We start from the raw sequence: 144,179 nt of genomic DNA on the forward strand, positions 1-144,179 counted from the left end.
TAACCTTATGTGAGTTCATGTCATGCATTGGACATGCATGTCCATAAAGAAAGGATTTTATGATGTTTATAAGGTTAAGGAAGCTTTCTATAATGTACGGGTATGTGGCTTAATGCATTAAGAGCTTAATCTATTAAGTTGTTCAGTGAGATCCCACGACATGGTGGAGGGGCTCATCGTGACTATTTTGTCGTAGAATGGACAAGATGTAGCCAGTAGTTGGACATGGCGTGGTGATTGTTGACCATTGACTTTGACTGTTGACTTTTGACCAAGTTGACTTTTGGTCAATTTGTTAGTTTCATATGGTAAACTATGGTTTGACCTTGGGTGTTTCATTAGGTGGTGCACCAGTCTTGCGACTGTATGAGCATTGGTATATTCGACTCTAATTGCAAGATGAGTCTTCAGTATACTATGTAGGACACTAGGTATTGATGTGTGTGAAACGAACTAGTTTTAATCCTACTAACTTAGACACAAAATAAACACACGAAAGGCAGTGTACCTATCGATTAGCAGTTTAGTTCAGGTAAGTAGGGTATCGAACACAGGGAACGGTAAACAATTAAAATAGATGCTAATATTATCTAAATAAAACAAGTAATAGAAAGGGGGTTTTCTCTAGTTTTGCAAGACTAGAAACTTAAACAATTAACTAAAACTTAAACTAAGAAACTAAGAGCTAAGCAAATAAAAATCAACTAAATTCAATAATAAATAGGACTTCTGTTTAGGTTCGACTCATTTGTTCTCATGGATGATTTCAATGTATCGGATTAATTCTTCATTGGCTACCGACTAAGATGATTAGTTTCACGTTTGCTATTACTAATCCTTAGGAAACAAATTAACTCAAGCAGTGGCCAGTTGTCTAAATCAACGGATTTCCTAGTTATTGATTCGGGTTAAATAAGACCTGTAATAGTTAATCAAATTGGCCCTTCAATTAACCTCTTGCTGATGTTCATCAAACAATCTCACACATTAACTTACCTATCTTCTAGTTAATTCTAGTTTCACATTCGTTATTCCTAGACATACAACTATGTGGTCACAATAAATCATATGAAATTAATAACTAAGAGATGTTCATACAACTTAATTACTAATTTATTAACAGAAGAATAGTTATTGTTAACACATAAGGTTCTTTAACAAGCTTAATAAAACATAATCACCAATTAACATTAATCCTAATCAAATAATCAATCCATGTTCACAAATTCATCTACCTAAACAGAAGTTATGAGTTTTTAGCTCATGATTACAGCAGAAACAAGCACAAAAATGAAATCAATTGGTAAAAACATAGTTCAAACAAGAGATTAGGTAAGATTAAACTTGATTTTGACTTGATTCTCCTTAAAATTAAATGTAGGGTTGATTCCCTTGCTTCCTACGCTCTAGCAGCACCTTTAGTCGACAATTGGCCTCCAAGGGTTCATCTATATGCTATGATATCGATCTGAAAGTCCCTTTATATAGATTTTCACAAACCAGAGGCTACTCGGCGAGTCCAGTGACCTACTTGGCGAGTCCGTCACTTAAAACCCGTGTACGGCAAGTCAGCGCGTCCTGAATCGCGAAACTTCTGACCAACTCGGCGAGTAATCGACCCTACTCGCCGAGTACGTTTGGAATCAGCATTTTCTCAAAACACGAAAGTCGTCCGAAATTGTGTCTACTTTTCAGAACATTTTGAATCTCGTCAATCGGAGTTAAGGTTCATGAGATATGGCCAAAACACTAACAAGGGGTCAAACTGTCCAGCAACGTCCTTCTTTCTTCAAAATCCAAGATCCAAGCTTCCAATAGCTAGTTCCGCTTCATTTTCCTTTCGAGCATGTCTTTGTTGCTGAAAATGAAATATTTAATCTAATTAAGCACCTTTTGTTCATTAAATGAGACAAAATCAACATAAAGTATTAAGATCATGCATGAATTTTATAACTAAATATGCCCATATCAGTATCATTTGTGATTGTTGTCTTTGTGTCTCTTATTGTTATGTTTGTATGAAGGACCATGGGAGAGCACTGCAGAGGTGTTTTAAGATGATGGTGTGGCCTGTAGCATTCACTTGGGATGAAATAGTCTCGTTAGCTGAAATTGGTTGTTGCACGGGTAATTGTAAGACTATGATGTAGCCCATAGCATATAACTTGGGATTAAATAGCTTCGTCGGCTGAAATAGGTTGTATTGTTATATATATATATATATATATATATATATATATATATATATATATATATATATATATATATATATATATATATATATATATATATATATGGTTATGTATGGTATGTGGTATTTCAGGAACTCACTAATCTGTGTGCTTGTTTAAGTTTTAAATGTTTCAGGTACTTCTAGTAGCAAGAGAAAGGAACCATTATGATTGCGTCACATCCACCAATGATTTCCGCACTATGAGATTTTGGGATTACTTTGATATGAAAACAAATTTCCCATGTTTTGGATTAGTTGACATGTGAAGTTTATGCAATGGTTTTATTTACTTTGAAATTTGAAAACAATTTATTGGTATTTTTGGGATGTTTCATATGACTCACATAACATTAAGCACCTATAATTCTCAATTATCACAAATACTCAACTCGTACGATATTAATAAATAACAAGTCATATATTATACTCAACTCTAAATATGCATAATAATTATCACATATCTAGACATCATTAATCTAGAGAGAGGTAAGGTTACTCACTCTACTACTTATGTTGTGGTGAGTATGCAACCATGCCATGGTGACACAAGAGTTGACTATTTAACTTTAACTTCTATTAACTTTCTCGATATGTCAACATACTTTTATCCCAACTTCAAACGGTCATAACTTCCTTATACGAACTCGGTTTTTAATGAACTTTATATTTACTTAATCTTCTTAGAGTGAACTAGCACTTTTTTCCACTAAATTTTGACTATTCTCACACATTGATACCTATTTGAAAATAGGTGTCACAATAAAAAAAATTGAGACAATCGTAAATCGTCTAGAACTTGATAGTGACTTGGCCAGTATTCAAAACATGTTTAATGTGGCATACATATGAAAGAGCCTCGTTGATAAAGCTACAATGATCTTTTAGAAGGGTATAGAAATAGATGATTGTTTGAGTGTAACAACTAAAGAATCCAATAATATTTTCTATAAGAGAGTGACAAAACTATGGGACACTAGTTAAAGTACGATAGTGACATCGTTATAGATAAAATCATACTTGAAAGCTAGAATGGGAGATAAGACTTGCTACTCTCACCTCTTTATTTTAATGATGCAAAACATATAGAGTTTGAAGTAATATATCTTTTAGATTTGGTTTGTGCTAAACATCCAAGATAAATCCTTATTCTATGTTTTATATAAGGAAATTTTATAAGTGACTAGTATATAGGGATCATTGGATAAATCACCCAAGTATAATATATAAAGGGTGTATGCAAGTAACATCACATTTTTGGAGAATAGATGAAGTAGTTGGTGGGAATATAATTTGTCACACTGTTTGGTACGACTCAAGAACTATGAATAAGGGAAATGTCATGGACTCAACATGGTCATAAATAATAAAAATGATGCCTTCATCAAGCATGTGGTTGGTGCACTTTATATGCCAAAATAAGCTTGTTCAAAAACCCTTGTTCGAGGAAAAATTGAGTTCATTTTGACTCTAGTAAATTGGGATTAAGCTTAAATACAACTCATATTATTTCCATCTCAGTGTGTGAGTTTAAGTATAAGTTTTATGTTTGAGTTTGTTAGGAATGTCAAAAGGAGATAATCTAACTAAAGTTACAAGGGGATATGATCTAGCAAGCTAAGGACCTCTAATCCATATTTATGTTTATGTATTAAGCTAGGTTTTGATATTATGGTGTAAGTGAAGTGAGTCAAATGATAATAAGTTCATTTAAAAACTAAGATAATGATTTGTTAATCATTAAAAGGAAGATAATAGAGTAAATATGAACATACAAACTATTGAATTGTATGTATATAGGATTGAAACCCCAAATTCAAGTCAACATGATAAATGTTGATATTTTAATATGAAAACACCTAACCATAATGGATTTATGATAAGAATGATACATTAAAAGAAACATGTTAGTTGGTATTAAGAGTGTACGTCAACTTAAGAATTTAGAACATACTATCTAACTAAGATAACTTATGCCGTTTAAGGATGGAATGGTAACTATGTTGGTATATTTATGTTTGAATATGGAAACTAAGGTATGCATGAAAGATGTTGTGTAGGTTCCTAGAAGCTCAACAAAATGGAGATAATCACACCCAACCTTCCATACAAGGTGGGTAATATGACATATACCGACAATCAAGAACATGAGTGTTGTATATCAAATGTAGCTATGATAAAAAAAACCAAATTGTTAAAAAGACATATATAAATACGAAAAGCTTAAGTGATATGTAAAGGATAGACAAAGGTTAACTGGGGATAAATATGTAAAAATGGGTAAGTTTCATGGCATTTAAAAGATATATAACGCTCAAGAGTGGTCATATACTCCAAGAGTGCTAGCTTGAGTGGCATCTATACGATGTAGAAAACTTCAATAGGGATAAAGAATAGACCATATCCTAGTCATCTGGAATTGTATGAGAGTTTGGAACTGAGTATAAGCTACACTTCATGAGTATTACATTGCATTTATTTTGCATCATACATTCATGGATCATATTTTCGTATATTCATATGTTTTATGTTGGCTTGAAATTATATTGTGATATGTTTTTATCGTCACTCACTAAGATATTAGCGAACAATTCATATAATGATATGTGTTTTAAGAAGGAAACCTACTACCAATGGGAATGGGTCGACCCAGAGTAAGATTTGAATAATTAGAAGATGATCAAGTTTTTAGTATATGTTGCCAAAACCATGTTCATGCCCTCGGTTTATATTTTGTATGTTTTTATGAGCACATTGCATAATTTGTAGTCCCCTTAAAACTAAGATACATCATTTTTGTGAAGTGTTTCTACATGAAAGTTCTAAGTATTTTGATTTTTAGATGCTTTTTTAGTATATAGGGTGTTATAAAAAAATGTTATCAACCTTGAACCTTCAAAAGGATGTCTGGGAATCTTACAACTTCATCCAAAAGTTAAACAAGACATGGAAAAGAAAAATAAGTTACTCAAAATGGATTAAATGTTAATGTGAGTTCTCAAATGTGTAAGTGTCAGATTCTATGACACATATGGTTAAAGCATTTGACTCTTTTATTTTTATTTTCGTGTGATTAGTGTTACATTTAATTCTACTACGAAATATGATTAAACTTTCACCCATGTCCGAAATGTTTATTGAACCATGAAACCACTTGAAATGAGAATATCCCACCATACTGGAAGGCCAAAGACATGTTGGTAAAAAATACAACATATGTAGTTGTATTTTAACAAAATAAAATGACTATAACTATAATATAACTAATTTTCCTATATATTTAATAAAATAGTTGTTAAATGTGACTTGAGTATCTAGAGAATTTGTGTAACACCGTAAATTTCAAGGCAATTTTTTCGCATTTTATAAAAACATAATTCATTTAATATTCGTAAAAACACCCATGTTTGAAATACAATTCATGTCATACAAAAATCCCAAGATCTCATAACAAAAATCCCGTGTGTGTGTACTGATCAAGCCGGCGCCTTCCCACGATCGTCACTAGTACCTGAAATAAATAACACCAAACACTATAAGCACAAAGCTTAGTGAGTTCCCCAAAATACCACATATAACACATATTAGCCACTCGAGGCTATAACTCTATGGGTCCGTGCACCCAAACTCTGTGAACCCTCAGGTTCTAACTCTGTAAACATGCACAACATAAATCACATAGAATAATGCAGCGCAACACATAACACATACATAGCATACAATCACTGTATCACATAACTCTAGTTACCTACTCAAGGTAAAGTATAGTGAGAAGACTCACCCATATTGACTCTTCCTGACTCACTGGGTTATCCCCCAACCCGACGAGTCCACTCACTAAACATATTACGTGAAACCCCAACCCTACTCGCCGAGTCCCAAGAACAACTCGGCGAGTTCATGCCATGCACACACTTTTATTGACCTTCTGAGGTTAAATCTGCTTTCCTAAACCCTAGATATGGCCTTCCCAAGCATGAATGTCACGTAAAGTTCGAAACTTGATGCTTGTATACCCCCCACAAGGCATCAAAAGGTGATTTGGTCCCAAAAATAACCACCTAGGTCCAATGACTCCATAATAACCCAAAAAGCCCCAATGGTTAAGGTCTATGGACCTCTTTGAGTCCAGATCCAAGGCACAAACTCGAAGAGGGACCATTTGCTTCACATAATCACCCTCCAAAGGGGTTATAAAACCCTAACTCTAAAGATTAACCTTATAACTGAAGGAGATTCGAACCCTTACCTCAAAATGAAGCCTCTGGACTCTGGATCTGCTATAATCTCACCTCCTCCTTGCTCTTGCCACCTTCCTCTTGCTAAACAAAGAATACAAAGGCCCAAAAGTGACTTCCTCTCTCCCAAAACGAATTAGCTCTCTTAAGGTTCTCTCAAGGGACTGGTAGCCGCAATGGGAGGATATAAGTGCCCTTAAATAGGCTCCAAACCCGGAGAATTAGGGTTTCATTAAACAGCGTGGACTCGCCGAGTCCACTCCTTGGACTTGCCGAGTCCAGACACGAATCCTCATCCAAATCGCGATCCTACTCGGCGAGTTTGAGCTCCAACTCTCCGAGTCTCCTTACAAAATACTAAAAATATAAGAATGAATAATACCTGGGAATCCGGGCTGTTACAATTTGTATGGAGCATTTGAGTTTAATGGAGAACCTGGAACTCAACGGAGCACTTGGGGTTCATGGAGCATGTGAAAAAGCAACGAATCATCTGATAAGGGAATGGATCATATGCCAAAGAAATGGATTAAGTGACAAAGAAATAAATCTTCTGAAAAGGGGTATGAAGCACCTGGAAGAGGTATTGAACATCTAGGAGAGGAATGGAGCATTATGGTCCCAAGATGTAACATTCAAGTTTCTAGTAAGTTTCTCTTTAAGTCACCAATAGAAATTTCTTACATATTGGTCCCTTAGTTGATACGTGGGGCGTACTCATTGGGTACACTTAGTGTACTATCCACATATTTTGGTCGTGGGACTTAACCACGTATGTTAGGCATATGTGGAGTACGCATGGCATATGTGAGCCCGAGACAAACCCTAATTTTCAGGATTTGCACCCTATTTAAGGACCTTAAGTCCCTCGAGTCCCTTACCCTTTCAACCTCCATTGCCCTTGAAGTACAAATCTCGAACCCTAAGCCACCCTTAGTGCATTTGTGAGCTTATTGAGTGGTTTTGGTTTTCTTTAGAGTCTTTGAAGAAGAAGGAAGCTTGAGAAGAAGCAAGGACGTGGGAAGAGCTTGTAGATCCATAAGTTTGGCACCATTTTTGACCCCTTGAAGGTATAAATCTTAACCTTGACCATTGAATGCTTAGATCTAGTTTTACGGCAAAAAATATCATATTTGGTCCCATAGTTTGGATTCTTGAAGTTGATCAACTTCAGACCATATGAGTGGTCCTTTTGAGCTCTTGGAGGTGTTTTGAGTCATAAAAATCAGATATTGATGGTTAAGCCTCAACCATGCAAGTGTTAGGGACCATCCAAGTGTGCTTCTGGACTTGATTCATGTTTTGAGCCCCATCCTTGCATGAAAAAGCATAAAGTTTGCAACTTTATGGCTTAACAAGTTTTTAGAGGTCTGGATCTAAGTTTTGGACGTTAGGTCTTAAGGGAATAAGACTTAGAAGTAAGAATGGGTTGGCAGACCAATACGCCATACGTACTCCAGTGTACATTGTGCGTACTGGGTCAGCGCCTTGACCCCTAGTCAACACCAACATATGTTGGGCGTACAAGCTAAGTACGTTGTGCCTACGCAATCAATGTACTTAGAATATGTTAGGTTCATTTGGTGTTGGGCTTTGAACTTAAGTAAGTTAGGCCTCGGGCCCACCTGAGTGTAGCAAGTCAACTTTGGGCCTAAGGCCATGTTTGGGGTTATTGGGCCTTAGAGGCCCTATGGTGGGCTTGGATGCCTTTTTAGGTTTTGTGTTTTTGGGCCTTGGAGAGAAGGAGGCCCAATAGGGAAAAGGTAAAGGAGCCTTTTTGCCTTAAGTCAAGGACTAGGGTTTTGGACCTTCGGGCTAGATTGTGACTTAATTTCTAATTAGGGTTTTATGCTTGTGCGATAAGGAGAGAAGTTCGCGAGTCATCCACTGAGCGCAATTTGATACCCACAGTCTGAGTTGAGTCTTCCTTCCCAGTAGCCATAGGTCGAAGGTACCAAGGTCGGCCCACTAGTTTATGTTATAGTATGATGATTGTCTTTGTGATAATTGTCAGTTATCTCTGTATTTTCTTAATGACTCTGTGATTACTGTTATGATATTATGTGGTAGTAGTAAGGGTGAAATAAACCTGGTATCTAGTTGAAATAGACCGAAGGGGCAGGCCAACACCTAGATATGCTTGGCAGTATCCGATTGAAATACACCGAATGGGTAGGCCAACACCCAAATATGCTTGGCAGTATCCGGTTGAAACAGACCGAAGGGGTGGCCAATATCCAGATATGCTTGGCAGTATGTTTGTTTAGTATGTTGTATGTTGGGGGAAACTCGCTAAACTTGGTGCTTAAGTTTTTAGTTTCTATTTCAGGTACTTTTTAGTTCGAAGGGGAAGGGCCCTTGATCGCAGCACATCATTCTATGTTTTTCAGCATTTAGTATTTTGGGATCTATACTCTAATAATATGTTACAATATGACTCTTTTGAATATTTTGGTATCATTTTCTTATGAATTGAATGAATTTAAAAATAAAATTGTATATGTTTTTTTTGGGATGTTACAGATATGCCATTCATGATCATGATGCACCATCATGAGCATAGATGTGCCACTTTGGAGACAAGGTATGCCATTTGGAAGCAAAATACGACACTCTATGTTAAGGTGCGCCATTTGTGATGTTGGGTGCTCCATCAACAAGCCAGATGCGCTACATTGAAGAAAGTTACACCATTTGTGAAGAATGAGTGCCAACATGGAGGAAGGTATGCCATCTTAGAGGAAAATGTGCCACCCTTGGAGAAGGTGCGCCATTCCTTACATAAGATGTGTTACCTAGGTCCAAGGTGTGCCATATGTGTTCCTTGATGAGCCATGATAATCCTGATGAGCCACTTATGTTGTGAAGTCCTCTTTGGTGCTCAAGATCATTTAAGGATGATCAAAAGTTGAATATGCTCAAGGATTATTACTTGATATGCCGCCATGATGATTGATGAACCATGGTGATCTTGACGTGTCACTCTTGCATCATGATGTGCCATTATGGATTATGATGCTACACTATGTGTGTTGTTGATGTTCATGCAATGTAAATTAAGGATGAATGTCCCAGAAGCTACTGCATGGCGGATTCTGATTGATTAACACCATTCATGGCCTATGGGCCAATGACCTTAGCCCATTAGGGTTTTAGGTCTGATCCCTTCACTATAAATTGAGATGTCTGCTAGTCATTTGAATGTATCTTTTGTATCCTTAGTGAGTAGGTCGAATCTCTGCTGGTTGTACTTGTAATCTCTGTTTGAGAGCTCATAAATAAATAATACCCCCTCGTGTCATGGGCGTAGGTCACCTTGACCGAACCACATAAATATAATGTATTTGTATTCTTTTGGTTCCATCTGTTATCTGCATTACTTGCTAACAAGGGTCATCAAAACTTGGCAAGTGACATCATATTTGTTCGGAATCTTGACAAGTATCTTCAGATTTCACAAACAACTGTAGTTTTATATAGCCATATACTTATAATTTTGAACTAATGATGGAATACAAAAGTTAAGTTAATGTTACCATAAAACCAAAGATAGAGATGATGAAATAGTTTGTCCGAGATATTATACTATTGTGTTTTCCATAGGGACAAATTTCATAAAAACACAACCTATTATGTAACTAAATTTGAAAAAACTCACATATTCTCATCTTGTTCAACAAAGATAGTCATTATTTTTTACTTATCGATTTTATCCAAATTTTTGGTAAAAACTATGGTAATTATGGTTGACAATTTGGGTGGTCCGTGACTCCGTGTTATCCTTTGATCTCTTATAATGTATATTGAGGGAAAACTCAATGCATTGTGGTTGATGATCGAGTTTTAACTCTTGATATCTTAAAAAAGGTAAAAAAAAAAAAAAAAAAAAAAGGATGGCATGAACCATCCATGTGATTAGCCTTATCATATTTAATTGCCATATTCTTTAAATGAGACCGATTAACAGACTTTTACTATATATTTAGATATAATTGATGGGCAGAAAATATTTGTTTTTTTCTAAAAAAATATATATATGGGTTTTTCGAATATATATATATATATATATATATATATATATATATATATATATATATATATATATATATATATATATATATATATATGCGTAATAGGTTTATGACTTTATGTTGTGCTACTGCTTAGTATACTTTGCCCTTTCCATAAATAAATAAAGGGGAGGTGAAGTATAAGTTACTCTACAACAACATGACCGAAGAATGTACATTGAAAGCAAAGAAAATGAAACGAAACAAAAAGCATTCCACACTACCAACCAAACTTTATTTGTTGTCAATGTATGTAGGGAAAAGTAAAAGCTTTTAGGTAGGTTTTTTAAATGCTAAACACTCTAATCCAGAGTAGCTCAATAATAGATATTAATCATATCATGCCACTAACTTATATTAATACAATTATTGCACTTATAAAAGTTTCAAAAAAATATGAATAGTAAAAAAAACAACATATTATGAAATATTTTGTTGAAGTTATACTCAATATGATAAGAGTATTCTTTTTGTAAATGGATTATGTGTAAAAAAGAATAGACTGTATTTTATTATCGATCAAATGCTTATTCGTTTCCTAATAATAATAATATAAAGAAATTCTATAAAAAGCATTTACGAATAATTGATTCAATTAATGAATACTAGTTGACAAAATAAACTATGATTGAAAACTTGCAAAAAGAGGAAACATTATATTTTTAGGGCAACAAAATATATTATATTATTAGAGAAGTGACATGTATGAAAGAGACCTTAAAAAAGGCAAAGAGAGATCACATATGCAACCTTCGTTCCGTGCCTTTTTGGCTTAACGTAAAATTAGGGCAAATAAAGTTGGGCTATATCTAGTCCATTATATACCCGTCAATAAATAAAATGACTTTTTTTTTTTGTTATGTTAAGGAATAGAGTTGATGTTGTTTTCTCTAAATTTTCTATATTACCTTTTCATAGATCTTTTTAATTATTAAAAATTTCCTAACAACCATTTTACTATTCTAGTCGAATGGCAAACATAAAGTAGGTATATATTGCAACCAAAACATAAACAAACAAAAAAAAAAGAGTTAGCTTGTACTATTCCACTACCCTAATTGTAAACATTTGGACTCTCCAGGCATGACATTGAAACTATTTCATGTCTAGAGGGTGTTTGAGATTCCTTTATAAAATCGTTTTTGAATTTTTGGTTTTTTCAAAAAAATAAAAGTCTAAAAATATGTTTGACTATTCCAAAAGTTTTTTTAGAATGACTTTTTAGTAAGAAGAAAATGAATTAGCTAAAAAGATACCATATTTTTCTATATAAACATCGTATTTGATTTTTAAGATTGTTTTATAGGGCATGACATTGAAACTATTTCATGTCTAGAGGGTGTTTGAGATTCCTTTATAAAATCGTTTTTGAATTTTTGGCTTTTTCAAAAAAATAAAAGTCTAAAAATATGTTTGACTATTCCAAAAGTTCTTTTAGAATGACTTTTTAGTAAGAAGAAAATGGGTTAGCTAAAAAGATACCATATTTTTCTATATAAACATCGTATTTGATTTTTAAGATTGTTTTATTGGCTGAATTTGCATTGTTTTTTGGAAAAGTAAATTACAAAGAGTTTATTATAGGTTGACTTTTTAATAAAAGTGTTTATAGGGTGTCTAAGAGTAGAAAGTATGTGGCATGTTGTATATTGTTGTTGCTGAAGTGGAGCATGATCAACGACGTTAAGATGCATGAACCCCCCCCCCCCCCCTCCTCTTCTTGTTGTATCTAGTTGTGTTGCTTCTTGTTATGGCCATGACTAGATGAAACAAGATCATCTATTGGCTGCACACATTATCTATCTCTATCTCTCTTCTCGTAATGGGTGTTATAACACCATGAACACCACTCCCTCTTCTTGCTGCTTCTTGTTATAACATCACTTCAAGTTGCTCATACCTAATAGTGTAAAAGGTGTCTTAATAGCAACACCCCCAAAAAAAATGAGTTATTTCAAAAGTCATGAATTGATGACTTTTTGTGATTTTTAACCTTTTAACCTTTACCATTCCAAAAGATAACACAAACACATTTTAAACTCATCTTTTGAAAAAAGTTGTAAATGTAAAAGTCCTTTATTCAAAAGAACATTTTACTCTAAAAAGTAATCCCAACCCCCCCCCCCCCCCCCCCCACACACACACACACAAACCTAATGAGATTTTCTTATATTTCGTACGCTCTCTCCTCTTCAAACCATCAACTTTTATTGTCTCCACATTTTTAAGCATAGCAGATAATTGTCTCCTTTAAACATATCCAAAACACGACAATCTCCAATATTCTCTCATTCTATCAGTTGTCAACATCGCTTTAATGTCTTTCAGATTGTCACATTCTAAATATTGTCCATTAATATTCTATTATATGTCAAACAAAACATAATTTTCCCGCAACTTAAATCTTCCTAGCATGCTCCTTAATCACCTAACATTTTTATCCATACATAGTAGCAAATGCCTACTTGACATATTATAAGATCTTCCATAAGATCTTCCAACAAGTTTCAACAAGACCCTTTTATTGTATAAATTTTTTGGTCACCATCTACTTTAACCAACCAACCTTTATACAATGTGTAATGTCTTCCTCAAGATCCATGTCCTAAAGAATCTTAGACCACAAGTCTTTGAAACTAATTTACAATGCATTGATTGTGTTAATCCCTAACCTCTTATCTACCATTGTTGTCCTCCAAATATCCAATCTAGCATTCATGGATTCATGGCTCTACCATGAGCACAATGTCATCGGTGAAAAACATTTAGCATGACACCAATGACATCGCTTCCCAAACATCTAAAGATCAATTTCGTGTTTAGTTTGGAAATAATCCTCCTCTAACTTAGATGATTCACTTGGTTGAGAATACTTGTATTGCATTCTTGACTTAAGTGAGTCCTATACAAATTTTGTTGATGAATTTGTTAAAAAGCTTTTAATGAATACAAAAAAGCACTTCCCACCATGTGCATTTACAATAACTTATAATAGATGTACACAAAAATCCATTGATAAAAAATGAACCAAATGTTTATGATGTTACAAGTTAAAACCAACATTGAACCCAAACAAACCATTCTAACACCATCCACTCATTTGGTTTTTTTTTTATATAATCAAAATTCAAAACATCCGTTTGGTTTCAATCATTTATGTTCAACCAAATGTTTGTGTTTCTCTTCCTTACATGAAAAAATATCGATCGGGGCACTTGTGGACCCCAGCTTTGTGCCATTATCGGGTTCCATTTGTCGATCAAGAAAGATTACTATAACGGTGATGTCATCATGGAATCGGCGTCTAATACCCTTTTGGAGTTTCTTGATGTCATTGTATCTAAGATCCCTTTTCTTTGTAGCCTTATCAATGGCTACTCCCACTAATCTTTTCGCTATTCCCTATATCAAAATCAATGGGTAATGAACTTTGTGAACAAAAAGTTTGACTACTTTTTTTAAAACAATATTGTTTTGTGGTAAAATAAACTAACCATTCTTGGGTATTTTTGTACAATGTCTACTGCTTCTTGATCACTCAAATTCTCCCAAAGCCCATCAGAAGCAAATATCAGAAACAAATCTTGAGGCCTAAGTTTTCTTGATATGATAGAAGGTTCAGCTGTCAAAACAGGTCTATTTAGAGTAATCGGGTTTCCATGTTGCATAAAATATGGATCCCTGTTGAATTCGGGTTTCTTCAAATAGAAATCACCTATTGATCTTGATACCTGAAAACAAAAAGGTTTGAAATTGATCGAAAAGAAGAGGCAAGAAAAACATCTAATTGGCATATTCGGAATTCATTATACCTGAACTCAATTTACCTTGAATTCATTGTACCTGAATAATGCCCTTGATTCTCCAAACTCCATGACAATAAACCACAATATGTGAATCATTAGGATGTTGTGCTTGAACTTCCTTCCTCACTTCTACAATGGAGACATTGTGATCTTTGGATAAACGTTCTGCAACTAGTTTTGGCTTTCTGTTGACTAGAACTTTGTGGCCGAGAACCACCCTTGAATCTCCCAAGTTCGCGATGTGTAATTCATTGTTTGAAATGATTCCAAGAAGACAGCATGATCCAGCTGAAGCAATTTGGGGTCTAATCGGCATTGATAACTTCACTAATTGAAAGAATCCATCTTCTGTTGTTTGGAATGCTTTCTTTATAACATCTGCGGATATACCTCCTTCCTCTGTTGCGTATTCTACAAAAAAGATGAATGTACAATGACATTAGCTTCAGCAGATTCGGTAATCAATTTGATTAACAAATTGTGAAATCCCTAGAGCTAGAAGTTGAAGGAGACATGAACATGGAATCATCTGGCTTGATCATCGTCAAAATTGCTTCATTTGATTAACAAATTGTGAATCGCACAACGTGAATTGAAGTAAAACAGAAGAATTTGAGTAAATGAAGGAGATTGTTTCGAACTTACTGTCGATCAAAGGGAAAAGGTTGCGATTAACAAAACGAGAAGCTTCAGGTCCACCATGGCCGTCGTAGACGCCGATATAGGTGGCAGACGGTGACGTTAATACCTGGCTTTGATCTTCGAGGATAGAGTTAGCTTGCACGACGGCGATTGAGAACTCACCGGAGAGGTGAGGCTTCAAAGCCGTGTGCCATAACAGTTCATCGCCATTCGGGTGCCCTAAACATTTGTTAAAAGGCTTCACAAACTTCCGAAACATCTTTTAGCGATTGTATTATAAATTAAAGGGAATTATGGAGTGTGATTTGTGACAATCAATGGAGAATGCTGGTTATGGAGGAAAGATTCTGAAGAATGAATTGGGGGAGAGAAGGTGTTGTTGTAGAAATAAAGGGACCGGAGAAAAAGTCGGAGGAACACCGCGTTAGAGCAATACGACGACGACGGCGGCGGAGGATCATGTTATACGGGACCATAATTATATTCCTCGTAACCGTCTAACAGAAAGCTACCGATCTATTTTGCGTGATCTTTTTAATATTCGACCTATAAAACATTAATGGAAGATGTCAAATATTAATTAGACTAAATTAAATGTTCATTACATTGAATTCGCATTTTAAGTTCAACATTTAAAATAGTAGGTATAGGTAGTTTTCATGGTTTAATTTTCGTGTATGATTGTTATTTTTTTTTACATGTAAAGAAGACAAGTTTTTCAATAAGTCGATAAATGTTATAGATCTTTGAATACTGTGATTAAATATTATTATATTCATGTTTCATCGTACAACGAATGAGAAGGCAAACAGACAATAAGTTACGTATCTAAACATTTTTGTATGGTAAAACCAATTCGTTTAAAGGCTACATCCATAAATATAAGGGATATAACATTGCTACACATGATATGTTGTATTTCTATTAAGAAGTTTCATTGCATCCGACACAAAGAAACCAAATGTATCAAATGCAAATGGTATGAACACGTGTTGATTTTTCATGCATAATTTCTCATATTTGGTGACCTTGCATGTAGCAATTTTTAATGCAGTCTATCCCGCCGTGAAACCTCCGTCCCTCAAACCTACGAGAGGGGATACTAGACTTGGCAAAACATGACACGACACGAAAACCCAACACGAATCCAACATGAAAATAGTGGGTTAGGGTCAGAGATTTCGACACATTTATATAAACGAGTTGACACGACACGACACGATAATTAAATGGCTAGGGTTAGGTTCAAGACTTTCAACTCGAATATGACCCGTTTAATTATATATTATTTATTATAAATTTCATATTTTTATAAATATATTTTATATTATAGGCTTGTAGTGGGCCAAACTCAAGAGTTGTAAATAATATTCATATTTTCAAAGTTAGTTAATTTTACTCTTCCTCACCATATATCCTTTTTGCTCCCTAACTTTAACTCTTTTCATTTTACCTTCTAAACTTACTAAAATTTTTGTCATTCCATCTCCTAACTCCAGTGTTTCCCTTTTTCATTTTTGCATCCATAACTCCTACTTTCCAACCATTAAAATGTTTCAAGCGACATGACACAATATATTTACAAGTTCTAAACCTTAACCCGAAACTCGACACGAAAATAAACGGGTTGACACGATACGACACGACACGATAATTAAACGGGTCGGGTTAGGGTCAAGCCCTTTCAACCCGTTTAATGTCTTGACACGACACGACACGTTTGCCTGGTCTAGGAGATACCCCTGTAAGGTCCACACATGTGGTTTCCCTCTAGCTCATCCAAAAATTAAAACGTCGGTCGATCTAAGGGTTGACCTTCATTCCGTCGAGTCAGTCAAGAATTTCACAGGAACCTCTTTCTTGGCGAAACCCTGACATGCTTAAATATGACCAAAACATCCCTAACCATATATTGTCTGTATTTGAACCCAAAAGTTTTTTTTGCAATGAACTGCATGCTCTCCAAAAGAGTCAAAACATGCATTGTGGTATACCGGACATATCTCCTCACTTAGGAATATTGGAATCATGAGTCGATATTTGAGGATGGTACGATACTCCACATGACATATATGATGGCTAAGCCTATTTATAGGGATAACTAGATGAAAATCTTGAGGATGTGGTGCACGTAAACATTGGAAAACCGCTTTTTGCCGAGCCATCATGTTGAAATTTACTTCCATATACTGGACAAATTTACTAAAAAGAGCATTCGCCAATGTATTATGGGATTTTTTTTGGGGGGGGGGGGGGAGAGCGATGTACTTAGTAATAAAACTGCTAAGGTCAATGTCCGGAAGTTTGTTACGAAGCTAAGGCACAAACATTATCAGAATCCATACATATATGCCACTATCCCGTAAGATGTGGTCTTGCAATACCCAAGATTGGGCCCTTGAGTGTCACACCCCCAAACCAGGATGACGGAAACGTCCGAGGGTGGATGACTTTCATGTATTGTATCATAACATAAAGAATAGTAGTGATTAAAGCAACACAACCATCATAATTATAATTGGGAAAATTAAATTGTATTCGAATGTTGTTTGTTTCAATTCCAATTACATTAGGACAAAAATGAATAGTCTAACGTCCATCCTCACAACTTGGTAATTACCTTGCTTAGATTTCTTAAAGAATACAAGTAGTTTGAAAAAGTGTCAGCAATTAAGTTGGTGAGTTCATAAGAGTTTGTATGAAGAATTTGTAAGCCTTTTCTTGTAAAACGATAGTGTTTGTTTTCGGAAAATCCAATATTTTCCTTAAAAATGGGGTGTCCTCTTAGAATCCTAAAGACCGAAAAGTGTAAGTATTTCTATACTTATAATAGTATTATGTAGTTTTAATCTATATAAAATCGTTCAAATGTTTTTTTCCCCGTGCTAAATGTATTGTTGATCTTGAAAATCAATTGTAATCTTAGAAACCCTAAGACCAAAATGTATAATTAATTCTATACTTAAGATAGTAATATGTAGTTTTAATCTATATAAAACCATTTGAATGTTTGTTCCCTTGTAAACCAAATGTATTATTGATCTTGAAAATGCGTTGTAGTATTAGAAACCCTAAGACCGAAATATATAAGTATTTCTATACTTAAAATAGTAATATGTAGTTTTAACTATGTAAAACCATTTGAATGTTTCTTTCCCCGTGCAAAATGTATCATTGATCTTGAAATGTATAAGTATTTCTATAATTGTGTTTATTTATTTATTTATTTATTTTGCTTTTAATAGATAAAAGGTTTGTAGATATTTCCAAAGAAGGTTTGAATAAAATATTTACTGTTAAATAAAGTTATATTTAAATAAACTAGTTTTCAAAACTTAAAATAGTTTTTCTTAATTATTTATTCTCAATAGTTATCTGTAATTAATATAAAAAACTAAATTGCAAACTCAAAAGAATTTTCATATATAAATAGATTCAATCAATTGATTTAAATTGTTTTCATAAAAATTGCTACAATGCTCTATATGAGAAAATGCATGAAACCATCTACACGACAAATAAATACCTAATTTTATAAATAGGTATTTCGTATACAAAAAAAACTAAAAAAAAAGGTTTTATATAGAAAATATAAGATTTTTTATGGGAAAATATGTTTTTTTTAATATAAATATAATATTATAAAGAAAAAACATATTCAATTTTTTTTGTGAAAAAAGTTGTAAAAAACCGAAGTTAGGATGAATTCATAACAAAATTCTAAAAACTTGGACAAAAAGGGTAAATTTTGGACCAAATTTGTAATAAAATTTAAAATTTAGGCAAAAAATGTAAATTTTTGACCAAATTTGTAATAAATTTTGAAATCTGGGCAAAAAATGTAATTTTTAAAAGTTGGATAAACTGTTGACCGGGTCAAAAGACTAAATTGAATACGATTACTGTTTTTTAAGACTTAATTGAATAAAAAAAATATATAGAGACCAAATCAATTATGAATACAATACGTAAAGGTTTTATTGCAATTATATATATATATATATATATATATATATATATATATATATATATAGTTATATATATATATATATATATATATATATATATATATATATATATATATATATATATATGGGCTTAGAGAATATGTGGTTGTTATATACCTAAATTTATATATAGAACCCTCTAAACTATATGGTTTTGATCCATATATATCAAAACAAATCATGATATCTCGTTTAGTATTATTCCTTAATCACGTGATTTACTAAACCGATCGAAATTATGTTCTTGTTTTTCATTGTGTTTAGGAACTTAAAGCATGAAAGTCATGACGATTTAATCAACCCTACTAAATTAATAAAAACTAATAGAATAAAGGATAAAAGAATAACATACAATAACTAAATCAATATTTTCACAAAATCATTAGATATAGTTGTTCAATTGAAGAAAAAAACGTTTGAGTTATATGCGTTAAAAAATATTTGTTTTTTACATTCCTTATAAACTTCAAGAATTCTTTGCAATAAAAAAATATATAATTCATCTTTTTAATTCCATAATTTAACACAATTCAATGATATTTTATTAAAACAAAATTAAGAGAAAATAAAATTGAATTTGTTTTATTTAAAACTACGTCGTTTACAAGGTTTTATACCTAATCTTAGGTACATAAGAGCCACATATTCACTTTTCTCATATATATATATATATATATATATATATATATATATATATATATATATATATATATATATATATATATATATATATATATATATATATATAGGTAGGTTCCGTTGAGATTAAAAATAAAATAGAGATCTCGAGATTCAACCTCAGTCACGTATTTCATATCTGCCGCAATAACCTTCCGGCGTACTGGCGCGGCAGGTCTGGAATAATCATAAACAATTACACAGCGCCACCCATTCCTTTATCCTCCGCCACCATCCCCACCACCATAACTGCCACCGCCACCGCCACCACCCCTACCACCACCTCTGACACCAGCCGACTCCACCACTATCACCTCCGTTACTTATACCACCGCTATCTTTGTCACCACCACCTTTTCTACTGCCAACTGTCGTAATCATATATGATTACTCAGTCTGTGAACAAACATATATGTATAATCATTTATGATTAAACATATATGTATAAACATGCATAATCATATGTGATTCTACCTCTCTGCCATATAATCATTTATGATTAGCCATAGTCCGCTGCTGCAGGTATGTTGGAGCGTTAGAGCGATAAGTAAGAAATACATGGCTGAGGTTCAATCTCAAGATCTTTAATTTTTTTTTAATCTCAAGGAAACCATCCCCTATATATATATATATATATATATATATATATATATATATATATATATATATATATATATATATATATATATATATATATATATATATATATATATATATATATATATATATATATATATATATATTAATTCTCAATGATTTTCTCTTGCAAAAGATGGGAAAGTGTTTTATGCAATCAGCAAGAGGGGCTTTGAATGAAAAAGATTGGAGTTGGACGTCTTCACCCAATCAATGTTCAAAACCCTTTTGCATCCAAAGATTCTTGTACTATTTCTATTAAACACAATATATACGTTTTTTTTTAACTGTTTTGTAGTGATTTATATGAAATGAGATTACGTTCTTCTTCTGTGGTTGTGTATGAAGCATATCATCTGTTTGTTATATCTCCTCATGTTTCTTTAGTTGTTGTTTTGGAATATGGATAACATGCATGCCAATTGTTTGTCATTTTTCCTCATATTGTTAAGCAGCTGGTTTAAGGAAAACCAATTGCGTAGATCATACAACATCCTTCCTAGCCTGCTACTTCATACCTCATTCTCATCAATGGGTTGCTCTAGTCAATTTACCCTTTAAAGAACAAAGACAAAAAAATCGAAAGTTATTAAGGTCATAACATAATTTTTTGATGTTTAACACTTGATAGAAAAAAGGAACGGTGAAACCTTAAAAAGTTACTCATCTTGCGATAAAATCTAACTCACCTTGGAATCATATTCCTTACACATTGGCCCCACCCATTGAGTTAACACAAAACATACATGTTTTATTTATTAAATCTAATGGAATGTATACCATTCAATTCCTTCAAGAATGGCTCATTCGATTTCGAATCCATCTTATGAAAAACTACCCAAAGAAAAAAAATTAATTGTAGGTACCTCACGAATTGAAAACATGATCAGCCTTTCTTGTGGTTTTTTGTTTGGTATAATAGCAGCATGCTTCCATTGAATTCATTGGGTCTACTTTTTGCCTTTTGGTTTTCAAGCATCGGTTTTTCTTTTATTTTTTTGTCCTTATGATCACTGGATATTATCTATTTCCTTATCTCTAATTTAAAACTACGAACCAAAGTTAACCACCAATCAAAATAAACCAACAACTTAAGAAAGCTTCCCTACAGCAATTATTTGTGTGAGAAACTGAGTTATGTTGTTCTATCTGTCGTTTATTTGCTTTTCGTGTCTTATTCCTTTATCGGCATCATTTATTTCAAGTTGCTCTAATTTTTTCTTATGTTTTTGTTGTTGTATGGTTTGTTTTTACTGTTCGAACAGTTTTTGGAGCCTTCTAAATGGCTTCAATATCTTCAGGTGAGTCCTTTTATCATACTTGTAACGGTTGTAGTCATTTCTTTCCCATCAAATTTGTAATTCTCTTCTTGATTATGTTTGGATATGTTAGAATTAGTTAACCGTTTTTTCTTTTATGTGCAGTTTTTGGTGATTTCTGTTTTGGAGATTTAAGGAGACCCATCTTATGCATCCTCAGGTTGAAAGCTATTGAAAAAATGTTAACCCGTTTCATCCACTAAAAAAGTTAGAAGAATGAAAACCAAGGTCAGGATCCCCACTGCAATATTTCAGATGTTAATGGATCTTCCTCAAAAAAAAAAAATGGAGATTTCAAAAAGCCCAAAATGGATATTTGAGCCCATTAAATGTTTACATTCATTTTTAGGCAAAACCAAGGATGCAAGCTCCGAAACAATATCATATATGGTATTTCATAGTTTTTATTTTCAATTTTTGGAACTTATCCAGAGCCATGTTACTAAATTTTTTATATAAAGGTGAAATTAATGAAAGACCCACGAAAACAACACCATCCACCCCTTGCCCCCTTGCAACGGCGAAAAAAACTTCTAGTTGATCAATATTTTATAATCGATAAATAGATAACCTAGAATTGGAAATTGTATAAAAGACAAATAGAATTGGAAATATACACAAAACGTTATTTCGGTGAAGTCAATGGAAGACCGAAGACCTAACTAGAATCACAAATTTTAAAAATATACAAGATCAACATACCCCACGCGTCAAGAATTTTCATGGCCCTAAAGAGTAAATTACACGAATGGTCTTTGCACGTTTGATCTCTAATTTATTTTTTTAACTTCGAAGGTCGTTGTTGTTTGTTTTTGTTACGTGTTTAATCCCTTGTCTCACCTAAAAAGATTATTTTACCATTGATTTTTTAATTTATTTAAATAAACACACCCCAATCCCACCCCACCCCCTCACCTTACCTTACCCATCCCAGAATTTTGTCTATTTATATAATATGTTTTTTAGGTAAGACAAAGACTAAGTGTATAACAAAAATAAAAAGTAGGGATTAAACGTGTAGTAAAAATAAACAATAGAGACTTTCCAAGTTAAAAAGAGACACAACTTCAAAAATAATCCCTGTGGTTTTCAAAAATATCAAATTTAATCCATAATTTCAAAAAAACCTCATAGATGATCTCTATGGTTTGGAGTAATTTGCACATTTGGTCCCCTAGATTATCCGTGTAATTTACTCGGCTCTAAAAATGAATAATAAATAACTTAATAATAACACATGAGAAAATCACTATAAATATTAAGCAGAGATGACGACTATGAACCTTATTTGAATGGCGTCTAATTTCTTTCTTCCCTTTTCATGTATCCTCTTTCTTGCTTCCATTATACTAGCTGTTCATTGGCATCTTCAGGACCCTCATTTACGACCAAACGAGTCATCGGGTAAGGGCGACACAGTGAAGAGCATTCGTGACGTCAAACTCTATCTTGCTCATTTCGGATACCTAAACTACCAAAAGAACCTTAATCTCACAGATATTGAAGACGATGATTTGGATGAGGAGCTTGAGGTAGCCATCAAGTCGTACCAGGTCTATTACCATCTGAATGTCACAGGGACGCTTGATAAGCCAACGATGTCCCAGATGATGATGCCTCGATGTGGGTGCCCTGATAAAGTAATTCACGAGCGCACCTATAACTCTTTACACCCCCATTACACATTCTATCCACGAACACCAAAATGGCCCCATGGTCAGCTAACTTATGGTTTTGGACCAAGTTTCCCAACCCAATTCATGCCTGCTGTTGATCGAGCTTTTGGAAAATGGGCTACTGCTTCTTCTAGATACTTCACGTTTTCAAGAGCAGGAAGTTATCAAGGTGCTGACCTAAAGATTAGTTTTGAACGTGGAGACCATGGTGATGGGTATCCATTTAACGGATCTGGTGAAGTGTTGGCCCATGCATTTCCACCTACAGATGGAAGACTCCATTTTGATGCGGATGAAAATTGGGTGATTGGAGCAGTAGAAGATGCTTTCGATTTGGAGACCGTGGCTTTACATGAAATAGGGCACCTTCTAGGGCTTGGTCATAGCCAGTTTCAAACAGCGATAATGTGGTCTAGTTTCAGCACTGGGGTCACGAAAGGTTTGACCTCGGATGACATTCAAGGGCTCCGTGCTTTATATGGTGTGAACTCCGACGACACTCAAGGCCTCGGTGCTCAATATGGCCTTATTACTCGATATGGTCTTATTACAAAGTTCTCATGGGGAGACAATTAGTCGATGTATTAAAACCTGGTATTTGGTTTTCTCGTTGTAACGATCGGGTCATGGGTAATCGGTTCAACCACCGGCTCAATCCAATTTTCATAACTTTTGTTTAAATTGACGTCCACACATTCGAACATTATAAAAAAACCATAACTACAAGTTTTAGATTAATTCAATACATAAGAAATACATAAACTAGTAAACTACAATACCAAAACAAAATATAGTTCATAGTAAATGCAAATAAAAACAAAATATAGTTCATAGTAAATGCAAATGATCATGATCAAACCAAATCACGGATATTGTGACATTGAAGTATTATATGCATCAATCTCACGATCGCTTAATATGCAAAGTTCACTGTTATTTTTAGGGATATCAAAAAGTTTCGTGGGACCCCGTTCCTGTGGGGGCTGCATCCCGTTTAGGAGAATTTTTTAAAAAAATCAAGGGCGTGGACGGGGCGGGGTGTAACGACCCGTCCCTGGTATGTGGTTTTTAGTATTTATTTTTGAAGTTCATGGAGGAACTCGGCGAGTCTATGTCCCGACTCGTCGAGTAGGGTCGCGTTGTTGATCAGCGTATAGATCGGCGACTCGGCGAGTCCATATTCGGGACTCGACGAGTCGGCCTGCCAGGTTGAAACCCTAAATCTTCGGGTTGCTCACTATTTAATCCACCTTATAGCCCCCATTCTCGCCTCCTTCACCCTCAGAACGTTGTGAGAAAACCCTAATCCATCCTTGAGTGATCTAAGTGTTCTTGTGTTGATTTGTGAAGGCTTGAAGAAGGAGAAGAAGAAAGGAGCAAGGAGTTCAGGAGTAGTGCAAAGATCCAAGGGCAAATCAGAGTTATTTGAGGTATTCTTCGGATTTCCCTCTTGTTTTATGCTTTAAACCTCCATTAGAACTCTTCTAGATCTAGTTGATGCTTTTCCCAAGCCTTATGATTGTATGAATGCCCTAATAAGTCGAGATATCCTTAGATCTATTCATTAAGAAGTTTCAGAGCCTAGATCTATTGCCTTTATGAAGATACTTTGCATGGAAACCCTAGATCTAGCCTTTATTATGCTTTTTGAGCTATTTTATCTTCATGAATGCATATGGGCACGTAAAGATAGAATCTTTACGTGCTAATCGAGTTAAAGGAGTCCAGATCTATAAGTTTTATGCACTGGATTCAAGCAGAATCAAGTTTTGAGTTGCTGCATGCAAGCGACTCGGCGAGTCGAGCCGCGAGTCCCCGATTTTTCCCTTTTTGAGTGATGCCGAGTGAGACCAGTGAGTGATGGAGTGGACTCAGTGAGTTGTGGTTAGACTCAGTAATGGAGGGACTCGGCGAGTTGTTCATACAACTCGGCGAGTCCAAGGCAATCTTCTTAGCTCGAAGAACAACTCGTCGAGTTGTTCATACGGCTCGACGAGTCTGATGCAGATTGCCTGAGGTTTTAGATTCGAAAGGGAACTCGTCGAGTTGATGCCATACTCGACGAGTAGTGGCGAGTAGGGTGAGTAATGAGAGTAGGGACTCGGCGAGTTGGCAGACTAACTCGGCGAGTCAGGTCAACTGTAAAGTTGACTTTGACCAGGAGAGTTGACTTTAGCCAGGGGAAAAGGAGTCATTTACCCCAATACAGTTATTAATAATTTGATTGAGTGTAATTGTGGATTTGTAGCCGGGGAGATACCGGAGCAGCAACAGATAGTTCCCGAAGCCACACACTCAGCAGCCAGATCACGAGGTGAGTTTCCCTTCAGTAGGAACGGGTCTAAGGCCACAATGCCGGCCCGTTTAGCTAGCAGTAGTATCCGGACTTCGGTTCGATGCAGATTTTAGTATGTTTGATGCCTTCGTGGCTCGGACAGTATTTGGTGTTATGTGTTCCGGGTTACATCCCGATGTAGTATGCTATGTATGTACTCATGTTAGTTGATATGCTTATGTGATGCTATGTTCAGTATGTTCCGGACTTCTGTCCGATGCAGTCAGTTCCGGACTTCGGTCCGATGCAGTAGTTCCGGACTTTGGTCCGATGCAGGAGGCAAGGCCTCAGTAGTTCCGGATCCCGATCCGATGCAGAGGGCAAGGCCCTGGGTAGTTCCGGACTTTGGTCCGATGCAGTTTCCGGACTTCGGTCCGATGCAGTGGGCAAGGCCCAGTATGTGATTATATGTATTATTTGGTATGTGGTAGTTTGGGGGAGCTCACTAAGCTTTGTGCTTACAGTTTTAGTTTTGGTTTCAAGTACTTCCGCAAGCAAAGGGAAGAGCTCGAGTTGATGGCATCGCCCACACACACCACAGCATCATTTGTCCTGGGAGTTGTTTTGTTTTTCATAGATGTGACTAATACATTCTTGATTCAGTTTAGTTATAACACTTTATTATTATTGGTGATATATTGACGTACGAGTTTACCTTATGATTTTATTATGGTGTTTTTAGTAATTATTTAAAAAAAAAAATTTTGGGTCATTTCTTTTGGGATGTTACAAGTTGGTATCAGAGCCTTGGTTTGAGGGATTCGGATGCACCCCGGATGTATCTGAACTCAAACTAAGGGAGAGATAAAAAGATTTTCAAAAAGGAAAAATGTTTTCGAATGAAATTAAAAAAAAGCACTTAGAAAGAAAAGAAGTTTTAAACAAGATAAGGGTGTGGTGCATGTGATCAGCCGAGCTCAAGTAAGTACTCCCAAATTACCCATACAAGTTTTATAATTATGAATAATTGTTCCAGTTTCAGTAGAACAACATGCTAGTATAGGACTAAGGATCTAGGAGGATGCCTTATGTGCCTGTTATATGTGTTTAGCTTTATGAGGATTGCATGCTAGAAACGAGTAGACAACAGTAGGATAGCCTATTTAGGTTATGCATGGTAGCGCGAGTTAAGCATTGTATGCCAGATCGGTTTCTCGTTATGAGAGTAGGATTGCTTGGGTAATTTCCGGTGTCCGAATGCTGCTTTCTTCGTGCTTTGTAGAACTCTTTGTAATGAGAGTTAGCCGTTAGGTGAATACGTCACGTCACATGTGATCAGGGTTGAATAATCTCAGAGTGTTGGATTTAGCCCTACTGCGCAGCTCTTGTTTGAGTCTTACCGTTGTAGGGACGAGCCTTTTACTTGAAGGATTATCCGAGCCTCATCACATGTGATGGTATTCAGGTGATGGCTAATTAGCATTTCAAGGAGGCCTTCAGTAGCTGATGACTGTTTTGAGCAGAGTCAAGATTTCCCTAGGGCAAGCCTAGGATGAGAGTAGCAGAGAGCAGCAGTAGTAGAAGTGACTTGGTGGAGTCAAGGCAGTTCTTGAGGAAAGTACGGATAGATGTGGAAGGTAGTATGGGCCCGTACTACTGAAAGCAGAGGATCCGTACTCGAATCAAGGAAGGCCAAGACAAGACCAGGAAGCTAGTAGTAGTATCATGATCCCTTGAGATATTTCAGTTTTCTGATGTTGTTATGATATGTTTCAAAATGGTAGTTTTGCGTTCGAGACCAGCAGTCAGCAGTTCAGATGCCGGAGGGGGATCAGGATCAGGATCAGGCCCGGAGGCCGGGTAGATGGATGAGCAGACCAGGGAGTTCCTTTCTTCTAAGGTTACCCGCATCATACTGGAGCAGACTCCTGTGATCTTCGGTTCAATCAAGGAGGGTATTTTAGAGCTGATGGATGAGAGATTGGGCATTTTCCGTGCCGAGATGGCAGGCCATGATGGGGTCGCGCACACTTACGTTCAGGGAGTTCAGGGCATGTGGAGCTCCAGACTACCATGGGGCGCGGGACCCCATAGCGAGCACGAGATGGTTGGCGGATGTGGCCAACGCATTCCGCACTAGCAGGTGTCCCGAGGGGGACAAGGTTAGATTGGCGTCCTGTCTTCTGAAGGACAGGGCACGGGATTGGTGGGAGGTGGTCGGTCATACCATTGGAGATGATGCAACGTTAGATGCCATGACCTGGGCCGATTTCTCTACCTAGTTCAGGGCATAGTTTGCACCAGTTATTGAGGTACAACAGTTAGCCCGAGAGTTTCAGGACCTCACCCAGACTACAGAGACCGTGGCGGAGATCACCACCAAGTTTAAGGAGAGGGCTCTTCTTGTTCCTCAGTATGCAGTCGATGAGGAGATGAAGAAGGTCCGTTATCATGAGATGTTGCGGAGTGATATCCGCATGTTTGTGAGCCGGTCCAGCTGTAAAACGCTGGATGACATGATTGCTAGAGCTCGGGAGAGGGAGATTGACCTAGAGATGGAGAAGAAGAGGAAACCGGAGGCGGTTTCGGGTTCAGGAGGTTCGGGAAAAAAGCCCAAGGTATCGGATCACAGGTCCAGGAGTCAGCAGAGCCATGGTCGATGTGGCAAGTGTGGGAGATTGCACGAGGGAACGTGCAAGGCAGGGAGTTCCGGCTGCTACAAGTGCGGTCGGACTGGGCATTTGAGCAGAGATTGCACGGCCCCTGCTACTGCTGTTGCAACATCAGATCTGATTTGCTTTCAGTGCAATTAGAGAGGACATAAAAAGTCCCAGTGTCCAAGTTTAGTTGTAGCAGGGAAGGTGGTTGCACCTGCCCCTGCTACTTTGAGGATTACAGATTGCCGTCAGGGACGAGCAGAGACACCAGTGGCTAGGATCCGAGCTTTTCAGTTGACAGTAGAGGAGGCGCGAGCGACTCCAGATGTGGTGACGGGGTCGTTCTCTGTGAACGGCATCTCTGCTATAGTATTATTTGATTCGGGGGCTACCCGATCGTTTATATCGCTAGCGCTTAGCAAGAGATTTAGTAGAGCTCCTGGGGAGCTGGATTGTCCACTAGAGGTTGAGATAGCGGATGATAGGACCGTGAGGGTTGCCAGAGTACATCGAGGATGTTCTCTTTAGTTGTTTGACGAGCAGTTTTTGGTGGATTTGGTCCCTATTTCCCCTACGAGGAAATAAGGTTATAGTGGGCATGGATTGGTTGAGTCCCAACGGGGCCGTGATTGATTGCGAGTTACAGCTAGTGAGGATTCGCACTCCCAGTGGTGGTGAGTTAGTGATTCAGGGCGAGAGGCCACAGCGTGGACTAGTTCTTTGTTCAGCCGCGAGGGCGAGACGCTATTTTCAGCAGGGTTGCGCAGGCTATGTAGCCTACGTTATGGATGCCCGGGAGGAGGGCAAGTCGACAGTGGACGATGTTCCGGTAGTGCGAGACTTTCCAGATGTATTCCCGGAGGATTTACCTGGAATACCTCCCGAGAGACAGGTCGAGTTTGGGATTGACCTAATTCCTGGTGCGGCTCCGATAGCCAAGGCACCGTATCGGTTAGCTCCCCCTGAGATGCAGGAGTTGTCTACGCAGCTGCAGGAGTTGCTGGATAAGGGTTTTATTCGGCCGAGTAGTTCACCCTGGGGGGCGCCGATCTTATTTGTGAAGAAGAAGGATGGGTCGCACCGTATGTGCATCGACTATCGGGAGCTGAATAAGGTAACGGTGAAGAACCGTTACCCTCTCCCGAGGATAGATGATTTGTTTGATCAGCTTCAGGGAGCGTCTTGGTTCTCCAAGATCGATTTACGCTCCGGATATCACCAGGTGTGAGTTAGAGGCGAAGATGTGCAGAAGACTGCTTTCAGGACTCGATATGGTCATTATGAGTTTGTAGTGATGCCTTTTGGGCTCACTAATGCTCCAGCCGCATTCATGGACCTCATGAATCGCGTATGCAGACCGATGCTGGATCGGTCTGTGATAGTATTCATAGATGATATCTTGGTGTACTCCAAGACTCAGGAGCAGCATGAGGAGCACCTGAGGGAGGTGCTAGAAGTGTTGAGAAGGGAGAGGCTTTTCGCGAAGTTCTCCAAGTGCGAGTTTTGGTTGCGTGAGGTGCAGTTCCTTGGTCACCTCATCAACCAGAAGGGTATATTGGTAGATCCGGCCAAGATAGAGGCCGTGATGCAGTGGGAAGTCCCGAGGTCTCCAACCGAGATTCGGAGTTTCCTGGGGTTGGCAGGGTATTACCGGAGGTTCATCCAGGATTTCTCCAAGATTGCAGTACCGCTCACCCGACTGACTAGGAAGTCGGTGGTGTTTCGTTGGGGGCCTGAGCAGCAGACGGCATTCGAGACCCTCAGGCAAAGGTTATGCGAGGCTCCGATTCTTTCCCTGCCCGAGGGGATAGAGGATTTTGTAGTCTACTGTGATTCCTCAATCACAGGTATGGGAACAGTGTTGATGCAGTGGGGGCATGTGATAGCCTACGCCTCGAGACAGTTGAAGCCTCACGAGGCTAGTTATCCTACGCACGACTTGGAGCTGGGGGCAGTGGTGTTTGCCCTCAAGATTTGGAGACATTATCTTTATGGGGTCCGTTGTACCATCTACACGGATCACAAGAGCTTGAGATACCTTATGGATCAACCGAGTCTAAACATGAGGCAGAGGAGATGGTTGGATGTGCTGAAGGATTATGATTGTGAAATCCTTTATCACCCAGGGAAGGCCAACGTAGTGGCCAATGCCTTAAGTCGGAAGGTGACAGCAGCCCCTATCAGATATTTGTGTTTGAGAATGACTGTGATTACTCCGTTGTTGGAACGGATCAGGGAGGCTCAGGTTGAGGGACTCAAGGAAGAGAAGCAGAAATGTGAGAGGATTGTAGGTCGAGTAGCTGCGTTCGATTATGATAGTCGGGGGTTGTTAACCCTTCATGGGAGAGTGTGGGTACCGTACGGAGGCGGAGTACGACAGGTGTTGATGGACGAGGCTCATAAGTCTCGATTTTCTATCCATCCAGGGGCAACGAAGATGTATAGAGATCTTCGACCCGATTATTGGTGGCCCTGCATGAAGCGGGATGTTGCTTGGTATGTGGAGAGGTGTCTGACCTGCAGGAAGGTCAAGGCAGAACATCAGAGGCCTCACGGCAAGATGCAGCCATTAGACATTCCCGTGTGGAAATGGGAGGACATCACTATGGATTTTATCACCAAGCTTCCCAGGACCGCACGAGGAGTAGATTCGATATGGGTAGTAGTGGATCGGTTGACGAAGAGTGCCCATTTTATCCCGATCCAGTAGAGTATATCGGCAGAAAAGTTAGCCGATATCTATGTGCGTGAGATTGTGGCACGCCATGGAGTGCCGGTATCGGTGGTGTCAGACCGAGATGTCCGTTTTACCTCCCGATTCTGGAAGCAGTTCCATGACGAGATGGGTACTCGTCTCCACTTCAGCACTGCTTTCCACCCTCAGACGGACGGGCAGAGTGAGAGGACGATTCAGACTCTCGAGGACATGCTTAGGGCATGCGTTTTGGATTTTGTGGCAGTTGGGATACGTATCTTCCGTTAGCGGAATTTTCATATAACAACAGTTATCATGCAAGCATCGATCGACCTCCCTTTGAGATGCTTTATGGGAGGAAGTGCAGGACCCCGATTTGTTGGGGCGAGGTGGGTCAGCGAGTCATTGGGAGCACAGAGGTGGTGCTCAAGACGACCGAGTTGATCCAGCAGGTCCGTAGTAGACTGCAGACTGCGCAGAGTCGGCAGAAGAGTTACGCCGATAGGAGGCGTTCAAACTTGGAGTTCCGGGTGGGTGACATGGTTCTTCTGAAGGTCTCACCTTGGAAGGGTGTTATCAGGTTCCGGAAGAGGGGCAAGTTGGGTCCCAGGTTTATTGGTCCTTTCAGGGTTTTGGCACGGGTGGGTCGGGTTGCTTATCGCTTAGATCTTCCGGCAGAGCTTAGCCAGATCCACAACACTTTCCATGTGTCTCAGTTAAGGAAGTGTGTTTTTGGACGAGTCAGCAGTTGTTCCTTTAGAGGATATCCAGGTGGATAGCAGCTTGAATTATACTGAGAGGCCGGTCGCGATTCTGGATCGGAAAGCAAAGACCTTGAGGAACAAGGTAATTCAGCTAGTGAAGGTGTAGTGGGAGCACCGGAAGGGGTCTGAGTGGACGTGGGAGGCTGAAGATGAAATGAGAGAACATTATCCCGGGTTATTTGCAGATGCAGCAGCAGACTTCGAGGACGAAGTCTGAGTCAAGTGGGGGAGAATTGTAATGACCCGTCCCTGGTATATGGTTTTTAGTATTTATTTTTGAAGTTCATGGAGGAACTCGGCGAGTCTATGTCCCATCTCGTCGAGTAGGGTCACGTTGTTGATAAGCGTATAGATCGGCGACTCGGCGAGTCCATATTCGGGACTCGAGGAGTCGGCCTGCCAGGTTGAAACCCTAAATCTTCGGGTTGCTTACTATTTAATCCACCTTATAGCCCCCATTCTCGCCTCCTTCACCCTCAGAACGCTGTGAGAAAACCCTAATCCATCCTTGAGTGATCTAAGTGTTCTTGTGTTGATTTGTGAAGGCTTGAAGAAGGAGAAGAAGAAAGGAGCAAGGAGAAGAGGAGTAGTGCAAAGATCCAAGGGCAAATCAGAGTTATTTGAGGTATTCTTCGGATTTCCCTCTTGTTTTATGCTTTAAACCTCCATTAGAACTCTTCTAGATCTAGTTGATGCTTTTCCCAAGCCTTATGATTGTATGAATGCCCTAATAAGTCGAGATATCCTTAGATCTATTCATTGAGAAGTTTCAGAGCCCAGATCTATTGCCTTTATGAAGATACTCTGCATGGAAACCCTAGATCTAGCCTTTATTATGCTTTTTGAGCTATTTTATCTTCATGAATGCATATGGGCACGTAAAGATAGAATCTTTACGTGCTAATCGAGTTAAGGGAGTCCAGATCTATAAGTTTTATGCACTGGATTCAAGCATAATCAAGTTTTGAGTTGCTGCATGAAAGCGACTCGGCGAGTCGGAAGAACGACTCGGCGAGTCGAGCCGCGAGTCCCCGATTTTTCCCTTTTTGAGTGATGCCGAGTGAGACCAGTGAGTGATGGAGTGGACTCAGTGAGTTGTGGTTAGACTCAGTAATGGAGGGACTCGGCGAGTTGTTCATACAACTCGGCGAGTCCAAGGCAATCTTCTTAGCTCGAAGAACAACTCGTCGAGTTGTTCATACGGCTCGACGAGTCTGATGTAGATTGCCTGAGGTTTTAGATTCGAAAGGGAACTCGTCGAGTTGATGCCATACTCGGCGAGTAGGGTGAGTAATGAGAGTAGGGACTCGGCGAGTTGGCGGACTAACTCGGCGAGTCAGGTCAACTGTAAAGTTGACTTTGACCAGGAGAGTTGACTTTAGCCAGGGGAAAAGGAGTCATTTACCCCAATACAGTTATTAATAATTTGATTGAGTGTAATTGTGGATTTGTAGCCGGGGAGATACCGGAGCAGCAGCAGATAGTTCCCGAAGCCACACACTCAGCAGCCAGATCACGAGGTGAGTTTCCCTTCAGTAGGAACGGGTCTAAGGCCACAATGCCGGCCCGTTTAGCTAGCAGTAGTATCCGGACTTCGGTTCGATGCAGATTTTAGTATGTTTGATGCCTTCGTGGCTCGGACAGTATTTGGTGTTATGTGTCCCGGGTTACATCCCGATGTAGTATGTTATGTATGTACTCATGTTAGTTGATATGCTTATGTGATGCTATGTTCAGTATGTTCCGGACTTCTATCCGATGCAGTCAGTTTCGGACTTCGGTCCGATGCAGTAGTTCCGGACTTTGGTCCGATGCAGGAGGCAAGGCCTCAGTAGTTCCGGATCCCGATCCGATGCAGAGGGTAAGGCCCTGGGTAGTTCCGGACTTTGGTCCGATGCAGTTTCCGGACTTCGGTCCGATGCAGTGGGCAAGGCCCAGTATGTGATTATATGTATTATTTGGTATGTGGTAGTTTGGGGGAGCTCACTAAGCTTTGTGCTTACAGTTTTAGTTTTGGTTTCAAGTACTTCCACAAGCAAAGGGAAGAGCTCGAGTTGATGGCATCGCACACACACACCACAACATCATTTGTCCTGGGAGTTGTTTTGTTTTTCATAGATGTGACTAATACATTCTTGATTCAGTTTAGTTATAACCCTTTATTATTATTGGTGAGATATTGACGTACGAGTTTACCTTATGATTTTATTATGGTGTTTTTAGTAGTTATTTAAAAAAAAAATTTGGGTAATTTCTTTTGGGATGTTACATGGGGGCAAGGTTAACCACCGTTTTAATTTCGGGGACGGGGGAGGGGGTAGAAAATCCCGTCCCGAAACCCCCATGGGGACCCCGTTAATAAATTACGCATATATTTGCATATATTAATTATATAAATATAATAAACAATAATATGATTCTGCTATAAAAGGGATTCGGGGGCGGGGGCGGGGGAACGGGGAAATTTCAGGGGCGGGGGCGGGGGATGCACTTTCCGTTCCGTTTGCCCCCGTTGACATCCCTAATTGTTTTCATCATCGACAAGAACAAGATCACTTATAATAATAAACAACATAATAAACATCATGAAAAAAGGAATTACCTCCACACAACTCATTAATAGTGAGTAAATCCTACTAAAATTCTTTGATATCTTCATAGCATTCACCATATGATAACCCTTGAAATCAAAGAACAAGTTGTCATTAAAGACTAAATCAACCAAAAAATCAGTTGACCCTTAATAAACATAGTTGAATAAAAATTCAGAAACTTGGTTCAAACATTTCATCGAGCAGTTGGCATGAATCATGAAACTTTCTTTCAAATCTTATCATCAATCGGGTTGGCGTAACTGAAGCATGTCCTTGGGGTATGACGTAGGCAATTATGTTATGTCTCGTATCCCTTGCATAATAATTATCGAGTCTTGAATTTTCTAATTGTTTCCACTAGTATTCCTGTAACTAAATTACAATAGCATTTATCTGTTTCTGATACTTTTCAATGCCATGAAATCTAGTAATCGCTATATATCGAATTCCATATATACTCTGAAGCAACAAAAAAGGAAGAACAAGGAAAATGATTGTCTTACAATTTGTTTGCTAAATTCGATCCTCACAACCACGAGCACCACACAATGTCCTTTGAGCTTAGGGTCAGCTTCAGCCAGTTCGATACCAATATAAAATCCTTCCTCCTCCATTATATTATTTATGGGCCATATAGAAAAACCCATCTCTCACCAACCTCATTATTCATTATTCAGTCTTCTTTTCCTCCTGAAACAAAAGGCTATATACTTAGATGTTGCATGCAATCTGTTTCTCTCATAAATTCTTTATCACGCTTCTCCCTTGATACTCTGGAAATTTAAATCATATCCTCAAGAATTTCAAGTATGGATATAAATGAACTAAATTAACAACATCTACAAGCTTACCATCGTCTATGACAACATCATAACACTTGAATGAGTAGAATCCTAGAAAGGATATGTTACCTTTGGCTATAGAAAAAAGCCTCTTACACCTTGTTCCCAAGTTTAACTTAACGAGGGAAAAGAAAAGAAATAGATGGAACTAGGAAGAAAGTAAATGAAACTAGTGTTCCATAGTTTCATTAAAAGAGGAAAATCGAAGGAAGTAGAAGAAAATGGAAAGATCATTTTTCCTTTTAACGTTCCTTTCAATTTGGAAGGATTTGGAGAGAAAGAAGAAAAAATTTAATTTTCCTCTCACTTCAAAACGTTATAATGAGACCTTTTCGTATTAAGTGTTTTCATTTACCTTCTCTTCCCACAAATATATGAAATTAATAATAAATGGATGTATTTATCATTTAAGAACTACAGATCTAACTCTTGGTTAGTGAAAAATACTCATTAGGGTTTATGTGTATTTCATTGTTTTAAATAGTACAACCACTATAAAGTAATTTATTTAAAGGACCCTAAACTATACAAAAAATTTAAAGACCTACTCGAAACAAAGATATAAGTTAACACCCCCCCCCCCCCCAGTTGAAGCAGGGAGTTCACGAATGCTTAAACAATTCCGAAAATCTAGAAATAATTGTATAGGAAGTCCTTTAGTAAATATGTTAGCGAACGATGTTAGCAGATGGAACATGTAACACGCAAACCTATCCAATGGCAACACATTCCGAAATAAAATGTAAATCTATGTCGACATGTTTGGTTCATTGGTGATGAACCGGGTTAGAAGCTAAGTATACAAGGATTACATTATCATAAAACACAACAATAAACCAATTTAGAGGGCAAGATAATTCGACAAGAAGGTTGTGAAGCCAAACAAACTCAACTTTGGCACTAGATCGAGGGATGACATGTTGATATTTTGAAGACCATGAGACAAGATTATCACAAAGATACACAAATAACCCAAAAGTAGATCGACGTGTCTCAGGACAGCTAAGCCATTCAACATCAAAATAAGCAAACAAACGATCGACATGTCACTTATGAATATAAAACCATGCTCAAGAGTACCATGAAGGTAACAAATGATGCATTTTAGAGCAACAAAATGAGGTTCACCAGGATCATGCATGAAAAGGTAGGTTTGTTGAACCACATAAGTAAGATTGGGATGAATAAAAGTAAGATATTGGATAGCTCTAACAACACTTCGATATAGAGTGACGTCTAAAATTGGTTTCCCAGAGGGGGTTTAACATCCCTAAAAACCATGATAAAATTTATCATTTTAAAATCGATAGTTTCAGCCATCAAATAGTTCCAAGTCAACCACAATGCACAATATCCAAACCATCAGAGTAAGAGTATCCAAAATGTGTGGAAATCATGAGGGGAGGATGTTGTGCCATCATGTTGGTCCCTTCCCTTTCGTATCAGAAGTACCTGAAATAATAAACATAAATATCAAATAGTTTCAAGTCAACCACAATGTATAATTACATGCAGTGTTCAGACGCTTTTAAATGAAACAAAGGCTCCAAACTGTAGATCTAGTCTTCTAAGATGAAGTTACCACGTAAACTTGTGAACTTTACGTGCATGCAAGGCCTAAAGAGGCTAAAACACCAAAAACTAATCTTAAGAAGAGGTTTAGGCCATGGAGAAGGGCCAAGACTAGATAAAGTCAATAACTTTATGTCTATGGGGGCCTAGAGGAGACCATATTTGGAGTTACAACTTCAAATCATGCTCAACTTCCAAAAATGGATACAAAGTGGGCAAAAAGGTACTAAGCTTCCATAGGAGAAGATACAAGAAACAAGAGGTTAAGGTAAAGACTTTTTACCTTCATATGGTTGCTACCACAGTGTAGATGTCAGATCTACAGCCTCCTCCTTCATCTATGCACTAATCTCCTAAAGCTTCTTCAAGAAATGCAACCACAAACGCTCTTTAATTTTAGGCTTACACACACTCACAATGGAAGGTTAGCTCGATTTAGTGTTTGTCTAGAATGAGGGGACGATAAGGGAGGCCAGTAATGAGAGTTGAGTCCTTTAAATAGGGTGCAAAACCCTAAAAATTAGGGTTTCATGTCCAGCTGTCAACTCGTCGAGTTAATCTTTACAACTCGAAGAGTAGAGAACTTCCTACTCGTCGAGTCTGAGGCCATCAACTCAATGAGTTCCAAAGTAAATTATCCTTTTAAAAATAAAATTCTTATACCTGAGAGTCGGGATGTCACAACAAACTCCCAAGCCTAACCCAATCAGTTTCTTTGTATCATAGGTAGCGGTACGAAAACACTTGGAAGATGAGTGATTTCAAGAGTTTGTACGCCATTAGTATAATAAGATGTCGTAAGGCCTATTAAGAATTGTTTATGCTTATGTATCTGTATTGACGATGACATCCCATATTTTTAAATATAAATGAGATACATTTCCTCGGAAATGCTTTAATAATGATATTATCATGTTTTCGGAACAAATTTTGCATTAAGTTTTATACTCTAAAAATAAATAAAGCATAAATAAAAAGTTTTAATTTGGTTGTAAAAATAGGGATGTCACAAAATCTAAATTACACATACATCATTTAAAATCCGAATACAAAGTTTCATACAAAATCCAAATACAAATTGTCATACAAGCTTCCTTTTAGGCCACTACCCTCCCGACCATTAGTTGTTAGCTCGTCGATACATGCTTCCAAAAAAAATTTATCCACAATCTCCAACTTTCAACTAATTCTAGTTCTTTTATCTTTCATGCCTATTATAAAATAAAATAAAGTAAAAAGATTGCTCGTCCACCTTACACACATGTACACCATAAATCAAGCATAAATATGATTTCATCCGATTTTTATCAACATATACAACATAAATTTTGATTTTATAAAAATAAGTTTTAATTTCCTAAGCATATAACATTTTCTAATTTCTGATTTCATATTAACATATATAACATATTCAACATTTTCTAATATCATACCAACATGTATAACATTTTCTAATTTCATACCAACATGTGCAACAATCAGATTATACCAACATATTTATAACATATTTTGATTTCATAAGCATATAATTTGATTTCATAAGCATATAACATGATTGTATACATATAAATTCAGATTTCACATACCTAAGTATGATTTTATGCACACATTGTCTGGTTCATATAAAGAAAATCAGAGTTCATACACAAATAATCTGATTTCATCCATTATCAACTGATTTTATGCACACATTGTCAACTAGTTTTATGCACACATTGTTAACTGATTTCAGGGGGGAAAGGAAGAATGACGTTACCTGTTGTGGAGGTCAACGTCGGCAGAGTCGTCAGTCGGGATGTTGAGCAGGAGTGGAACTCGCCGGTGGGAGATGCTAAGGAAGAGACAACGTAGCCGATCGATGCATTTATGTTTTTTGTTCAATCATTGTTTTCTTTTAAGTTATCGAGGGAAAATAAAAGAAAAGAAGAAACATGGGCTTTTTCCGGTCAGTTAAGTTTTGAGGCTTATCGAGTAAATTATTTGGGTCAACCTTATTAACCGAGTCGGCATAAATTTGAAGTTATCAAACAGTCCGACTGTTGACTGTGTAACACATGTTCCACGTATTGCTTGATTTATAAAAATTCTAGGGTTTTGGTGTGGACTCGACGAGTTAGGAGTCCAACTCGTCGAGTAGAATCCATTTATGGGATGCAGAATCTACACCATACTCGATGAGTTGGAAGGCCGAGTCGGCGAGTAGGTGTTGTTAAGACAAAACCATAATTCTAGGTCTTGCACCCTATATAATCTCCTTATGAGCCTTAAGGCTGACCTCTCATCATCCTCCAAACCCTAAGAATGCCAATGCTAACCCTAATCCCAATTGTCTTCCATTTTTGTGAGCTAGAGTGACCTTTGAAGCTTAAGAAGATGGAGATAGTGAGAAGATCCAACAAACCAAGCACCCATCCTTGAGCTTAATCACCTTGTGATTTGTTGTAAGTCCTTAAGACTCGATTTTTATCAAAGAACAAGGCTAGATCTTGAGTCTACTCTCTATCTCCTACCCTTTTTGTAGTATGCATACATGTAATTCATAAAGTTTGCAACTTTATGAATCTCCAAAGAAAAATGGTCCCTAGGTGAGCTAGATCTGGCCTTTGGTTAAGAAAGGACTCCATGCAAGGGTTTTAGGGCATATTTCCCCTCTTTTTGACCATTTTGACTTAGGGACATGCATTGGAAATTCATGTCCATAAAGCCTTCATCTTTAGAGCGTTTAGAGGACTAGGATCCTTTAGGGAAAGGAAGGATTTCAGATCCCTTGAGTTTTGGACCAAATGGCAAGACTTTGGAGCTTTCCAACCTTTATTAACGACCCTAGAGCTTTTGGAACGGTTCTAGAAGGTAAAGTTGGAAACTTTATCCTTCTAGGCACCTTAGGGCTTCATATCTAATCCCTGGAATCCCTGCTTTCGATGTATTATCTCAACATGCAAACAGGAAGGGGGACTCGACGAGTTGCCCTTGAAACTCGACGAGTTGGGATGGTCTTCCCCATTTTCTGTATATCAAGCGAAATCAATGAGTTGACTAGGGTTTGATCAAGTCTTTTGGATCTGGAGGGAACTCGACGAGTCACTAGATGTGACGGACAACTTGAAGTCAACATGGGCTATTGAATTTTCCCATTGGCCTTGACTTTGACCAAGGTTGACTAGGGTTGAATTTGAGAATAGGTTGGGTTTATGAAAATCCTATCTTATGATGATTTTTGGCAGTTGAGTTGGAGCAACACGTGGGACGTATCTGATTATAGTTTTAGTTCTGGATTCGTTAGAGGTGAGTCTTCTCACCATACCAATGAGTCTATGGCACTAAGGTCGGCCCATCTTATGATATGTGGTACACTAGCTGTAGTAGAGATATGTGGCATGATCTTTAGACTTATGATAAGTTGTATGTTAGTGATTTTGTGATAACTTCATGAAAGACCATGGGGGGAGCCCATGACACTTGGATATAAGACCATGTGGGGGAGCCCATGGCTGTCCAGCAGGGAAAAGACCATGGGGGGAAGCCCATGGCACTTAGGTGTAAGACCATGGGGAGGCCCATGTCATCCTTATGTAGGGACATGTGGTAGAGATAGCTTCGATAGCTAATGTTATATGGTAGAGGTAGCTTTATAGCTAATACTATATGTGATATGTGGCTTGTGTATGGGGTATGCTCTGGGGGACTCACTAAGAATTAGCTTATAGTTTGTGGATTTGTTTTAGGTACATCTAAGTCCAGAGGAAAAGGCAAGGCTTGATGACATGGCGTGCACTCTCACATCAACTTTATATGGGACACACTGATATTTTCAAATAAAGTTGTAATACATATGGATTTGAAAACAATTGTTTTGGGATTTCATGGTTTATGGAAATGTGTTGATTTAATGAAAATTTTATCTCGAAACTTTGGGTCGTTACAGACCAGAGTTATCAGTCAGCTCTTACTAGACCCGCTAAGTTCAAAACAAATAACCTCTAACTGAATTTCAAGTTTGTCAAACAATATCTAGGGTAAATCACTATTAACCGTTTGATATATATATATATATATATATATATATATATATATATATATATATATATATACACAAAAGCTCAACATGGAACCATTTTAAACCCATAGAACTAAGGAACCATTATTTTTTCAAGTTTTAGATCTTATTAATTATCGAAAAAAATTCTAAAAATATAAAAATTCATAACTTTTTACCTTCTTTCCATTGATATCAAATTTGATATATATATATATATATATATATATATATATATATATATATATATATATATAACTTTTTTAATTGTTCAGATTCACATTGTGAATCTGCACCATAAATCATTAATTTTGTATAATATCACTGTATAAATTTCTCAAATTCACAGTGTGAATCTGCACAGATTTCACATAGTGAATTTGTACAGATTCACAATGTCAGTCTGATCAAATTCACAGTGTGAATCTGAACACATCAATTTTTTTTATCAAATTTGATATCAATGGACAGAGGATAAAAAGTTATGAATATCTATATTATTAGGTTTTTTTTTTTTTTTTGAGAAATTTGCTCTAAAAGTTAAGAAAAGATTGGTTCCTTGGTTATAAGATTTAAAATGGTTCATTGTTGAACCCAAACCTATATATATATATATATATATATATATATATATATATATATATATATATATATATATATATATATATGATCGTTCGTCATATAATTCATTTTAAGTCCTTATGAGTCATGGAAAGGAAGAAAACGTGACATTGACTATCTGAAAGTGTGTGGTTGTATTGCCTATTATCGTGCATCTAATTTTTGTAGGAATAATATTCCGGTAATGTACGAAAACAAACAAGAGATTAGAAAATTTGAGGCAGTGTGTGGTTGTATTGCCTATTATCGTACACCTAAATTTTGTAGGAATAATATTCCAGTAATGTACGAAAACAATCAATAAAATAGAAAAATTGAGGCATGTTTAACACAGTGCCTTTAAAAACAAATTCGCCCTTCTACCAGGTGTTTGTTTCCCAAGATACAACAGTTTGAAGTGGTTCTTCTAGACCACCCGAACCCTCAATGGGTCTGGATTATATATTCTATATAGCTAGAAAAACGAAGAAGATGGAGCGGGGAAGAAAAGAGTTTTCTTTTATTCTTGTGGTGTCCTCAAATGGTTGTAGAGTAGTGATATTTATACTACACATTCTATAACCTCCCATTTAAACACCTCTATTAATCACAAAGATTAATGTGTATTAATATGTAATTAAATTGTAATATTAATTACAACTTCAGTTACGAAAGAAAGAAATATTTGCAAGAAAGGTCCCTAAACTTTTCTTTTCTTTCTCCCACCCATTAAACTCTTTTATTTATGTCTTCCAACACCCTCACTTTAAGGATTAATTTATCATTCATATTAAATCTATTTTGGAAGTGTTATAAAAATAGGGAAAACCCATTTTTATAAATTGGTTAACACCAATTTTCCAACAATCCCCCACATGAATGAAAATTGAATAAGCATTTTCAAGCTACCTAGATAAAATCCAATAGTTGAATCATGCATAGGATAGGTAGGCGTTACCCTTTGAACCTTCCCTTAAGATACATATTTACTTTACTAGTGGACCAGTAGACTCGGTGTCCTTCAACTGTTCTGCCGTTTTTGTAAATAATCAATATGTGTCTCACATGATTCTCCATGGCCTAGTTAGGTTCTCATTGATGTGTCCTTTATGGTCATGGACACTTGCCTGGTTCTATAAGAGCTCTTTGGAATGTACCCATACAATTCCTTTTGAAGTGACCCCACTTCTCTCTCACATAGGTGATTCTATAATAATCATTAAAAGCTAATTTTTGATGATTTCCAAGCCCCTAAGCTCGATCTAGCATGTAAAGTTACGAACTTTACGTGCATGCATGGGACTTTTGAGCCAAAAGGCTCTAAAATGGCTCTTTTGTTGCATGGGGCCTTCCTTGGGTGCAAAAGCAACCCAAATCTGCCTTGTGATTCTTCCCAAGTGCTAGATCTGAAGTCTTGACCCCCAACCATGTTTGCAAATCATGGTTGGTCACCTCATATGGCTTAAAAGCCCTAAATCTTCCCCAAAAAAGGGATCTAACAAACAAGCAAGCAAGGTACAGACTTTATACCTTTCAAAGACTGCAAATGATGAACCAAACTTGAATGCTTCAGTCTCCTCTTGATCCTTCTATGCTCTTCCTTCTTCCTTGAGGTCAAAACCCACAAAAATCACTCAAAAGTCTTAGTTCTTGCACCAAAACACTTAGGGTTTGCTATGGAGAGTCTTTGGGAGCAATAGGGACGAGCGGTGGCTGAAAGAGATGATTAAATAGGGTGCAAACCCTCAAATTAAGGTTTTGTCTAGTCAGAGTCTACTCGTCGAGTCTGGCCGCACACTCGACGAGTCCGTCACTTAAGTCCCATGTCAAAACCCACTCCTACTCGGCGAGTTAGGCCTTCAACTTGCCGAGTCCCAGGCTAAAAATGTAAAATACATTAAAAATAAATTACATACCAGGAACCGAGTGCTACAGGAGAGCCACTAGAAGAATTGTTATCCTGCATTTGCGACTTCATCAACAACCATATCGGGTACCGATTTCCGCTGCTTCTTATTAATATGCCTGCGTTTTTTTTTCCAAGAACAAGGTTGGTTGTCGATTTATTTTTTTTTCCTCAGTCAATTCCATCTATAACTTTTTTCGGTGATGTAAATTTCATCTATGGTACTTTACTATTAATCTTTTCTTCTGTCTGTTTTGTTCTAAGCCTGCTGAATGTATTTTCTTCCATTCCTCGGCTGTTGTGTTCTCAGAAGGAGGTTTCGTGCCTTGCTGCCAGACCTCGGAAAATGCAATTTCATGGGTCACCGATTGACCTCTTTTCTTCTCATATGCTCCTAATTTCACTAGGTTTGTCACAAAAAACTACTAGAAATTGTCACCATTAGAAGTATGTATTTGTCAGTTCCCATTATTTAGTATTCAATTTAATCTTTATGTTGTATATGAATTGAAATTATAAAATTATTATTAAAAAAAAGGAATAGCTAATTTGTTTCATCTTTGTATGGAGTTTTCTTTTCAAGTCTTCATCTTATAAAACATTTGATATATGGTTCTTCAAGGTATGTGAAGCTAAAAAAAATGAACATCAAACTCACTTAGAAAGAAAAACTACCTGATGCACCAAGAGATGAATATGATGATATGCTTCATGCCCTACGTCCTTCCCATTAGAAAGAATTCAGATTAAGGAAGTCATGGGTTTTGTATTACATAACATGGAAACTGCTGGAAAGGTAAATATTGCAGTTTCTGTTTCACATCTGGTAAGGGTAAAATGGTCATTTATATAAAACCAATGTTTTAGTGTATTGGTGTTCCTTTTTTTCTTAATCAACTTTATTGGTTATTGTGTATTGTTATCAAAGTACTAATTTTTTCATATTCAGTTTTGATTGTATTCAAGATTTAAGATAAGTTTTCTTAAAGAAAGTTATATCTTTATATGCTAACTTCTTCCCTCTAATCATCATTTAGTAAACTAAATGAAACATGGAATACATTACCAAAGTAAACCCATTCCATGAAAATCTTACTGCCATTAATTTCCACTGAATCGAATAACTTGAAACTTTAGTTTCTTCATGTCTTTTGCAGCTTGTTAAAAGCACAGTGACAATCTGTAGGGATATTCATGGATAATTTCATGATCTTGCAGAGCTTTTTAGGATTAATGGAAAGGTGTGTGTTATGTAATGATATAATAAATTGATATGATATAACTTATAAGCATTTTCACACTGCTAGCTTCATCTGCATTTCATCTTAATTTACGCCATTGGCAAATTTCTTGCTTTCTATTTCACGCTTCTCTCTGGAAATCGAGTCACCAAAATATTGTCTCCTTTGATGTCTTCCAATTTTGATTGATTCCTTTGATGGGTTACGGTTTAGATTATTCTTTACAAGGTGATGATGTATGTGATTTTTGATTATGTTCATCGGTTCCGACTTTTATTCTTTTATACTGACTTGGACTCTGTTTCTTTTAAAAAAAATGGCATATTTCTTATTATATAATTTTTTTCCTTTCCATTTTTTAGATGTAGGGAACAACATGAGTTGCAATCGTTGGTCCTCTTGGACCTATCACACCTCAAAGAAAACCGATGATTAACTTCGCAAAGCAAAATATTGTTGTTGCTGATGGTGTAAGGTTCTGCAATCTTCTACATAGAACTGCACATTCAAAACATTATTTTATGTTTTAAATAATTATTTAAATGTTGATAGGAATGAACGAAAAGCGCACACACACAAAATTGCAGTTTTTTATAAGAAAAGTAAAATAAAAAAATGTTAACTGAGTTTTTATGTTGGTTTTCCAGATTGGATCAACGGAATGGGTTGAAGTAAAAGAAGCTATGTTAGCTTCAAAAGTTGTTGCTTACTTAAATGTTGATATTGTAGTTTTCCGGAGCAGAGTGGTGAAAATATTCTAAAGGTTACACCTCGAGAGTATAACTGACTATCTCCTCCAGTAATGCCTTCGGTAAGCCCACTTATTAACCGATTGGATAAAGGAAATTTTAGATATTTATATACCACAATACTCATAAATACCGTTTTTTTTTTTTTGTTAAAAAACTGTAATTTAGACATTTATCAATTTGCCCCTACATAAAGTTTCGTAATATCTATGATTAAATTGTTACTACAAACATTATTTTAAAATATGCATCTACATATATTTTGACCATAATGCAGTTTGCTTTGTTAATTTTAGAGAAAATAATTTATTTTTTTGAGTTTTTGACCAAAATGCCCCTACATATAGTTTTTAATTCCGCCCCCCTCCCCCACCACCACCACCACCACCACATATAGAGTGATTATAATGCAGTTTCTTGGTTTAAATATTAGAGGACTTAAAAGTATGCCTAAATTGCCCCACACTATAGTTTTATTTAGTTACATGATTAATAATTATATTAGGTATGACCCAAATGCCCATATTAACTGTTTTTTCCTAATGATTGCTAATACCATTTTTGATCAAAAATCACATACATACATTTGTTTTCGTTAAAAGTTGAGTGATTCAAACAGTTTTTGACGAAAATAGCCCTACATATGCTATTTAATTATACCCCTACATACATTTCGATCATAATGCAATTTCTTGTGTAAAAATGTAGAAAATTTGAAAATTTTTGACAAAATTGACATAACTAGTATATTTCCGTTATATATATATATATATATATATATATATATATATATATATATATATATATATATATATATATATATATATATATATATATATATATATATATATATAATAATAATAATTTTAATAAGTATGGCCTTATATACAGTGTGTCAATAATGCAGTTTATTTAATTAATTGAATAACTTTCTTAGGTTTTTACTGTAATACATGAATGAATATGGATCATGAGTATGTTACCATTGTTTTATTTGCGTTTTTTTGAATGATTGTTTTATTGGGGTGTTGATATTTTGGGCCTTCTTATTTGATTTCAAAGCTAATAACGAATTTCGTTTGCAGACCACGAAAATTTGGGAAGCTGTGGAAAAGTAAATCTGAACTTGCATAAAGTTCATTTAGACCACCTTATGGAGCTGGTAATCCTGTAATTTTTCCACACATTTGGCATATGGATTTATTAACCCACAAGACCAAGAGGGTAATATTGTCATATCTACAATCTTTACTCCTTAAATTCTATTGTTTACATTGTTTTAGAGTATTCTAATCAGAAGAAATCAAAGATTATAATGATAATCATAAGGACAATTACCCATTGTTGCTTCTTTGTTTCTTTGTGTTTCTGTTTGATTTGAGGATGCAATATGCACATAAGTTTTGATGTTTTTTTTTTTTTTTTTTTTTTATTTCTTTGGAATTGTATATGAGATTTTGGTTTCTTGGGCTTTAGTGACTATCCAGACATTTAATCTTGAAAATGTTCTCTTACAGGATACAAATGTTGCAAATTGTTTGCACTCTACACAAGAAAATGTTTTTTTTTTTTTTTTTTTTTTTTTGCATTACTATGTTTCTATATCCAACTTTTTACGACTTTCATACATAGGCTTTTATTGATGAGTAATTTCTTTTGCATTTAAGGATTCAAACATTAGTTCCCAGCAAAAGCAAAAACAACCATAATACATATTGAAAAAGAAAAAAATAAAACTTAGATCAAAACCTTAAAACAAATTCGTCCGCTATCGGGTGTTTGTTTCCCAAGATACAACAGTTTGAAATTGTTCTTCTAGACCATCCAAACCCTCAATAAACATGGATTATATCCTCAATATAGTAAGAAAAAAAAAGAAGATGAAGTAGAGAAGAAAAGAATTTTCTTTTAGTCTTTTAGTGTCCTCAAATGGTTGTAGAGTAGTGATATTTATACTACACATTCTATAACCTTCCATTTAAACACCTCTATTAATCACAAAGATTAATTTGTGTTAATATGCAATTAAATTGTAATATTAATCACAACTTCAATTACGAAAGAATGAAATATTTGCAAGAAAGGTCCCTGAATTTTTCTTTTCTTTCTCTCACCCATTACACTCTTTTATTTATGTCTTCGAACACCCTTACTTTAAGGATTAATTTATCATTCGTTTTTTTTTTTGAAACGGCAAATCTAACCTACTCCTAAACTACACCTTAAATCCACCTATGTCCACGACGGGACTTGAACCCTCAACCTCAAGTAGGGAGGGCAACACTGGATACCGCTGGGCTACAAGCCCTTTGGTGATTAATTTATCATTCGTATTAAATCCATTTTGAACGTGTTAAAAAAAATAAGGAAAACCCATTTTAATAAACTAATTAACACCAATTTAAAATAGGAAAACCCATTTTAATAAATTGATTAACACCAATTTTCCAGCAATTTTAAACGACCAAAATAAGAAGCCAAAGCTATGAAAGAATACATTCAATGGATATACTCGGAACAACACCTACCCTATAACACTCGTGAGTATGTGTTAGCTGTTTTGGTATTAAAGACAAAAAAAATATATACAATTTTTAATTTATGAATAATTAAATTTCGTTAATTTTGACCATTATGTATAAGAATGTATAATAAGGGTTTAATAGACATTTAAATTAGCCTAAGGGTATTAAAAGTCATTAACGGAAACTAAAGATAAACTATATAAATTCCGGAAATATCAAAGATTAAAAGAAAAAGAAATTCGGGGTAGATTATGAAGCAATGATCATAGATTAGGCACAAAAAATGTAACTTGAGAAATTGGATTACAATTAAACGGATCACCTCTTATTCAATACGGCCTACAAATGGGTTCCAGAATTTTCACAATTCACATGAACACGTACTTCCTAAGGATTTCCTTTCCCAAACACAAATTTTACCTTAACTTTTCAAAAACAAAATTTCACTATATTCTTCAATTTTAACTCAAGTTGAAATTAACAAACAAAAATCATAAATATGTAAACAATTAGCGTCTTAATACAATAAACCATGCTTTTTTTTTTTACGTCATTATAAGTTAAAAAGAAAACAATCATTTCTAGATTAAGTTCTTACCTCATTAAGTTAAAAAGAAAACTCACCTTATACTCTTCATACTTCATGTTTTATTTCAAATTAAAACATACAACTACACATTAAAGTCCTCCAAAAGTCATTAACTTAGTACACAAATACCACCATCAAGATCCAAAATAGAGTTGACACAAGTTCGAATCCCACAGACTACTGATTAAATACACAAATATTCTCAATAATCAAAACTCACACAGACAACTCCGTTTTGGAGATCAAAATCCCATCCGTATCCGCATACAAATACTCCCCATCCGAAATCCTAGTCCCACCAATCATAACCGCCACATGTTTCTCCCCAATCCCCTTCTTATTCGCCTTCACGGGATGAGACGCAAGCGCCCTCACACCAATATCACAACTATTAATCTCATCAACATCGCGTACGCACCCATTGACCACAATGCCGGCCCACCCGTTATTCTGGGCTTGCACCACGGGATTGCCGCCCAGTATGGCACACCGTAAGCTTCCACCACCGTCAACCACTAGAACGCGCCCGTTTCCCTTTTCTTCTAGAAACTCACGCACTAAAACATTGTCTTCGAAGACTTTGAGAGTGACAACGGGACCTGAGAACACCTGGCGTCTCCCGTAGATTTGCAGGACGGGTTGCAGTGCACGCAGTTCGCCGCTTACGATTAGTTGCGGGTTCGCGTCGCATACTTCCGCGGTTGTTACTAAGGCCATGTCGTAACTTTTGTCTGTAGAAATGCAAGAAATAGCAACGTACTTTTATTTATTTGTTTTAGTATTTGTTTCTTGTAGCATCTTGCTTTTTTTTGTCTTATTAACACAATGGACTTTGAAAATCTAACCAATTATAGCATTGTATGTTTCTTTTTTGTTGTTAAGAGAGTGTACTTTGAAGATATACCTAATCATAGTAAGTGAAAAATGTTTTGTATTTCAAAGACATTGCTATAATTGGGTATGTTTTTACCCTATGTAAATAAAGTAAAGTAAAAACATAGCAATGATTATGTGAACTCAATGTTTCATGTGTCAAAACTTATGCACTATTTTTGCTACAATGACATATATTGCAAAATTTGAAGATATATAAGATTAATCCTATTTGTTTAGATCATTTGAGATTATCTGTGAGAATAAATAAGCATATGATTATGTCCATCCTACTTCACATGCCCAATTAATGTGTGTCAAGCTGAAACCACATATAAAGTTTCTGTCAAGTCTTTATAAATTCCCATTGTCTAATAATTGCAAGAAAAAAAAAAGCAACTACTTTTCAAATAGAAATAGAAATTGGATCTAACTTTGCTAAGTAACATGCAGATTATGAACATATTTGTTGATGTTGACCTTAAGTTGTCAGTCAAACTAGTCAAGAAAGGTAATAATAATCACATATTCATTGCCCGATATGTTAAAAAACCACAAAAGGAAACACGAAACAAGATTAATTACATATTTATGAAAAGATTTGAGGTAGTAGCTTTGGATTATCATGTCCTTTCAGATGTAACCTAAATGTAGATCTTAATATTTTGAAGAAAACTTTACGAACAGAATTGAAGTTTACAGCTCATGTTAGAGATATAATGGTGCTGATGTTAAATATGGAACGAAGGCCTAAGAAATTTGCGTATGAAAACTATTTAAGCTCGGAATACAGTGAAGTAACAAGATCTAGCCAGACATCTGCTGGATAACTGGATTGCTAGTGATCTTATCCACATCTAACTGATTACCGATGAGAAGAACTTGAAATAAGGAGAATTTATAAAAAGGTATTTCCTTCTTTCTAAATTCAATCTTTATTTTAACTCCTTGTTACAATTATGATGTGTTTATTCTTAAACCTTCAATTGATTGGATGAAACTTCAATTTATCCTTAAATTGATGAGTTTGTCTAGGTAATCTTCTTCTTCTGATCATTTATCTACGAAGAACTATCACAAAATCACAACAAACGATCGAATCAGAAAACGTACCAGATCGAGAGAATCAGCTGATGGCGTTCGATAAGTGGAGGATGATCGAGATCGAGATCGATATAAGCACGAGAACCACAAGATTGGGTTTTTTCTTCCAACTTTTACATGTAGATGCACATGTTTGATCTATGAAGTTATATGGATTTAAAAAAAGAAAAATCGAATAGTCCAATTGATCAATGATCATCGTATACACAGTTTTTCTTTGGAGAGATAGGGACCGTATAGATAGAATAAAATCTCATTACTTTAATTATTGTTTTCGAGATAGAAAGAAATGCTAGATAATGAAGGTGAAAATAATAATAAAAATAAAATAAACTTTTACTTTTACTTTTACTTTTACTTTTGCTTTTACAGTTTTATATTGGGGTATAAAAATACCTGGGGCATTTTGAACTCGTTATCCAAAAAAATTACGTGAAAATTGATGATGGGTTATTGTTAGAAAAAATTTATTATTTGGTTTTAATTTATAGAAAAGTTTTAATTTTTGTTTTTTTAATAGAAGAGTATTAATTTTCTTAACATTTTGCCTAAATTAACATATTATCTTTTTTAAAGAAAAAATGATAAATTTTCATATAAAATTATATTCTCGTGATTTTTCTGTTTAAAAAAATAAAAATTAACATTTTTCTATAAACTAAAACAAAATAATTAGATTTTTCTAATAATAACCCATGAATGATTATTTAGAAATTTGATTGCTTATAATTTGTTAAGAATACTATTCTTTTGGAGTAAATTATAGTTTTGTTACATATGTGTTATACGTCTTTTGGAAGTGTGATTTTAGTTTTGGAAATTTGATCCATCGAATCTTCATAGTTGTCAAATCTATCGGTTTTGATCTCTATTGCAGTTACTGTTATAATCAGTGGCGAAGCCAAACTCAAAAGAAAGGGGTATTCTAATTTTTTGTCCTGGGTATCACCATAACGGCTAAGCATGGGTTGGAGCGGGTTAGTTTTTCCTAGAATCGAACCCAAAACCGACAGCCTCAGTTTTGAAAAATTTAAAACCTAACCGAACCCAAAACCATTGGTTTGGTTTTTCGGTTTTCAATTTGTACTTCGGTTTTCTGGTTTGGTTTTGGTTTTAAACTCAAACTTTAATCGAATCGTTAGCTAACTTCAAGTGTTGTTATATAAACATGAAGTTGAAGTATTTTTCGATACTTTAATCGATGTGGACTTAAAAGTAGATATCAAATAAAACATGAGGATAATAAGCTTATATAACAGATAAAAATAACTAAGTTTACATGTGTTTGGTGATGTGGGATAGAATAGCTGAAAAAATTTAAGAATAGAATAGTTGGAAAAATAAAAAATATGTAAACAAATTATTTGTAAGGAGCAAGAATTTATCCTCAGACCTTTATTTCAAAAAGCCAACACCTTAAACAGTAGACTAGCTATTTGTTTGTGCTTATATGTGAAAAGATGCGTATATATACACTACATAAAACGATTTTTTTTCCTAAAAAATTTACACTACTAAAGTTTTTTTGAGGGGTATCCCGGGATACCCCTTGGATCCACCCTGGTTACAAGGTTGTTCTGTTAAGTACGCATGAAATTGTAATACCTCATATTTCAAACCAAAATTTTCATTTTTAAATTACACAAAATATTGTTCATAAACTAAACCATATGAAAATCACAAGTATCAAGTACAAATCATCACTAAAAATATCAGAGTGCTACAAAATGCCCGGTAACAAAATCTCCTAGTGAGTTTGTACAATCAGGCCTTTATTTTCCTGCGATCCTCAAAAGTACCTGAAACACATATAATCAACAATTGTAAGCACGAAGCTTAGTGAGTTCCCCAAGATATCTCATACATCATAACACATAAACAGCTATGGGTTATCAACAACCCTGGAGACTACATAAAGTCTCAGTAGGCAATAGCATGCACTATGGGTTATCATCAACCCTGGAGAATACACGAAGTCTCAGTGGGTAAATAACACACAATGTGGGTAATCAGCAACCCTTGAGACTACATGAAGTCTCAATCACATATAAACCGCATAATCATGATAATAACAGTTAGACCCACCAGGTCATCACATATACAACTATTCTACCATACAGGTAAGAATAAGTGAGGAGACTCACCTGATACTGATGACAGCTAAATCTCACACCCGAACTGTCGGAACTAGACTCTTCCTAATAAACACAGCAAGTAATCCTAGTCAATTAGGGTTATAACCCGACTAATCGGTCCAAACCCACAGCTACGCCCCTGAAAGGAAAAAAGATAATTTTGCCCCTCTATAGTCCAAAACCCTAAAACTTTTGTCCAAAGTCAAAAGTCAGCAAAAGTCAACAAGTCCATATTCTCGCCTATATGCGGGGCATATATGTTCCTAAGCGGGGCGTACAACTCGAGTCAGCAAACACTGGGGACGGGCCTAGCTACGCAGGGCTTATTCAGGAGTATACCCAACGTACTTTGCATGGTCCATAATCAACAACTATCATGTGTTAATCCTTTAAGACACCTATCCCAACTGCAGATCTGACCACTATAGAATGTCTTAACCCATAAAGTCATTAACTTTAAGCCTTTGCATGGCTATATAGGGCTCAATACACAAAACCTTAACTTCTACTACACTCTAAGTCACTTAACTCATGCATGGGCCAAGGGAACAATCAAGTGACCATTTTTATGAATCTAAGCACTCTAATACATCTAGAAGGACAACCAATATGCTTTGGAGTACCCCCAAACTTATAAAGGTCTAAGATTTAGGACAAAAAGCTCATAAAAACCCATCTAAAGAGATCTAGGAAGAACATCAGCAAGGCATGGACTTTATACCTTCAAAAGATTCACAAAGTGAGGTAGTTTCTTGATCCATAAGATTGCAAGCAACATCACCTTCTTCAATAGCCTTCTTCTTCAACAACAAAGCACCAAAATCACTAAAAAGATTCAAAATCTTCACACACAAGGTTGAGACTCGATATTAGGGGTTGGAAGGAGTGGAGGCTGATTATGGGAGGTCCAAGGGTGAGTTGATGTGTTTAAATAGGGGTTAAACCCTAAAATTTAGGGTTTGAAATCACCTCGGGTACGCCCGACGTACTTCCTCGTACGCGCAGCATACACTGCCTCCGCCCCAACTCAATTAAGGACTTACGCCCGGCGTACATGGCTTGTACACCCCCGCATTATTCGGAAGTTCTCAATACTTGACTCAATAAATAAATAGATTGGTACCTCGAAATTCGGGATGTTACAGAAATGACTAAAATGCACCTATTTTTTGTCTTCTTATTTTTTATATCTTTTTGTTTTCAAAATTATTATTATTACTAAATTAGTTAATGGGGCCCACCCTATACCTTCACCACCACCGCCCATTGTATATTACCACCATAACTACCTTATACCATTATTGATGTCGTCTGCTCTACCAATATTGTCTTCATAGTCACCAACCACCAAACACCATAGTCACAATCATCACCATTATCGCCACCACCAACATCATCACTACCGACACCGATCACCATCACCATCAACCTCAAATCCCTAGTCTGAAATTACGACCAAATAAAACCCTATTTTTAAAATTAAATCAAATCTAAATAATAAATGGGAAGGATGGACCTAATTAAAAGCAAAGTCAGAGAATGGAGTTGTAATGGAGATAAAGAAAGATGGTGGTTGGAGTTTGTGACAACCCGTTATTTTTCTAGTCAATAAAAATCAAACCGCTATAAATAAAATTTGAGGTTTTATTCATTTCGCTAAATTCATAAGGGTTAAATATAATTTAAATTATATAAATAATTTTTATTTTCTGTATATAAGTATTTGGATTAAAATACACTTAAAATCGACATTTTCCCCTTCGGAACCGAGAACCCTACACCGAAAACCTCCCCCACCGAAATCAAGTTTCAGACTGAAAACCCATTCTCGGCCGAGAACTCCCATTCAGACCAAGAACCCAACCGGTACATATAGTTTCACTCGAAAAATAAGTCATTTACTCACTCTTTCACTCGAAAACACTCCTATTTTTCTCTCAAGTATCACCCAATAACATTCATACCTTCAAGAGAAAACCTTCAAATCTTCATATTTTTCACCAAGAACACCAAGAACAACCTTCAAATCTTCAAGTGACCAAAATACCTTCCTGCCCGAGAACACGTTCCTGACCAAGAGCACCTTAGGACCGGAAACCTGGTCCTCGGTTGAGGAATTTGGATCGAAATCAAGGATTTCCTTGGAGCCTTGACCAAAAACTCTCTTCAACACTTCACACCATTTTCGGCAATTCCTTCAGGAAATTTCTTACATAAATCAAGTGTTATCCAACACTTTATGTAACACTGTAAATTTTCAAACAAAATTTTCATTTAAAATCAAGTCAATCTCATTAACACAATCACATAAATTCCCAAAATATAAAGTTATCAAAAGCAAATGTTCATAAATCGTTTAAAACACAATTCGGGATCCTCCAAATCATAACTCCAGCTCGTGTGTGTACAATCAAGCTAGTGCCTTCCCGTGATCCTGAGAAGTACCTGAAACACATAACACATAACACATAACACGGTAAGCACGAAGCTTAGTGAGTTCCCCAAAATACTACACATATCTCCATAGCCTCTCATGGATATTCTCAAATAAGACCCTCCGGTCAATGTGTCTCAGTGGGACCCTCCAGTCCCACTACTCGGGTGGACCCTCCGGTCCTAACTCAGTAAGCTCAGAATAACACATCACATAACATAAAGATATAATGCATGATATCAAAATACTCAATATAAGCACATAAGACCCTATGGTCACACAAAGATTACCACTCTAGGTAAAGTATAGTGAAAAGACTCACCTCGTAAGCCAGCACGCAAAACCCTCGTACACGAATCTCGAACTAGCCTCTGCCTAACACATAGGATAATTATCTATAATTAACACTTAAATAACGACTCTAAATAACTAGGTTACTTCCTCTATCCCAACTCTTGGAATGGGTAAAAGACTATTTTACCCCTCAATAGTCCCCATAATCCCTGTCTAGACCAAACCCTAACGTCAACAGAAGTCAACACTCGAGTCAACAGTCTGTGTTGACCCGAATCGCTGAGTGCATCTATGTGACTCGCTAAGTCCCTTCATTTCCTTAGAAATGTTGTGAAAACCCAACTTAACTCATCAAGTTGTCTCATCAACTCGCCGAGTTACCCACGCCTAGACTCATCAGGGAAAACCCTAGCCGACTCGTCGAGTCAACTCATTGACTCGGCGAGTCTATTCAGTCCATGTGCTCATTCAGAAGTTTTAAAGCATATCCATGACCCCAAACTCTAGATCTGGATCCCTAAGGCTCAAATGTCACGTAAAGCTGCGAGCTTTACGTCCATGCATGGCATATTAAGCTCATAATGCCAATACAAGCTCCAACAAAGGTTACATGCACAAAAGTTTGCCTCTTAGCTCAATAAAGTTCGGATCTTTAGGTTCACTAGACCATCTACAGTCTAGATATGAGGTTTCAACCTCAAGACATGCTCAAGTGACTCAATACCACCAAAATGGATGGGAGAAAAAAACCCTTAAGACTCCCTAAACCAAAATCTCATAAGGAAATGATCAAGTTAGCATCTTTTTTTACCTCTAAGCGAAGCAAACTCCTACAATACCTCTAAATCCAAAAGTCTCCTCTTGATTCAAGCTTGATGCTCTCTTCTTCTCTTCCAAAGTATCTGTAACATCCCAAGTTCAGGAGTGCAAGTTCAGGGTTCAAAGTGTAAATATGAAAGGGCAACTCGGCGAGTCCATGGGTGGACTCGGCGAGTAGGGTCGCGACTCTGGTCGCGTGTTAAGTGGCCAACTCGGTGAGTTGGAGGCTGGACTCGGCGAGTAGGCGCTGAGTGGAGAAAACCCTAATTTCGGGGGATGAGCCCTATATAAAGGACATTATACCCTCTCCCCAGCCTTTTTACCCTCTATTGAAGTCTAGAAAACCCTAATACGCGATTGTGAGGGATTTGAGGGCATTTAAACCTTGGAGAAGAGATTTTGGAGGAGATCTTGGAGAGATAGGAGGCTTGGAGTAAGGGGCTTTGCTAAGAATCGAATTTATCTTCTTTTGGGGCTTCCTTTTGAGGTATTACTTCGTTTCTTGGGTTGTTATTCATCTAGATTCATCATCTTGGAATGTGTGGGAAGTTTAGCTTGTGGTATTTCGAGTTTGAAGGTTAGATCTGAGGTTGCTACCTCAGATCTGGAATGGAAAAGGTCTAGATTGCATTAAAGTCCCTGTTCTTGAGTGTTTAGTGAAGTCATCTTGTCCCAAACCCTATCCCTAGAGTGTAAAATGCCTAGATCTCTTTGAATTCACGTAAAGTTTGCCACTTTACTTGATGGATGGGTCGTAGAAGGGTAGATCTACGTTTTGGATCGACTGCATGGCCTGGAAGGCTTCTGTACGGGTTAAGAGCTAGTGGTACTCGGTGAGTCACAAGGGTGTACTCTGCGAGTTGCTTGAAGGTGGGAAGGAACTCGACGAGTTGGAAGAACAACTCTGTGAGTTGGTTGAAGATAGCCTTGGACTCGGCGAGTCTGTTCTTGGACTCGGCGAGTCTAGTCTTGAGGTCTTAGCCCTTCCTGGTTAACCTAAGAATCGGTGAGTCAAGGGATGACTCAGTGAGTTGAGATGGGACTTTTCAGTGTTGGGGGACTCGGCGAGTCAGCGGGATGACTCGGCGAGTAAAGTCAGCCAGGAGCTTGACTTTGACTTTAACTTTGACCAAGAGTTGACCAGTTGACTTCTAAGGGCATTTTGTGGTATTTATTGGGTTTATTCTTTCGGCTTTATCTGGGGTGGAATTCGTGTCGGAGGGTGGAGCAGCATGATCTTATCTTTTCAGTCGGCAGTTGCGAGGTGAGTTATCCTCACTATATCAACAGGGTCTAAGGCACCAAGGTCGGCCCTTTATCGGATTGTAATCCGGGTATTGTTGTTATGTTGCTGTTTTACTATGTTTGCATCCTGGTAGTTAGGATGGTATATGTTAGAGACCTGGATAAGGTCGGTATCATGGTATATAGGGTGATGCTATGCTAGTGACCAGTTAGGTCGGTATCCTGCTTAGAGTATGTCATGTTACGTGATATGCTAGATCGGTTTGATTGAATGTGAATTGTTATATGGTTGAATGTTTATGTGCACATGGTTGTTGACTGGGGTTGGGTTGAGGCGGGACCTGCTTTGTGCTGTAGGCCAACATACCCAGGGCGGACCAGTTATTCCGAAGGCCCAGCGAGCGGTCCGGATAGGCTGTAGGCCCCACGAGGACGGACCAGACGTGCCGAGGCTCGGAGAGTGGACCAGGTCGACTGAAGGCCCGATGCGGGCAGACCAGTCATACTGTAAACTCAGAGAGTGGACCAGGTGGGTTGAAGGCCCGGTGCAGGCGGACCAACCACACTGCAGACTCAAGGGACATGACTAGACTCGGAGGGTGGACCCGGTGGACTGAAGGCCCGACACGGTGGACCAGTCACACAGTAGATCCGATATGCATGGCTGTTCTGTGAATTGTTATTATATAGTATGTTATGTGTGTATGGTATATGTGGTTGGTATTTTGGGGGTATCTCACTAAGCTTTCGGGCTTACAGTTGTGGTTTAATGTTTTTCAGCTTCTTCAGGAGTCCATGGCAAGGCAAAGGCGTGATCGTACTGCTCCTCATATTTATGATTTATGTTATGGTTCTGGGAATACTCTGATAATAAATGTATTGAAAACCTTTTTGTAAAAACTTAAAGAAATTGGGATGTTTTGAAAAGTTTAAAGTTTGTTGAAATTTTTGGTCGTTACAAGTTGGTATCAGAGCCTTGGTTTGAGTGAATTGGAGGAACATTCGTGTGAATCCAGTCTCAAATTAGGGAGAGTTTTTAAAAAGAGAATTTAAAATGGTTTTCAAAATAAGTAAAAGGAGGATGCGGTGGTACGATCAGCCGGAGCCAGTAAGTAACCCCAAAATACCATACATGATATTTTTTTCGAGCTTTGATAGAACAGCATGCTAGTACTAGGCTAGGGATCTCCAAGATTTCATGATAATGTTGCATGTTTTATGATTCCTGCTAGCCTAGGGTTTCTTTCTATATCATTGTTCCTCTAGGAGTGAGGATTGAGAGCTTGTTATGTATGTTTGTCACTAGGGTGTTGTGGTAGTACTTAATACAAATATGGGTAGGTGTGGAAGGTAGTGTGGGCCCGTACTACTGGAAGCATAGGATCCATATACGTATCAGGGAAACCATGACCTCTAGGTTTGAGTTGGGAGTTGGTTCTCGGGTTAGTGGGAAGTATCTGAGATTTTGTAGTGTTTTTTAGTATGGTGGTCGCGAGGCATGCTGGGAGAGGATCCGGGTCAGGATCGGGAGCAGGTGAGGGAGATCAGGGCGGGTCAGTATCGCCCGAGGTTATTGGTCAGATGAGCACAGGCGAGTTGGATGCTAGGATTCGTGAGATCCTGCATGATGAGGTTGATGCGTTGTTCCGGGCCGAGCTGCCGGAACTGTTTGGGTCGATCAATACCGCCATGGTTGAGTATTTTGATGAGTGTTATGCGGCTCTCACATAGACGGTTGCCGCGGCGGCTACATCGGCTGTAGTAGCGGCAGGGGGAGGAGCTGGTAGAGGTTTCCAGTATCGGGACTTCGATAATACGAAGCCCCCTACCTTTGATGGAGTTCAGGACCCGATTGTTGCTATGAGATGGTTGTCAGATGTGGAAGGGTGTTTCTTCACGTGTTCACCCCCAGCTGATCAGAGGCTGAGGTGTGCTCTGAACCTGTTGAGGCTTGGGGTGAAGGATTGGTGGAGATTGACCACGGGGTCATATTCGGATGTGTAGAGGGCTGCGGTTTCATGGGATCAGTTCCGAGAGATGTTCAACACTCGTTATGTTCTGTGGGTTGAGAAGGAGAGATTGGCTCAGGAGTTCCTTGAGCTGAAGCAGGATTCGGAGTTGGTGACGGAGATCACCAGGATGTTCACTGAGAGGGCGATGGTTTACCCCGAATTTGCTTCGGAGCAGGCTCAGATGTCCCGATATCTGAGTATGCTCAAGAGGGATATTAGGCAGTTCGTCTCTACGTAGAGGTGCGAGACCTTTTTAGAGTTGCAGGAGGCCGCCAGGCGGCGTGAGTTGGAGATTGAGTTGCAGTTGCGAGAGCAGAGGCAGGCTCCAGTGCAGTCGCAGCCGGCACCGAAACGGTCTAAGACCGTCGATTCTAGATTGGGAGATCAGAGCAGCCACACTTATGGGAAGTTCGGGAAGGGTCACACCGGAGTTTGTAGGTCCGGTGGTGCTTGTCGCAAGTGCGGAAAGGACGGGCACTATGAGAGGGATTGTCGGCAGGCAGCCCCGGGTCGGGATTTGAGGATCTGTTATCATTGTCATCAGGTTGGGAACTTGAGGGTCAACTGTCCACAACTTGCTACGGGACTGGTGCAGGCTCCAGCACCGGCCACATTGAGGATCACGGGTGGAGGTCAGGATGGAGCGGAGCCCCCAAGGGCTCAGGGTCGTGCTTTTCAGCTTACAGCGGAGGAGGTCAGGGCAGTGCTGGATACAGCTGCGGGTATGTTTCTTCTTGATGTCTTATTATTTTATGATTATTGTGGAGTATTGTTTATCTGCTAGTCTCGTTGTGTGGTTTTCGGTGTTGTATTCATTGATTTTGAGGGTTATGGCATGGTTATGGGTATAGTGTTGGGAATTTCGTTGGTTATCATTCATGAGGGTTATTAGTGGGAATCGGGTGTTGGGTTTGAATATCGGGTAGCATCTGCAGTCTGAGGAGTGGTTAGCTGAAGATCGATTTTTTTTCGAGCCCAGGATGATCAGTATTAATGTGTGATTTGTGAAGGCTGATCGTATTAGTGGGAATCAGCTCGCGTGTAAGTGTTTGTGTCGTGAAGGGTTGTTGAGGGAGGTCGGTAATGGCGACCGGTGGTTGATAGTCAGTGCTCTAAGTGGGGGAGAATTGGAGAATTCTACGGAAGATCGATGAGTATGAGAGGTCGTTTAGCTGCATGGGACTCAGCAGTGTTTCTGTCAGCCATAAGCGTAGGCTGGTATGAGTAAGTGGCAAGCGTGCGGAGCGGGATACAGACCAAGGGTGATTGATTGTGGAAGGCCTGGGATTGGGCCGGGACTGAGCATGTAGGATGGAGGTAGAGTGCGGAACCCCTAGAGGGCTAGAACAGTTTGCATAGGATCAGTTTCCCGAAGGAGTAACTCGGAATGTTGATTGCTAGTTGAGCGGTCCGGATAGACTGAAGTCCGGTAGGCGTACCAGTCAGGCCGAAGGCTCGGAGAACGGTCCAGCCAGACTGAAGGCCCTAGAGGGCGGTCCAGGTCTGCTGAAGGTTCTGCGAGTGGTCCAGTTTGGCTGAAGGCCTGGTAAGGCAGTCCAGTCATGCTGAAGACTTTGCATGTGTTAGATCGGTGCGAGGAAATGGATTGAGTATGTCGCTAAATGTTAGCGTTAGAAGGTCTCGCCCGGGATATTGATCACGATTAGTGGAGGTAGTGCACGGACTCGAGAGTCCCTGCAAGCGTATTTGGAGTATGTGTAGTGCATGGGATAGCAGTTATGCCATAAGGAAATTGTGTAGTATTGGGTGAGCACCGTGGCACTTGTGGTAGTGTCAAGGCAGCCAAGTGGAACTCCTTGGTAAAGAAAAGGAGGGAAATGTAGCTCCGAGAGGGAATGTAAGTTCGCGGAAGTAAAAGCAGTAGTGTAGAGCTGTGATTGGAGTGTTCCAATTATGGTCATTGGGCAGCGGTTTGCGACAGTAGTATGGAATCACATCCGGTTTGAATGCCTGCCGAGGTCACTGAAGGAATTCCGAGGGTGTAAAGTCAAGAGACTCGTAAGGGATGCAGGGATGGAGTCTTGGATTCCCAGCTTGATTTTGATCAAGGATTTGTGCATATTGTGTTAATTCATCATGGGGGATGTTTGGAGGTGTCGTCAGTACATCGGGTTTTCCCAACCCGAGGATGTTAGAACCAGTCCGACAAGGGTATGAGATTGCAAAGAATAACTCATGGCAGTTGCTCTGAGACTGAATAATGTATCCTTCTGTCAACCTAGAGTGGATAAAGTTGGGCTCAGATCGGGATTCTGATGGTTCAGGGTATTTATAGCTCGTATGAGCCAAGTGATTGTTGTGTTGGAGCGAGTGAAGTACCATGGAGTGGTACTCGATTGATAAGTGTGGTTATCGGAGGATGAGGCCGGCAGCCGGCTTGAAGCGGTGGTCAGGACACCACAAGAGGGAAATTTGGGTTTTGGGTTTCGATGGCTGTGTTTTGAGGAATCTGGTCTGATTAATGCCAGGAGGTGCATAGCGAGAGTAGTTCTGGAGTTGATTTATTGCAGGCTTCGAGGACGAAGCCTAATCTAAGTAGGGGAGAATTGTAACATCCCGAGTTCAGGAGTGCAAGGTCAGGGCTCAAAGTGTAAATATGAAAGGGCAACTCGGCGAGTCCATGGGTGGACTCGGCGAGTAGGGTCGCGACTCTGGTCGCGTGTTAAGTGGCCAACTCGACGAGTCGGAGGCTGGACTCGGCGAGTAGGCGCTGAGTGGAGAAAACCCTAATTTCGGGGGATGAGCCCTATATAAAGGACATTATACCCTCTCCCCAGCCTCTTTACCCTCTATTGAAGTCTAGAAAACCCTAAGACGCGATTGTGAGGGATTTGAGTGCATTTAAACCTTGGAGAAGAGATTTTGGAGGAGATCTTGGAGAGATAGGAGGCTTAGAGCAAGGGGCTTTGCTAAGAATCGGATTTCTCTTATGTTGGGGCTTCCTTTTGAGGTATTACTTCGTTTCTTGGGTTGTTATTCATCTAGATTAATCATCTTGGAATGTGTGGGAAGTTTAGCTTGTGGTATTTCGAGTTTGAAGGTTAGATATGAGGTTGCTACCTCAGATCTGGAATGGAGAAGGTCTAGACTGCATTAAAGTCCCTGTTCTTGAGTGTTTGGTGAAGTCATCTTGTCCCAAACCCTATCCCTAGAGTGTAAAATGCCTAGATCTCTTTGAATTCATGTAAAGTTTGCCACTTTACGTGATGGATGGGTCATAAAAGGGTAGATCTACGTTTTGGATCGACTGCATGGTCTAGAAGTCATCTGTATGGGTTAAGAGCTAGTGGTACTCGGCGAGTCACAAGGGTGTACTCGACGAGTCACAAGGGTGTACTCGGCGAGTTGCTTGAAGATGGGCAGGAACTCGACGAGTTGGAAGAACAAATCGGCGAGTTGGTTGAAGATAGCCTTGGATGCGACGAGTCTGTTCTTGGACTCGGCGAGTCTGGTCTTGAGGTCTTAGCCCTTCCTGGTTAAGCTAAGAATCGGTGAGTCAAGGGATGACTTAGTGAGTTGAGATGAGACTTTTCAGTGTTGGGGGACTCTGCGAGTCAGCGGACTGACTCGGCGAGTAGAGTCAGCCAGGAGGTTGACTTTGACTTTGACTTTGATCAAGAGTTGACCAGTTGACTTCTAAGGGCATTTTGGTATTTTGTGGTATTTATTGGGTTTATTCTTTCGGCTTTATCAGGGGTGGAATTCGTGTCGGAGGGTGGAGCAGCGTGATCTTATCTTTTCAGTCGGCAGTTGCGAGGTGAGTTATCCTCACTATATCAACAGGGTCTAAGGCACCAAGGCCGGCCCTTTATCGGATTGTAATCCGGGTATTGTTGTTATGTTGCTGTTTTACTATGTTTGCATCCTGGTAGTTAGATGGTATATGTTAGAGACCTGGATAAGGTCGGTATCATGGTATATAGGGTGATGCTATGCTAGTGACCAGTTAGGTCGGTATCCTGCTTAGAGTATGTCATGTTACGTGATATGCTAGATCGGTTTGATTGAATGTGAATTGTTATATGGTTGAATGTTTATGTGCACATGGTTGTTGACTGGGGTTGGGTTGAGGCGGGACCTGCTTTGTGCTGTAGGCCAACATACCCAGGGCGGACCAGTTATTCCGAAGGCCCAGCGAGCGGTCCGGATAGGCTGTAGGCCCCACGAGGACGGACCAGACGTGCCGAGGCTCGGAGAGTGGACCAAGTCGACTGAAGGCCCGATGCGGGCAGACCAGTCATACTGTAGACTCAGAGAGTGGACCAGGTGGGTTGAAGGCCCGGTGCAGGCGGACCAACCACACTGCAGACTCAAGGGACATGACTAGACTCGGAGGGTGGACCCGGTGGACTGAAGGCCCGACACGGCGGACCAGTCACACAGTAGACCCGATATGCATGGTTGTTCTGTGAACTGTTATGATATAGTATGTTATGTGTGTATGGTATATGTGGTTGGTATTTTGGGGGTATCTCACTAAGCTTTCGGGCTTACAGTTGTGGTTTAATGTTTTTCAGGTTCTTCAGGAGACCGTGGCAAGGCAAAGGCGTGATCGTACTGCTGCTCATATTTATGATTTATGTTATGGTTCTAGGAATACTCTGATAATAAATGTATTGAAAACCTTTTTGTAAAAACTTAAAGAAATTGGGATGTTTTGAAAAGTTTAAAGTGTGTTGAATTTTTTGGTCGTTACAGTATCACAAAACACTCAAATCTTATCCCTCTTTCTCTCTCCTAGCTCACTATGGACGATTAGGGTTTCACACAGGGGAGTTGGGTGGTTGGTGAGGCGGATGTAACATCCCAAAAATCGAGACCAAATTTTTTTGTTTTTAATTATATTACTTGTAAAATTGTTTGAGGAAAAACAATATTGATATCACATCAAACCACAAAACCATAATTACATGTCTCAAAAACCATTATGTCAAATAGTATAACATCAGAGTACAATCCCTGGGTTCTCAAATGCATAATCATGTGTGTGCGATGCACTGCTACCCTGTCGGCTCCTTCCCCTTAGATGAAGAGGTACCTGAAACCAAAACTGAAAACCGTAAGCACAAAGCTTAGTGAGTTCCCTCATCATACCACACACCATACAATCATACATATTGTCGGGTAATTCTAGGGTGCCCAACCTACCCTTGTCAAGCCATTTTGGGGTGCTGACCTACTGATATTGCCATATTTATACACATTTTTAGGCAATATTGATCTACATTTTTATAAATATTTTGGTTATTTGCATAGAATTATGGTACTTATAAGGATAAATTGTTATGTGCAGCCAAATAGAAGTATTTTCGAAGAAAGGGACCAGAAGTGACAATACTTGGAGCTTTGGGGGGGCTTGAAGAAAAGAAAGACCAAAAAGTCAGCAAAAACCGTGTTCACGACGTGAGGAAGTAAGATTCACAACATGGTAGGAAATTCTAGAAGATAAGCATCCGGGTGAAGGAATCCTTGCCGATCACGATTATCTCGAGTTCACGATGTGAGACTCAAATTCTCACAACATGAACGGGAAATTTGAAGATATTATAAATACCTTTGCCATTACGAAAAATGAGACTTTTGGCTGACTGAGAAGGGTTCTTAGAGACTAAATTCAGAGGAAAAGAAGATCTGGAAGTCGGTTTTAACAACAAGGAAGAAAAAGTTCATAATTTGGTTTATAGATTGGTACACTTAAACATGTCTTTGATTATAGTTTTTGTTTCTTTAGTTGTTAGTATGTCCAGCTAAATCTAGCTACTTCCTGTTAGCTAGATGAAGCTGGAACTCTTGGTTTTAATGCATTAAATTTGACTTTACTTGTTGGTAATATGCTTGTGTTGATTGATTTTACCTAGCATGCTTAAATTAAATATTTGATTGCTTTAAATTCTTGTTCTGTGTAGTTAGTGAATACAAATCTGCATGAATTTGAATACCTAATAATATAGTGAACACTAGTTTATTAGAGCTAAGATCAAACCAATATTAGATAAGTAATTAAATCATTGAATTAAGCTGTGTTAGAGAACTCATATTATGACTGTAATTGTGTTTTGATTAATCAATCTTTCATGGCTCAAATCTCATTTAATAATTGATTTTGTGTTAACTATTGAGCGACCATACATAGATTTACATGAATTGATTAACAATCAGTAGATTTAGAACTAAATTCGTAATACTTCATTAATTGGTAACCAACTGTAATAGTCATAGCTAATGTATAACCATTGAGTGAAAGCGGATTCAAACTAACAAAAGTGTTTTGTTTATTGATTGAGTTTGTGTTAAAGAATTAAGTTCATCTAAACTTGCAAAATTAGATAAAAACCTTTCCTTTGCTAGTAATTAGGTTAATTTAGTAGTAGATAAATTAATTAGTTAACACCGTCCCCTGTGATCGACACCCGACTTACCCAACTATTCTATAATTCGACTGGGTACACTGCGTAGGTGCATTTTAGTTAGTTAAGTTAGTTAGGTTATAAATTATAAAATTAGTGGGTACTATTGTGCACATCAAGTTTTTGGCGTCGTTGACGGGGAACGACTTAGTTAATTATTAGTTTGTTTGCTTTAAATTAATCAATCCTTTTTGTAGGGTAAAACCTGCAAGAAGTTACTTTTCTGTTTTAATTTTTTTTCTGCATTATAGGATTCACGACATGAACCTTTAAGATTATGAAGTCCTTAGTTTTAGTTCGTTTTTCTTAGTTCAATTTTACGTTTTATTTTTGTCTTATTTCAGGAGTTCATGACCAGAGGCTCTAACACACCTTTGGTGCCACCACTTGAAGATCCCGAGTCTTCAATTCACAAAATAAGGATAAGAGTGTGAAAGAAGATCAAACACCAAAGAAGACACCTTTAAAAGAATTTAAATCAGTGTTCTCAAAGAAGTCGGGGAAGAAAACAGGGGAGTCAAGTTCATCTTCAAAGAACAGGAGCAAGCTTGAACACTTGGATCAAATACCCGTTCAAACCGAGTCCGAATACGATACCGAGCTTGAATTTGAAGAACATACAAGTGAACTCGAAAACGATCCAAGGAACGAGATGGAAAATATTGAAGAAATGTCTATGGGAGCTTACAGAAAAAGAATTCGAGATGACATTGGTCCAGGATTAGTACAACCAGCCATTCCTGCCACTGCAACATTCGAGCTAAAGGGACATATCATTTCTGCACTAAAGGATATCTAACTCTATGGAAAAGATCATGAGGATGCGTTCAAGCACTTAGATGAAGTGAATGACATTTATGATTACTTCAATGTCCCAAATGTTAACAAAGACACCGTCTTGCTAAGGATGCTTCCCGTTACCTTTAAAGGAGCTGTAAAGGATTGGTTAAAAGCACTTCCACCTGGTACAATAACTACTTGGGCTCAAATGCGTGAGTAGTTTCTACAACAATTCTGTCCATCATCCAAGATTGCTAAACTCATGAAGGCAATAACCAATTTTGAGGAAAACCCGGGGGAGTCACTTTAAGAAGCTTGGGAGCGTTACAAAGGGTTGTTAAGGAATTGTCATCAGCATGACCTTAACATTCAACAAGAAGTGTCCATATTCTATGATAGGGTCAATGTGATGACAAGACAACTCCTTGATTCTCAAGGACCACTCACAAAGAAAAACCCGGGTGAAGTCAAGGAATTAGTTGAAGAATTTGCAAAACATTCACGTGAATACCACAGTCCAAGCAATGGTGGCATGAAAGGAGTTGGGGTGCAAAAACTGAAGAGATGGCTACTGTGATGGCAATGCTTAACACTATGGATAGGAGATTGACACAAATGGACCAATCATTTCATGCAATTCGAGTTGGTTGCGAGAGATGTAGTGGCCTACATTTGACAAAAGATTGCAACTTGGATGAATATGGAAACAAGAAAGCTCAAGTTTGCTATTCGAGTGGGGAAAAGTATGATGAATACTGGAGGAAACCAAAGAAAGAGTGGCTGCCTTACGATGAATACAAGAAGCATAAGGAAGTAAAATATAGACAAACTGGCAGAGGTTTCTACCAAAAAAAGCAACCAGCAGTTGAGAAGAAATCAGAATTAGATACCATGATGATGAAATTCATGGAAGCTTCAGAAAAAAGGCATGATGCTACTGACACTGCAATGGAAGAACAAAGAACTATGATGAAGAATCATCACGCAATGATGATAGATCAGCAAGCATTAATAAAGAATTAGCAAGCCTCCATCAATAACCTAGAAGTACAACTTGGTAAACTTACCACTTTGGTTAATGAGAAAATGTTTCCGAAGAATCCTGAAACGAAGACCCAATCTCACATAATAGCCATAGATATTGAAGAAGAGTCGATTTCTGAGTTCCTATAAGCTTTAGAAGAGGAGCCACAGTAGCCCGATCCAAAGTTAAAGAAGCCGAAGCTCGAAATTGAAGAAGCTACTGGAATACCCAGTTCACGTCGTGAGCCCGATATGCTTACATCGTGGGCTTGGTCTGAACAGAAGAAATATGTATCTGTTCCAGCTTATAAATCGCCTTTGCCATTCCCATCTAGAGCTAATGTTAGTCCACTAGAGAGAGAACATCTGGATTTTATCAAGAAGTTGAAGGGTATTCCTATCAATACTCCTTTTATTGATTCACTTGCAAAAGTTCCAGAATATGCGAAGTTCCTACAAGACTTGTTAGACACTCGTCAGCAATTAAAGGAGAATTCTAAGGTGATTCTAAGTGAGCAAAGCTCAAAAGCGGTGTTAGGAGAAATACCTAAGAAGATGGGGATCCTGGACGACTCATTCTCCCATGTGAGTTTGGGAATAATATGAAGGTTTATGCTTTAGCCGATGCTGGGGCTAGAATAAATTTGATGCCTTATTCGTTTTATCAAAAGTTAAATATTCAGAAAATGAAGGGTACCAAGATGACTATTCACATGGCAAACCATTCAGTGACACAACCCCGGGGCATTGTGGAAGATATTCTCGTGAAAATTGGGAAATTTGTTTTTCCAATAGACTTTGTTGTTTTGGATATGAAAGAAAATCCCAATGTACCAATTATTCTTGGTCGCCTGTTACTTAACACTGCTGGAGCTCTGGTTGATATATGCGAGTCCAAAATCACCTTGAGAATTGGGGATGAGAAGGAAACTTTTGGAATAGAAGATGGTTTCCAAGGGGATCATGTTCTGGTTGATATACGCGAGTCCAAACTCACCTTGAGAGTTCGATGTAGCTCCTGACTTCAGCTGAAATAATTTATCAAAGCGATCAGTAGAGGTATCATGACGGTTGCTTGTAGCTAGAAATGCTACCTTTTAAGATGAGATTAGAACATGAAGGAAAGTAGAGTCTATTTTGGAAGACTCTAAGAGACCTGAGTCTAAGCGTTGCAAAATACGATGATAGATCAATAGAATATGACACATAGTTCCATTGTAGTAATAAAAGGACTTATCTTAAGTTTGTATCCAGTGAGGATTGAGATTGTGACTTGAAGGTCATAAATTGGAGTCTAACGTGAGATAGGGAGCAAGTGCAAGATCGAGCACCGTCTGCATTCAGGAAGCCTTAGAGTTAGATACTCGTTCGAAGGAACATCAAAGTTATGGATATTACTTAGGATCAAGAGACAACGTATGGAGTCATCATGTGAGCCCTGTTTCGTTGATGATTCTGGGACGTAATCATCCTAAGTGGGAGATAATTGTAACGTTCGTAGACCCGGGCTAGTCAATCTAGAGGCAATAAGTGTCGAAAACGACTTTTCGGAAAAAGATTATTTAGAGTAAATAATATTAACCAAGTTTTATAATAAGCCTCAAGGTTTCCATACAAATAAAGAATGCTGAAATTCGAGTTATAACGAACAAGTTATGGCCCGTCGAAGTTTCGCGGCAAAACCGACACGACACCGGGAAGCGTAAATAGTGAATTAATGATAGAAGAATTTTTAGCCTTAGTAATCTAAACCAAAGTCATAGAGTATGTTAAACCGTGAAAATTCATAAAAAGAACACCCAAATCTAACTTCGTATAAGGAAGTTAGGATTTTTCAAAGTTTCGGCTTAGCAGTGTACAACCCGAAACTTGAATTTTAGTTCGAGCGGTTTTTGGCTTACACGACCTAAATGACAGTTAAAGATCTCATTAATAGGAACTCAACGGTAAAAAGATAGACGAAAACGGAGTCCGTGTGAAGGAGTTACGAATTATTCGCGGTCATTTAGCAGTCTAATCTCCTCCTACTTATAAATTTAAGATCGGTCGAGAATTAGCCGATGGAGTCTAAATGAAAGTTGTAGATCTTGTTTTTACCTACGTGTAGAAAAAAATAACATCGAAAATGGAGCTCGTATGCGAAAACAGGGTTTAGAAGTTAGCAGGGTGCTGCTGCAAAAGGGGTGATGTGGCACAATGTAGGCCATACACGTTTCGCCACCATGAATGCGGACACCTGGCCTGGAACTCGATGAGTTGGAGGCCAAATCGACGAGTTTTTGGGATTTCTAGCCTATAAATAGAGGTGTCGGGTTCCCTGATTCTTCACACCTTCCCAACTTCACTTTCTCTTTCTACTTTCTCTCTCTAGCCTCCCTTAATCCCCCTAAAGTCTAGGTAAACCCCCTAGCACCCGAAGGAAGCCCCAAGAAAAGATCCTTTTAGCTCGGAAAACGCTGCTCCAGCGAAGCTCGGTTTTGAGAAAACCCCGTTGTAAGTGAGCTACGCCTAACCTATCTTTAGTATAGCTTATGTTTTAATATAGTAATGTTATTAGGACCTTATAATAAGCACTTGGGCTATTATTATGGGTTATATAAGTATCGTTTAATGCTTATATAATAGTAATAATAGCTAGACTATTAATTAGTCTCGGTGAATGATAGACTAAACCCTAGTGGTAATGATACTAGGTTTTGACGAAGGGAATTGTTTCAAGAGTAACGAAGCGTTGTCTAAGTTCGAAATCACCACCTTTTCAGGTGAGTGCATGGTCCCTTTCATCTTACACATAGATATGAAGTATTTTATATAAACTACGTGCTTTGTGTGCATATTATCTGTATACTTGCTATCTATGCTGGATGAACGATTTTATACAAGTTTTATATGATTTAAACTGTATATGTATTTATATCTACATAATATGTTGGGTAAAACATGGGTAGATGAAATATGAGTTGGATGATGAGTTGAGAGGTGATATAGACCATGAGGTATGTGACATCCCCTAATTTCTCGGCTAGAAAAGACCGATTTAATTTATGCTTTTTAAAATAAAATCAAAGAAATCCTTATAAAAGATGTTGCGGAATTAGTCCCCAAAACAAAACACGATAAAAGTTTAGCAAAACTTTTCTTTAAGAAATGTATAGTTTCATTTCATATCAAAACCTCGGGATGTCATGTTCCGATACAGATCAAAAGCATAAACAAGACGTTATAAGCCTTTCAACAGTTATTTACAACTACTGGCCTATAATCCAAAAATCCTTCATCGTCCACCAACTATGCTCGGGGTCTACTACCTGTAACATAAAAAGCTAAGTGGGTCAGGCTTGGGAGCCTGGTGAGCACATAGGGTTTTCAACCCACAATACTAATAATTTTATTAAGTTCATCAATCAACAATAACCCTGATTACCCGTTCCCGTTATCCTCATTTTACGTCCCTAAACACTTATCACAAGGGACCTAGCCTAAAGAATATCATCGGGATGTACACTACTGCTAAGGGGTTTCCTCAGCCATACATGTCCTAAAGGCAACCATAAGGGGGATGGAGTACAGCGAATGAACACTCTTAGTTCATTACACCTACAGGTTGCGGGTCTATCAGTGTTCCACTGGACTGTCTAGAAAGTTCGTGGTCGTCATCCAAACTCCGCTAGATGATTGGATCTCAAATCACATCAAGGTCTCTCATCACTTTTATTTTATCACACATCACTATCTACCCATGTTTTACCCAACATATTTCTAGATAAAAATACATATACAGTTTAAAACTTGTATAAAACATCAATTCAACAATTGTCTCAAATAAACAATCAATATATATATACACATAGCACGTACTTATATAAAATACTTTATATATATATGTGTAATATGAAAGTGACTATACACTTACATGATTTGATGATAATCGGGCAGCAATTCATTGCTTAAAACGATCGTTTCTAATAAAACCGGGCTCTGTAAAGGTCGGGCTTCGAAACTGAAAAGATAAATTTTTCGGGCTTCTCGGGCACTTCGTGGAGTGTTCCGGGGCTTATAATCGATACCGGGGCTTTGGGGGATGTTAAAATGAAAGAAATATGGTTTTAGGGGCTAAGGGTGACAAGTTTCCAAAATATACCCGGGAGGTCTCGCACCTCCTATTTATAGGGGCGAGACTTCTGATCCAAGGGCTGAGAAGAAGCCACGCGTCGCAGATCTGAAGCTCGCAACACCTGCTCACAGGTGGGCTCGCACATGGTTGCGCATGCAAAGGGCTCGCTGTCACCTCCTGATTGGACCACGGTCTAGTCCGAGGCTTCGGACGTGGCTCCTCCTGCAAGGCTCAAACATGTGATAAAGGGCACCCGTCAGACACCCATTGGACCGGACTTCGGATGCGAGGGAAGGCGACACGTCTCGCCAGCTGGCTTCGGTGACTCAGCTAATTTCTGGACACGCGTTAAATGCGAAGCGAGGACACGTGGCTGAAGTCCACGTGTGCGAAATTCCTTAGTTTTGGGGATTTTTCTCGTTTTTCTCTCGTTTTTCGCACCAAAACTTCTAAGATCCATAACTTTCGCATACGAGCTCTGTTTTTGACGTTCTTTATATGCATGCGTATGTAAAATTACGCTTTACAACTTTCGTTCAGACTTCATCGGCTAATTTTGACTTTAATTTTTATATTTTTATTTTTAACAGTCTGGGATAGGAAATCTGTTAAAAATTCATAACTTCTTCATCCGACGTCCGTTTTCGTCATACTTTTTACCGTTGTGCTACTAATGAAGAGACATTCAATTCTTGTTTAGGTTGTGTCGGCTAAAAATCACTCGATCTAAAATTCGAGTTTTTAGTTGTCTACTGCTAAGCTGAAACTTCGAAAAACCATAACTTCCTCATACGAAGTTAGATTTGGGCGTTCTTTTTATACATACTCTCGGTTTAACGAACACTACAAGTTTTGTTTAGATCACTAAGGCTAAAAAGTAGTTTATCAAAAGCTCACTTTTTACGACATTCAGCACCGTGCCGGTTTTGTCGCGAAACTTCGACATGTTATAACTTCTTAGTTATAACTCATATTTTAGTATTCTTTATATCGTCGCAATCCTTGTTTCAACCATTACAACTTTATGTAAAGATATCGACTTTATCTAATATTTATTTTTGACACTCATTTTTTTCTTAATTAATTAAACCCTAATAATTAAGCATAAAACACATAAAACACATAGAATTCACATAATTCCTTTTTCATTTCTTCAAAATGAGTTACAAAGGTTAACCTAGACTATCACCTCAATATAAAGGCCTAGGCTAGAAACACGAGTGTTACAATTCTCTCCCCCTTAGGATGATTCCGCCCCCGGAATCACATATCACCAAACAAATGCGGGTAGCAACTCATCATGTCACTCTCCGTTTCCCAAGTGAGATTTGGCCCATTCGTATGTTTCCAATGCACAAGCACTAAATCGACCATCTTGCGTCTCAGCTTCATAGTCTTACGGTCAACGATTGCCTCAGGTTCTTCGATCAACCTCTTGTTTTCATTCAACCTTAACTCAGAAACCGGAATTATGTCGGGCACATCTCCCATGAACTTTCTCAAATAACACACATGAAAGGTGTTATGAATACCCTCCAGTTCTTCCAGTAATTCAAGCTTGTAAGCTTGATTCCCGATCTTCTGAAGAACTTTAAATGGTCCAATAAACCTTGGACTCAATTTTCCTCTTTTACCAAATCTTATAAGTCCCTTCCACGGCGAGACTTTAAGTAAAACCGAATCTCCAACTTCAAAGGTACCGGTTGTCTTTTCTTGTCAGCATAACTCTTTTGTCGATCTTGAGCAGCTAACATTCTTTCCCTTATCATTTTCAACTTTTTAGCAGTATGATGGACTATTTTAGGTCCCATAAACTGCTTTTCCCCAGCTTCCAGCCAACATGATGGCGTTTGACACTTTTCTCCATAAAAAGCGTGATAATGTGCCATCTTAATGCTTGATTGGAAACTATTATTATAGGAGAATTCTACTAGAGGTAAGTGTTCATCCCAGTTACCTTGGAATTCTAGGGTACATGCTCTCAACATATCCTCCAATTTTTGAATCGTTCGTTCACTCTGACCATCGGTTTGCGAATGGTAATATGTACTCAAACACAACTTGGTACCCGATTCCTCTTGTAGACTCCTCCAAAACCTTGAGGTAAAATGGCTGTTATGATCAAATACAATCGTTAATGGAACACCGTGAAGCCTCACAATTTCCTTCACGTAAGAATTCGCAAGTTTATCCATATACCATTTCTTGTTGGCAGCTATGAAATGCGCACTCTTAGTGAAGCGATCACGACCACCCAAATCATGTCGTGATCGTTCCTTGTTCTGGGCAGTTTAGTTACGAAATCCATGGTGATGTCTTCCCATTTACCCATGGGTATGGGTAAAGGTTATAAACTCCCATACGGTTTCTGATGTTGTTCCTCAACCCTAGCACAAGTTACACACTCATCCACATACTTAGCAACATCGAGCTTCATCGTCGACCACCAATAATAGGATTTTAGATCCCTATACATTTTCGTACTGCCGGGATGAATCGAGTACATGGTCTTGTGAGCTTCTTCCATTAGAAGATCTCTTACTCCGCCCGTCTTAGGTACCCAAATCCTATCTTGGAATACCTTCAACCCTTGGTTGTTTGTACTGAATACTAACATTTTGCCCAAACGTTCTTCCTTTCGGTCAATTTTCTCTAAAGCTTTCTCTTGAGCTTTCTTTATACTTTCCATAATTGTCGAGACAACTTCAATTCTCAATGCCCTTGGCCTTTTCTTTTCAAGGTTTACCTTCCGAATGAGAGCATCAGCAACAACATTTGCTTTACCAGGGTGGTAAAGTATCTCACAGTCGTAGTCCTTGAGTAACTCTAGCCAGCGTCGTTGCCTCATGTTCAATTCCTTCTGATTAAAGAGATATTGGAGACTCTTATGATCAGTGAAAAGTTTACACTTTGTGCCATAAATATAATGCCTCTGTATCTTTAGGGCGAATACTACTGCTGCCAACTCCAAATCGTGAGTGGGGTAGTTCTTTTCATGCTCCTTCAATTGCCTTGATGTATACGCGATCACTTTATCCCTTTGGGTTAGAACACAACCTAACCCAACTCTAAATGCATCGCTATAAACTGCGGAGTCATTAACTCCTTCAGGTAATGAAAGAATCAGTGCTTCACACAATCTCTTCTTCAACTTCTCAAAGGCTTCCTTATGCTTCTCATTCCAAACATAAGTAGCTCCTTTGTGGGTCAAAGCTGTTAATGGAGTAGCAATCGAAGAAAAGCCTTGGATAAACCTTTGGTAATATCTAGCTAATCCTAAAAAGCTTCGAATCTCCGTAGGACTTTTTAATTGTTCCTACTTCATCACAGCTTCAATCTTTGTTGGGTCAACCATTATTCCTTCTTGGTTAACCACATGACCTAAAAATTGGACTTCTTGAATCCAAAATTCACATTTGGAGAACTTTGCATACAGCCTCTCCTTTTTTAGGACTTCTAGCACTTCACGCAAATGCTTTTCATGCTCCTGCTTGCTTTTCGAATAAATCAAGATGTCGTCGATGAATACTATCACGGATTTATCTAGGAATGGTTTACAAATCCTATTCATCAAATCCATGAAAGCTGCTGCGGCATTGGTTAGTACGAACAACATAACCAAAAATTCATAGTTTCCATATCTTGTTCTAAACGCAATCTTTTCGATATCCTGCTCTCTCACCTTTAGTTGATGGTATCCCGACCTAAGATCGATCTTCAAGAAATAGCTCAAACCCTGCAACTGGTCGAACATGTCATTGATCCTCGGCAACGGGTACTTGTTCTTTATCGTTGCTTTGTTCAGCTCTCTGTAATCGATGCACATTCCCATGCTCCCGTCTTTCTTCTTTAAAAATAACAGGGGCTCCCCAGGGCGATAAACTAGGTCGAATGAAACCTTTGTCCAATAACTCCTAAAGTTGTGTCATAAGTTCTTTCATTTCTGTTGGTGCTAATCAATACAGTGCTTTTGCTGTCGGCGTCGTTCCTGGTAACAAGTCGATACGAAATTCTACTTGTTGATCAGGGGGCAATCCGGGAAGATCTTCGGGAAAGACTTCCGGATAATCACACACCACCGGAATATTCTGCACCTCATTCTCTTCCTTCTTATCATCGATCACGAACGCTAGATATGATGTACATCCCTTGGCCAAGCACTTTTTAGCTTTCATTAGGGAAATGATTCCATAATTTACTCTGCGTTTGTCTCCATACACCATAAATGACTCTTTCCTGGTGGGTTTACTTTTACTATCTTCTTCCTACACAATATTTTGGCATCATTGGCACTAAGCCAATCCATTCCTAAAACTATGTCGAATCCATTTAACTCGATAGGCAATAATTCCTCGTGGAACTTATTCCCATCCAAGTCTCACAATACATTACAAAATCCTCCATGCCCTTTGGCAGGGCTAGGATCGGCGCCTCGCACAACCTCTGCCTCAATGTCTCAAATGTTGCCTGCTGCTCAGGCCTCCAGTGAAAGAGCACAACATTCTTCGTCAACCGAGTCAAGGGTACGACTATCTTGGAGAAGTTCTGAATGAATATTCGGCAATAGTATGCCAACCCAAGGAAACTCCGAATCTCAGTTGGAGACTTCGGAACCTTACATCTCATCATGACCTCTACTTTGGCCGGATGAACCAAAATACCGTTCTGGTTGACCGGGTGCCCAAGAAACTGCACCTCACACCACCAAAACTCACACTTGGAGAACTTGTCATACAAGCTCTCCCTCCTCAAGGTATCCATCACCTCTCGCAAGTGCTCCCCGTGCTGCTCCTGCGTCTTGGAATAAACCAAGATATCATCAAAGAAAACTATCACATATCGATCCAACATCGGTCTGCATATGCGGTTCATGAGGTCCATGAACGCGGCATGAGCATTGGTGAGCCCGAAGGGCATCACCATGAACTTGTAGTGGCCATAGCGAGTCCGAAAAGCAATCTTCTGTACATTTGCATCTCTGACCCTCATATGATGGTAGCCTGAATGTAAATCTATCTTGGAAAACCAAGATGCCCATATAGGTGGTCGAAGAGATCATCAATCCTCAGAAGTGGGCAACAGTTCTTCACCGTCACCTTGTTCAACTCCTGGTAATCTATACACATCCGATACGACCCGTCCTTTTTCTTTACAAACAGAATCGGGGCTCCCCAGGGTGAACTACTCAGTTTAATGAATCCCTTGTCTAACAGCTCCTGCAGCTGTGTAGACAGTCCCTGCATCTCAGGAGGAGCCAACCGATATGGTGCCTTGGCTATCAGAGCCACACCAGGGACTAGGTCGATTCGGAACTCCACCTGTCTTTCCAAAGGTATCCCAAACAGCTCCTCTGGAAATACATCCGAGTACTCTCGCACCACTGATACATCACTTACAGTCGCCTTACCCGCCTCCCGGGTATCCATAACGTAGGCGACATACCCTGCGCAACCCAGTTGTAGGTAGCGTCTAGCCCTTGTTGCTGAACACATAGTCGGTCCACGCTGCAGTTTATTACCCTGAATCACCAGATCTTCCCCACTTGGGGTCCTGACATGTACCAACTATTGCGCAAAGTCGATCACTGCCCCATTAGGACTCAACCAGTCCATGCCTATGATAACCTTGTTCCCACGTAATGGAATGGGAACCAAGTCCACTAGGTAGTTCTCCTCATACATCCTCAAAACACAATCTATGAAAACCTCTGGTGCTCGTATTGATCGGTCGTTAGCAATCTCAACCTCTAGAGGGCGATCCAATATGTCTGAAGACTTAGGAAACCTCTTGCTAAGTGCAAAAGAGACAAATGATCGGGTAGCCCTCGAATCGAATAACACATGAACTGGGATATCGTTCACATAGAACGATCCTAAACAACACATAAAACATACACATAAAGGTCATAACTTGACATGTAATAAAAGTTAGGGAGAAGAAATCATACCCATCACCACATCCGGTGCGGCACACCCCTCTTCGACGGTCAGCTGGAAGGCTCGACTCCTTACCTCTGAAGCCTTTGTCTTACCTATCGGCCATCTATGATCCGCAGGGTCGAGGGAGCTGGCACCGCCACTGACGCTGTTGGTGCTAGTCTCGGGCAATCGACATTTTTATGGCCTTTCTAATTGCAATGGAAGCAAATCAAGTCTAATGTCTGGAATGTGGGGGTAGGGGCAGTACAATCCTTGTTAAAGTGTCCAGTCTTTCCACACTTGTAGCAGGCCAATGATCCCAATCTACAAACTCTCTCATGTGGTATGCCGCATTTCCTACAGCGGCTCTTTGACTTTTTTAAAAATCGTGAATATTTTTATTGCCGATGAGGTAAAAGTTTTTTTTTGTTTGAAATTGATGTGTATATTGAATATTGTATAGTTGTTTATATTGTTTTGTTTCAGAAGAATTTGTATATATGTTTGACCCTTTTATGTATATATCGAGCGAATGTTACAATTACACTATGTTAACAAAATGAATAGCAAATATGCAAGGATTTACTAAGACCATCTCCAACCCATCTCCATTTTTTCCCCTTAAAAATGGAGTAAAAAATGGCGCAAATAGTATTTTATCTCCAACCCTACTCTATTTTTTACTTCATTTTTACCCCTAAAAAATATATTTCTAGTATATTCCAACTTATATAGATTGTCAAACACACATCTCTACTAATTTCGTTTTAATAAATATATAATCTATATTTTTTTTCATTACATAAATATTAAATACAAAAGATTATATTTATAATAAGCTTATAAATAAATATTATACATGTATTTATAAAAATATATTAAAAATACATACTTTTAAATAAATATTATACATCTATTCATATAAATATTAGATATACACATTTTTAATTATAAGTTTTTGTAAAATACGTTATCGTTTTTTAAAATTTCAATATGTATTTAAATTTTGATATAATTTGATGAACAAAAAACAAACTTTATATTTATAATTAATTAACATAATTTAATATATAACAAAATATTATAAGTATTAAATATTATATTTAAATTATAAATATATAACACCATATTTGGTATAATATTATTCATATCCCCCAAAATATATAAATATATAATCAGAGATACTAAAACCGACAACACAAAGTTCATCCTAATTTTGGGAGAAATGAATAGTATAACACCATATTTGGTATAATATTATTCATATCCTCCAAAATGGAGGAATAAATAGGAGATGGTTGAAGAAAAATGAAAGAAGATATGAAGAAAAAAATAAAGAATAGAGGTGGATTGAAAATGCTCAAAATTGAAGGGATTGCGTAATTTTTTAAGTGAACATACAGCTGGCATTGTTTTTATATATAATTGGTTAAAATTACATTTATCGATTAATTAGGTGTTTCAATTTAAACTTGCGAAGTGTTTTTTTGTTTTTTTTTTTTTGTTTTTAAAAGGGGTTAATCGTGAGCGACAAGTGGCAAGTAGTTAAGTAGAAGTTTTAAACGAGTGACACATAGCATATTAGCTATTTTTTTTTATTAAGTAGGGATCGGAACTACATCTATATAAAGCCTATAAATTTATAACATAAAAAAATCCGTGATTCTCATCAAGGATTCCTGTTCCTTAATAATAAACAAAGACAAGTATTCTGCGTAAGGCCATCTCCAATGGGAGTTCAATGGAGGGTTTAATGGGGAGTTTAATCTCATTAAACTCAAAATCCCCATTGTAGGAAAATGACTAGGATTCAATGGAATGGGGAGTTCAATCCCCATTGAATTCTATATTCTCTCTCCTCTCTCTCTCTCTCTCACACACACACACACATATATATATATATATATATATATATATATTATTTTTTATTTTAAATTAATGTTAATTTTAATTGTAGTTTTTAATTTTAAATTTCATGCTAATTAATTTTTTTAAAAATAACAATAAATAAAAAGAAAATGATAAATGATGTGACAATCCATTAAATTGTATAGAGTTTAATGGAGTGTAATTGTATAGAGTTTAATGGAGTGTAGAGTTTAATGGGTAAAGTTGTATAGTAAGTGGAATGTATATGTGTCAATCCATTGAAGTCATATGAGTTCAATGCATTGGAGATGGTCTAAAACCACAAGTATATGGCATTCCAATTGCAGGGGCATATTCGGAAGTACGTAACTGAAACTAAAATGACATCGTATAAGAAATCAACTGTGTTTAATCGCACACGTGGCAATATTGTTTTTAAGTGGCCGAGTTATTAATTTGCTGTTGCAACAATAATGCTTTAGTCAAACAAACTACGTTTTCTGTTTACTCGAAGCATCATCACAACCCATTCATGCGACTTGATCACACAATTTTGTTAGACGTTATAAAAGAAATAGCAAGTTGGTCAGTTTTTTTTTTCTTTGTCCGGTATTGATGCTTGGAAGAACTAAAATATATAGAGTTTATAAGGTTTTACATCTTTAGCCTTAAAAGCCATTAATGGAGGTTAAGGATGGGCCAAGCTATATACTCTAAGATGAGGGATTGGTGTCATATAAGTTATATTCCCTTCACTTGCTACGTAGACGTCACCTTACTCTTTACCATAAAAATGTGGTTTAATACCACAACCAATGAGTGGTGTTACACTTGAATAATTTTTTTATTTTTTATTTTTGTTTTAATAAATAAAAAGGACCAATCACCTGGAGGTAAAAAAATGGATCAATTCCATAATTTGAATGAGTGCTCCATTGGAATGCCACGATGCACCTCCTACCGCACCCAGAGAGCAGTGTTCCTGCTGATGTGACACTCAAGTGCAGCAGACCCACTAACTCTAGCCTAAATATACTTAAACCCAAAATCGTAGTTCAACCAGAATTGTATAGCGACATAGAAAATTTTTAAAGACAAATTATTTCATATTGTTTTTAGCAGTAATAAATCTATGATCTTAAAGGTTTTTTTTTTTCATCTAGGACAATTCGATCTTCTTATAGTCAAGCTTGATCACGAAAAATCAATCTGATTTGAATGAAACTTGGTATTGCAATAATAAACACATAAAAACTTTACGTTGATATTACTAATGATTTATTATTTGCGACGATTTGACATTTAATTTTTAATATTAATTAGCAGTTTTGTTTGCCTTTGATATTGCTAATGACTCAATATTAGTTCACAATATTAATTGCTAGATTATTTGTTTGTTTGCTAGTCAAGTTTGAAATACAAGAATTTATGTTATTGCTTCATATATAAACAAAAGTTGAAAATTTGTAAGGTTGTTTTCATTAAACGGCAACCACTAACGAATAGACGTGATGTTGGACCACCATTAGTTTACGTTATAACAAGTCAACACTTCATGTCGATATAATATAACCAATAATTGGTTAAAATCATCAACCTTTCCTTAAATAATAAGTTTCATAGATTTTCTTGGCTTAAATATTTAAAAAGGAACATGTGTTATCCAAGAGCAAAAAATATACAAATTGGTGGCTATTATATGTAGACAATTTTATTTTGTTATTAAATAATAATCACTATATATATCATCAAATATGGATAAAATGGGAAAGTAGCATTTTTTTTTTCGGATTTTTAGATTATGATATTTTTGTCTTTAACTTTATGACAAAACTATACTCATTTAAGCATTATTTAAATAATTATTAAACGAAAATTATATTACTACATTTAGGTGATATAAAATTTACTAACCATCTTAAAGGCCGAATTGATTAATGTTTCAAATTTTCAATGTCTTAATTTCATATGACAATACATTTACTATGAACCATGTGGATTATGTGTGCAAACTTTGAATCCATCAACACATTAAAAATCAGATAATTAAGAATCTCCTAAAAGGATTGACTTGTACATGAAAAAGTAACTTTTGTACCACAAAGTTCAAATAATAATTATTAAACGACTTATTCGCTAATTATTATACTCAAGAGACACAAAAATCAAATCCAATCGAGTAACACATGCATCCTCTCCCTCTCCCATAAGCCATAAAAAGCCATATTCTTCCCTTCACTCCACCAAAAACCTCATTCACATATACACATTTCTCTTACAAAATGATGATCTCAAATGCCTTTAGAAATGGCTACAAAATTCACCACCACATGAACACCATATGTCGGAGGCATTCCAATTCAGGTTCAGTCGGTGTTCCAATACATAAAATCCATGTCCAACAAGAACTACAAGTCTCCAAGGCTTTTTATAGCCGATTTAATGGAAGAAGAACGAAAGAGATGGAGTTTCATGTTCCATTTCATAGCTTTAGTGCTAAAACCTATAGTACAACACTATTAGCTTCGATCACGAATAATGGAGTTGTTCGATGGTATTTGGGGATGATTAAAACAAGGCCTATTCTTACTAAAAGCATCACAGCTTTCCTTAGTTTACACTGCTGCTGATTTAACATCTCAGGTTTGTTTTCCTCTTTTAATAGCAATTATAACTAAACTTTTACTTATGACAAAAAACGGAATAGAACCTAAGAATATCAATTACGAGGAATGACAGAAACACCCTTTATTGATTTTCTATAGTTTATTTTTTGTTTTATAAATCAATATATGAAATAAATTACAAAAGCACATATATAGATAAGAACATAAGTAATTTTGCTATTGGTTGAAATTGAAGGGTGGCAATCGTTACAAATATATAGTTTAATCATATTTATTTTTTAATAAAGATAATGGATTCGGAATTCATTCTTTATACCTTCACGAAAAATCAAATCAGTCATATTTAGTTTTTTGTCATCAGTTTTTTCATCGTTAACATTCAATCAAATGTTCATTTTCAGAAATTTCTAGATTCCTTTTATTCATTTAACCACAAGAAATAGTCCTTGGAAACTTTTGGGTACAAATAGGGGTTTCACAACCTCAACTACTCTTTTTCGATATTTTTATTATAATAAGATCATATGAAAATGAACGCCACATGAATAATACAGCTTATACTTATGACGCCACATGTTTATTTCATCGTTTCAAGTCGAATTTATCTTTTCGTATATTTATATTCATCCACGATATTCTTTGATTGAAAACTAATATCTAGTTTCCACCAAATTGTAACACCATCTCCATCTTCAGACAATGACAAGGCTATCATTAGAGCCTTATGATGTCATTCGTACTTGTCGTATGGCTGGATATGGATTGATCATTTTAGGTCCCACGCTACATTTATGGTTCAACTTCTTGTCAAGAGTGTTCCCTAAGAAAGACGTTTTTACAACGTTGAAAAAGATATTCATGGGACAAACAATATATGGACCTATTATGATGGTTGTATTCTTCTCAATCAATGCAGCCCTACAAGGTATATATTACCCTTCATGTTATCCATACTATACATTGTTCCCTTATATACTAGTAGCCTTGCAATGATACGTTGAGTTATTGATTTTCTCTCATTTTTTAGTCCTTATGAAGAAGGTATATATATATACTCCAAAACTGATGTCTAAATCTTGAATTTATATTGTGTAATTGAAAACTAATGTTGAAATCTATTAAATCTCTCAGGTGAAAAGTGTAAAGAAATTGTTGCTCGTTTGAAACGAGACATGTTGCCAACAATGATCAATAATGTTATTTATTGGCCGATGTGTGAGTTTATCATCTTCAGATTTGTCCCCGTTCCTTTACAGGTAATACCAGTATTACATTATTATTTTTTTATTTTTAGAAATTATTAGAAATATATATTGAGTTTTGATGTTGGTTTTGAACAATGTAGCCACTCGTGAGCAACTTGTTCTCGTATGTATGGACGATTTACATCACATACATGGCCAACTTAGCAAAAGTAGTCGCCAACTGATAAAACGTCATCACAAAACGAGCAACCAACTTAGATTTACCGAAGGTGGAGTAGTTGAGGCACAACGTTATTGTAGTCAAGTTACAAGTCAAATTTGTACAAATTGTTTACGTGTTTACCATCGAGCATATCAATAATGATATCATTTTATATGGTGAAACTCTTTAAGAGAATCTACTATGGTATTTTCTTTTAATTAAAGAAATATTTAAAGCATTTATAAAAGGTCCATGATTTTAAGGCTGTGGCATGGATCATGAGGCATAGTGAGAGTTCATGTGGTGTGGATCATGTCCATGTCCAAGGCCTTTTTCATAACTCACCATTTGGCTCCACCAGTTCTATAAATTTTACTTACATTTTCATTTATAACCCTTGAATTTATATTTACATAAGCAAGTTACATCTTTTTATTTAGTACAAAAATATGATAAAAATTGGATATTATTTCAAACTAACTATATCATTAGATAGACTTGATTAACACATATGCTAAAACTACGTGTTTGGATATGCAAACATTTTTGAAACTTATATTTATATGAAGAAGATAATGTTTATCCACCAAATAAATGCTAGACTAAAATGTTGAGTTTCAAATACTATGTTCTTCATGTTCGAAAGCGTAGTTTTCAAATATAAGCCGGATTAATAAGCTTTCTACAGTTAAATATATGGTGAAATTGCAAAAGATTTTTTTGTTTTATTCCATCTTTATCAACTTTTTTTTTTTTTTTTGAACTTAGATTGTCTGTATTTGCTTTTTCGAAAAATGAATATATTTTTTATACCAAATAGAAAAGGTTGTTTGATTATCCCGTATTTATATTGAAAAGAATATTATTATTTGACTAATTTTGTCTTCCATATAAAAGAAAAAGTAAACGAAAGCCCAAAACCAAAAGACAGCTATGCTACGTAACGCCACATGTGTGGCGTTCAAGTTGGAGGGGCATTTTCGGGAGTCCCGAGAATAAATGAAAATGGCAACGTGTAAGATACCTATTGTGCTTTATAACACACGTGGCAATAACTTTTTTTTGACTAGCCTACCCCTTTTGCTGTTGCAACTAGAATACTGGAGTTAAACAAACTACATTTTCATTCCACTCGCAGCGTTGTGACAGTGAATTTACGCGCTTGATCACATAACCTATGTTGATACTTCCATATTAAAAAAACAGATCGAACAATTTTGTAAGTTTTAGTTGCATCAACCATTAGTTAAGTAGTTAATGATAAAAGTGCAGTTGCAACACCATCACTTTGGGTTTCATATTTTTTAGAACCGTGGAAAGTTTATTAATAAAAGGGCCAAGCATCCGTTTCACAAATCAACAAATAATTTTTTTTTAAACCAACAAATATATTATAAAAACTGCACTAGTAATATGCTAGAGAAGCGAAATAGTATAAAATAATTAGTTTTAACAAGATAACGCCTAGGTACTTTTATCCGTATTTTAGCGGATTGTTACACCATGAACTCCAATCCAATACACCTTTTTAGATTCTATGTTTTATCCAAGTGAATAATACTGATTTAATATTATCCACTATCTTCGCCGGTTGACTTCTAATGTTTTTGAAAATTCTTTCGTTTCTTGTGTTCCAGAGGCACCAAATTGTCCAATATTTTATAGCTTCGGCAACTTTCTTTTCCTTCGGGTAGTTTCCCCATCTTCTGTCCTTCGCAAGCACCTCCTGGACTCTAGTACACTCCAGGATGGAATTCGATATACAACACCATTGTTCCACCGTTGACCACACTTCTTTCGCAAACGGGTACTCTATAAGCAAGTGATCCGCTGTTTCATCATTTACTTGGCACACATCACAAGTAATGGCTTTAACTGGAACCCCTCTTTTGATTAGCGCAACCATTTATGGGATTCAGTTTTGTTTTTCCCTCCATACGTAACATGTTGGCTATTTTGATAACCAAAACATAAAACGCGGAAGCATAAACATTGGATCTTTAATCTCGAATCTGATTAAAAGAAAACTTGAAAATTAAAGAACGATTACATACCTGATTCATTATGATCTTCGGATCTGAAGAACTAGGATTGGGTTTTCCAGTTGATCTCAAGAACCCTCTCTAAATCCCACAGCAAACCCTAACACGATTTTCTTGTATGTATTTCCGTATATATTAAATCTGCTTCTCATCACGTATTTATATAGATGGAGATATAACCGAATGTGAGAGATATTAGGGATTTAGGAGATCTTGAGTCAAACCGGGAACTCAACCCACAAGGTAAATTAATATTCTATAAATCGATCCATCAACAATTTATATTTTTACCATAATAATTGGATTTAATAATATATCGTACATATTTATGAAGTGGTCCCATAATTATCCAACAATCTCCCACTGGACCACGAATATATAAATGTACGTATAGTTGTATAAGCGCTTTAATGAATGTTATTATAACATTGGTACCCTTAAACAATCTCGTCCACTAATCATAATAGTATATGATCAAAGCGGCCTTCGTTACAATTTACGTAACTAAACCTATCAATGGTCACATATACATATATAACTAACGACATAGATTAAACATGATGTGTTTTAAAATCTAAATAGATTTCCAACGAGTTCCTCTTTAGATTGAAGTGAGATCAAACTTCAAATAAGTGTAACTAATAATGGAGTTAACTGAATTTTTAATTCTGTACAGAAAAACATAATTAATCTTAAACAAAACATAAAGCACCATAAAACTCCCACTAAAACCAAATATCACACCAACGTATGTAGTATGCTCATGAAAGACCTAGGAAGGTAATCCCTTTATGAGCGGATCCGCTTTCATGGAGTTTGTTCATATGTGCTATATATATTTCCATTTTGCACTATTATGTTAACAGAAGGAAACTTGATGTCAATATGCTTTAACTTAATAGAACTTTTGTTGTTGGAATATAACATTGCTGACTTATTAGCACAACTTTAGTGGTCTTTCAATACCAATAATGTGTAGCCGTGTGACAAATTTCCGCAACCATATTCCATGCTACAAATTATGTTGTCATTATGGAAGAAGCTACCAAAGTCTATTCCATTAAATGGTTTATCGTGCTAAAATGTAAAAGTATTCTGATATGGATCTGGTAACCATTTTGGCACCAAATAAAATCAAATTCTTAATAAAAATGATCTCCGAAACATCTAAATTTCCTATAGTTGTGCATATAGACTTTTGTTATATGTAGATATCTCAAATCCATTTGGTTGCTTTCTTATGATCCAAACTTGAGTTGTATAGATATCTACCCAAAACCAAAAAGATAAATTTACTCCCACTTAATCTGAGATACACAAAATCATCTATTGTATTTACCTCAAAACCAAAAGAGATAAAAAAAAAATTGATGAAAAATGGGGTACCACAAATAGGATATCCAAAGTTGAGGTTGTTGAGTTTGTGTATTCTGAATAGGAGATCGAATAACATTGTCGATCACTTTTCCATAATTTACATACTATCGAAAGCAATAATAGGAATCAAGATTAATTCCTCCTTAAAGATAATGTTTTAACCTTGTTTCTCCCCCAAACTCAACATCCTCAAAGAATGTTGCTCTATCCAAAATGCAAGGTTAATATCCATGCAATTGAGAACTAACATAATACCCTCAATCCGTTCCTTAAAGTTAATCTCATTGATTACATGAATCATAAATGTGATCAATGTTAGCAGATATAATACCATAATTCAAATATGAGTAAATCTATTTTTATTCTTATTAATCCATAAACCGTAATCAGTAAATTCAATTTATGATATCTTTATAAGGTATCAACACAACATTAATATCAAGTATTTGGACAGTAATACTAACTTGCAAGAGATAATCTTATTTTAGAGATAAATATTGACAATAAAGCATGTCAATTAACAAACCCCACTTTAGATTGACTTATTAATCACATGGAACCAAAAAAATCGTCACATGTTTATCACCACATATATGTTTATTCGGCCAAATATCAGTCTACCTTTGGGTCGGCTAATACCCACATTAATAAACACATAAATTATAAATTTTGATAATAAGAATTGACAATATATCATGTCAATTAACAAGCCCCTCTTTGGATTGACTAATTAATGACATGTAACCTAAAATTTTTCACATATTTATCATCAAACATGTGTTTATCCGGCCAAATATTAACCTACCTTTGGGTTGATTAATATCCGTATTAATAAACACAAACCATAAAATTTAAGTTCTTTGTAAATTAATTTTCACAAAAGAGATCACTTTGGCGATATATTGTGTCAATTAATTTACCCTTAAAATAAATAATATGTCATAAATGAAATTTATCACTAACCAAAAACATGTTTATAAATTTCCATAAACGCTATCTCATGTTTTTGTACAACTTTTTTCAATAATTTTAAATATTTAATCGCACCATAATTTAAATATTTACTCATAAGATTAAACTTGCAATAATTAAATATTACATACCAAAATTAACCATACAAGTTGAACATATTAAAATAGCTAGCAATTTCATACACCGTAATTTTAAAAACTTATTCATACCATAATTTTATAATTTAAATATATAAATTTATGGTAAAAAAAATGCTAGTTCATTGTAAGGTTAATTCTTACACACATGTCAACTTGTGAACATTTGCTGCTTAAAATCCGGAACAAAGTCACGCTAGCATACACAATTGTATGTAGCCACAAAAATTAATAATTCAAAAATAAAACCAAATTGTAAATAGCAAAGGATGCTCTACTTACCCTAATGTCTGCAGTTTTACTAAAAGTTGGAAAAGACACGGGATCCATACTAGTCAAAAGGTTTAAGCGAATCAAAAATATACAAAATAATATTAAACAATATATTAATCCAAAAGAAAAAATTTATAGTCCACAAATTATATATACATATATTCTTTAAATATACCGTATGTATCTAAAAGTTTAGATACATGATAAAACCCCTCATGGTCACTGTTATCTTTGATTTCTTTATTAGACTTTAATAATTATAAAATCTTTTAATCAATTAAAACAATAAAGCTTTGATATTATTACTGGACATCCACAAGTAAAGCAGTCAATTAAACCTTGGCTTGTATTTTATATCATTCTACATCGTAACACTTAAGCATCATAATCGGTACCATCTTCCTTTCAAGCAAGAAAAAAGTGACCGAAAAGAACAAGAAGACAAAGTTACGTATACAAGTATGTTATAGATCAAATGTTAACAGATTTAAAAATATCCCACAATTTTAATGGTTTATAATCCAATCAAAATTTTCTAGTAACAGATTCAAGTAAGTTCTGATACCAATTGTTGGCTATTTTGATAACCAAAACATAAAACGCAGAAGCATAAACATTGGATCTTTAATCTCGAATCTGATTAAAAGAAAACTTGAAAATTAAAGAACGATTACATACCTGATTCATTATGATCTTCGGATTTGAAGAACTAGGGTTGGGTTTCCCAGTTGATCTCAAGAACCCTCTCTAAATTTCACAGCAAACCCTAAAACGATTTTCTTGTAAGTATTTTTGTATATATTAAATCTGCTTCTCATCATGTATTTATATAGATGGAGATATAACCGAACGTGAGAGATATTAGGGATTTAGAAGATCTTGAGTCAAACCGGAAACTCAACCCACAAGGCAAGTTAATATTCTATAAATCGGTCCATCAACAATTTATATTTTTACCATAATAATTGGATTTAATAATATATCGTACATATTTATGAAGTGGTCCCATAATTATCCAACAAAACACGCAACCTTTTTTGGAACCGCGTTAGACCAATGGAAATCACCATCACCATTGGGTATTAGGTGGGATGCCCGATCGAGCCTTGTTCTTAATAGTGCTACAGATAATTCCCCATCTTCTTCAAAATCAGATATCCATCTGACATTTGAGTTCGCCATCTTCATTACTTCTCGTGTCGTCAAGCCTAATTTCCGTATTGCCTTAAATGATTTAGCAATATTCGACCAAACACCACTTGAGGACGCCTTTGCAAAGCAATAATTAAGATTATTCCCAAGTTTATGTATGGCCGTGACTATGTGGGACCATAGGTGTGCCGAGTCCACCTTGAGTCTCCATAGCCACTTCGATAATAGAGCCAAATTCAAGGTTCTAAGAGAACCCAAACCCATACCTCCCACCTGTTTTGGGGCTGTGATTTTTTCCCATGAAACCCAATGTATACTTGACTTGTTTTACGTCCCTCCCCAAATAAACTGTCGTTGGATTTTCTCCAGTTCTTGAATTACTCCAATTGTTGCAACAAACAAAGATAGATAGTACATGGGAAGGTTTCCCAATACTGGTTTTGATAAAGTTATCCGACCTCTAAAGCTTAGTGTTTTTAACTTCCAAGCCAACAATTTTGACTTAAATTTGTCGATTATTGGATTACATGCATTTTTTATGTTCATATTGTCTCCCACGGGTACGCCTAAATACGTGAAAGGGAGGGATAATGGTTCACATCTAAGTGGGGTGGCCCACTCACTTACCTCATTGGGTTCTCCTCCAATACTATAAACACGTGATGTATTGAAGTTTACCTTTAATCCAGATACCACATGAAAGCATCTTAGTATTCTTGCTAGATTAGCGATATTTCTTTGTGACCAATGACCTATAAACAATGTGTCATCTGCGTAAAACAAATGAGAAATATTAACGTTAGAGTATGGAATTTTCATCCCCTCAAATAATCCCCGTTCCACAGCCGAGCTCATCATGACGTGTAGTCCTTCCATAGCTATTATGAATGGGAATGGGGACATCGGGTCTCCTTGTCGAACACCTTTTGACATACCAAACTCCTTTGTGGGGGAGCCATTCACCAGTACAGAAGCTTTAGATGATTCTAGACATCCCACTATCCATCTCCTCCATTTTCACCAAAATTCATATGCATCATAATTGAATCCAAGTACTCCCAGTTGACCGAATCAAAGGCTTTATTCAAGTCAGTTTTAAATAGTAACATTTTTCTTCCATTTTTTTGAGTCCAAGAAACTAACTCATTTACAATGAGAGGACCCTCCAATATGTTGCGACCTTCTTAGAAAGCTGATTGATCTTCATTAATACCCCACCAATGTGTGCCCTCATCCGATTAGCAAGGATCTTTGCTATTATTTTGTATTAGGCTCCTATGAGATTTATTGGTCGGTAATCTTTAAGGGTTAATGGGTCTTTCACCTTTGATGCCAAGGATATAAACGAAGAGTTGCATCCATTTGAAAATTTTCCCCATCTTTCAAAATATTTTACAAACTCCACAATGTTGTCTTTTACCATGTCCCAATACATTTTAAAAAACTTGAACGTAAAACTGTCGGGCCCCAATGCCTTCTCACTGCTACAGGAGCTGACCACCACTTTAATCTCCTCCACCCTAATCTCCACCTCCAACATATCTCAAGTTTCTTGGGGCATCTTTTTAAATCTGTGATTAATTAGTTTTGGTCTAGATCTCCATCTCTCTTTGAATTTTTTGCAAGAAAGGAATGAATCTCCGTTTTTATTTGGGATGGATTAGTAATCCACAAACCATCAATTGTTATTCCCTGTATTTGGTTCTTGCGGAATCTGTTGTTCACATATCCATGGAAGAATGAAGAGTTCTCATCCCCATCCACAATCCATTTTATCCTGGACCTTTATTTTAAATCCATGGCTGCTAATTTTTTACATTCAACAACTTTTATGTGACCAAATAGTTCTTATTCCTAATTCATGAGGCATCAGGTCTCTTGTTTCCGCCAAGGCATATATTTCATCCATTTTCTTCTTTGTTTCTTGTATCTCACCATATTCTCTTGTATATTTAGCCTCTCTCCATTTCTTTATATTCTTTTTAAGATATCTTAGCTTAGCTGCTAAGAAAGCATCAGCCCCTCCATACCCACGAAATCCAGACCATGCCTTCTTGACTACCCCTTCAAAACCTTCCTTTGCCAACCACAAATTAAATAAGTTGAATGGTTTTGGCCCAAAGTCCACCTGCTTGGTGGTAAGAATGATTGGGCTATGATCTGAAAATTGTCTAGGAAGAACCGTAGCGGAAGCATCGGGTAAGTATTTAAGAAAAATAAATGATCAAGATATTTTTTCATCATGGAAGGGTTAAGGGGTTGAATGTGTTGTAATTCGCCGAGAAGTAAGGGTGGTCGGCATACTAATCAGAAAATACTCTTAAAAATAGTCAACTGATTTTCCGTAAAATTCAAAAAAAAAAAAAAAAAAAAAAAAAAAAAAAAAAAAAAACTTGTGCAATGTTTTACATAAGAAGTACTTTGGAGTATTTGCCACTAGATTGATCAAGATGTATTTGCTTTATTGGTTGATGAATCTAGCGATGTTTTGAAAAAAAATGAACAAATAACTATTGTTTTGCTATATGTCGATAGTCTTGGCTTTGTGAAGGAAGGATTCATTGGCGTTGTGCATGTGAATGATACATCATCTTTGACACTCAAAAATGCTATAATTGAAGTATTTACAAGTAATAAGTTGAGTGTAACACCTGATATGTTTTTCTCTAGGACTCGATGAGTTGGAGGATAAACTCGTCGAGTAGGGACGTGACTGCGGACATTTTAAGTGACCGACTCGACGAGTCGGGAGACTGACTCGGCGAGTAGGTGTTGGATAAGTGAAACCATAAATCTAAGGGTTTGCACCCTATATAAACAACTTAACTCAGCCTCCTTTGTCCCTAACATTCTCTTGAAAGCTTCATACCGTACCCTAGTTGTTTGTGTGTGAGTTAAGGTCATTTTGGTGTTCTTGTGTGGATTGTAAAGCTTGGAAGGAAGAAAGGAGCTTGGAAATCAAGTTGGGGCTTGTAGATCCAGAGTTCTTACTTCATTTTCAACAGTTTCAAGGTATAATGCCCCTGTCTTGACTCATCTACGTGTTTATTCATCTTTAACTAGGGATCTCTATGGATTTCTAAGTCATTTTTCGGATTTGGAAGTGTTGAGTGAGTTTTGACTTTAGATTTGGGCCTTAAGAGGGGTCTCATGGCATAAAGGTGCCAAATTTAGGGCCATGAGAACCCCATGCACATTGTAGGACACTTTATATGGATTTTTAAGCTAAAAACCCCATGCATGTGCATCAAGTTTGGAACTTTACGTATAAAATGGACATTAGGAGGCCAAATCTATGGTTTTGGTGTGTTAGACCTTATTTAAATCAACTATATGGAATTGGTCAAGGTTGGACTCGGCGAGTTGTTCTTGGCACTCGACGAGTCGGTGACCATTGTGCACCAAACTCGTTCTGTGAATGGGTAAGTGTTAGGAAGGAAGTCCTTTATAGGTTTAGACGCGAAAAGGGACCTGGAAGCCATGGGACTCGACAAGTGGTATGAGCAAACTCAGCGAGTCCATAGCAATCTCCCAATCTTTGAAGATGGACTCGACGAGTTGTTCATATAACTCGGCGAGTCATAGACTGGACAAGTTCTTAAGTTGGAGATGAACTCGATGAGTTCAAGAAGGAACTCGGCGAGTCGGATGAAGATGGTCCTGATGTTATGATTGAAGGAGAACCCGTCGAGTTTTTGCTAGACTCGACGAGGCCAACTCGGCGAGTCAGGTCAACTGAATGTTGACTTTGACTGAACTTGGACTAACCCTATTTAGGGTTGTATGTGATATGTGTTGACTTGAAGGTTCTCTTGTAGGGATCGAGGAGTCGTAGGGAGTCGACTTGTGCGTCGAGGATAGTTTATACACTGCATGACATCGAGGTGAGTTACCTTCCAGTAGGGGTGGGTCTAAGGCCATAATGCCGGCCCACCAATAATGGGTATTTAGAAGATAATGGTCTTTGTGATAATTATCTTGGTCTAGTTATGTGATGGTTATGAGGTTTACCTAGATGGTATGTTATGTGTATGGTAGGGATTAGTTTCCCTGACATTGGTCCTTAAGACCCAAGGGTAGGTCAGTACCCGGATATGCCTGACTGTATGCTTATATATGTTGATTGTATGCTAGTAGTAGAGGGTGAAATAGTCCCCAGTTACCGGTTGAAAAATACCGATGTTGATTACCGGTTGAAAGCTATCGATGATGGTCACCGGTTTAAAGATATCGATGAAGGTTACCGGTTGAAAGATACCGACAATATTGTATGGTATGTGGTATGATGGGGGAACTCACTAAGCTTTGTGCTTACAGTTTTGGTTTTGGTTTCAGGTACCTCTTCGTCGAAGGGGAAAGAGTCAGCAGTGTAGCAGCGCATCACACACACATATGTTTTCGCAAGAAGTTTTTGGGACTGTACTCTGATTTTCCATACTTATGATGTTATGGTGTGAAATACAACATTATGATTTTGTAATGGATGTTTTACTGACAATGTTTTGGTAAAATGTTTATTAAATGCGTTAATTCAAAAATGAAATTTTTGGCCTTGAAAATTGGGTCGTTACATTAAGTTTTAGTCAAATAATTTGTTCTTTACCTTTTTGTTATTTTAGTTTGATTTAATTTGTTATATATATACAAGAGGATGACACATGTTTTTATGTACATTGTTTTGCATACTAACTTCGATTAGTTGTGGCAGTAGCAAAGAAACATGCTGGTTTTAGTATTTTTTTTGGAGCAAATTTCAGTGGTGGTTAATTTGTTTGTGCCTCGTGTAAAAGAAAAGACTTACTATGGGAACAAGCAAGACAAAGGGTGCAAAAAAGCTTGTGTAGTGGTGAACTTGAAACCAGATGAGGGTTAAATCAAGAGACTACACTTGTTCGAGTGAGAGATACATGATGGGGTTTACATTTCAACACTTGTTTGCGGAGTGGCTTCGAATTCGATGGTTAGAAGTGGCTTCGAATTCGATGGTTAGAGAGATAATGGAGGTATTGCAATCTTCTAGAAACACGGGGTTTGCTAACATTTTGCCAAAGGTATCCTCTTTGTGTCAAACACACAATACTGATACTTTGGATATGGAAGAGTTGTATGTTAGTGCGAGAAAACGTAAGACTACAAAGACTAATAGATTTCATTTTAAGGTTAACATCTTCAACGCGGTGGTGGATATGCAACTTACATGATGCTTTGGGCTCTTGTGATTCATTTGCATAATTTGACAAATCAAAGTTGTTAAAGTTGGCTAAGTTATACAAGTATGAATTTGATGATTCAGATATGATAGACCTTGAAGGACAACTTGAGATATTTTATCACTCTTGCATCAAAGATGAGCGCTTCACTAGCTTGAAAGGAATTACAGACCTTTATTGTTTGATGGTTATTATAGGGAAACATCGGTCTTATCCTTTGATTTATAAGCTTCTAAAGTTGGTTTTGATATTACCTGTAGCGACCGCAAGTGTAAAAATATATTTTTCGAAGATGAAACTCTTGAAGACCGACTTGCGCAACAAAATTGGCGATGACTTTTTGCACGACGCATTGCTTTGCAATGTTGAGACCAAAACACTTGCGAAAGTTGAGCGCTTTCAAAAGATGTCTGCACGAAGATGGCAAATTCAAATTGTAATAAATAGTTGTTATGTTGTTAACTTTTTATGTAATCGATCGTTTTTTTTAGTAGATGTAAAGGATGATTTTTCGGTTTTATATTATATTTGAACGGAAAAAAAAATCCGGCAACACCTACTATTAATTCTTGTATCCACCCCTGAAAGGGTTGAATGCATTGTAATTCACCAAGAAGTTAGGGTGGTAGGTGTATGAGAGAGCAAGAAAGATCTATTGCGCAGGGACAAGGTTTGAGAACTCAAACCTATAGTGAATTCTTAAGATCAATGTTTGCTTGCTAATAAATGTTCAAGTCAAGTCTGGAAAGACCAGTCAAGTCTTAGATAATATGTTTAACAAATAATCAAACCATTAAATGAAGAATGAAAATAAATGATCAAAATAAAGCTAATAAATGATAAACAAGAAGAAGGTTTTGAAAGATGTTTGAAATAACTAAGTAAAAACCAAAAGTTGAGTGAATAATCTGTCGTTTACTTTGCATTGAAAAGCTCCTATAAATAGGAGAGAATGTTACAGTGAATTAACCGGAGTGTTTACATAGGACTGGGACAATAGAGATAATCCTGACATTCTGATTGTCCAAATACAACAAAAGACTAAATCCTATGAAACGTTACATCAATACAAAGACAAATATAATAAATACAATAAGACAAAATTAAGTTGTTCCGGATCAGCATCCATTCCAGAATGGCTTCGTCTTCACTTCGGCTTCTTCCTTGGTCCGGACAGATTCCGGACCACTTCTCCATTGTTTACCCCTGAATGCAAGTACTTTGGAATTTGGACTTAGGATTGCTAAGGTTCACTTTTAGGTTCCAACAGTGTACTGATTGGAACTAGATGGAGACCAGAGGATACCAACGATAGGGATAGCAAGTGTGCCTTAAGGGTGCGTATTGGTGGTGGCGGAGGAGATCGACTCATAGTCTTACCGGTTTCGTATGCTTTCAAGTTAGTTAGAGAGAGAGACATAGTGGAGAGAGGCATGATAGATCGTTGAGACATATGCGTCCTCTTCTATTTAGGTTTTGATGACAATATAAAATGTCCTGTTCCTTTTTATAAAAATAAAAGAAATAAGCAACTAAAAAATAAAATAGTAGGTTATTATAGCTATTTTTAAACCGAAACAAAACCTAAAAATAGAAATTATAAGTACGAACCAATTACAAACTACCCCACGAGAAGAAGGACCATTAACAAAAATCATAATCAATTGTACACGCGACGGCGCGAGTAAGACACAATTTGCAGACGCCAGCGAAACACATGTCTCCTTCCCCTTTCTCCCGGAAGCCATAAAAGGCCGTTTCTTCTCTTCCCTTCCCTTCCCCTGAAAATCAAACCCTATTTCACATAGCCTCATTTCCCTCACAAAATGAACACCAGCGTCCTAAGAAATGGCAACAAGGTTCAAACCATATGGAGAAGCCACTATGTTTCCGATTCAATCGGTGTTCCGATTCACAGAAGCCATGTCCGACGAGAACCCCAACTTTCCAAAGCTTTTTATTCCCGATTTCCTGGTCGGAAAACCAAAGATTTGGAATTTTCTGTTCCGGTTCGTAGTATCAGTAATAAGACCAATGGTAGAACGCTATTGGGTTCTATTACGAATAGTGCAGCAATCGGATGGTATTTGGGCATGATTAAAACACGACCTATACTTACTAAAAGCATCACATCTGCCCTCATTTACACTGCTGCCGATTTTACATCTCAGGTACTTCACTTTAATTTAATGTGTGACTTATTGAATTTGATAATGATTTGATTTTCCAATTGCATTTGATGATATTTTCTCATTTGGTTGTGTCCAAAAAGTTCATTCTCTCTTCACTGATTAATATGACTTATTCCTGAAAGGAATCAAAGATACATGTATAGATTGTTAGAGTCATATATATTTAGAATTCAAGGTCCAGAAAAATCAAGAAATAGTTCTAGATTGAGCTTTTGGGTATCACATGAATTCTGCAACTTAAATTAAAGATGTCCGATGTTAATTGCAACATTCCAAGCCGAATTAGAGGGGTATTTCATATTTGTTTGTAGTTTCTCATCTCTGGTATAATATTAATTTTCAGACAATGACAAGGTCTTCTTCAGAGGCTTATGATGTGATAAGGACTTTTCGTATGGCTGGATATGGTATGATGATATTAGGTCCATCACTACATTTCTGGTTCAACTTTGTTTCAAAAGTTCTACCAAAACAAGACCTTTTCACAACGTTTAAAAAGATTTTCATGGGACAAGCGATCTATGGACCTATAATGACTGCCACTTTCTTCTCTGTCAATGCAGCTCTGCAAGGTACTTTTTTTAATCACCCTTTATCTTGTTTTTCAATAACACCTTCAAATTTATTTTCCAAAAAGAGAAAGGGTAGACTACAACATATCACATCTCTCAGGTGAAAAAGGCAAAGAAATTGTGGCGCGATTGAAACGAGACATGTTGCCAACAATGATCAATAATGTGTTATATTGGCCGGTTTGTGATTTTATCACCTTCAGATTTGCCCCCGTTCATTTGCAGGTAAAAATCATATCATAATACTATTATCACATTTAAAAAAAAAAAAAAATTATATAGGTATTTATTTGTTTTAAATTTCCATATTGGTTTTAACAATGCAGCCACTGGTGAGCAACTCGTTTGCATATGTATGGACGATTTACATCACATATATGGCCAGCTTAGCAAAAGCGGGCGCCAACTGATAAAGACATGTATTCAGTCAAGTTACAAGTCAGATTTATACAAATTGTTTACAATTTAGTATATAGCATTAATGATCTCATTCCCAATTTGGTCATTTTAACATCTTACAAACAGGGACAAGTGTCTTCAAGCCCTGTTTTGTCAAGAACATAACAAATTTGTATATATATATATATATATAGATATGGCTTTTGGTGACTTTCCATTATCTAAGTTGTGAACATTTTGATCGAAAGCAATAGTTATTTTATTTTGTTTTTTTAATTTATCGGCCGAAGAGAAGAGCCGATAATAGAACCGAACCAAACCGGAAGTGTTTAGTAGTATTCGGTCTGATTCTCGATTTATATAATTTCCCAAGTAGAATTTTAGTTCCGGACCGGTTTACATCCCTATTCTAACTTAATTTACAATTAAGTCATGATTCTTTTTTTTTTTTTTTTAAAGCTAAAAAAACTTGCAATTACTAATATTACTAACGCCAGGGAGTGGATAACACAGGTGGCCTCTAAATACTTCTTAATGCCGCACAAGCCTCTAAACACAAGTGGACTTTGACATCAGGTCTGTAACCATAATGCTATAACCAAATAGCAACGTATTTACATTTATTTATTTTTATAGCATTCTATTTTCATTTTTATACATATCTAAAAACTCTGTTATACACAATATACAACTAAAGTCATTAGTCAAATTGCAAGAAATGACAACATACTTTATTCCTTTATGATTCTTCTATGATTCTATGGTTCATTATTTTATTTTTTTTCAAAATACTTATCTATAAGGTAGTTTCTTATGTCAATGAGTCATGATTTGGATGATGACTAGACAAAAAAAAAAAAAAATAAATAAAAGACGTCTACTACTTCTCTGATGATCTGAAAGTGAATGATGAAAAGTCTCAACTTTTGCCATATTATACAAATGCTGATATATTTTTGGGTGTATTACGACATTTAGTTTCATAATTTTCTAATTATATATATAGTGTAATAAGGAAACATTACATCGGATGTTGGTGGTGGGTAGTAATTAGTAAAGTCCAAATTGAAATAAGAAACTACAACTGAAATAGGAGGTGTTAATTGACTTAGTCTAAATAAATAATCTAGCTAGTTTTTTTTTAAATTAAATTTTATATTTTATATATTGCTATCTTCCAACAAATAATTGAGCAAAAAATAAAGTCATAAGAGCAACGAGGTAATACTTTATTCTAATTATCAAATTTAATCTTAAGAAATGTCCAACATCCATTGACCAAGATATACTTAGAATTTGTATTTGAAGTAAAAAAAAATGTAAGCAAATGTATCAGAAATTAAATATCCTCCAAATATATATGTATATGTAAAACGAATCCTCTCTTATCTTTTTTGGTACATGTTTCATTTCTACGACTAAAATTTTTATATAAGTAAGAATGTTAAAAAGATATATTTAAAATTTTTAAGTTGGAATGAACATTATTTTGTAATAACGATAGAGATCAATTAAAAAAACAATAATATCCAATATAGGTATCATTTCAAATGTATTTGACATGATCTATTAATGATGTAATTTTATTTAAATTAATACATATTTTTTTTGTTATGTACTTTTAATAATTAACTTGATATATTGACATGATAAATATTTAAACATATATTAGAAGAACGCCGGGTGAAACCAGTAACTTTTATGTAAATTTTAAAAAAGGGTGTAAATTATAAATTATAAATTGTTTATAAAGAAAGGAATTCAAAAAGCATAAAAATTATAAGTAAATAAAAATAAGAATGATAAGTAAAATAAAAGAGCATAAAAGTGATAAGTAAAAGGAGTGGGTAGGAATATGGTATGTCCAAATTCTCTTATGGCTCTCCTGTATATACTCTACTTTTGAGGTTATTTAACAGCATCCCCTTTCAAAGATCTAGCTTCAACAATTTAAAGTCAACCATCTTACAATATCTTTGATTTCACAAATCATGGATGAGGCCTTTTTGGGGCAGGTTCAACATCTTAAACACTTTAACTTGAAACGGATAAAGTTAATCATGGGAAACTTTGATGACAACAAAGTTATTGGAGAAGGTGCATTTGGGAAGGTGTACTTAGGCGTACTCTCCGATTCTAAAGGGGAAACCACGGTTGCTTTGAAGCGTCGGAGTAAAAGCTCCTAGCAGGGAAACTTCGAGTTCTTGAAAGAGATATTAATGCTTTACCACTACACATACTAATATAATATCTCTTTTGGGATTTTGCGATGAGGATGACGAAAAGATCCTTATATTCAAGTATGTCAGTAATGGACGCCTTGATTGCCATTTGAGTAGCATGACTCTCATGTGGATGCAACGTCTCAAGATATGTCTTGGCGCTGCAATGGGGTTATCCCACCTTCATGATCCTCATGGGACACAACAAAGAGTCATCCATAGGGATATCAAGAGTGCCAACATTCTATTAGATGGGAATTGGAACACTAAAGTTTCAGATATGGGACTCTCAAAAATAGGTCCCGCCAATCAATCACAATCCTTTCTTGCAACCAATGTAGTTGGTACCCCTATTTACGTAGATCCGATGTATGTCGAGACAGGCATCCTAACAAAAGAGTCGGATGTGTACTCTTTTGAGGTGGTATTGTTTGAAGTGTTGTGTGGGACAGTATGCTATAAACAAATTACAAAAGAGCAGTGTTAGGTATTTGTGCCAAGGTGGAAAAAAAGCAACAAAGAGAATAAACTAGATGACATTATATTTCCTCATCTGAAGCAAGATATGAATATGAGGTCACAGGAAATATTTTCAGAAATCATGTATCAATGTTTGCTTAGATCTTGTTCAAAAAGGTCAAAGATGTCTCAGGTGGTGGAAAAACTTGAGCTTGCGCTTCAGTTTCAGCAGGGGATTTCTAATCCAGAGGAGTTTAAGGAGCTTGTTAAGTCGTCTATGGCCAACGAAAAGGAATATAAATGGCAACACGGTAATTAGCTCTTGTTTTTATATTATTCATTTATTTATTTATTTTGAATGACAAATTTAACCTACTCATACTCTTAAACTACTCCTTATTTCTATCTATATTTGAACCATCAACTTCAAAGAGGAGGACAATATCAGATACCTTGGGTTAGAAGCCATTTGGTATATATTCCGTTTATGAATAATAAATTGTGAGATTCATAAAATATTAATGTATAATAGAGGAATTTCTTTTGATAAAAAATAAAATAAAGCTTATTAAGTATATATACATTGAAAAATTTCTACTACACCGTATTGGGAAACCATAGCAAACATCAAAGTCAACAAGCTATCATAGATTTCTATTTATAAAATAACCACAATCATCTAACGTGAAAAAACAAAGAAAATCATGGTTCACCAAATCTCTACTCATACGATTTGACCTTTTTATATGGACAGTAGTTCTCCTTAAATGAGAAAGAGGAACATTGTGAAATGATATTAGCAGAATGTTTCATTCCTACATCGACTAAACAACCTCATGATTATGTTGCATATGATGATGAAATTAAGTCAAGGTTAGTTGTCCTCCTTTTAATTTAGCTTCTAAATTTTTTTAAACTCTATCATGATCAGTATTATATATAGGATAATATAAGAATATCAAATATCATCATTTCTAATAAATAAAAATAATCTTGCTACTTGTCATTCTCTTATGTATTATGTCGTATATCATTATGTGTTAAATTTAGATTAAATTATATTCATGTATCATTTTGTAGGTTTTTTTTTTTTTTTTTTTTTTTTTTTTTCATTTTATTAAATTTCATATAATATTTAAATATAATTAATATATATCCAATTTATTAATGCAATTTTCCTTATAATTTCTAAATTTAATCCAATTATTTTAGTTATTTATTTATTTAAATTATTAGTTTAAATTTAAAACATAAATAAGCACTTCAATTTTATAATTAATAATTTACTTTTTTTTTCTATAAATTTAAATTTTCTAAATTGTTAGATCTTTATGTTTGTTTATTTTTTCTTAAATAAACTCATGTAATATATGAGACTCTCAACTAGTAATGGAAATATACGAAGAATTCCGAAACGTCAAATGAAAGAATTTTTTCATCCAACGCCTTGTTATTGTTTTTACATTCTCACAATACCTATGATTTATATTAATACCGCATTTTCATGCAGATTTGAAGTGTGCAACTGGAGAGATTTATATGTCAAATTCAACGCGCATACAATAACACAATTTTTGTCACCAAATATCACATACAAAGTAAACCTTGTGTTTATGAATGATAAACGCAAAAGGTTGGACCATTTAGGCATCAAGTACAAGTCCCCTAGTGAGACAAACTATTGGATTTTGTTTGTATCTCATGAGAGAGAAGATGGATGGTTGATGGCTGAATTGTATTAGTTTATCAACAACACGAGTAATATTGACCTTAAAATTGAGTTTGATTGCGCATATGGGATTGAAGTAGAAGGCACTGAGTTTGTGCCCCTTAAGTAAGTAAGTTGAAAAATACCGGTTTCATTATGTTTATGTTTTCTTTAGTGTCTCAAATATTCTTGAAAATTATTCGATTGCAACAAAATTTCAAGGTAAAAAAACCATTTTTTGGGAAAAAAATACCACAAATCTTAAGAGTTTTCTTCAAGTTGATAAAATTAAGTCTAACGTATATGTTTTAATTTAATTGTGCAGGATGAATTATTATCAGAGGATGAGGATAAGGATGAGGATGAAAATGAGGAAACATAATGGGAACCAAAATTGCCAAGTGATTATAAACAAATAATCTTGTGGGGAGAAGAGAGTTTGCATCAAGCAACAAGAAAACCATATGCAACTTACCTTGTTTACAAATTACAAGAAAACCATTCTTGGTTCGAGCCTCCTGTTATCTATTTACTTAGTCCTGAATCCCTAGTTAGTATAGGAAAGTTTTATCAAAAGAAAGGACTTCCACAGCAAAGGAATGATGGTTGGATGAAGGTACAAGTATATGAATTTAAAACCAACACCCCAAGGATTTCGATAGAACTTTATTTAAATATTTTCGATTTTGAGTCACTTAAAGGGCTTGCATTGAGTTTAAACACATATAGTTTGGATTGGGACTGAATTATATTGCAATATGTTCTCTTATGTATCACCCATATATATATAGATGGATTTGTTGTAATTTTTGTTGATCATTGATATCTCCACATTTTCTTTTTCATATTTACCATGTACGATACCATATGTATAGTCATGTAAAAGAGTGATAGGAATTAGATAGTTATATACTTAAAGGGGTAAAAGTAAATTTTGGTTATCAATGTAAAATATCTGCTATAATTTTATGTTCAGAATCACATAAACTTTGGCTTAAATACAATGGTAAGGTTTGCATTAAGATTGTGTTAATTGTTGGTCATATGTAAAAAAAAAAAAAAAATTATAGAATTAATTAGTGCAAGTCATGTACACAAACATGCACGTTTGATACTGGTGTTTGATGTTCACCAATTGTGATTCGTTTAAGTTGTAAAAGTTATGACCCAAAACGATTGTTATTTTTGTTATTTATGGACATCAATATGTTTTATAAAAACAAAATTTATAAAGTCCTAGTATCATAAATATATTTATTTATTTTTTTAATTACTTACGATACATGAATATGCATAGTTATTTATTTGTTCAATGTATAGTTATTTGTTTTTTTTAAACAAAATTATATTTTCTGTTTTGGGATAAATGCACCTTGAACAAACAAAGCTTGCTTTAATGCTTTTACTAATTTGCGAATTAAGTCACTAATGAAACACTTGGTAGTAAGTAAACATGTAAACATTGGTTAGTTTTGGCATGTAAACAATAGTGGGGAAATGACGTAAATGCCCTTCTTTTTTTTTTTTTCAAGATAAAGCATTAGAAGTGAACTAGAGAGAATATACGCAAACTTGGAGGTATATCCCCATACGCTATACAACACTAAACAGCTAATTAATAAAGATGCTGGTGAACTCATTGAAACTTGAAAGCCCCCATAAACAATTCAGAGACAAGTTATCAAGAAGCATACACCTCCAAGAATCAAAATTCTACCACAAAGAATCACAAAATCTAATTTTATTCTTCAAAAGTACTAAACCGTAATTTCTCCATTTGCGTTGACCAGTCAACTCCAAGTCTACGTGGATCACACTCCATCGCAACACTAAGATCCAAAACAGACGAAACTACCCTCGGCCCATTTAAAACAGGGGCAATTTGACTTTGACTTTGAGATTGAGATTGACCGAGCCTTGACCGGGCTTGACTGATACAAGGCTCGATCAATCTTTTCAAATAAGCATCCAAACCAACATTTAACAAATTCGCACAATCTTCGGAAACACTTAGCCCTTCAACTTCCAACTTTTGCCGCAAACACCCCCTCAAGTATCGACTATCGGGCAATTCAAAATTGTTCTGACACATATGGGCCCGCGAAGCGTTCGCAGGCCCATGGACAGAAGCCCGGTACAAGCTCTTTCGGGTTTTGCTTAATGAAATACCCAGAGGAGCTGTGACTGGGCTTCTACTCTGAATCCCTGGGCTTCCGGAAACAACCTCTTCGCCGTCTTCAACCGATAAAACCTCAATTGGCGGTCGGCTACCGAGAGAATGAAGTTCGGTTGGACTTTGGTGGAAATCAGATTTACCGTTTGGCCCGAGAGGGCTAAAACGGTCTTTTAACTTCCGGTCCCGTGGGGACCGGCTCTTGCGAGGGGACGAAGGAACATATGACTGCAGACTGTTCCTTTGTCCCCTCGCAATCTTGACATTTAGGGATTTTGTGAACTTTTTGAATGTTGGTGGTGGGGTTTTGGATAGAGTGGCGTTTTTTACGATTGAAGTGATTAATCGGTTGTGAAGAGGGAGATTTTCTCTACCGATTGTTAGGATCAAGAATTTGAGGAAGTTGTTCTTTGCAAGCTGGCAATTGAGGTATTTGTAGAGTAGAATGAAGTATTTATCGGCTCTTTGTTGTCCGAGTTTTTTATGGAAAAGAGCTTTCAGCTCTAATGTATCGATTCGTGTATACTGATTCGCACCCATTTAGTCTTGAATACCTAAAATCCACAAAATTTTGATTCTCAATGTAAGCTGCTTGTTATTATTGTAATGGAAATCAATGCAGGATCATATGAATTTTGGGTTTAAAGTAAAGGAAATGCTTCGCAATCCAAAAAGGGGCATATGTTTGTTTCATTATTTCAAGAAAGTAAACTCTACAAAGAGGCTGATAACCAAGATATTTATGTAATCATATAACAGAGTTTCAGATTGCTATCCCTAATTTAACGATTTATGAGGGTAAAGAATGTTAATTTGCCACTTAGAAAATCTCGATACGAATTTGAACTAATGCATTCCAGCTATATCGAGTATCCTTTCAACTGTGGAAATAAAATTAAGAAACTACTTGTAACAATCGAAGCTTTTCAATGCTATAATGAAATTCTCAATGTGTGTAAAAATTGATCGATAACGAAAACCAGAACTTAGAAGAACTCGATAGTATTTGTTAAATGCGAACAAGTCGTTGAAATATCGAAGTGATTGCGATCTAGTGTGACACTTTAGTTAAATAATTCAGCAACAAAAATAGCAATCGGATGAGAGAGAATCGACCTGAATTGAATCGCGCTTGCTGATTTCAGCAATTGAATTGTTGCTCCGAGGTTCTTCGATGGTTTCGTTCGAATCGACGGGTCAATTTGGGTTTATCTTGCGATCGTAAGTTCGATTTTTGAGTAGGATTGAAACCCTAGAATTTGGATTTAGGAATTGGAAAACCCTTTCGTGAAAACGTTAATGTAAATCGCTACTTATGCAAGAACAAAGAGACGACCCGCTTGACGATATATTGAGTAACTTCATAAATAACCCCCTAACTTAACATGGATTGCAATATCAACCCTTAACGTCTATATACTATTTTCCTCATTGTTTTGACACTAACTAGCTATTTTATTTGTTATGATGTACAATTAGGATAGAATAAATAATGTATTAATCATCATACATATAATTCTGTTCCAAATTATTACACCCACTGTACTGACAATTTAATCGTAAATGAAATCACTGAATTTCTTTTGTTCATTTTTCTTGTTTTTGTTTTTGTGTGTCATAAAACTTTTAGTTACGTTAATTTATAAAGAGCCATATATTCAATAGAACCTCAAATTTAAACAAAAACTTCTAAAGATTTATCTGTATCAAACAAATCATAAATCCACAGAATCTCAAATCATAGTATATCATTGTCTTGGTAGGGACAATTTAATCTAGAACTCTAAGCGAACCAAAAAGTTAGGGCTCTTTGGCCTTTCCTTTTAAACATGATTATTGGTTATGTGATAAATAATAACAATCACCAAGACAACTACAAATGGACAAACAACAAATTGGAAGTAAATTAATGGATTATGGATTAGAAATACTTGTTGCTTGATAATAGAAGATAATGGAAATCATAAAAACTTTTGAGATTGTTAATCTACCTTGAGTCTTTGAAATAAATAGATAATGATATCACTCAATATTAGGATCAAGAAATAAGTCAATAACACTTATTAGATTCTTAATCTACAACAAATCCACAACCACGGATGATGAGATAAATAGATAATGGAAAACATCGAAAACTCAAAACTAGAACTAGAAGATAATCAGAATATCAGATAATGGAAATTCGAAGCACATATTGTTTCAGACTTTCAGTTCGTCGGTTGAAGTCTTGCAATGCCACCCCTGATTTGAAATCGACTGATCGAGAATCACTGAATCAAATCATCATTGGCTAATACCATTGGTTGCGTTTTCGCGTTTCAGACTAGAATAGAAATTGGAGGACATGAAGAGAAGCCAACGAGAAGGAGGAAGAACTAGAATAGATGAGTTTTTGTGGAAATTGAATTGCCGTTTTGATTGTTTATTGTGGCATCAAGTTAGATATGCGTAACAATCAAATGATCGATTCTCAATTTTCTAGACTACAATTAGTGAATAAGCTTTAAAATTTGGGGGCCTTGGAGACCCTAAGTCATTGTTTAGTGTCGCAAAAGATAGAGTCGGCTCTGGTCCTCGATCCTCGATGTGTTGATCAATAATCATGAAAGTTGGTTCAGTTTCATTAAAAACGAAGTTCTCACTTGTATGTGTGTGAATATTGTCTTTCTGGTGTGACTTGGTCGAAATGCATAAAGTGATTTATATATCCCCAACTTTCGTATTTATAACCAAGATTATGGTTGATAAACCCATCGTTTAACCTCCTTATCTAGGTACAATGACCATAGTGTCCTTTCACCTTCTCTTTATTATATGTATTGGCATCTTGTGGTATAACAACATAAACATAATTATAAACATAATTCATAATTGGGATAAATAATTCTTTTAATTAAAGTTAGAGTAAACTTTTCTTTTGCAATTCTTGTTTTTATTTTAGATTTTTGTAACTTTTTGGTTTGTGTTCCAAATAATTATCGATCAAAATTACACAAATCAAATATATTATGATAAAAGAAATAGTCATTTATCATTTTACTTGAAACCGAGATAAAAAACATTACAAAAGCATCAAATAAAAATTTAAATTGCAAAAGAGACTTCTAAAACCAGATAATTGCAAAAATCAATTATACTTGTAGACCAAAAATATAATCCACTCTTAGATTTATCATAAAATTAATAGAACTTGTAAAATCAACCTTCAAAATCATAACGTTATTTCACGTAGAAACAAATGAAACAAAAAAAATCATGAAACGGAAACTAATAAAATAGTAAAAACAAATGAAAAAGAAAAAGAATATAACACAAAGGTTAGTTATGTTGCCAAATAAACTCAAGGGGCGTAAAACGCAATATGCAAAAAGCGTGTTTCCATACACCAATGATCAAACTTCATAGTATCACAACATTGGTCAATCATATAGTACAAGTACATTATGCATCCTAGCCCTGCTTTTATTTCAACATTCTCACTTTACTATTAACAACCACTAACAATTAACAAATACACTATTCATTTAAATAATAGTTATATCATGTAAAAAAATAAGTTTTATAACATATCATAATCTTTTCTTTAAGTACAACAAAAATAGGTTCAAAGAATTGTTTTACAACATATCACAATCATTCTTTAAGAATAAGGGTACACGCACCCCAAGGTGTCCCTACAAACATATCCCACTGTCGATACAGAATAAATGAATCACATCATTCAAACTTAACCTCATTTACAATTTTTCACCTCCTTCGGGTAATATTTCAGATACTTTTTCCATACTAGAAGATGACGAAGAATCCGATAGTAAACGGACCCCGGCTTCATCCGCCACGTGGCGCAATACGTCTTCATCATCTTCCAAATCACAATCATTTAATTTTACATCATCAATGGAAACAAAGTGGGCCCAATTTTTATTTTTCGCATGAATGATAAAAGGGTACAAGCAAAACCCTAGAGCAACAACACCACCGGTCACCAAGAACGTTCTTAAGGAAGCCAAACACATCACGAGTACAAGTAAAGTAGCAGGAGGTACACACAACATTGTTGCACCAAATGTTTTTAAAGGAACTTTATAAGGTCTATGAAGATCTGGTTTCTTTAATCTTAGTTTTATAAAAGCTGCGAATTCGAATAGCATTCCAATTGCGTATAAAAAGTTGAGAAATTCCAAGATTTCTTGAAAACTCATCCATGATAGAAAGATGACACCCGTTGCTGAGCATAATATGCTGATTGTTGGTGTCCCATATTTTGACCTATGAGGTTTTACGTATGCGGATAATAAGCAAAAGAATAAAGAAATAGCAACATACTTTCATATATTTGTGCAATATAGTGTCCTACTTGTATTTTTATTTATTCTTTTACAACATTGTACTTTTCAAAGCATTTCTTATTCAAATATTTTACTTTAAAATCTACCCAATTATAGCATTATACTTTCCATTTTATTTTGTTACGACATTATATTTTGAAAAATCTATCTAACTGCATTTGGATAACCTTGCTATTATTAATAAATGGATAGAAGTATTTAACTATTTCATACATTTGTATTTAAATGATAATTCAAGGTATCTTAACACCATCTCTAACACATTACACTACTTTTTGCACCAAAATGATGTTTTTTTTTTTTTATTATTTTTTTTTTATATGTAAAACGTTATTCGACCCATTACACATATTTTAAAACCAAAAAGAATATTATAACATATTCATTTTTCTAACTTACATGGATTTTTAAAATACCAATAATTTTATAAACTATATATTACTAGAGCCCACATTAACTTTATAAATTATATTCTCGTTTTTCTAACTTATATGGATTTTTAAAATTCCCACAAAGCTCCCATTTCCCTCAAGTTCTACAATCCAAAAGCTTAAAGACATCAAATGCAATGTCTTTTTGGTACAAAATGCACCAAAGTTTTCAGCTTTTTCCCATTTTATACAACAAAAAGGGTTTTTTTTTTTTTTTTTTATAACAAAATATGCAATATTTTACCTGGAAGCAAATATAGAAGGAAGCATTCCGATTTCACTCATGCCAAGAAGTTGAAAAGCATCACTACTCATTTCAGCTTCAAACAACCCCAAATTCGACATAGCAGCAGCAGCTTGAATCCACCATTTTAGCCAAGATCCTCCAATCAAAAACCCGACTTCAGCAAAATACCCATCGCTCCATTCACTGGAATCCGATTCCAACGACCCAGTTCCCGCCAAAAGTGGAATCAAATAAGAACAAACCACCACAATAACAGCACCATAAAGAGCTTTCGGAAACGTCCTACTAGGATTTTCAACTTCACCAGCTAATGTACTTGCTTTATCCCAATAATTCAAGTTCCAAAACATGCTATTGAAGTAACCCCTCCATTGAACCTTCTTGAAATCTAAAGTTATCCATCTTTTAGGCATGATTTTGGGGATTGAAAGAATACCCATGACTGCAAATGGAAGGAGAGAGAAAGAAGCAAGAAGAACAGCAGAAAATCCGACGATATGAAGGCCTCTGTAGTTCAGATAAGTTAATAAGATAGTAATTGCTAAAAGGGTTGGAATTCTAGCGTATAATTGATCGAAGATTGGGAGTGATTGCTTTAAGTAATCGAGAAATAATACAGGGTAAAGTGCGTTATCCATAACTCCACTAAACCATTTCCAAAACCCTTCTTGAAAACCCCAAAAAGGGCCGAACGCCGATGATATCCAGATGACATAACCGCCGTTTTCAGGGAAGCTTGTGGCGAGTTCTGCTGTGATTAGTGCTTCTGGGATGCTCCAGAAAATGGGGAAAATTAAGAACCCTAGTAATGAAAGTAGAGCTCCACCTCCTGATTTGACTGAATCCTCTACACCAAATGGACCCCCGGAAACTTCGTAGAAAATTAGGGCGATTAGAGGTAGTAAAGTTAGTTTAGGGTTTGATTTCTTATCTGTAGTGTTCTTCTGATCATTGCTCAAGATCGTTTGGTTGCTTCCCTCCAAACCCATGAAGTTTGACGATCGAAGGCTTGATCTTATGGCGTATTAAGCTATCAACATGGTCTTGATTGAGAGATTGGTGTAATAAATGGGTATATGATGAAAGATTTTATGATATGGGTTTTGATTGTTCGTGGAAATAAGTGAGAAAGCGAATGGAATCAAATATGAATCTTTTTGGAGAATAATCAAAATATGAGATATCTTTCTTGCGTTTTTTTAATAGAAGCTCGTGAAGTATGGGGAGATTGTTTGTTTGACTTTTTGGAGAGCGAGCAATCGGTTTTCCTATGTCTTTTCAGCCAAGAATTGCTTCGGGGGAATATACGAATGTAAACTATCTATCTCATAAAACGATAGATCTTTGCCCACTCTTATTTGCTTGTTGTTAGTTTTTTTTAAAAATCTCTTTAGATTGTTCATATCCATTTAGCATCCCAAGTCTTGATTATATAAAATATATTGAGATTTAAACAATGTTGACTTACCTCTTATTTATAATTGTTAAACATAGGCTGAGTTTTTGTCCGAGCGTCGATGTGGGACGGATGCCACATACAGGAAAAGTAAAAACAAAAATACATTATATTTTTATAAGTCACGTAATTAATAAATATATTTACAAAATCTTCACAGAATAAATATATTTTGTATAAATTGGTTCGGGTTCGGTTTTTATCGGTTTCTAGATTTTTAAGCTGAAACCGAACCCATATTACGCTTTCTAAAAATTTCAAACCCAAACCGTTGGTTTCTATTTAGTTTTAGTTTTTTCGATTTTACAGTAATAGGGTTCGGTTTTGCTTAACCCTACCAATTATAACAACATACTTTCAATTTTTTACTAGCCTACTTCAATTTCTTTATACAAAATATGAATGTACTACATTCTATTGATACAAATAAAGCACAAAGAACAAATTGTCGGTATTGTTAGCAATCTTTATCTATATAAAAAAAATATATAGATGTTCAAAAACCGATTTTTCAAGTGGTTGGACCAGCTCGTTTGGGCCTTTTTGTGTGTGTGTGTGTGAACTAGCAATGCTAGTTCACTTACAATATGCTTTTGGGCATCCAAAAACTGGTAACTTGATAGGTTCCTGGTCCAACCTGATCAATCGGATGGTCTGGTTGGGCTTTCAAAACCAAGCCTTTTATATAATTATATCCTACAAATATTTCGTTGTAAAAGAACAATCTGAACCTTTGAGAGTCGAGCTCGATTATTGGTTGTAAGTTCTTACAGTGTTATACTCATAATACAAACTTAAACCCTTAATTAATTTTCCTGCCAGAAGGAGTTTGACTTTTAATAATATTAAGTCGACCTTTTATTAAGAGCTTAATTCAGATGCAAATAAAGCACCACTGTCTCGAATGTTGTGAACAATGTTACTGAAACATAAGTTATAAGATTAACGAGATAGCAATTTAAGACTATGGATAAAAATTATAAAAATAAAGGTTTCATGTATAATGCTGTCCACATGCCATGATTTCAAAGCTATTAGGTCATCCATATGGATAACATCATCCGGTGGTTCCCAAGTGTGCTAGGTGGAAGTATGCAACCATAAAAAGATATGAATTAAGTTAAATATGAATAATAAATTCATACTCATACATACCTGTTAGCAATATACTCAACAAGCTCCTCGCTGACAAAACCACAAATGGTGATATCAACTAATTGGCCTTGGCTTCGATACAACATATTTTACACAACCATATTTTCACATAAAGAATTTGAATAAGTTAGAAAAACAAATTCTTTTGCTCTTTCAAAAAAAAAAAAAAAAAAAAAAAAAGCTAGAAAAACAAAAGTCTAAAAAGACGATTAACAATACAACCACGAGTCCATACCAATTACCTTGACCAATTAGAAGCGGTAGATATTAAGGGTGAGTGGAGATGGACATTAATTGAATTAGAGTAAATTACACGAATGATCCCTATGGTTTAGGTTAATTTGTATGTTTGGTTTTTGATTTATTTTTTTAACTCAGAATGTCCCTATTGTTTGTTTTTGTTACACGCTTGGTCCCTGTCTTACCTAAAAAAACTATTTTGCCCTTGATGTTTTAATTTATTTAAATAAACACACTCTCAACCCCACTCCCCTCACCTTACCCTACCTATCCTATCATTTTCCATATTCAAATAATAGTTTTTTTAGGTAAGACAGAGACCAAGCGTATAACAAAAACAAATAAAAAGGACTAAACGCGTAACAAAAACAAACAGTAGGAACCTTCCGAGTTAAAAGAATAAGTAGGAACCAAACGTGCAAATTACCCCAAATCATATGAACCATTCGTGTAATTTACTCATTGAATTAAGAAGGAATTCAAGATTTGAGGTTATCTGGTTATGTAACCTTTAAAGCATAATTTACAACAATCCCACTTAAATTTGTATTTGGACTATCTGGAATTCTGGATTTAATACTTGTTTCATTGTTAGATGTGGGATGTGTGTGTATATATATATATATATATATATATATATATATATATATATATATATATATATATTCCTTCCCTAATTAACAAACTTTTTTTTACTTGTTACATGAACATCTTTCAAGCAGGTTTATGGATTGGTTTGCATACCCTTATTTGTGATTGTTTACATGTGATAAATTAACTTTAAAAAACATTAGAACCCGGATACCATATGAGAACCTGTTCCATGTGGTTCATGACTCATTCTAAGAACCTCCGGGTCCAGCACCATTATATAATATGCGTTTTGGTCGGGACCAGTCTATGCTAGCTCATCCATATCTCATACTGTCACACAACAAGAAATATAAGCTTTAGGTATAACACCATTTGTGACGACACATAGTTTTAGGGACGGCATTATATAATATGCGTTTTGGTCGTCAATAATGTTGTGGTCACGAAAGGGTGTGATCTGTGATCTGTGTGAATGCCTCTAGATCAATTCTTGGCCCTACGATTGCTTCATGATCCAACGGATGGGGTTAGTTACTTTTCATAGTAGTAGCAACGACCTCTTTTGCGACGACGAAGTCGCCACTAAAACTAACGAAAAAAGGGCGTGTATATTTCCGAGCAACATGTCACCGCTAAGGGCATCCAAAGTCAATTGAAACTCCTTAGAGTTCAATAAATTACCACATCATTGCCACATTAGCATTTCATATTTTATTCAACTTTACTCTTTAATACCCGTACTTCATTGAACCCAATACAGTTTAATGAAATTCTACATTTTCATCATTATGTTTTTAAACATAATTATAAATATAAAAATAAAAGATATAATAGTTAAAAAAAATACAACACTTAAAAATACATTAATTAAAAATTATTAAACCTAAAACATACATTAATTAAAAACACGAAGCCTATTTGGGAACATTTTTTACATGACAGTCAGAATTAATGTGTAATAGTTCGATTAATGTAATATTTTATCAAAATCAGTTTGTATTAGATTTGTAATGGGTATATTTCTTTTTAAGTGAGTTTTTATTTTTAAATACTTTATTTGTGTTATTTATTAATAAAAATAAGACAGCTAAAAATTGATTTATTAAATAATATAATGTCTAAAAATATGGTTAATTTTATTTGTGGTTTAATTAGAAAAATATAAAAATCAAATATAAAAATATAAGAGAATTGATTACATATATATTTTGGACAAAATTACAAGAATGGTCCCTGTGGTATGTCAAAACTAGCACCTTTGGTCCAAAATGAGTTTGACTTGCAAGGATGGTCCAATAGTTTCATTTTGTTGCGAGTTTGGTCTAATTTCCTATGAACTTTTTTATAATGACAAATTTGCCCTTATATTTTTAATTTTCCATTGTTATTTTATTATCAGTAATTAAAAATAAAACAAAAATAAAATACCCTCTCTTTCTCTCTCTCTCTCTCTCTCTCTCTCTCTCTCTCTCTCTCTCCACCGTATTCCCCCCTTTTTTTTTCTCTTTTTACCCAAGAACAATTCATCTTCTTCATCCCTCCCCTGCCTATCTGATATATCTTCTTCGATAAGTTCAAAGAAATCAGTTCAATACAATTTCAAAATCAAACATGTTGCAACCTCTCAGTGACCTATGTGAGAATACAATCGTTGGAAAACACATCTTTTCTCTTGCCTGACCCACCCGCTTGACCCTTAACATCACCTAGTATATCTGGCCATCATCCATCGTACCTCGCCCATCACCTAAACCTAGTAACATCTCCGACGAATACCAACAACACCATCGCCTCATAGGTCAAACCACTATACCTGGCTTTTCTCTCATTGTCATTTAGAGCTACAATGCCATTGTTATCGTTGTTCTTCTACAAGAGTCATCTTCTACGCCTAAAATTGATACACACACCGATTCAGAGAAGAACAAGAGGGAGGGACATGATTGGCATTTGATTCAATAATTGGAAAGGACGCAAAAATTTCTAGGTTGTAAATCGTAATCCCTTTCATTTGTAAATCGTAATCTCTTTAACCTGTACTGATTTAGGGTATACGGTGTCTGCGATTCATGGAAAGGGATAAAAGGGGTGCAGTTTACCTTTATCTTTATGTTTATTGAGTTGTTTGTATGCTTGTGGGTTTGAGTTGGGAAATTCATAGAAGAAATTGATTCCGATGGTGGTGATGACATTTCATCAAAAATCGATTTCTTAGTTCATGAATATGATGTTCTTGTTCTTGAACTCAGGAAAAACCGAGTGTTCTTGAGATTCATATGCATATATGAGTGTGTATGTGTTTAGTCTATTCGACTTCATACAATGAATTGAACAAAATTGATAAAAGTTAGGGTTCTTCATTTTACAAATCCACTACCAGATCTGTATTAATTTTGTTTGTAGAGAGAGAAAAAGAGAGAGAGAGAGAGAGAGAGAGAGAGAGAAAGAGAAAGAGAAAGAGAAAGAGAGAGAGAGAGAGAGAGCGTATTTTATTTTTGTTTTATTTTTTAATTGTTTTTTAATTACTTATAATAAAATAAAAATGGAAAATTAAAATATAAGGGCAAATTCGTCATTATAAAAAAGTTCATAGAAAATTGGACCAAACTCGCAACAAAACGAAACTATTGGACCATCCTTGCGAGCCAAACCCATTTTGGACCAAAGGTGCTAGTTTTGACATACCACAGGGACCATTCTTGCAATTTTGTCTATATTTTGTTTGAAATTTAATTAAAAAGGAAAAGATTAATTTCATTCAACCACTCAATGATCATATAACTCTTCCATTCAACCCACTCCATGTTATCACTCATACTCCATTCAACCTCTATTCAATCCTAATCACCATCTATTCAACTCTTATTTAACCCCCATTGTGGATTCCCTAAAGGTTCAAAAGGCGTCACTAAAGGCATCGTCACTTAAGGGTTCCCCCTTTTGTTCCCCGATAGGTCGCAGAGCTGATACCTCCCACTTTATTTCTCTCTCGTTTTTCCGACTTCAATTGAAGAGACTTTTGAGCGAACTTATCCTCTTGTATATTTTCCATCGATTTGTAACCACGGGCGCACCACACTTCTTCCGCCGGAGTGATTTCTAGCTCCTCACCGGCGTACAAGCTGCTCTATCGGCAAACTTCTCCGCCGGCGAATGTATGTTTTCGTTTCTCATTTTCACCATCTTTTCTCTTTCTCTTTTAGTTTCTCTTCTTTCATTTCTAATGTTGCTGGTTTTTGTGGTTTTAAGGACATTCCTCCACTTTGCGGCTATCACAACCACTACAGCACCGCGACTTCCGATTTTCTGGCGAACTTCTCCATTCGCGAAGGTATGTTTTACATTCTCATTTCCATTGTCTTTTCTCTTTCTTTTTTTCTTTCTCTTATTTCTTTTCTACTTTTTTTGATTTTAATACTTTTAAGGACATTCCTCCAATATGTGGCTATCACAACCACCACAGTACAACCATAGTGTTGTTTATCTCCGGCAACGATCATGTAACAACTCGTTATTTTTCTAGTTAATAAAAGTCAAACATCTATAAATAAAATTCGAGGTTTTGTTCATTTCGTTAAATCCATGAGGGTTAAATATGATTAAATTATATAAATGATGTTTTTATATAAGTATTTGGAATAAAATACACTTAAAAATCAAAGTTTTTCCTTTTGAAACCGAGAACCCTCAGACCGAAAACTCCCCCACCGAAATCGAATCTTGGACAACAAACGGATTTCGGCTAAGAACCCAATGACAATATATATTTTTCCCTGAAAAATAAGTCATTTTCACATTTTTTTTCTTTAAAACACTCATATTTTTCTCTCAAGTATCATCCAAGAACATTCATACCTCTAAGAAAAATCCTTCAAATTTTCATAATTTTCACCAAGAGCACCAAGAACAATCTTCAAATCTTCAAGTTGGCCGAAAACTCCCTGGACTGAAAACTCATTCAGGACCGAGAACACCTTAGAACCGAGAACCTAGTCCTCGGTTGAGGATTTAGGACCGAAATCAAGGATTTCGGTGAAGGCTAGACCGAAAACCCTCCTCAACACTTCATACAATTTTTGGTAATTCTTACAAGAAATTCCTTACATAAATCAAGTGGTGTCTAACACTTTAATGTATTATTCGCTAATTGAAATACGATTTTGTGTTTAAATAACATTAGGATACCGTTTTTTCCACATACGCTAGCCTGAGGATCATCTCTTCAATCATGCTATCCAAACACGAACACGTAATATACCCCTTCATTTGCATTGTTTTCAATGTTTTTAGAGAGGGGGGGGGGGGGGATACAAGTAAAACACAAGGACTCTTGTGTTAATATTCAAAAGATTTCAAAACCTTTTTGCAATTGATTCAAATTGATTTACCACTACAACTTTATAAAAATATATTTAAGTATATTTTTAACCCTTTTTGTAACATGTCGAGCAAAATGATACTTTTCACTACTCCATACACAGTTAAATTGCAAAGGTTTTCAGTGCATTTTAGACCAATACAAAAAACTATAATTGGTATAGTTTGTGAACTACTACACTATTTTACTAAGTACAAGAACCGATACAAGAACATACATTCAAACTATAATAGGTATAGTTTGGGGAAACACTAGTCTATTTTACAAATTCAAGAACACTATTCAGAAACAAGTATATAAACTATAGTTGGTATAGTCTATGGAACACTACTCTAATACATTGATTCAATGATACACTACTAAATAATTAATTAAGTATTTACATTGCAAAGTACACTACTACATGGTAATACATATAATTTCCAAGTATAGGAGAACATTACAACACTACATGTAAACTAGTTAATAAAGGGTTGTGAGGCCCTACTTCAATTGTACCCATTAGGGTACATGTTCTAAATCCTATAAAGTATAACCAGAGTCTCCTGGAGGAAGAACGTGAGTTTGTGTATAGATCTATACGGGATTGACAACCCCGCACCTAAACTGTTAGCTACAGTTAGGCCGGCAGGCCTGGGGTGACAAACGTCATAACATCCTGACGCCTGAAGAACGTCGTAGAGCTCACTAGTCATATTAGCATGGTTATATGAAACTCATAACGGTATAAATAAAACATATATTTACGAGATTAACATTTCTTCAATAGTTTTATTTTAATTAATAAAACTACAGTACACTACTATACATTACAGTTGGTGGTATCTAGATATACATACACAAAGTTTTCATATGGTACACTACTATACATTATAGCTGGTGGTATCCAGACATACATACAAAAGGTTTTCATATAGTATAGTACTATACATTACAACTGGTGGTATCCAAGCATACATACAAAGGTTTCTCATACAAATACAGTTACAATACACTATTTTTCTAGTACTGAGTACACTAATACAACATACATTTACAAGGAACATACATGAAATAGATTTATCTATTTATAAGACTACATTACATTCACTAAAGAAAATATCTTTGATTTTCTAGAAGTACACTATAACATTTTCAAGGAATAAGCAGAAGTTTTCCATCTTAAATACATACTTATGAACTCACAAACTTAAATATTGATACACTTTCAAAACCACTTGTATTCTTAGGGAACTGGTAGACAGGTACACCTGCAGGTTTTGAGAAGACGAAGCTTTTAGAGTCGTGTCTTTTATACTTTTTCTATACACTTTTGATGTCATACAAACAATGTATCGAATAGATGTAGATACTCTACTTATTCAATGTAATGGTTGCGTTTGCTTTGATTACTATTATACAATTGTTGTGATACTATACATGACGTCCTCCGCCCCCAAATGTTTCTACCATTTCCGGTTTGGCGGTGTGACAGATTGGTATCAGAGCATTGTTTATAGTGAACTAAGTATATCAAACCTTACATGATATACAACTATAAACACTATGGGGCTGAAGTGCTTTGAACTAAAAATATACTTTTTAAAATCTAAGTATTTTATAAGAAGTATACAAGCATACATATGTAACATCGTGAAAATTTCAAAACAATTTTTCATTTTTAATTTAATAAAAAATACTCCAATCATAATTCTCGAAAATGTGTATCAATTGTTTTTACATAACATAAGTGCAAATCAAAATCCCCAGAATCTCAAAACATCTTCACCATAAGTGTGTATTGATCATGCCGACGCCTTCTCGCGATCGTCACTAGTACCTGAAACACGCAACACACAAACGGTAAGCAATGATGCTTAGTGAGTTCCCCAAATACCACGTACAGCTCATACGCCTTTCCAGGCCATATCTCTATGGGATCTTCCGATCCAAGTGTCTCAGGGGATTTCCATCCCATAACTCTGTTGACCTTTCGGTCGATGCTCTATTGACCTTCCGGTCCATATCAACATACTCATATCATAACCTATTACACATACAACATACATCACATTTTCATCATACACATAAGACCTTCCGGTCACACATAATTACCCCATCGGGTAAGGCATAGTGAGAGGACTCACCTCAATGAAGTTGGATAAACTCTCGCGCTCAACGTCCCAACCTAGCCTCCTCCTATTATTCAAATAACATTCCCGATCAATACTCTCCCATGATCTCATCTCTACAGACTAGGTAGATGGCCATTCTACCCTTCCCTGAACTCTCATGTATTAGTCTAGACCAGAACCCTAAAGTCAACGAAAGTCAACGGTCAACTTTGACCTGACTCGTCGAGTGCACAACGGTGACTCGGCGAGTCAACACAGGTCCTCTGAATCCTTTCAGACTCTCCTAGATCGTCGAGTCTTTCTTCCACTCGACAAGTTACACCTACCACGAATCGAGGGGCAACCACGGCTCGACTCGCCGAGTTTGCTCATGGACTCGGCGAGTTCATTCCATGCTCACACTCAAATGACCTTCTGAGGTCAGATCTGTTCCTCTAATCCATAGATCTAATCTTCCCAAGCTCAATAATCATGTAAAGGTTCGAACTTGATGCTCATGCAACATCCAAATGACACTACTTGATGATTTAGCCCTAAATACAACATCCTAAGTCCATTTCTTCCATAACTCCTCATAAAACAAGATGGAATAGATTCTATGGACCACTATGGATCCAGATCTGATGTCTAAACATGATAAGGGACCATATTCCCAACAAATCAACTCAATAAAGGTATAGAAAACCCTAGATCCATGGATTCTTTAACAAAATAGAAAAGGATCGATATGCTACCTCAAGGATGATGTCCTTTGCTTGCAATCCACAAATAAACAACCTTCTTGGCCTCCTCTAAGCTAGAATCAACTTCTTATTGCAAAACAAACCCACAAAGGTCCAATAATGGCTTTTTCTCTCTCACAAACGCTCAAGCACTATAAGGGTTTCTCTCAATGGTTTGGTAGCCGCAAATGGTGGCTATAAGGGTCCTTAAATAGGCCCCAAACCCAAGAAAATAGGGTTTCATTAAACAGTGTGGACTCGTTGAGTCCACGTATGGACTCGTCGAGTCCACGTATGGACTCACCGAGTCCTCCATTAAATCAGACCAACCATGCGCGATCCCACTCAGCGAGTTTGAGCGCCTACTTACCGAGTCCCTCTCTAATATCCAATATAAATACTTAAAATGAGATACTTGGGAATCTGGATGTTACAACATACCTATCAGAAACAGTATCACAAGAAGAACAAAACAAAAGTATTTAGATGTTGGACACGACGGTTAAACTTGGATAGTTATGTAATCATATCTGGGATAAATATAGCTTGGTCAACTATATTTATTTGAGATACGACCAACATGTGTTTGGGAGTGATTTTGGTGTTGCAACCAGTCTAAACTTACCAAAAACTCTATACAAGGAAAACACTAGAACCAAGTGTACAATTAAAATACTATAAGAATATTTTAAGATTCTATAACCCTAGAACAAGAACAGTTAAGCCTTGATAGTTATGCATCATCCGCATACCCTGTGTGATCACAGGGGGATCAGGCACACATCACATGATACAAATTCATTCCAAGTGATGTTATTAATTTCAAGACGCTTGTTTACTTATAGTAGTAGACTCCCACTGTAAATTGCCTAATAGAACATTATAACTGTTGGGATAATATATACCTTGTTCAATATCACATGACTCATGATTACTATAGAGGCTTATCATCATTTTCTCTTAAATCATTATATAGAAAGATGCCTCCAAAGAAGTACAATAGAAAGAACAACAACCCTCTAAGTAATCCACCACCTCCACCACCTCCTCAATATGATCCTGCTGTGTTCCAAGCAGCAGTAACCGTTGTAGTGGCAGCAACCATGACACAGATAAACACGAGTGGCACTAGCAAGGCCGGTAGTGGCGCTCACCCTTCTAATCAGGGAGAGTGTTATGGAAACTCGAGGGAGTGTTCATACAAGGACTTCACCAATGCTAAACCTCAATCCTTTGTGAAGGGTTTTGAGCATTCTAACACTCCTAAGGTGTACATGCAACCCTAGAAACCTTGGATCTATGTTTTACTAAGATACATGAAAATTTGATTTTCCAAGGTTCTTAACTTAACTAGCATGGCATGGGGAACTTTGAAACATAATAACTAGTAGAAGAACATACATTTTTGTTGCTAGGATTCCTTGAGAACCTTGTGAGCCTAGCACCTCAAGTGTGATGCCTCAAATGTCTCACACAACACCACAACCCTTGGAATAACTTTGAGAGAAGTTCACTAACACTCAAAATCGGCTAGCCCTCTTGTTCTTCACTTAGTAGTGCAATTTTGCTAGTGAATGGGTCCTTTTATAGTTGTGTCACAAGTAAGGTTACAACATGTAAACCCTAATTGACATGGCTTTCCATATTCCATGATCCATGGGTTTATAACCTCCATGGACTATCCATGGGGCACCTTATGGGTTTTAGCCCAATTCAATAAACCATGGATCATTAGCCCACTATAAAAGAATGGATGGTTTACACAATCAACCTCATATATTTAATTAGTCTATTTTTGATCACTCAATTAATTCCAAATTATTTCTTTGATCAATACTAATTAAATAATATTATTAAAATATTAGAACTTATAATATATTAATAATCCTTAAGTGTCCTTTCTCTCAGTTAGTCTATCCAAGTGTTGCAATGCCATGCAACCCAGATGGACCATGCTAACCGGGTCAAGTACATTCTAGAAATAGTTATGAACTTAGACACCTAATCCAACACTTTGATGGCGCTGGAGGTGTCATTGCATTAACTCGTTGGTTTGAGAAAACTGAATCAATATCTGAGATCTGTGCGTGCCCCGAGTCTAGCAAAGTAAAATTTGCAACATGCACCTTCACCGACAGAGCTCTCACTTGGTGGAACAGCCAAGTCAAATCCCTGACTCTCCCGATAGCCAATGCTATGAGTTGGGATGATTTGAAAGAACTAATGCTAGCTGAATACTGCCCAAAGGACAAAATGTAAAAACTAGAATAGGAGCTCTGGAGTCTGAATATGAAGGGATCCGATGTTGCTGCTTACACTGCTAGGTTCAGTGACTTGGCTTTTCTGTGTCCCGGGATGGTCACCCCGGAGAGAAAGAAGGTGGAAAGACACATATGGGGATTAACTCCCCCGAATCAAGGAAATGTTCTCGCTCCCAATCCACCTATATTTGACAGTGCCAAGCATCTGGCATAGACACTAGTGGACCACGAAGATCGTTAGAACTTCGTAGCAGCCGCTCCTGAACTACCAAAAGAAGGTGGTGGAAAGAAGAAATTTTGACACAAAAGGAAAGGGAAAACGTCTCAGGAGCCCTCAAAGAAGCAACAAGTAGTGGCAGTTCATGCTGCTACTATCCCTGAAGTTGCTACTACTACTCAAGCACCTCCCAGTCGATACACTGACAATTTACCGAAGTGCAAAAAATGAAACTTCCACCACCACGGGCCCTGTCGAGAAATGCAGTGCCCCAACTGCAATAAGAAGGGGCATACAGCTCGCTTCTGTAAGATACATACGCAAGATAGTGCTCAGACCCCCAGAGCTGGAGTAGGTCAAGCCTGCTATGGGTGTAGTGAAACTCGACATTACAAGAGGGATTGCCCCAAGGCAAGAAATACTGGCAACACAGGAAGAGTGCTAGCAATGGGCTAAGAGGAGGCAGTAGCAGATCCCACCATAGTCATGGGTACGTTCCTCCTCGACAACTATTATGTATGCATTCTTTTTGATAGTGGTGTAGAGAGGAGTTTCGTTAGTCATAAATTCAAACACTTACTCAAACATAAACCCCAATCACTACATGAAACATTCACTTTCAAGATGGCTAACAGGAAGAAGGAGAGCACTAACGACATATTCATAGGTTGTACCTTAAATCTAAACGACTTTTCCTTTCCAATCGATCTTATGCCGATCTCCATAAAAAGCTTCGATATCATCATCGACATGGACTAGTTAAGTCCTCATCGTGCTGATATCTTTGCTACAAAAAAAGCCATTCATCTTAATTTGACAAATGGCGAAGCCCTCGTTATCTACGATGACAAACTCAGTACGAATCTTCACATCATTTCGTGCATCAAAGCCCAAAAATACCTACAAAAGGAGTGTCATGTATTCCTAGCGCATGTAGTCAACAAAAAACAAGAACTAAAAGTCCTCGTGAGCATTCCTAAAGTCTGTAATTTTCCTGATATCTTCCCCGAAGATCTCCCAGGAATTCCTCCTAAACGCGAAGTCAAGTTCCAAATCGACTTGATACCTGGAGCTACCCCCGTAGCCAAATCCACGTATCGTCTAGCACCAACAGAGATGCATGAATTATCTAGCCAACTAAACGAACTGCTCAGTAAGGGATTCATTAGACCAAGCTTCTCACCCTGGGGAGCACCAGTCTTGTTTGTGAAGAAGAAGGATGGATCTTTCCGAATGTGCATAGACTACCGCAAACTAAACAAACTTACGATTAAAAACCGCTACCCTCTACCCAGAATAGATGATCTATTCGACCAACTTCAAGGAGCGAGCTACTTTTTGGAGACCGACCCGAGATCGGGGTAACATCAATTACGAGTCCAAGAGAGTGATGTTCCCAAGACAACATTTCGAACTCGTTATGGTCACTATGAGTTTGTAGTGAAGCCCTTTGGTCTTAAAAATGCACCCGCCGTGTTCATGGACTTAATGAATCGGGTGTTCCGTCCTTTCCTAGACAAATTCGTGATAGTATTCATAGATGATATACTCATCTATTCACGAAACGAAGAAGAACATAGTCAACAGTTGAGACAAGTTCTGGAAACATTAAGGGCGGAAAAGCTATACACAAAATTCCCAAAATGCAAGTTTTGGATTGGGAAAGTAACTTTCCTTGGCCACGTGGTCAGCAAAGAAGGAATACACGTGGACCTTTCCAAAATAAAAGAAATCGAGAATTGTTCAGCACCCTGAATGCCCACAGAGATCCATCCATTCTTGGGTCTTGCTGGCTATATGCAAAATTCTCAAAGTGCGAGTTTTGAAACATGCCCTGTGCAGTGCTGTAACACCCATAAAATTTAAGCAAATTTTAAAATTTTCAAAACACTTAATACCATTCAACATTACATAGTTTGTTTTCAAAATAATAATTATCAGAGTATCCCAGTATCAAATCATAAAATCATAACAGCAGGAGGAGCGGTACGATCAGGCCTTCGCCTTCCCTCGATCACTAGAAGTACCTGAAACAACAAATTGAAATTGTAAGCCTGAAAGCTTAGTGAGCTACCCCAAAATACCAATGTCATACCAATATAATCATAACATATAACCAATACAGAACAACATGCATAAAGAGCCTTCAGCTTGACTGGACCGCCTTGCAGGGCCTACAACCTATCTAGATCGCTCCCGAGGCTTCGGCATGACTGGACCGCCTCGTTGGGCCTACAACCTATCCGTACCGCTCACCGGGTATGTTGGCCTACAACACGAAGCTACTTTACACTGAGAGACTAAAGGAGATGTAGATCACGAGTGTAAATAAATGTAAGGTCTGTTTATGCTTATGTTTCAGTATTAACGATGACATCCCAAAGTTTTAATATGAACAAAATACATTTATTTGGAAATACTTTGATAATATATTTATCATGTTTTTCTGGGATCAAATTCCACAATATATTTCTTGAAAAATATATTCTGATTTTCAAATAAAGCATAAAGAAATTGGTATTTTCGGACCGTGAAAATGGAGATGTCACATAGTACGTCCAACATATTCCAGGTACACCCAACAGACTCCATGTATGCCTAGTATGCCCCACCTACTAGACCAAGCCCCAAAACCGACCTAACTTCAAATAGTCATAACTTCTTTGTTTCAACCCCGATTTTGGTGATCCTTATATCCACAGAAAGGTAATGAGAAGATCTACAACCCTATCAACTTTCCTTTGCCTTAAAAATTTCCAAACTTAAATCTAAAATTCATAAAAGGATCAAACCATCACTTTACAATTATTCAATTGGGCTCCAAAGCACCAACCGAACTCTCGGATAACCTAATCTACATTACCCACATCTAAAGAGATCTAAATCTCTCTGTCCCCCAAGGCCCAAAGTGTAACATTCGGACTTTCAGGTATATTATTGTGTGTTTAAAATTTGAAATTTATGGAGTGACTCAACGAGTTGTGAGACCAAATCGCCGAGTAGGGTCGAGTTGCCCGCGTGGAATTAATGAGTGGACTCGACGAGTTAGAGAGCTGACTCTATGAGTAGGTGTTGGGCAGAGAAACCCTAATTTCCCGGGGCTGGGGCCTATATAAGGGAACTTATGCCCCTATTTCCGCCTCACCAATTACCCTACACCCCTGAGGGAAAATCCTAATTTCCATTAGAGCTAGAAAGTGAGTGAGGAGCTAAGTTGGTGGTTGTTGGTGCATTTTAATTTGAAATTAGAGTTAGAAAGTGAGTGAAGAGCTAAGTTCATGGTTGTTGATGCATTCTTTGTAGGAGAAGTGAAGAGTATCGAGGTTGGGGCAAGAGAAGGCTTTGGATCCACAAATTTAGCAGTGTTTGATTGAGGTAGATATGCTAACTTGATCATCTTCTAGGGAGATCTTGATATGGAGTTTCTAGGGTTTTCTTCCATTGCTTAGATTCATTGAGCCTTTTGTGTATGATTTGAGGTTGAAACCTTGGATCTGAAGTGTGGAGGATCTTGAGAGCCTAAAGACTTGAACTTTATTGAGTTAGAGACTGGACTTTGAGCACTTAACCCTTTGTAAGACTTTGTATTCGCATTTTTGGGCATATATTCCATGCATGAGCGTAAAAGTTGATACTTTACGTGGCTTTTGTGCCTTTAAGGACTAGATCTAGAGTCTAGTGTGGTAGATATGATCTTAGACGTCTGAATGGGAAATCAGGTTGCCAAAACTCGTCGAGTCCATGAGCTGACTCGACGAATTAGTGAGGTTTGTCCCGATGTTCACAACCATGCGATAACTCGGCGAGTAGGGAGTCAACTCGACAAGCTGAGTCAACCTCCACAAGAATTCTGAGGAAAACAAGAAGACTCGACAAGTCACATGGGTGCACTCAACGAGTCAGGTCAAATAAGGACTGTTGACTCAACTTTGACTTCTATTGACTTTAGGGTTTGGTCAACATGAGTAATGTGATGGGTTTTGATCATAAGAACATCCTATGTGCTCATACAAACCCTAATGCTTGGATCTAGGTTTCTCTATTGTACATGCAATTCATCCAAGACTATAAACCCTAATTCTAGCATATGATAATCGATATTAACATAATAATGGGTTTAAGATATTACCTTGATTGTTATGTAGCAATAACAATCACAATTCCTCCTTATAATGACTTTAGAAAGCTTAGAGTCACAAATGTCACTCCTCTAATGGTTCACAAACACCAAGAGAAAAAGGATGAAGAAGAGAAGAGAAGGAGGCTGCCCAAAATCATCCAAAACCCTAGAGAACCAGTTCCCTTCGTTTTTGGGGCTTAAGGGTGCTCTTTATACATGTAGGCTATTAGGGATTTAAACTAGGAAACCCTAGTCTGACTGCTTAACCCCGAAGCAGCCCATGGATTCCTTTCTTAAAGGCCTTGGATGATTTCTAATGGGGTTCCCCATAGAATTCGTCCAATCTTAAATAATAAGGTAATCCATAGCCTAATTGCAATTATCTTATAATTACAATTCCAGTCCCTTAAGTTTAATTAATCTCTTTTAGCCACAAAATTAATTATCAATCAATTCTCAACTAATATTAATTAAACAATATGATTTCTCCTTTAATATATTATTCTCATAATATATTAATAAATCATAATTAATCCTTTCTCTTCATAATTCATCCTATCAAGTTGCTTTGGTGAAGGCAACCCAAAAGGACCATGCACCATCGGGTCAAGATCATACCAAAATAGTTATGGACTTAGACACTAATCCAACAGTCTCCCACTTGGATAAGTCTAATAACTATTCTGCGTATGTCTTCAGATTCTGATCTGTAATCGTAGCTTTCCAAAGCCGCTGTCAACTCTGATCTCATCAGATACGCGTGTCCTTTAGATAAGGGATCATATATTCCTCCATTCTAGATATCATATAACACATGAATTGTAATCATTCTCTCTGTACTATTTCCCGACTTCCGATTTATGATTAAAAACACAAGAATAATACTAATCCCATATGGCCTCAAACCTTTGAGTATAATTAAAAACACCTTTTATTTATCACCATATCGATTACTCATTATTTGTTGTTTCGGGTAATCAACTTCTTACTTGAATTACAACACTTGTCCCATGCTCTCAGCAAGCACACAATGTTTACCTATGGTTCTTACTTTGTGAAATAGATCAAATGAACACATTTCCAATCATACTCATTCCACAACTCCCAATCCTTATCACAAGTGTAAGAATATCAAGTTCTTGCCACTTATAGAATATGTTAGATTCTAACATTTTATGCAATGATCCTTTCGTAATGTCACTGCACTAAAGTCACAATGACTATTGCCAATGAAATTACAAAGTCATGTATTGGAGGTTGTTACAAGACAATTCCATAGATGTGATGTCTCTCACTCAAAGTACATTTCTTTGAACAACCTTTTGCATAAAGTTTCTAATCTAGACATAGATTCTCAATATCTAACTCCCAATATGGAAACCTTTCCATACTTACCATATGACAACTTATTCTTAATAGAATCTTATCGATTCATAATAATGTCGATATACTCCATCCAATACTATACTTCCAACTACTCACAAGCGACAAATCCTCGGCGAACTTTGGATTGTCCTTTGATAGTTGTTTAATTATCTTATTCAAAACCGATTATTGTCCTTTTCCCTCTAAATGCGCTAGACATTTGGAAAAATTTAGAATGTTAAAATATTATAGCATTTGCAATCGATCCTATACCCGAAGCATATGGGACACGATTCATAATGTCTTAAAGAAAGATTCGATACTTTATCAATCTTCTGCCATAATATTCTATGTACTATGTTCTCAAAATTTGAATTATGAAGAGGATTGCCGTAATCATAATCGAAATTTAAGAACACACTATATATCCTTGACTAAATTATTAACATTCCACAACCTAAGCCTTTAGATTTGAAATGAAGCATAATATTCTCTCCCTTAATTATAGCAAAACAACTTTGCAACCCTTACGACTTTACAAGGTGTAACTCTTGTTTTCTATAATTAATATTGCTAACTTGCAATACTTGCCTTAATAATCATATAATCATAACATTTATGCTCCCAATATCATGATGATTATTATAAACATAACACTTATGCTCCCACTAGCTTTGACATGTATTCAGAAACATCTTAACTTTCAGAAAAACAATACATATTGAATTTCTTAAGTTCATGTTTATAATATCTATTGCTTTGATAATCCTTTATCTAAGCTTATACACCTTTGCCTTAGATAGCTCATATGTGTGTCTAAACAATTCAGACTAATTGCCAAACCTCACAATTCAAATCATGGAAAGGGATACCATAACCATAATCGAATTCGAGAATACAATTTCACAATCACTATCTTCTTAAAATGTCTCTTAGTGAAAGCATTTCCTCACAGTCATTTTCATGAAGGAGGGAATCTTTTGATACTTAGATTTTAATGGTTTATGTGTTCCTATCCATGTGAATTTGTCAAAACCAAAGTTTACGACAAATTCAAATTCATATGGACCGAACTTTCTTAATCTTGACTTCTTGCCTTATGGTAACACAGCTGGCCACCATGTCTTCCAAGTAGTTAAGCAGCTCACCCTTTCCTATCAATGTATTTTCCATTGATCAAGGTGCCTGCCTTTTATACGTTCAAATGAGAACTCATAGAACTCACATGCATAATTAACTCAATTGGAATGGCACAGAAACAAAATAGTGTCAACACGATAGGTTGTAAACCTCAACTTGTGTGCTAGTGATGATCGATAAGGTCTATTTTGATTTGTTTTTGAAACCTTTGAAGACCATTAAGACTCCCACTAACTCCTCGACATATAAGATTCTCTTGTCAATAAACATTTCTTGACAAACAAATATTCAAGAGTTAGTGCAGTTTTTATCAAAACACTTCATAAATAGGTCCTAGTTGGTCTTTGTCTTATCCAAGAGATCACAACTTTCCTCATTTGATGAATGTTATAAACCTTCTTAATACTTATCACTCAATGTCACAATCTTAACTCTAAGACTTGTTTTGGAGCGAAGTATGATTGACTTCTTGATTTAACCATTTCTTCAATTCTTGATTCCTCTTCTTAGACATACAATTGTACTAAGACTCACTTAGAGGATCAATTGAGATATGGTTCTTAATCATTAATACCTATCATAAAGCGTAAAAGGTACTCTCCCTTCTTCTTAGAATGGAGAAACTTTTATCTTTCTGCCTACTTTATTCTTCTTATTCGTTCTGCTATTGATTTAAACCTTTTCAATCAATTCAGAATTACACTTAATCTTATAAGTATAATCATATTTACTAAACCTTTAGTAAATCATGACGAATATCTTTGTTATTATTATGGTGGACTTTGATCTACACACAACTTTGTGTACTCGATCTCCTAGTCCTTCACTTGACACTTTGTCAATGAATTAGTCTAATTTCAAAATATGAAATTTCTCATTCATCGTGCAACCAAGTTGCATGATTCCAAGTTTTTGTCCAATTGAAACTTGGGCGATGAGAAACTCTCCCTATTTGGTAAATTTTCGATATTTCCATAATTAAGAATCAAATCTATTATTGCTAATAATAGAAACATTCAAACATCAATTTTTCATACACGCCATTGCAAGGATAAATAAATAATATAAAATCAAAAAATTATTTTATTGCGGAAAATTTTGTCCTTACAATGCAATTCATTGAAAAACTATGCTAATACATATTGCTTAGCAATCTTACTCTAAGTAGTAGCTCAAGAATCTAATCTTCAAGTAATGCGATCGAAATCCATTTCTTCACGGTTAGATTCTGCTCACTTCTTCCCTTAAGCTTCCTCTCCTTTCTTCGATCCTAAAAAACATCAATTGTAATCTTATCACAATATGTATTAAGAATCTAGAATAGGAGCTTAAAGAGTTAGTCAATGGATTTTACCTAAAGCAGAGCCATACGTTTTGACTCTCCCATCTCTTAGATCTCTTAGGTAAATAGGACAGCTTCGTCTCCAATGCCCCTTCTCTTGGCAATAAAAGCAAATTGACTCTTTTGGAACAGGACATGGAACTACTTCAGACATTGCCTTTCTCTTATGAGCAAACTTTTCGATCATAGGATGTCTTTCGTTGCCATTGTCTATATCCATAGAGGTCTTGAAAGTAGATTCACCAATCAACTTTGCTTTTCTATTGTGCCAAACCATTGCTGATTCAGCAACAATAAGCATATAGGTGAGATCTATAAGGGTCATGTCGCAGTTCATCATATAGTACTCTCTTACGAACTCACTATACGAGTTAGGAAGTGACTGAAGAACCCAATCAACAGCCATCTCCTCACAGACAATGGATCCCAACATTCTTAACCTATCAATGTATGACTTCATCCCTAGGACGTGTGCACAGTCTGACTTTCCCTCTTCATTTTTACTTGCCAAAAGGGCTTGAGTGAGCTTGAACTTTTCAAGCCTTCGAACTTGTGGGTTAGAGAGAATAATTGGACGAGGTGGAGGAAGTGAAGTATGATTTCTTATTCCTTGATCGAATCGTGGAATATCATCTTCATGTGGAAAGCTTGTTCCACGGGATTTGGGAAGACCATAGTTGTCGTACTTTGACATCTACAAAACGGGAGAAAACAAATTCAAGTTAGTTGATTGATTGAGTCCTTAGTAAATCACCCAAATGAGATACTAAGGCTAGGACCCAACACAATATGCTACAACCTAGAAAAGGGATGCCGTAATCTAGTTGCAGAATATTTGAAGGTAAGTGAATGACGATTCACTAATTTCCACCATGAAAAACGAAAAAGAAATTTAAGTTTTAAATTTATGAAAACTCCTAGATCCTTTGAGATTCATTGAACATTTCAATGGCATGTTTAAATCTCAATATGCCCCTCTTGTTTGTGACTGTGATGCCAAGGATCACAAAGCGGGTGTGAATAACCATGCAAACTTACATGGTGCCCTCACATGTTACGGTCACCTATTCGATGTGCCGGTAAACCACACACGCTCCACCGAACTATGAAAAACATTGAGTCACCCTTTGCTACCTTCGCTTAGAACCATTTAGTGTGCCAGTCAACCACACACGCTCCACTAACGTGTTCGCAAGGGCACAAAGTGTAATTTCATGGAATTGCATCAATTCACTTTTGCCTAAGTAAGATTGGGAATTTGTAAAACATTTAGTTACTTTTGTACTTCATTATACTTATAATGGAAGGTTTTTGTCCTACCCTACCCGTTCGGCTAACGACCCTCCACTAGTCAAGAGTGCGGTGGGTAAGAGTGGATACCCATTCAATCACCATTTTATAGGCAATTTCCTTAAACACCCCTTATAGACCAGCTTCGTGAATGAGGCCTACTAACGGTAAGACTGACTTTTACTCATACGTATATATAATGTTAGACTTTTAATGTTATATATAGTATAGGGTGTATTTTACACTTTTAAAATACTAGGTGGTCAAATTTAACAATTATACTTTTAATTCAATTAAATGTAAACTAAAACTCTTATGGATTTATTAAACCTCTTTTAATTATACACCTTAATTAATTAATAAAACCATAAGGGTGTGATTTGAACTTTTCAAAACAATACTAGGGTTTTAGAATTTAACATTCCTAGATTAAACTTTTAATCAAAATTTAAATTCCAAAACTTGAGGACAAGTTTTGAAACATTTCAAAACATTAGGTTTTCAACTATTTAAATTTCAAAACTAAACCTTTGAGTTCAAATTTAAACTATAAAACCTAAAGGGGAAAATTGAAACTTTTCATAACACAAGGATCAAATAACAAATAATATAAATTAAACAATTAATTCATCATTATCTATATCTGACCTAATTTCAATTTCTTGCAAAATAAGTTACCTAATTAATACAAATAATCAACTTTAATCATATAAGGAAGTTATTATCTAATCAATTGGTAATTATCTTGTGTTTTGGAAAGGATATTCTTTAAGAAACAATAAAATTCGTATTTTATAGGTTAAAAATGAATATGGTAATTATCCTTAAGCAAAACAGCAATAAAATCCGAAATTTCCTCTGTCTGACGCTCCGACTCGCCGAGTCACACTCTGGAACTCGCCGAGTAGGGCTGACTCGCCGAGTCCAAGTAGTGACTAGCTGAGTCAGGTCGAACAGTAAGCCAAATTTCGATTTTCAGCTACATAATGCATCAATACAATAGAAACCAATCTAGGCTATGATACCACTGATGGGTTTTGATCATAAGAACATCCTATGTGCTCATACAAACCCTAATGCTTGGATCTAGGTTTCTCTATTGTACATTCATCCAAGACTATAAACCCTAATTCTAGCATATGATAATCAATATTAACATAATAATGGGTTTAAGATATTACCTTGATTGTTATATATCAATAACTATCACAATTCCTCCTTGTAATGACTTTAGAAAGCTTAAAGTCACAAATATCACTCCTCTAATGGTTCACAAACACCAAGAGCAAGAGGATGAAGAAGAGAAGAGAAGGAGGCTGCCTAAAATCGTCCAAAACCCTAGAGAACCAGTTCCCTCCATTTTTAGGGCTTAAGGGTGCTCTTTATACATGTAGGCTATTAGGGATTAAAACTAGGAAACCCTAATCTGACTACTTAAGCCCTAAGCAGCCCATGGATTCCTTTCTTAAAGGCCTTGGACAATTTCTAATGGGTTTCCCCATAGAATTAGTCCAAACTTATATAATAAGGTAATCCATAGCCCAATTGTAATTATCTTATAATTACAATTCCAGTCCCTTAAGTTTAATTAATCTCTTTTAGCCACAAAATTAATTATCAATCAATTCTCGACTAATATTAATTAAACAATATGATTTCTCCTTTAATATATTATTCTCATAAAATATTAATAAATCATAATTAATCCTTTCTCTCCATAATTCATCCTATCAAGTTGCTTTGGTGAAGGCAACCCAAAATGACCATGCACCATCGGGTCAAGATCATACCAAAATAGTTATGGACTTAGACACTAATCCAACATAATGGTGACCATGGAGGGGTAAAATGGTCTTTTAACCATTCCAGGAGTTAGAGAGAGGGGGAGATCAACCTTTGGTGTATCCGAGTATGATTAGAGTATTAATTAGAGATAATTATTCTATGTGTTAGGCAGAGGCTAGTTTGCGATTCCGTGTACGGGATTATACTTGCTAGCTTACCAGGCGAGTCTCCTTACTATACTTTAGCTAGAGTGGTACTTCTGTGTAAAGCCTGCAGATTCTGGCTAGTCAATTTAGAGACAATAAGCATCAAAAATAAGTTTTTGATGGAAGATTATTTAGAAGTATTAATCTTAACCAAGTTGTAGTATATGTTACAAGGGTTCCGTACATATAAAGAACGCCAAAATCCGACTTATAACGAAGAAGTTATGACCCGTCAAATTTTTTTGGCAAAACCGGTACGACACCAGGAGACGTAATGTAACATCCCAAAAATACGGGCCAAAAATTTCGTTTTTAATTAAGCGATTTGAAAAAGCGTTTGTAATAAAATATCACATGATCATAATATCTGATAAAACATATCTCGTGGCCGTAGACCAAAACATAAAACATGAAAATGTCAGAGTACAAAATCCCAGAATGACTCTTGGTGCGGAAATCAAAAGAGCGTGTGTGATGCGCCGCTACCGCGCCAGCTCCTTCCCCTTGACAGAAGAGGTACCTGAAACAACAACTGAAAACCGTAAGCACGAAGCTTAGTGAGTTCCCCCACTGTACCACATACCATATAATCACATAGCATACATACTGTCAGACAATTCTGGGGTGCCCGGCCTACCCGGTATGGCCATTCTGGGGTGCCGACTACCCGTGTCAAGCCATTCTGGGGTGCTGACTACCCATGTCAAGCCATTCTGGGGTGCTGACTACCCTTCGGTCCTAACAACCGAACCTCGGGGACTGGTCCCCTCCTACTACCACTACCGCATATAACATAACAAGCTAGCATGCAAACATACCATCACACACTGTCATACGTATCTGGGGTGTCTAACTATCCTTCGGTCCTAACAACCGAACTCTTCTAATATCACATACAACATATCATGCTAGCATATAACATATTAGGTAGTAGCAAACCTAGATGATATCACAAAGACAATCATCTATCATACGTCTCCTACTTGTGGGCTGACATTGTGGCCTTAGACCCACCGCTACTGGAAGGTAACTCACCTCGAAAGTAGCTGCTAAAGTCTGCTTGCTGAGTGCCTGACTGCTGGATCGCAAATCATCCGGCTATAAACCGTAAACATAGGTTAGACACCCTTTAATATCCTTAGGTCAAAAGACTGACCCTCCCTTAGTCCAAGGTCAACTCCATGGTCAAAGTCAATGTCCATTCGACTGGACTCGCCGAGTCATGGCATAGACTCGCCGAGTCCTTCTCCTATTAACTCGGCCCTACTCGACCAGTCCTTCTTCCCACTCACTGAATCACCCTTAACTCATTACTTGGGACGATTGAAAGGACTCGCGACCAGACTCGCCGAGTTCTAGACAATCTTCATAGGACTCGGCTAGTTGTTCATCCAACTCGCCGAGTCTAAGGCCATGTTCATGGAACTCACCGAGTTCCTCCTTGGGACTCGCCGAGTCCCTATGACCCATTTCCCATACAGACCAATTCTGAGACATGCAACGCTTCCAAACCATAGATCCATGTTCCTTGAGCATGCTTATCACGTAAAGTTGCAAACTTTACGTGCATGCATGGCCCTATAAGCTCAAAAGGCCAAAACCAAACTCTTCAAGAGGTCATAGACTCAATGGGTACCTCAATCACTTCAACCACATGAACTTTATGCTTCTAATACATCCAATAAGTCTAGATCTGAAGTCCTTTCAGATCATTAAGCACAACACATGGAGTTTGGTGTTTTACGGCTTGAAAACCACCAAATTCAGACAAAAATGGTAACTAATGACCTAAAGATCAAGGTAGAGACTTTTCTACCTGAATGGAAGCTTCTCCCTGAGTAGAGTTCGGATCTCCCCCTTTCCTTTCACTCTTCAACCATGTATTTCTTCTTCTAAGCTCCAAACCTTCTTCACAAAGCCAAAAGCACTCTTAAGAACAATATGGGGGCTAGGGTCTCGCTTCTACTGCTCTCTGGAAGTGTTAGGGACAAATGAGGCCAAGTTAGAGCATTTAAATAGGGTGCAAACACCCGGATTAAGGTTTTTTCCCAAACAGGGTCTACTCGCCGAGTCCGGGGACTGACTCGCCGAGTCTAAGGTCCAATTCCCGCACCTTATCCCATTCCTACTCGGCGAGTTGGCCCATCAACTCGCCGAGTCTAAGGCAAAGTGCCTTATTGTAAAAAGGTAAATAGCAAGGAGTATGTACCGGGAACCAGGTGGTACAAATCTCCCCCACTTATCTTAGATTTCGTCCTCGAAGTCTGCTGTTCGATCCTGAAACAGCTCGGGGTAGTGCTCCATCATCTCTTCCACCGGCTCCCAAGTCTACTCCGAACCCTTCTGGTGCTGCCATTGCACCTTCACGAGTTCCACCCTTTTGTTCCTCAGGTCCTTCGACTTCCTGTCGAGGATTGCCACTGGCCGCTCAATGTAATTCAGGCTGTCGTCGACCTGAATATCCTCCAAAGGCACCACTGCCGAGTCGTCTACCAAACACTTCCGCAACTGAGAGATGTGGAAAGTGTTGTGGATCTGGCTGAGTTCAACCGGTAGATCCAACCTATACCCCACCTTGCCCACCCGAGCTACAACCCTGAATGGCCCGATGTACCTTGGGCCTAACTTACCCCGCTTTCTGAATTGGATGATGCCTTTCCATGGTGACACTTCCAGAAGAATCATATCCCCGACTTGGAATTCCAAGTCTGAACGGCGCTTGTCGGCATAACTTTTCTGCCGACTCTGAGCAGTCTGAAGCCTGCTTCGGACCTCCTGAATTTTCTCTATCGTCTGGAGCACCACTTCAGTGCTTCCCATGACCCTCTAGACAACCTCTCCCGAACATATCGGGGTCCTGCATCTCCGTTCGTACAACATCTCGAAGGGAGGACAGTCAATACTCGCGTGGTAGCTGTTGTTGTATGAGAACTCAGCTAAAGGAAGATAGGTATCCCAACTACCACCGAAATCTAGCACGCATGCCCGCAACATATCCTCAAGAGTCTGGATGGTCTGCTCACTCTGACCATCCATCTGCGGGTGGAAGGCAGTGCTAAAATGCAGACAAGTGCCCAACTCATCATGAAACTTCTTCCAAAACTTGGAAGTAAAACCCACATCTCTGTCTGAAATCACTGATATTGGCACCCCGTGCCGCGCCACTATCTCCCTGATATAGATATCGGCCAACTTCTCGGCCGAGATGCTCTCCTGAATCGGAATAAAATGGGCACTCTTGGTTAATCGATCCACGATGATCCATATAGATTCCACTCCCCGCGCGGTCCTGGGTAGCTTCATGATAAAATCCATCGTAATATCTTCCCATTTCCACAACGGGATATCCAATGGCTGCATCTTGTCGTACGGTCTCTGATGCTCGGCCTTGACCTTCCTGCAGGTCAAGCACCGTTCGACGTACCAAGCCACATGATGGCTTCATGTAGGGCCACCAATAATCCAGACGAAGATCCCTATACATCTTCTTCGCCCCGGGATGAATGGAGAATCAGGATTTGTGCGCCTCCTCCATCAAGATCTGGTGCATGCCTCTGAGGTATGGCACCCATACCTTGCGGTGTAATGTCAATAATCCCCTGCTATCATAGTCGAAGGAGGAAACTTGACCCACTATGCGCTCACTCTTCCGATGTTCCTCCTTCAGGACCTCCTGCTGGGCCTCCCGAATCCGCTCCAAAAGCGGAGTCACCACTGACATCCGCATGCAAATATCCCTGATCGGCACCGCCTTGCGGCTAAGTGCATCGGCCACCACATTGGCCTTCTCCGGATGGTAAAGGATCTCACAATCATAATCCTTCACCACATCAAGCCACCGACGTTGCCTCAAGTTCAAATTCGGCTGATCCATGAGGTACCTCAAACTCTTGTGGTCTGTGTAAATGGTACATCGAACCCCGTAGAGGTAATGTCACCAAATCTTGAGGGCGAAGACCACCTCTCCCAAATCTAGATCATGCGCCGGGTAGTTCGTGTGACAACCGTCAAATTTCGGTCAAGTCAAAGTCAACTAAAGTCAGCAAGTCAAACCGTTCGACTCAATTTGCCCATGAGTACTAAAATTCACACTATGAAACTTCTACATAACTCTCTATTCTAATGAGAAATCATTTTATGACCCCCATTTGCGAAGTTGAGTATTTATTTCCAAAAATGCGAAACTCCAGGGACAATATTTGAAATCTTCTGTTTTCTTCCCCAATTCGCATTCTACTGTGAAATACTTCGCATTTTCATTCTTACACCCTTCGCATCCCTTCGCATTTTAACCTAATTAATCAAATGCGATTCACAAAATTTTCATTCCAAAAATGCGAAACTCCAGGGACAATAATTGAAATCTTCTGTTTTCTTCCCCAATTCGCATTCTACTGTGAAATACTTCGCATTTTCATTTTTACACCTTTCGCATCCCTTCGCATTAATCACCTTCGCATTTTAACCAAATAAATCAAATGCGATTCACAAAATTTTCATTCCAAAAATGCGAAACTCCAGGGACAATAATTGAAATCCTGTTTTCTTCCCCAATTCGCATTCTACTGTGAAATACTTCGCATTTTCATTTTTACACCCTTCGCATCCCTTCGCATTAATCACCTTCGCATTTTAACCAAATAAATCAAATGCGATTCACAAAATTTTCATTCCAAAAATGCGAACACAGTTTAGTTCTTGAACTCTAAACTTGCGAAATCAAAAATTCATATGTTGAACCCATATGCGAATATTAACCCAATTGACTTCAAATTGATTCATAGATGCGAACACTCGATTGTTTTACTTTCGCAAAATGAGCAGCAACAACTCCACAATCGAGTTTTTAAATTCTTGCAAACAACAATTTCATAGTCCTTGACTTCGCGTTTTTCTTCACGAATCATCCCTCAATCATCAATCCAATTGCGAATCAAAACTCATATGTTCTTGCTTTATCGATTCATCGACTACACTCATACAAATGCGAACAATACTTAATTTCAAAATCGATTGAAACTTATAGCAAAGCTAAATCCAACTTCGCATTCAAAGCAGTGTTATTGATCCGCAGTCACAAGCAACCACCCCACACCCACTCTATGACCAGCCATACCTCCCCACCTTACCTATGTCACTTCAATGTTCCCTTACACTCAAATTTCACTCACTCCCACGTTTTTGAGCTGGAACAATCAACCACACTCCTCATTTTCTCTCATTTCTCTCATTCCACTAAGTAACGAACATCATTTTTTTCTCTCAAACTCTTCTACACAAATTTTCGAGATCCAAGGCTGGATTCAAGTGTTCTTCCACACTTAATTCTCGAAAACCTTCAAGGCATCTCCAAGTGTTCTTGAATTAAACACTTCCATTCTTCCACAATCATCTACTGAAATCACTCAAGGTGAGTTCATACCCCTACATTTTCATGTTTTCTCAAGTTTTCAGGGGGGGGATACAAGTTAAAACACTAAGAACATAACTAGATTTTTCTAACAGCCTTCATCAGAAAAGTTCAACTCCATTCACGGACTGTTTTGGGCATCTTAAACATTTTTGTTTTCAAAACTGTACAAGGTGCAACTAGTTCAAGTTTTTAGCTTTAAAATGGCTACTTGCACATCTCCATACGATTTTTCTACAATTTATGGTGATTTTTACAAAACTGCCTATCATTTCAAACAACAATCCGGACCAGTCTGTGATTATGGACTTTTTCACCCAAGTTAGAAGTCATTATAAATTGTGATAAAAATTATGAGCAAACTAGACACATTTTGTGAACTCTCAGAATTTACGGATCTAGTTTTCGACTTCGTATGATTTTTCTATGATTTTTCAAAACAGGGCAGAATTGCTAAATTTTGCCAACAGCATGTAAATATCATAACACTTTGTATTATGTTGAGCAAAGTGTATAATCATAAGTTTTAATGTTTGAATGTGTTTCCTAGTTAGTTTATCATTATGAACTGAAACTAAGACATTCATATTAAATATTATTCATTCATTTTGGGACACGTATTATTAAACTATAAAAAGTATAGTTTGATAAATTCACAACACTAATACATTTCCATAAAAGAATTCATACATACTACATACATTTTTAGATAAACTATAATAGGTATAGTTTATGATACATCACTCTACGCACTCGTACAAGAAGGGTACATTCATACAAGAAAGATTTCTATTCGCACACATTTCACGTAAATTTATTAAGCTATGGTTCAATAAATTCACAACACTAATACTTTTCCATAAAGGAGTTCATACATAGTACATACATTTTAGATAAACTATAATAGGTATAGTTTATGATACATCACTCTACGCACTCGTACAAGAAGGGTACATTCATACAAGAAAGATTTCTATTCGCACACATTTCACGTAAATTTATTAAGCTATGGTTCAATAAATTCACAACACTAATACATTTCCATAAAAGAATTCATACATACTACATACATTTTTAGATAAACTATAATAGGTATAGTTTATGATACATCACTCTACGCACTCGTACAAGAAGGGTATATTCATACAAGAAAGATTTCTATTCGCACACATTTCACGTAAATTTATTAAGCCATGGTTCAATAAATTCACAACACTAATACATTTCCATAAAAGAATTCATACATACTACATACATTTTTAGATAAACTATAATAGGTATAGTTTATGATACATCAATCTACGCACTCGTACAAGAAAGGTACATTCATACAAGAAATATTTATATTCACACACAATTAACGTAAACTTGTTACCCTATATTGTGAGTTTCTCTATTTTTCGATCTCTATCTCTCTATCTCCCCGTACGTCCGAGTGCGGGATATAATTCCTGGTAGTTATAATCAGAATCTCCTTGAGGGAGAACGTGATACTTGTATATAGATCTATATTGGGTTTGACACCCCACACCTTTCTGCTAGCTACAGTTGGACCTGCAGGTCTACGGGTGACAAATGTCATTTTATTTTTCGCGACACTGAGAACGTCGTGGCAGGTTCACATAGTCATAGTATGATTATAACGGCTCACATAGGGAATAATCCATAAGTTTAAACTTGTTATCCTATATTGTGAGTTTCTCTATCTTTTCTTTCTCTCTATCTCTCTATCTCCCCGTACGTCCGAGTGCGGGATATAATTCCTGGTAGTTATAATCAGAATCTCCTTGAGGGAGAACGTGATACTTGTATATAGATCTATATTGGGATTGACACCCCACACCTTGCTGCTAGCTACAGTTGGACCTGCAGGTCTACGGGTGACAAATGTCATTTTATTTTTCGCGACACTGAGAACGTCGTGGCAGGTTCACATAGTCATAGTATGATTATAACGGCTCACATAGGGGACAATCCATAAGTTTACGGGATTTTATTTTTAAAACCTAAATGAGTTTTATGTCGATTTAAAATCACCTTTTTATCTCTATGAGTACAGATATTACTGTACACCTTTGGTTTTGGTAGTTACGACTACACATCATTTGAAACCACATTTATACTTTTAAGTATGGTCAATACTTGTATTACTCGGTCCTCTAATTTAGGGCTACATATAGATAATGTATTAACAAACATGAGAACGTACAGAAATTTCGTTTAATTCAAAAGCGTCCATGTCCATTTAAATACATAACATTTTCTACCAATAAGAAGGGTTACTTATACATTTTGGTCTTCAGTCGTAGAACGACATTACACAGGTTTTAAAGAAAATATCGGGTTTTCTGGATACATACTCTAACGTTTTTTTTGAGGAAAACGATTTACTGTTCTAACGAAATCTCTTATGAACTCACCAACCTTTGTGTTGACACTTTTCAAAACTACTCGTATTCTCAGGAATTCAGTGAAAACAGGAAATCAACAACGTTTTGAGGATGGGACGATAAATCGTCAAACAGTTCATTTTGTATTATAATGTAATTGATGTGAATTATGTAAACTTGTGCTTTGATGTAACGTTTTCAATTATATTTGTGTTGGTTGTTTTTACTTTGAGCACTATTATACTCATTGTTGTGATACTCTACATGAAGTCCTCCACCCCCGGACGTTTCCGCCATCCTTGGTTTGGGGGTGTGACAGATTGGTATCAGAGCATTGTTTATAGTGAAATCAGTATATCAAACCACATAAGATATACAAACTATAAATGCATTGGGACTAAGTCTCTGATTTAAAGTTTCAAAACAACCATACTTTTAGAAATAAATAGTTTCTTATAAAAGGTATACATGCATACATACATATTAAAGTCAGCACCACTCTAGAATAAAAGAAAAGTAATGATTGTTGAATATCACAGGTAAGCTCGGGGATGTATGGTCAGTCTTGGGAGTGGCATAGCCTGATCAACTATGCTGGTCCGAGGAGTGATTAGCACATGCCCAAGAATAGTTGTGATACGGCAACAAGTCTAAAAACTTACCAACACTACCACAATGAGAACATAAGAATAGAACATGAGTTTAAAATACTATAGGAGTATTTTGTTATATCATAATTTATATGAAAAGTAAATAGATCCTCAATGATAGGTCTATAGTCCCTAGGTGGATACCTTAAGGTTATATATAACTTAGAAATTATAGACTTAGAATTTGTGGTCATTACTTTACTTCCTTTTCCTTGTTTGGATGTGGACTTAGAGTGGGATCACTTATTCAAAGGTCTATCGTATCGTGTTATATGTAATTAGTATGCACTATGTCATTATAGAAGTAACTAATAAGGATTACCCCCTATAAGTAATTGATAATAGAGTTAGACGCATAGTACTTAACTCCTCCACTTCTACTCTCGCAAATACGGCCTAGCAAAAATCCTACTCACCGGACGATCCTTACTTTCCTAATCCGAACTCGAGGAATGGTGAATGATTATGAGAAGAATCATAAGCGGGACCGGAGGTAATCAATCCTCCATGCATAGCAAGGGTTCCGTGAACCGTTTCGACTATAACGAAACCGTGAACCGTTGGGCAATCGTGATCGAGGGTTGAATGTCGACAACAATGAAAACAACCACCATGTGGAGACCAACGAGGGTGCTATGACCTCAACCACGGGGGACCGACGGACAGAGCCCTCCCGGCAAGGACCCGGCAGATCGCGATGATCATGGATCAAAACAGGAAGACTACAATCTGAGTTCAGAAAACTGCACGCTACTATAAACCCCACCATCTCATGTACCGGTGACTCAGAATTATACTACTATTCCCGAGACCAACTCTCTTTTTAGGACCTTATCGCAACTCGTGAAGAGGAAAGAGAGTAACAGGGTAGGACACACATCATTCAAAGAAAGGATGATTGTAGCCAGGCGTTGATTGGCAAAGCTACAAAATTGCATCGACCTTGCCTCAGGCATCACAAGGGATGGATCATCGTGAGTAGAGTTCATGCCGCTCACCAGACCTGGTAAATTAGCTCCATAAGTACGCGTTGGTGCTACTCTATTGTAAGTAAAATCACGACACTACAAACTAAATGGTCATACTAATCGAGGAAACTATCTATTATCAAAACCCGCCCATGCACAAATGTGAAGTAGACCTGCATCGAGGTCAGAATTTTCACTGAAACCACGATTTCTAGAGTCATATTAACAAGATGGGTTTAGGACGTACCTAACAGACTCGAAGGACTATCTAGCCTTAATTATATAATTAAGCATACATCAATAGGAGCATTACTTGTAAGTTGTAATGACCTTGTCCATACATCGGGGTTAATTTAAAATCAAAATACTTAAGTCTTGAAATAGAAAATTCCATCCTGGCTCCGATTACATGTCTAGTATTAAGGGTTGAGTGGGGTCACCCACTTGACAAATTTCACGATGTCAATTTTCATACAACAATCATATACCGCTCGATCGTAAGGAGACCTTCCAGGAGTCATGATATCAAGTATCATTACTGGCTATCGAAAACACACCCGCTACCAGTGCTAGACACTGTGGTATGAAATCATCTACAATAATCATAACATTAAACAAAACGGAACACACAGAAAAGAAATACAGGACACTCTATCACTCTAGTGATCTCTTCCTTCGAATACAACTTATCTCCTGCTATCTAAAAAGATAGTGTTGTCGTATTCCAATTTTGATTGATATTGCCCTCGTCTTCTTGATTAAACGACTATAAAAAGGGGCTTTTCGCCTAACCCTTGATTATCGAAACTATAGTCTCTCGTAAACACCCAGCACGGACCTTTGGGTCGTCTCTCGCTGTGGAGCTCCAAAACACGCACCAGAGGAGTGTCATACTTCCCGAAGCTTTATCACATGTATATACAGGAGACCTTCGGGAATGTCACGCATGTAGCTGACAAGGTTCAAGCATAGAAGCTTGGGACAGATAGAGTACGAGTCCTGCCATGAGCTTTGGGCTAAGGTTGCCCAGAA

The 144,179-nt window shown here is 36.7% G+C and overlaps 7 protein-coding genes, 3 long non-coding RNA genes, 1 other non-coding gene and 1 pseudogene across 19 annotated transcripts; 6 read left to right on the plus strand and 6 right to left on the minus strand.

Moving 5' to 3' along the window:
* Window positions 1–13,485: 13,485 nt before the first annotated feature.
* LOC145013920 (putative protein phosphatase 2C 63) lies at window positions 13,486–15,492 on the minus strand. Its single transcript, XM_078972272.1, has 4 exons — window positions 14,990–15,492; window positions 14,382–14,755; window positions 14,033–14,269; window positions 13,486–13,940 (listed from the first exon to the last, which is right to left on the minus strand). The coding sequence occupies exons 1-4, from the start codon at window positions 15,243–15,245 to the stop codon at window positions 13,689–13,691; spliced, it is 1,119 nt and encodes a 372-aa protein (XP_078828398.1). The 5' UTR covers window positions 15,246–15,492; the 3' UTR covers window positions 13,486–13,688.
* Window positions 15,493–22,902: 7,410 nt separating this feature from the next.
* Window positions 22,903–23,983, plus strand: LOC145017128 (metalloendoproteinase 1-like). The gene has a single exon (XM_078975204.1). The coding sequence runs from the start codon at window positions 22,919–22,921 to the stop codon at window positions 23,876–23,878; it is 960 nt and encodes a 319-aa protein (XP_078831330.1). The 5' UTR covers window positions 22,903–22,918; the 3' UTR covers window positions 23,879–23,983.
* Window positions 23,984–34,831: 10,848 nt separating this feature from the next.
* On the minus strand, window positions 34,832–43,651 carry LOC145014310 (uncharacterized). The gene is made up of 3 exons (XR_013665495.1): window positions 43,254–43,651; window positions 42,868–42,944; window positions 34,832–34,977 (listed from the first exon to the last, which is right to left on the minus strand). It is a non-coding gene; the product is annotated as an uncharacterized LOC145014310 (long non-coding RNA).
* On the plus strand, window positions 43,262–46,584 carry LOC145014309 (uncharacterized). Of its 8 annotated transcripts, none has more exons than XR_013665489.1 (5): window positions 43,262–43,650; window positions 43,866–44,484; window positions 44,847–44,954; window positions 45,132–45,295; window positions 46,319–46,584. It is a non-coding gene; the product is annotated as an uncharacterized LOC145014309 (long non-coding RNA). The 8 variants fall into 8 exon arrangements; XR_013665492.1 differs by having other exon boundaries at window positions 43,262–43,464; window positions 43,554–44,484; XR_013665494.1 differs by having other exon boundaries at window positions 43,262–43,448; window positions 43,554–44,484.
* A 1,799-nt stretch (window positions 46,585–48,383) lies between these two features.
* LOC145015567 (putative 4-hydroxy-4-methyl-2-oxoglutarate aldolase 1) lies at window positions 48,384–50,472 on the minus strand. Its single transcript, XM_078974041.1, has 2 exons — window positions 50,334–50,472; window positions 48,384–49,078 (listed from the first exon to the last, which is right to left on the minus strand). Exon 2 carries the CDS (start codon window positions 49,062–49,064, stop codon window positions 48,564–48,566), a length of 501 nt encoding a protein of 166 aa, XP_078830167.1. The 5' UTR covers window positions 49,065–49,078; window positions 50,334–50,472; the 3' UTR covers window positions 48,384–48,563.
* A 16,255-nt stretch (window positions 50,473–66,727) lies between these two features.
* Window positions 66,728–66,834, minus strand: LOC145019084 (small nucleolar RNA R71). The gene has a single exon (XR_013667403.1). It is a non-coding gene; the product is annotated as a small nucleolar RNA R71 (small nucleolar RNA).
* A 912-nt stretch (window positions 66,835–67,746) lies between these two features.
* LOC145017001 (uncharacterized) lies at window positions 67,747–68,516 on the plus strand. The gene is made up of 2 exons (XM_078975121.1): window positions 67,747–68,079; window positions 68,178–68,516. The coding sequence occupies exons 1-2, from the start codon at window positions 67,747–67,749 to the stop codon at window positions 68,514–68,516; spliced, it is 672 nt and encodes a 223-aa protein (XP_078831247.1).
* A 13,140-nt stretch (window positions 68,517–81,656) lies between these two features.
* LOC145017737 (protein SYM1-like) lies at window positions 81,657–83,728 on the plus strand (annotated as a pseudogene). Its single transcript, XR_013666641.1, has 4 exons — window positions 81,657–82,038; window positions 82,719–82,947; window positions 83,154–83,278; window positions 83,368–83,728. The product of XR_013666641.1 is annotated as a protein SYM1-like (transcript).
* Window positions 83,729–96,249: 12,521 nt separating this feature from the next.
* On the plus strand, window positions 96,250–98,154 carry LOC145014197 (uncharacterized). The gene is made up of 4 exons (XM_078972565.1): window positions 96,250–96,763; window positions 97,128–97,356; window positions 97,457–97,581; window positions 97,683–98,154. The coding sequence occupies exons 1-4, from the start codon at window positions 96,419–96,421 to the stop codon at window positions 97,764–97,766; spliced, it is 783 nt and encodes a 260-aa protein (XP_078828691.1). The 5' UTR covers window positions 96,250–96,418; the 3' UTR covers window positions 97,767–98,154.
* A 1,262-nt stretch (window positions 98,155–99,416) lies between these two features.
* Window positions 99,417–102,963, plus strand: LOC145017219 (uncharacterized). Its single transcript, XR_013666426.1, has 4 exons — window positions 99,417–100,747; window positions 101,191–101,309; window positions 101,947–102,274; window positions 102,470–102,963. It is a non-coding gene; the product is annotated as an uncharacterized LOC145017219 (long non-coding RNA).
* A 679-nt stretch (window positions 102,964–103,642) lies between these two features.
* On the minus strand, window positions 103,643–105,621 carry LOC145018617 (transcriptional regulator of RNA polII, SAGA, subunit). Its single transcript, XM_078976490.1, has 2 exons — window positions 105,434–105,621; window positions 103,643–104,871 (listed from the first exon to the last, which is right to left on the minus strand). Exon 2 carries the CDS (start codon window positions 104,855–104,857, stop codon window positions 103,886–103,888), a length of 972 nt encoding a protein of 323 aa, XP_078832616.1. The 5' UTR covers window positions 104,858–104,871; window positions 105,434–105,621; the 3' UTR covers window positions 103,643–103,885.
* A 2,239-nt stretch (window positions 105,622–107,860) lies between these two features.
* PUT5 (Amino acid permease family protein) lies at window positions 107,861–110,672 on the minus strand. Its single transcript, XM_078973864.1, has 2 exons — window positions 109,342–110,672; window positions 107,861–108,586 (listed from the first exon to the last, which is right to left on the minus strand). The coding sequence occupies exons 1-2, from the start codon at window positions 110,331–110,333 to the stop codon at window positions 108,055–108,057; spliced, it is 1,524 nt and encodes a 507-aa protein (XP_078829990.1). The 5' UTR covers window positions 110,334–110,672; the 3' UTR covers window positions 107,861–108,054.
* Between the last annotated feature and the right edge of the window lie 33,507 nt (window positions 110,673–144,179).

Source organism: Lactuca saligna, chromosome 9 (assembly GCF_052625555.1).
Source record: "Lactuca saligna cultivar CGN05327 chromosome 9, ASM5262555v1, whole genome shotgun sequence".
NCBI classification, from domain to species: domain Eukaryota; kingdom Viridiplantae; phylum Streptophyta; class Magnoliopsida; order Asterales; family Asteraceae; genus Lactuca; species Lactuca saligna.

Coding starts and splice junctions, on each gene's coding strand:
- LOC145013920 (XM_078972272.1), bottom strand. CDS start 15,245: ATGTTTCGGAAGTTTGTGAAGCCTTTTAACAAATGTTTAGGGCACCCG. Junction 14,756..14,989: donor CCTTTTCCCTTTGATCGACA/GTAAGTTCGAAA, acceptor TCTTTTTTGTAG/AATACGCAACAGAGGAAGGA. Junction 14,270..14,381: donor GAATCAAGGGCATTATTCAG/GTACAATGAATT, acceptor TTTTGTTTTCAG/GTATCAAGATCAATAGGTGA.
- LOC145018617 (XM_078976490.1), bottom strand. CDS start 104,857: ATGGGTGCGAATCAGTATACACGAATCGATACATTAGAGCTGAAAGCT.
- LOC145017128 (XM_078975204.1), top strand. CDS start 22,919: ATGGCGTCTAATTTCTTTCTTCCCTTTTCATGTATCCTCTTTCTTGCT.
- LOC145014197 (XM_078972565.1), top strand. CDS start 96,419: ATGAACACCAGCGTCCTAAGAAATGGCAACAAGGTTCAAACCATATGG. Junction 97,357..97,456: donor TGTCAATGCAGCTCTGCAAG/GTACTTTTTTTA, acceptor CACATCTCTCAG/GTGAAAAAGGCAAAGAAATT. Junction 97,582..97,682: donor TTGCCCCCGTTCATTTGCAG/GTAAAAATCATA, acceptor TTAACAATGCAG/CCACTGGTGAGCAACTCGTT.
- PUT5 (XM_078973864.1), bottom strand. CDS start 110,333: ATGGGTTTGGAGGGAAGCAACCAAACGATCTTGAGCAATGATCAGAAG. Junction 108,587..109,341: donor CCTTCTATATTTGCTTCCAG/GTAAAATATTGC, acceptor AAAACCTCATAG/GTCAAAATATGGGACACCAA.
- LOC145017001 (XM_078975121.1), top strand. CDS start 67,747: ATGCTTACATCGTGGGCTTGGTCTGAACAGAAGAAATATGTATCTGTT. Junction 68,080..68,177: donor TGGACGACTCATTCTCCCAT/GTGAGTTTGGGA, acceptor TTAAATATTCAG/AAAATGAAGGGTACCAAGAT.
- LOC145015567 (XM_078974041.1), bottom strand. CDS start 49,064: ATGGCCTTAGTAACAACCGCGGAAGTATGCGACGCGAACCCGCAACTA.